This window comes from Diceros bicornis, chromosome 23 (assembly GCF_020826845.1).
Source record: "Diceros bicornis minor isolate mBicDic1 chromosome 23, mDicBic1.mat.cur, whole genome shotgun sequence".
Lineage (NCBI taxonomy): Eukaryota > Metazoa > Chordata > Mammalia > Perissodactyla > Rhinocerotidae > Diceros > Diceros bicornis.
In genome coordinates this window covers 4,465,460-4,587,355 of record NC_080762.1, presented here as the reverse complement: position 1 = coordinate 4,587,355, position 121,896 = coordinate 4,465,460, and the positions used below count along the sequence as shown (strand labels likewise).

At 38.3% G+C, this 121,896-nt stretch overlaps 1 protein-coding gene across 2 annotated transcripts; it reads left to right on the top strand.

Moving 5' to 3' along the window:
- The first annotated feature begins 6,007 nt into the window (after positions 1–6,007).
- On the top strand, positions 6,008–71,529 carry EYA4 (EYA transcriptional coactivator and phosphatase 4). Of its 2 annotated transcripts, XM_058566822.1 has the most exons (16): positions 6,008–6,128; positions 15,737–15,814; positions 20,198–20,264; positions 21,447–21,622; positions 21,758–21,901; positions 23,578–23,657; positions 27,303–27,486; positions 35,558–35,691; positions 37,135–37,218; positions 51,862–51,951; positions 57,475–57,533; positions 57,643–57,803; positions 60,108–60,222; positions 64,678–64,799; positions 66,915–67,015; positions 70,907–71,529. In XM_058566822.1, exons 1-16 carry the CDS (start codon positions 6,008–6,010, stop codon positions 70,985–70,987), a joined length of 1,797 nt encoding a protein of 598 aa, XP_058422805.1. In that variant the 3' UTR covers positions 70,988–71,529. The 2 variants fall into 2 exon arrangements, with proteins under 2 accessions (XP_058422805.1, XP_058422806.1); XM_058566823.1 differs by lacking the exons at positions 6,008–6,128; positions 15,737–15,814; positions 20,198–20,264 and having other exon boundaries at positions 21,471–21,613; positions 21,779–21,901.
- Positions 71,530–121,896: the final 50,367 nt, after the last annotated feature.

The window sequence follows — 121,896 nt, the reverse complement described above, 5'->3', positions numbered from 1 at the left end:
AGCTGTGCACTGGGGCTTTGGGGAGAAAAAAGAACAAGAGGAATATTGGCACCAATGTTAGCACAGGGCCAATCTTTCTCAAAAAAAAAAAATAGCAAGGCTATTTTTCTTTTGTTTTGCAGGAGTAACATTCTGTCTCCTCTCTGCTCCTCTCTGTGGTGTATGCTCCATCCTCTCATTCCTGACTAATTTTCCTTGCTTCCTCATCTTACATGTGGTCCAGATTGGCCATGAGCCCCTGCACTACCTTGTAGCTTTAGCAATACCGCTGACCAGATGCTTCCCCCAGGACCCCTTCTTTGAATTCATCGAAACCCAACTGACAATTTCTGAGAAAATTTTCCAGACTCTTTATATCTACACTGATTTCTGTCTGCTCCACTCAGTGGACACTTAATGTACTTGAACTTTCTGTGCACAGGGTCTGCCTTCTCTTACAGATCATAAAAGCCATGAGGGTGGGCCCATGTTTTCTTCACTCAGCAACTCTAATGCCTGTGACAGTGCTTTGCATGTAATAAGCAATCATAATTTATTTGACCAATTAAAGTCTTTATGTTGGGTGGGTCCTATAGGATATAATGAAATCGTGAGCATTCATTGTTTACTATCATTAAGCCTGTTATCAGGATTGTGCTACAGATAACATTGTTTTGGATCCTAGTGTTGCTCTGGATGTGTCTTTTTTATCTGGCTGCTATAATGCTTTCTCTTTATCTTATTTTCAGAATTTGGCTATGATGTGCCTAGCTATGGTTTTCTTTTTGTTTTTTCCATTTATGTTTATTGTGCTTCAAGGATCTTTGGGTTGGTGTTTTTCATCAAATTTGGAAAAATTTTGGCCATTACTTACGACAATATTATTCTGTCTCATTCTCTTTCTTGCTTTCTGCTAGTATTCCACAAGTTGCTTATACTCAATTCAATTTTTTCCACGAAATTTTTTGTCTCTCTGCTTCAGTTTGGGTAATTTCTGTTGACCAGCCTCAGGTTTACAGATTCTCTCTTTTGCATTGTCTGATTTACTAAGTCCATCCAAAGAGTATTTTTTATTTAATATGTTGCAGTTTTCATTCTAGAATTTTCATTTGGTTGTTTTTTAGAGGTTCCATTTCTCTTCTATGTGCAATATATGGATATATACATATAGGTATTATCTAATACATGTTACATACATGTGCGTATTGTATTATATATGTTTATATCTATCTGTGCCACATATGTATATATGACATAAATGTCATATATATCTATATATGTGTCATATTGATGTGTATATACCTTGTGTGTGTGTATCTTTTCCTGTAAATCATTTCATATATTCATGATAGTTTTTAATTCCTTGTCTCCTAATTCCAAAACCTGGGTCATATACAGGTCTGCTTCCATTTACTGTGTTTTCTCTCCATTAGGGGTCACATTTTCCTGCTTCTTGTTATGACTCAAACTATTTATAGTATTCTGAACATTATGTACAAAAACTCAGTGGAGACTGAAGCATAATATTTGTTTTGTTTATTTCCCAAAGAGTCTAAGTCTCTTCCTCTGTCTGGCAGTTAAGGTGAGGGTCTGAGCATTCAGATTCCTCTTGGAGCTGAGTTGAGCCGGAGCAGGGCTATGAATAGCCCAACTTCCAACCTCCTGAACAATCACTGTTTTGATATTTCAGTATTTAAGGTAGAGAAGCCTTGACTGAAGTTTTCGCATATTTTTGGTTCATGTTTTTAGTTCGTGCTGGCATGGCCCTTGTACCGGTAACTTTGGTAAATTCACTCATTAGTTCTAGGTGGTTTTTCTTCTTGGTAGATTTCTCAGAATCTTTTACATAGATAATGTTATCTGTGAATTAACAAATTTTTTCTTTCTGTCTAAACTGTATCCCTTTTATTTGTCTATTTTTGTCTCCTTGTACTGGCTAAGATTGCCAGTAAAATGTTGTGTTGACGTGGGAAAAATAGATGCCCTTGTCTTGGTTCTGTTCTTAAGGAGAAATAATCAATATTTCATCGTTAAATATGATGTAAGCTGTAGATTTTTCAAGAATGGTCTTTATCAGATGGGGAAATAACACTTCTTTTTCTAGTTTGCTGAGAGTTTATGTCACGAATGGATGATGAAAATTGTCAAATACTTTTTTACACCCATAGAAAGAATATTCTGTTAATATAGTGAATTACATTGATTTTCAATGTTAACTTGACCTTGCATTCTTGGGATAAAGCACACTTGGTCACGATACATTATTCGTTTTATTACTGGATTTCATTTGATAATATTTTATTAAATTTTTTCAGCTATGTTCATGAGAGATATAGATTCATAATTTTTTTTCCTCGAAATTGTCTTTGTCAGGTTTTGAATCAGGGTAATTCTGGTCGCATACAATGGAATGAAAAATGTTCCCTCTTATTTTTTTCTGAAAGGATTTATAAAAGAGTGTTATTTTTCCTTAAGTGTATGCAAGAATTCACTAATGATGCCGGGTGGCCCAGGAGGTTTTTTTTTTTTGGAAAGTGTTTAATTATGAATTTAATTTCTTAATTGATATAGGATTATTATTATTACTTTTGTGTGTGTGTCAGGAAGATCAGCCCTGAGCAACATCCATGCCAATCCTCCTCTTTTTGCTGAGGAAGACCGGCTCTGAGCTAACACCTATTGCCAATCCTCCTCCTTTTTCTCCCCAAAGCCCCAGTAGATAGTTATATGTCATAGTTGTGCATCCTTCTAGTTGCTGTATGTGGGACACGGCCTCAGCATGGCCGGAGAAGCCGTGCGTCGGTGTGCGCCTGGGATCCGAACCTGGGCTGCCAGTAACAGAGCGCACGAACCTCACGCTAAGCCAGGGGGCCGGCCCCAGGATTATTTTGATTTTCTATTTTTTATTGGGTCAGTTTTTATAAGTTGTATCATTCAAGAAATTTGCTGATTTTGTCTAAGTTACTGAATTCTTTGGCATAATGTTGTTCATAATATGCCCTTATCCTTTTTGATATCTCTAGTATCTCTAATGATCATCTTCTGGATTTATAAATTGTCTCTACTACTGTTCATAGATTTTCTATTTCAATGATTTCTGCTCTTTATTGTTTCTTTCCTTTTACTTACTTTGGGTTTAATTTGCTTTTGTTTCACTAGATACTTAAGGTGGAAACTTAGATCACAGATTTTAAACTCTTCTCCTTTTCTAATCTAACAATTTAAAGATAAAAATTTCTCATTAACCTCAGCTTTATTTTCACACCACAAAATTTGATCTGACGGGGTCTTTTGTTTTAAAGACCTTAGTTTTTAGAGCAGTTTAAGGTTCACAACAAAATTAAGAGGAAGACGGTACAGAGATTTCCTGTATACCTTCTGCCCCAACACATTTATAGCCTCCCCCATTGTTAGCATCACTCACCAGAATGGTACATTTGTTACCAAGGATAAACCTACATCGACACATCATAATGTGTCAAATATCCTAGTTTACCTTAGGGTTCACTTTTGGTGTTGTACATTCTGTGGGTTAGGACTAATGTATGATGACATATACCCTGCATTATAATATCATAGAGAGTATTTGTACTGTCCTAAAAATTCTCTGTGCTCTGCCTGCTCAGCTCTTCCCCGCACCACCCCCCCCGCTACCACTGATCTTTTTACTGTCTCCATAGTTTTGCCTTTTCTAGAATGTCTTATAGTTGGAATCCTACAGTATGTAGCCTTTTCAGATTGGCTTATTTCGCATAGTAACATGCACTTAAGGTTCCTCCATGTCTTAGGCTAGATAGCTCATTTCTTCTTAGTGCTGAATAATATTCCATTGTCTAGATGTCCCAGAGTTTATGTATCCATTCACCTACTGAAGGACATCTTGGTTGCTTCCAAGTTTTGGCTATTATGAATAAAGCTACTATAAGCATCATATGCAGGTTTTTGTGTGTTTTCAACTCCTTTGGGCAAATACCAAAGAGCGCAATTGCTGGATCATATGGTAAGAGTATGTTTAGTTTGATAAGAAATTGCCAAACTGTCTTCCAAAGTGGCTGTACCTGGCCAGTCCCATGGCTTAGCGGTTAAGTGCACGCGCTCCGCTGCTGGCGGCCTGGGTTCGGATCTCGGGCGAGCACCGACACACCGCTTCTCCGGCCATGCTGAGGCTGCGTCCCACATACAGCAACTGGAAGGATGTGCAGCTATGACATACAACTATCTACTGGGGCTTTGGGGGAAAAAATAAATAAATAAAGAGTTTAAAAAAAAAAAATGTGGGTGTACCATTTTGTATTCCCGCTAGCAATGTATGAGAGTTCCTATTCCATATCCTTGCTAGCATTTGGTGTTGTCAGTGTTCCAGATTTTGGCCATTCTAATGGGTAGTGAAGTGGTATCTCATTGTTGTTTTAATTTGCATTTCCCTGTTGACACCTGATGTGGAGCGTCTTTTCATATTTGCTTATTTGCTGTCTGTGTATCTTCTTTGGTGACGTGTCTGTTGAAATCTTTGGTCCATTTTTTAAGCAGGTTATTTGTTTTCTTATTGTTAAATTTTAAGAATTCTTTGTATATTTTGGATAATAGTCCTTTATCAGATGTGTCCTTTGCAAATATTTTCTTCCTGTCTGTGGCTTATCTTCTAATTCCCTTTATATTGTCTTTCATAGAGCAGAAGTTTTTAATTTTAATGAAGTCCAGCTTATCAATTATTTCTTTCATGGATGGTATCGTTGGTTTTGTATTTGAAAACCCAAGGTCATATCCAACATCATCTAGGTTTTCTCCTGTTATCTTCTAGGAGTTTCATAGTTTTGCATTTCACATTTAGGTTTATGATTAATTTGGAATTAATTTGTGTTGATGGTATAAGATCTGTGTCTAGATTTGTGATTTTGCATGTGGCTGTTCAGTTGTTTCAGCACCATTTGTTGGAGAGACTGTCTTTGCTTCATTGAGTTGCCTTTGCTTCTTTGTCAAACATCAGTTGACTGTATTTAGGGGGGTGGTTTGATGTGTTTTCGTTATTATTTTATCCTCAATATTTTCTACATTCGCTTGTGGTTTCTTCTTTGATTCATAGATTATATAGAAGTGTGGTGTTTAATTTTCAAATATTAGACATTATGTTATGTATCTTATTATCATTGCTTTCTAATTTAGTTCTTTGTGGTCAGATACCATACTCTGTAAGATTTCTATTTGAAAATCTAATGATACTTATGTTATGGCCCAGCATATGGTCCTTTGGGTGGATGTTCCATGTGCACTTGAAAATAATGTGTATTCTATAGTTATTGGGTGTTCGTGTACTGTAGCTGTCAATTATGTCATGTTGGTGATAGTGTTGTTCAGATCTTCTAATGTCCTTTTCAAAAAAAAAAAAAAGACTCTTTCAAGAGTTTGTTTTATTTAGGGTCTCAATTCCAGCACATTCCCTATAACAGACATAAGTCAAAGTCTTTTATTCCTGAATGGGTATTAAAGGGTAACAATTACCTGAATGGGTAACAACCTCAACCCTAAGGCCTTAGGCTCAGTTTTCAGCCCCCTGGGCCAGCAAGGTCAGCTAGAAGCTTCTGCTCTGGCTTGGAGTTTACATGTTATTTCTGGCTACTGATTTCTTCCTCACTGGTGGTGGGGGATGTCAAATTTTGGGAGTTAAATATTTTCAGCATTTCTTCATGTTTATATACAGAGGTGGTCAGTGTAGGAGGGAGGGTATTCATATCAACCCAAACTGCCAAGATAACAGAATCAGCCTTTTTTCTTATATTATTATATAGAATAGTTGTAGGATTACAAATAAACAAATTATGAGGCTTAACTCTCATGGAAGCTTTATTATATTTTCACTTTTAATGGACTGGCGTGTTCACCTGGTGAGTGAAGAAGTCTTAGCTTTTGGTTTCAGTTCTTATTGTTGTGAGATCACGTATGTGCTCAGTAGAGTAAAAAATGTAGTTTATTAAGAAATCATTGCTGAAATTTCAGCTCCTGCTCTGCTGCCTCCTGCCCTCACAGGTCTATGGAAATGCAAGACCTAGCAAGTCCTCATCCTCTTGTTGGAGGTGGTGATACTCCTGGTAGCTCCAAGCTGGAGAAGGCTAATCTCAGCAGCACATCCGTCACCACAAATGGGACAGGAGGTAAGTGTCCCACCCCAGAGACACCCAGAATCACATCTCAGGGTTTGCTGTAATTTCACATGTGAGGGATCTGCTAGTAAATAAACATCTCCTTAGCAATAACATAATCAGCATTATATCCAAGGACTATATAGTTAATGGATTATTTATCATCCTGTTAATTTTTTTTTTTGCAAATTTTTGCTCCTCCCCTATAGCTGAGAGCATTTAGAAAGAATAGGTAGCCCGAGTGACATTTTGAAGGCCTTTAGCGAGGCTTCTTTTTTGTGTTTGCCCTTGTAAATGTTCCAGAAAATGTGGCCAAAGGATTTGCACTCTGATCTTACCAAAAAAAATTTAAAAAAGAAAAGAAATTATACTAGTATTTGGCTTTATTTTAAACCATAAGAGAAAGGCTACCCCAAAATTTTTCTTAAAATGTTTTTTCTTAAAAATGGTTTTGGGAATAGAAAAATATCAATATCTGCTGTATTTTCTTTTCAAAGAGAATAATATCCAACATGTATTTAAAACAGAAATTGAATTTTTTTCACATACTTTCTCATTTGAATAGCCCATAATTATGCCACAGCATATGGTGACAATAGCAGTTATTATTTCAAATATTCTGCCCTATTGTTTTTATAAAATGCATTCAATCTGTCAGAAAATGTGATCTGATTTTTGCATTAGCATATGTATAAAGAGAGACGATATATATGTACACCCACACACACACACATATGATGTATAAGCTGTAATTTAAATTATTAACAATCATTTTAAATTTTGTACATCTGGTTGTTTTAGTCATAAATTAAAAATTATGTGAAATTGGTTTTAATTTATAAACTATTCATATTACTAGATATTAGCATTTGCCACATCATATTTTCTTTTAAATTTTCAATAACTGTTTATGAAATTGATACACCTCTTCCCATTTACTTTAGAATAACTGTACAATCTAAAATTTTCTTTGTAAAGTTGTGTGCATTGCAACTTGCCTGTATTTAATAATGTTTTACACCAAACCCTTTGTAGATTAACATTTTCCTTGTTTATAATGTTTATTTGTCTCTAAACATGCATCTATAATTTCAGCTAATTAATTGTAGGATTGCAAATCTATCAGGTTGTTCAGTGATGACTTCTGCAGTAAGACAATTTATATTTAAGCCTTAAATTGGGTACAAATAGCAAGACTTTTAAACAACCCATGCACTCTGGGATCAGACCTTGAGTTCACTAGTCATCATGTGTATATATTTCACTGAACTAAAGCAGACCTGATAAACTCAAATGGAAAAGCCATCCAGTGCAGTTATAGTTTTGGCAAAAAGGCCGGAAAGCAGTGCAAGCATTGAGGCCTACTCACGTAGGCTGATCAGGCATGCGGACAATGATTTCTTATACTGTTCCTGTTCTCAGGGGACAACATGACTGTTTTAAACACTGCAGACTGGTTGCTGAGTTGCAACACCCCCTCTTCCGCAACAAGTATGAGAGCCGATGGTACACTGCATGTGTTTGGGTGTGTGGATTGCCCTCTGGTTTGCTTTCTGTTGCTGTTTCTACATCTGCACTCTTTTCTGTGTTCAGTACTTGCAGAGAAAAAGGAGACATGAACTTGCCTTTCAGTTGTTTATTGATAACACTTGGCTTTGTTTTTCTTATCAACTAGTCTTCTAATCTTAGATTACTTAGATCAGTAGTATTCTTTTCTCAGATTTTTTGTAATTTTGCACAAATGGATGCGTCTGTTGTTTTTTTATGTATCAGTCTATTAAGTGGTTAATTCAGCACAATCAGAACAGTTGTCAATCAGAGCAGGTGAAGAACATCCCGCAAAGATACAAACTCAGTCATCTCCATAACTTAAAAATTCTTAACATGGCAAAATGATGTTTGTTATTTTACAGACTTTGTTAAATATCCCGATTCAATTACCTAAAGTGGCATTAACATTTAAAATCCCATCATTTAAAAAATTATCAGTGATGAAAGCTATACATTTAAAATTATAAATAGTCTCTTAAAATGTTTTGAACTATAAATATTTACTACATTCATATATAATATATATAAGAGTATAAACAGCCTTTCCTAAATCAAAAGTCAATATGCTATCAAAATTGAAAAAGAAAAGAAAATACTATAATGCTATGGCAGAACCAACCAATTTTAAAATTAAACAGACCTCACCACCTATCGGAAATGTGTCTTGCAAGCAGACTCTTAGAATAGGCGCGATGTGGCTGGACCTTGCTATGTCTCAGATTAAATGAGAATATATGACCAGTGAATGAAGAACACTCCATTATACCCATTACTTATATTTTTATAGGTTTGCTTTCAAGTTTTTTTCAATTCTACACTTAAAATATACTTTTCATACTTAAAAAATATGTTGCCAGCATTTAGTTCCTCTTAATTCTAACTCAGGGGTCTTTTCCTGTAAAGAGCCACATAGTAAATCTTTAGGCTTTCTAGGCCATACCATCTGTCTCAGCTACTCAGCGATGCCACCATAGCTCAGAGGCAACCAGAGACAATACAGAAATGAATTAGTGTGGTTAGTTTCCAACAAAACTATTTATGGACCCTGAATTTGAATTTCATATAATTTTCATATGTCACAAAATATTGTAATTTTGATTTTTTTTAAACATTTAAGATGTGAAAAAAAATTCTTAGCTCACTGGCTGTTGTTCTGTTCTAAACTAGTATTAATGTAACACAGGCAGCTTTACAACAGTCAATATGTACAATGAATATTTAGTAATTTATATCTCATCTCAACCAGAAACATTTTTCTAAATGTTAAGCATCAGGTATTCCTAGTCCTTAATGTTAATGTTAAGAGTTGTGAGGCCACGTGGGAAGAACAGAGACTTGTGTGTCAGGAGGACCGTGGATCTGAGCACTACACTTACCAGCTGTGTCACCTTAGTCAAGTTACTTAACCTCTCTGAGCTTCAATTCCTTTCTGTAAAAGGAAGATAATAATAACATTTCCCTGGCAAAGCTTTGGTCTTAAATTAGATAAAGTATGTAAATTGCTTAGCAATGAGTACCGATATATTTCCCTTTTTTTAAATTAATTATTCAATAATAATCAGGCAACGATTTTTTAAGGAAAATGAAAACATGTATCGTGTTAAAAGACTCTCCAATGGTTGGTCAGATAATAAATTCGTCTGCATTTAGCACATGTAAACTGGCCAAAGAAGGCAAACTTTTAGTAACAAAATTTTAGGTATACTTCAACTATCAATGATACAGTCTCAGTGGCATATTGATATGAAATTTTTAATGAATTTTAATGACTTTTTCATGTCGAGTGTTTATAACACAGACTTAGCATTTGATGCATAATCTCTCCCAATGAGAGTAAACTATTTCATTTATAATCCTGGATTTCATTGTTGGAATTGGATCATTTTGTAAAATTATTATAATAAAACAAAAGGCAAAAGCTAATTTAGTGGCTTTTCAAGATCTTTCCATTAACCTTGAGATGTTCTGAAAGATAATGTTAATTATATAGTTTTTATTAATATGACTGAGTTGATAGTATCACCTTAAGATCTTACCATACCATGTTGGTGCTGTTTAAATATGTTGCCTTATTACTTAAAGTAATTTAAAATGTTTCAACACCTTAATCTTAATTATATAATTACATCTGCAGATTTATATTGGAACCTACATTTTCCTTTCAAATTTTTGTCACCTGTAAAGTTGTTATAATGTAGAACCATGGATAAAAATAGAATAAATGCAATCATACCTTAGCATATAGGTCAGTGGTCAACAAACTTTTCTGTAAAGGGTCAGATAGTAAATATTTCAGATTTGTAGGCCATATGGTCTCTGTTGTAACTCTTCAACTCTGCTGGTGTCACCCAAAAGCAGCCATAGACGTTATGTAAATGAGTGAGGTTGGCTGTAATCAAATAAAATTGGATCTATGAACACTGAAATTTGAATTTCATAAAATTTTCACACCACAAAATATTCTTCTTCTTTTGATATTTTTTAACTGTTTAAAAATGTAAAAGCCATTCTTAGCTCATGGGCTATATAAAAACAGGTCATGGGCCAGATTTGGCACATGGGGTTAGTTTGCCTACCTTTGATATAGATATAGGTATATGCTATATACATGAAATATACATACTTTATGTATATGCCTATTCATGCCTGTAAATGTTGCATGCCAATCATATGAAAAGTTACCTCCAGACATAGGTAAGATTCTCTTGGCTTAATGGTGTCAAGATTCATGATTAGCTATACTGTATATACTTTATATACAAAAATACTCAGATCTATTGGGAGTGCTTAGGATAGAGTCTAAAAGAGTGAATTTTCACAGTCTCAATTAAAATGTATCAGGTTCCTGTTATATGCCAGGCTCTGTGCTAGGAAATGGGAACCCAATGACCTATAGAACATGATACTGGCCATCAAGGAACCAAAAGTCTAGCAGAGTGAAACAGACAAGAAAATAATGAGTGCATAATGTGTTCAAGGTGGGTGCACAGCAGAGGGAGGGAATATTTGATTCTACATGGGGATTAAGAAAATACTTCAAAGAGGAGGTTTGGGGAAACCCAAATCAGATATTCTGATCCGGTATTTTCTATATTTAAAATCTATATATCATAAAAAAAGGATCTTCCAGAATTTTTAATATATAGATTATTGACTCATATGTGATGGATTTGTTTCTGAATATTATGTATTTGTGCAATAGAGCCACCTACTATGGTTGGCTGTACTCTTTTTAGATTTTCTTTTTGGAATGAAAGCCATAAATTGCTTCATCAAAGTATTTTACAAATTAAATACTTTATAGGTTTAAGGAATGAAAGACACTTGGTACTCATAGGTTTTTGAGTGAATATATTGATTTAAACAAACATAAATCGTAGGCTGTACCAGTTATTAAAACCAGTAGGCGATAATTCTTGCCCCCCTGCAGTGTTATAAATTGTACTTTCTTGATCTAACAACTGAAATTCTTTGTAGAACCTAAGCTGTCAGAAGTTGCTATGTGTGATTTTGTGGTTCAGAAAGAAGTATATTTGGAATTACATATAGATAATCTTTTAAGTGGACCTCAATTTAAACACAGATTTCTGAAGATGAAATGTAAAATGTAAATCACTTGGGTCACCTTCTCTTTCAAGGATTAAGTCTGATATTGCAACAAATGACCATGAATGTTGAGTTATGATAAAACAGACTTTCTCCAAAAATAATTAATATACATGAAGGTTATATTTGAGTTCTAAAGATAATACGAGGATAGAAGATTAAATTTGTTTTGAAAATATGTGTATGAGGGTATGGATGAAGGTTGAGATGTGAAGAGAAGAAATCAGTGATTTAGTAGCCATAGCTGACACCTATCAGTAATCACGTACAATCTTGGTTTAATCTGTAAATGTCAATTATTTTTAAAGGTAAAAAATAAAATCCAGGGCTAGCCTCGGTGGCCTAGTGGTTCAGTTTGGCACGCTCCGCTTTGGTGGCCCGGGTTTGGTTCCTGGGCGCAGACCTACACTTGTCTGTCAGTGGCCATGCTGTGGTGGCGGCTCATATACAAATAGAGGAAGATTGGCAGTGGATGTTAGCTCAGGGTGAATGTTCCTCAGCAAAAAAATAATAATAATAAAATAAAACAAAATTCAGTCATATCAATATATTAAAATTATTTTGACTTTCTTTTTTTCTTTTTTACTATTTGGCTCTACAGAAAGCATCCAAATTGCAAGTGGACAACTAGTGGGGAGTGGAGCCTGACAATACAAGCATTTCTTGAAGTAATAGTTCTGTACAAAGTACTCTATATAGTTGTTTCATCCCACTTTTATGTAAACCTTGACTCACTTATTTTGAGGATGTAGGAAAATAAAACCACAAAATTCTTTAACCCAGGACATTAAAATCTGATTGTTGCTTTTGAAATCAAAACATTTATTTTGTAAATTTGAATTTTGTTGAAAAATATGATACTTTACTCCTATAGAAGGTTATCCTTTTCATTTTATAGCATATGATTTTGGACACTGTCCTGAAAACAAGTTAAAAGCCCTATTTAACCTCTGTGTTAAATTAAGAAAAATAAAATACAGTAAGAAAAAATGCATTTGACCATGACATGAATATACACTGATAATCATTTGGAATGAGGATTTTACAAGTTTTAGAAAGTAGCATGATGCCTAAAACTAGATTTATTTTGTTGAAGAACATCTCTCCAATAGTACCATGCACATATTTAATGAAAAGAAAAGTTTCCTGCCACTAGAAAAGTATCTAGTATATCTAATTTAAGTGTGGAAACAAACCCAAGACAAAAGAAAATGGGCATACATTTCAAATATAGTTGGACCTTTAGTGAAAATGACTTCCATTTTTCAAACTTTATCTATAATTATTATGCTGTTTACTTTATACTGGTTACCTGTTTTGTAAATATTAAGATACTTCTTTGTATTCTAACACCTTTTTAATAAATCAGCTTATCGTATAAGGATCGTCCATTTCACTTCTCTCTCTGAGTTTTCTGTCCCTGAAAAAACCATATTATTTATTATTACCTAATATTACTTTTTGTATAAAATCAAACCAAAATATCTTTGTGTCTTTCCTGGAGCTCAAGAGATGTTTGTTGATACTCACCAATGTGAAAATAATTTTATTTTCTGTAGCAGCATAGTTAATTTCTGCTCTTTTCCTATTATTCTACTCTTACCTGCATATGAAAAATAAATTTTTCCTTTTTTCCCCTAATGTTAGCATCCGTTTGTTGAATTATTACTTTAAAATCCATGCATTTCAGTTCACTGACCACATCTTGATATTGATGCTTCTTTTCATATCCCTAATGCCTTTTCTCAGTAAAATGAACCTGTCTTTGGCCAAATGCAGCCCTTTAAAATTTTAATGAGAGCCGTTTCCAGTATAATGAACACAACCACAAACTCTCTCTCTCCCTTTTCTTCCTTTTCCTTTGACTGCTTGAAACTTTCAAATTGAGGAGATTATAATCAGCATCAATTCTAAGCTTGTGAAACCGAGTCTTGAAGCTGGGATCGAAAGTAACAAAACTAGTCTTCAGGTCTGGATCTAGACCAGTTTTTTTGACACAGCTCCTCTTCTGCTCCCCTCTTGCCAATTCACAAGTGAAATATGTATTGCTATTAGTATTAATAAATGTATTTTATAAGTATTGTTTGTAGGGTTAGGCACGTTTAAGTAGGAATTTAGCCACAATTAGAATTTGGAAATTCTCAGAAACTGTCCCTTGTCTCAGTTTTGCTGAAGGCTTTGGACATTTTGTCATAAAAGTCCAATCAAATGTGGACACAGAGAGAGAGAGTAGCCTTTCACCCATCCACATCACGCTCTGGAGAGTCTTTATACAGATGAAAGGAATTCTGATCAGGTAGTGTTGCCAGGGAGGCAATGTGGTTTAGAGTTTGGATTCTGAAACTGCACCACCTGGTCTCAAATTCTCACTCTTACTAGCTGTGTGACTATAGGCAAGTCATTTAACCTCCTTGTGCCTCAGTTTCCTCATCTGAAAAATGGAGATGATAATATTATCTACCTCATCTGATTGTCGTGAGGAGTGAGTGAGTTAATATCTGTAGAGCACGGCAACAGCAGCTGGAGTGTATGAAGTACCTTTTAAGGGTGTGCTGTTGTTATCTGCTTTCAAACTTGCTACCTCTTGTTGTCTTTTAAAATATTTCCTGAGGAAGAAAGGGAAAACATACTTTAGTAGCCGATTCCCATGTATTTTGCAGTTTTCATTTTTAACAAAGTGTTCCTAATTACTGTCTAGAAGATAACCCCCTCCTTATCACTCTCTGAGCCTTTGTGAAGGGTCACTGTCATGAACATAAGCCACTGTCATCCCTGAAGGCAGCCTCTAGGGTGGAGAGATCAGGGATATTAGAGCTGAAGACTTGAATTCAGATCTTAACTCTGTCATGTGCTGTGGAACTTATCCACGCTCCTCAGCCCACCCGAACTGTAGTTTCTTGGTGTGTAAAATAGATACAGTAGTTTGTATCGATCAGGGTTGTTTTAAGGATTGGCTAATTGTAAATAGTCTAGCACATGGTAAGCTCTCAATAAATAATCATGTAGTAGTAAAAAATTTTGTAGTGGTGAGTATATTTAATGGTCAGCTCTGACCATAATATGGATGACTGCACAGATGACTACTGAAAAGTGGTAACCCCCAGTTCCTTATTTATCATTATACAAATAATTAGACACTCCTCAGATTATTGTTGCTTTTGAAAAATAGGTCAACCTTAAATTTGCCTTTTGCTAGAAGAAGTAGTGCAAGTTTCTTTTCTTCCTCTTTACAGCCTTTACAGTTTTCCTCTGAGTCTTCCAGCAAACTTCATGACGTTATTAAATCACAGATCCTAAATTAACTCCAGAGCTCACTGAGGGAGGGTCCGGTCAATTCTGTTCATGTGGCAAGAGAGCCTAATCCTTACTGCATGTTTCTCCATCAGTCTGTTGCTTTTCTAACAGAGTAACATTGCTGACTTGCTTGGTTGGTGGGTACACTCTTACCCCACTCTTCTTTTTGCCATATTTGCTCATGGCTAGCTAGTCCTCAGCTTTCTTCTTTATGGTTTTCTGCTTGCTTCTAAGTTACTTAACCATATCGTTCCATTTATGACCAGGAAACATAAGAGGTGTTAAGTAGAAAATAATTTAGTTCATTCCCTTGCTGCTGTGATGTATGTAGCAGAGCTTTGCCCACACAGGGAAAATATGGTGTGACAAAACAGGGGGAGGCTTTCCCACTGCCTCCCTCCCCCCGACTCATTGTGTCTCATAATGACCATAATGTGTGCCAGGCTACATCATTGCCAGGTGAGGATTTTGCCGAAATATGCCACCTCAAAGTAGAAATAACAGATTAAAGAGTTTTCAGAAGATATACTGACTGCTGTAGAAATCATCTCTTGTTCTACATTTATCTCTATAATGCATTGAAAATTGGTGTACCACTAAAATAAAAAGCCCAACACCTTATGGCTCTAGTCTTTTATAAGAGCAGAAATTTATTGAGTGCCTCATTTTTCATCCATCGTGTGAATATGCCCATGGTTTCTATATCTGCATATCCCTTCACTGCACTCCTCTGCAATCATTTTTTAAAAATGTCTTCTTGGGAACAGTAAAATAGAAGCTAGTAAAAATCTCTGTTGTGATTTGGATTCAGTGTGCTGAAGACCGATGGTTCCTTTTTTCTGTCTTTTGACTATAATATCAGAGTGTGCTTAGGTGAGTTAAAAATGCAAATGTGAGTACTGCTGTCTCACTTTTTAAGGTCGACTGCCTTTCAAAGCCAGATTCGAGAGAACTAGCTTAACCAGAGGATTTTCAGATGAAGTCCTCTACAAATGCATGTCCATTTAGAAGCTAAATTAACAAAACTGTCCTCATCGACTTCTCCCGTTTTCTCTTGCATGCCCATTGTAGCTAGAAAAACCACTAGCAGAACAGTCAGCATCTTGGATATAAATTTAGAAATAAAACTCACATGTACTTATTCTTCTACGTAGTGTCTCTCCTTGCAGTCAAAACAGAGCCTTTGAACAGCAGTGAAACCACAACCACAACTGGAGATGGAGCGCTTGACACCTTTACTGGGTCAGGTAAAGCCTTAAGCTCGTGTGTTGTTCCGTACACGCCGGGGTACACGTAATCCTCCTCGTGAACAAGCAGCCTCAACACCAAAGCTCTGAGAACTTGGGTGTTGATAAATTTAGCAATAAGTTCACTTTTTTGAGAACTATTTGTCATAAAACTATGTATTCTTAGAAATTATACTTGGAATCGTTTCGGATTTTCATTTGACAGCGAAACAATCCTCCGACTTTCTTATTAGAAATAAGCAGAGCTGGCTTCCTTTGTAATAATTTTACACCATGTTTAATTTAATAATTAGGTTGTAATCGTTGACTTTATTCCTTCAACTTGCCCATTTAAATGACATAAAAACTGCCTTCTCTCCAACATTTGAGATGTAAAACTATCCATTTGATTCCTTCTAAATAACCTTGTTTCCTCTCTGGGTTTAAAAAAATCCTCCTGTGTAAGCAGCTGAGTGACAAGTATTAAAGGTTAATGGGCTGCAGGGGAGCACATGCTGGTTGCATTAGAGCCAGCCTCCGAGAGCACTACTTTCACTCCCATGCTTCAAAGAGAACAATAGCCTGTCTTCAAACATCAGTCCTTTTTTCAGTACAAATACCTGATAACTCCCAGGTGGGCACAAAGGACGCACATTACCTTGACTTAAAGACTTTTTTTAAGTTACAATATTTTGTTTGGTTTATTATCTAGTGAAAGGATTTTTTTTTTAACCTGAGGAGCAATTTGTAGAGCAGAAAGATGAATGTTAAACCTAGGAAAGCATTTGTGGTAATTAAATCTTGGTTCTTTTATTCTATGTTAATATATTTTACGTGTATCCATGTTCTTGTGCAAGAATTTTATCTGGGTATGCTTCGTTTAAAACGAGTTGAGGTACATCCTTGAGGATAATGTCATGATAGTATATATTTGATTTTTATAGATAGAGATGATCCTATTTCATGAGCTCACACTGATTGGAAGCAGTTGCCATGTATTCCCATAAATATCAGTACTCCAAACAGAAGGAAATAATAATTCATACACTTTGCATAGAGACTCATACTTGCTAATCCATATCCTGTCTAGCAATTCACTTGCCTCCCAGGAGATAAATAGGTACCAACTTACTCTGCATTCTTTATCACTGGTGTACCATAACTCTTGTAAACTCTCTGCAAAGTAAATGCGTGTGAACACATTTTTAAGGAAAGGAATGGAATTATTAAGTAATTGCTGACATATTTAAATAGTATACCACAAGGTAATTGAAAGCTAAATGACAAAATTGTAGAATGTTAGCTCCAGAAGGAATTTCAGAGATCTCTGATCCATTTTATAGGCAAAAATACAGAGGCACAGAGAAGTTAACGGTGGTTACCGCCATACCGTCGAGACCTCACAGGTGGTCACTGGTATAAATGAGTCTAGACCAGCATTTAATCTAGGAGTTCTTTCTGTAATACCCCATTGAAAAATATGAAGATGGAAAAAGAAATAGGTGTGAGCAGTCATCCTGTCTGAAAGGCACTCATATTCTCTTTACAAGTAGTTTCCCAGTTTGCTGTTAAGAATTATCTAGGACTGTGCTGTCCAGTAAAGCACCCACTAGACATATGTGGCTATTTAAGTCTAAATTAATTAAAATTGGGTCAAAGTAAAAATGTTGTATCCAGTCACACTAGTCACATTTGAAGTGTTTAATAGCTGCATGTGACTTTTTTAGTGGCTACCATGTTGGACAACTCAGATACAGAACATTTCCAACACCATAGACCAAGTTCTTTTGGACAGCAATGATCTAAGTCAGAGATTCTCAACAGCAGCACTATTACATGTTTGGCTAATTTTTATTGTAGGGGAGCTCTTTTCTTCATTTTAGGCTGTTTAGCAACATTCCTATCATCCATCCCAACATGACAGGAGCAGCCTCCAGTTGTGACAACCAGAAATGTCTCTAGGCATTTTAAATGTCCTTTGGCAGGCAAAATTCCACCCACCCCTTATCTGACCCCCCACTTCCCACCCCCTTGAGAGTCACTGATTTAAGGTGGCAGGATAATAAGAGTAAAACCTTAAAATTGCTTGACACCTCCTTCTGAGAACCTGATAATATTCTTTAAAAATTTGTTTTAATTAATTTTCAGGACATTTTGAAGACAAGCAGTTTTGCCACTTTTGTATGCAGAAATGATGGAGTATAATGAATTGAGTGCCTTGGGTAATTTCTCTTGATTAATTAAAAGACAATGAGGAATAAAGGGAAAGTCTCCCAAATTTGTACATGGTATTCCAGAAATCATCCCGGAGGTTAGACTGCCCTGTGTGGGAACAGTCTTTACTGTGATCAGCATAATATCAGCTCACTTCAGTGAAATTTTATTGTCATTTTCAGTTATCTCCAGATTTATGAGTTAGAATAAAATGTATAAATTTTACTTAAGAAGCATAAACTTTCCAAGTTTTATGTGAACATCTTAGTTTTCAGAGCAGGATGTTTTGTATTCTATTTATAAAATGAACATGCAGACTTTCATAGGAAATTTTAAAGATTGAGCCTTTATAGTGTTACGGGTACCTTATTTTAATGATGTCTAGATTCATTGATTAGAGGGAAGAAGCACCCTATATGTTTGATCTGTGTTCATGTGTGTGGGTGTTTTTTTATAATAATTTTGCTCTTTGGCTTATTTAACAAAATGTGCTGTAGTGAATGTTTCTTTCCATTTTTGGTGTCTCTTTGGAAAAGCCTTGTGTTTTACCATCTTGAGAATAACTGATGAGTATAGTCCAAGTCTTGAGTGTGCCAAAGTGAAGTTTCATAAATAAGGGACCAAAAAATGTGGAATTAAGCCTCATTTAACTATATTTCTGCTAAAGAGAGTATTCATATAATGTACGCTTAATGCCCACGGTGTGGTAAAAAAAAAAAAAAAGCCTGTTTTCATTGAGTTTATTTGAAAGTTTTAAACATTTTTTAAGTTTTCAATAAATAAGTAGAAAATTAATAGTTCATTTGTCAATTTATTTTCAAATATGTCTCACAAATTCACTTATTTGATTGCTGAAAATATCTAGAACATAACACCTCTAGTCATATTCAGTGATTTTCAAAATTGATTCATAATGTTCTCGAAAACATATTTTCTGCACTATTGCTATGAAAACTATAATGCACTTTCCACACTCAGAGCTTGCAGGCCAAATAGCATTTTAAATACATTAAATTCTATGTGTTTATGAAGCAATAGATCACAAGGGTACTTAATAGCATTTGGATATAGAAATATATCATGTTTCATAAAATAGTTAGCAACCTAAACCTATTTGTCACTTTTACAATTCTAAAAGTTTAGCTACAGAATTATTATGAACAACCTAGAAGGGACATGGTACTTTGAAGTATAACTATGATTGATTAGACTAAACTAATTCCAGCGCTGCGTTGTGTACGACTTTAATCTTTTTGAAAAGTGAATGAACAGCAGATGGCCTAATAAAGACACGCTGTGTGCTCGCCCAGTGTGGACGGCTCTGAAGGGACTGCCTCAACACTGCAGAGTCCATGTATTTGCAATACATCTGTCTTAATCAAGGCGGATGGTTAAAGGGAAGAGAAACTTCCAAACTTTTGGGTATAGTCCAGTTTGGGGCTGTGTGTTTAGATGAAATGTTAGTAGGACCTGACTTTCACCTTTAAGTTCTTCTCAAAAAGTGCTATCCCTGATAGTTTAAAGTATGTTTGTAAATAGGATTGCTGCTGCATTTTGCAATTATATATATATTTTAAAAAATGTTGCATCCACTTTTTAAATGTACGTATATTTATATTCTATGTATATTCCAATTACTACTAGAATATTTTGGACTCTGCATTTTTTGACTACTCATCTGATTGGTAAAATGAAAGGAAATAGAAAACGATAGCATTTTACAATTTGAAAATGAAGGTTGAAACTTCATATTTTTCTTAATTTTTATGGTATTTCTATTAGAATAAATCTGGGGAAAGAGCAATATATTGCCATCATATTTGGAATTTAAAACATAAAGTTTGCAAATTTTAAAAATTTACTTTTATATCACTAAAGCTTAATTACCTATAATCAAAGATATATATTCATATCACATTAATACATAAAAGCATGCTACTGATTTGAGAAAATGGAAGAAAGATGGAGGGAAATGATTTGTGAGAAGAATTCATTTCATGCTATTAGAACAAACTCAATGTGGTTTCATTAGAAGAAAATGTTTAGGCATCTGTTTCTGTTTAGAAAATGAATTCATTTTCTTTTTAGAAACATATCTTTAACATGGTAATTTATTCAAATTGGTTTTGATACTCTAGTGAAATATATTTATGAAGCAACCTTTTGTGCACTGGTTTTTGTGTTTTACAGTAATAACAAGTAGTGGCTACAGCCCCAGATCAGCGCATCAATACTCCCCCCAGCTCTATCCTTCCAAGTAAGTGGTCAGTAGATTCTTTCCAATCTGTTAGAATAATTTTCTGGGATTATCTTTATTAATCTATATTCACACAATATAACAACTTTTTTGTATATAAATGTGTTATAGAGAGTTGAATAGATAGATACATGGATAGATTACCTGGATAGATTAGATATATAAATAAATATCCTGTACAAATCTAGAAATAGAGATACACTCACTTTTGTCTTGACAATTTCCTTAATTCTGGGTATTTATATACCTTGAGGAAAGCATCAACTTCAAACCAGATACGCTGATTTTTCAATGAAAATTCAAAAATGCTGACTAGTTTAAAGAAAACCTAAAAAGATTACATTTTATTTAAACATCAACACTTCATAGTTTGTTCCATCATTACAATATTTTTATTGGATTTCAAGTTCTAATAAACATTTTTTGAAGAATATGCTCTGTTGTTTTTATGACTAATGTTGTCAACTTACTGAGGACGGTGGTGGAAATTTCGAGTTTAACTATATTGGGTGTATATCTGAATTTGGTTGCAATCAGCCAGATGTGTCAAGATTTTGGATTCCTGATTCATACACATTTAAATGTTATTTTCTACAACAGCCAGAGTTTCTATCCTTAAGTATAGGCTGGAGTTGACATCTATTTGGGAACGTTCTGTAAAATGTGGCATGATGAAGGGAATGGCATTTCATTTCTTTTCAGGAAGCTGCCTACATTTTTTTTTTTTTTTTTTTTAAGATTTCTAGTTTTGGGTAGAGAATTCTTTGTAGGGCTTTCAGTGACTTCTGTAGTCATTGAATATGTTGGAGCACTTATTTGACTGGAAATATGCTCATGAGCATATTCATTAGCCAGCCTGTGCTCCATTGTCCTCACCTACACATTAATTGGAATACTATTTCAGAAGTAGGCAAGAATTATAGACTGGAAGAGACTTTAGTTATAATGTCTAAAGAGAATTTCTCCTTTAACAGGTGGGGTGTAGACTTAGGGAGTTGAAATTACTGGCCAAGGTCGCCAGACTGTTTGTAGCAGAGCCTAGGATCCTGCCATTGCAACTCTTGTCCTTTCCTATGTTGTTAAAATTACATGGTGGATAAGGAAGAGGATTACCTCCTGGCTTTTGTAAGGTGTCACTGAATCTGAGCTGTCTGAATTAATATGCAGTCTTTGTTGCCACAGTAATGCTATTTTTCTGATATTTAGGCCCTATCCACACATTCTTTCTACACCAGCAGCTCAAACGATGTCTGCCTACGCAGGCCAGACTCAGTATTCGGGGATGCAGCAGCCAGCCGTCTACACTGCCTACTCACAGACAGGACAGCCCTACAGCCTGCCCACTTACGGTATTTCACGTCTTCTATCTTCTCCTTCTGTGGTTGTAAGCAGGTAACCCTGCTGGCTAGTCGTTGTGTATTCCAATATAAGTTACAACTCAGAAGTAAGATCATTTGACTAATTAAATGGTTTGTGCATGCGTTTTCCAGCAGATTTGGGCGTGATGTTGCCAGGCATCAAGACAGAGAGTGGACTCCCGCAGACTCAGTCCCCGTTACAGAGCGGGTGCCTCAGTTACAGTCCAGGGTTTTCCACCCCGCAGCCCGGCCAGACCCCTTACTCCTACCAGATGCCAGGTAAGTAGCCACAGGAAACGTGTTGTGTGAGCATGAATTCTTTGAATGAGACTCCTTGACTTAAGACTAGGAATATACCATCATGAAGACAGTTTTAAATGTTACCACTGCTCACAGAATTTCATCAAAAAGACAAATAACTAGGAAGGAACATGATGAAAAGAGTTGAATATGCATCAAGAAACATGACCCATACCAAATTTAAATACTTACGTGTGAGTTGCATAAAATTGGCAGGAAACCAGGTCCAAGCAGAGCAGCCTCCAAGCCAGCAGTCACTTGTTTGGCTTCTACTTAAGTGATTTCAAAGATTCATGACAAAAATCAGTATTTTCTTGTTAGTATTCCTTAAGTACATAATGCTGTTTTGATTATATTTAAAATTGAATTAGCACTTTTACTTATCATTGACTAATTGATTAGGATTTTTTGTTCATTCCTAAAATACCTCTCCCCTATTGATACTATATTTCTTCATAGGAATATTTATATAATTTGTACCCCCCCCAAATCCTCCATATATGATCATTATTTAATTTTTCTTCTTGTTTTTGACTCTGATTAAAAATTATTGATCATTGTGTAGTGGTTGCAGGAAAAATATTAGTGACGTTGTAAAAACATTAAAAGCTTGTTCCTATATGTCATTTTGTCCATATTGTTAGTCATAAATTTGGGACTATATTAACATATTTTAACCAACTAACATTGACACTTTAGTCAATTGAATAAAGTGAAATAATTACTTAGACCTTTTTGGCTGAAATGGCAGGCCTCCTTTTACCTGGAATGTGGGTGGAAACAGGTTTGCATACATGCTACAGCCACAGTGAGCCATACCCCTTCAGTTGGCAGCGTGAAAGAGACCACAGAGACATTTTTATTCGTTCCTCCAAATACTTTCACACTGGGTATTCCAGGCCAGGGCTGTTTGTGTTGATTACATAATCCCCTTCTATTCAAAACACATTGATAAAACAAATCATCAGCTGCCTCATTTTACCTCTTAACAAGGACATTCCATGAGAACATATTTTTTGAAAATAATCTGTGAATTGATAGTTCACTTGGTTTTGCCCTAATTTTAAAAATAAATAAATTTCTGACCTTGTAGTAAAATTCTGGAAGGCCCTCAAACCTTAGATTATTGCAGTATAAACCCCATTGAGTCTGAACCCCTCTTTTTGTTCTAAGAAATGGACAAAAGAATGAAAAGACGGAACTGTGAGCATCAATTTCGAACGGGTTGTGTGTTTATTTCCTAAGCTAACCCTGTCCAAATGTTTTACTCAAGTGATTTTTGTGTGTGCGAATGCAGTTGATATGACCATTTGCAAGTTCCAGTAGTCTGGAAGTTCTCAGTCTGTATAATATTTTATTCTTTGAGTACTTCTGCACTTCTGAACACTTAGCCCTTGAAAGTTAGCTGCAGTCCCTGGTAAGACCATTCCCACGGGCTCTTGTTTAGCTCGACAGACTTCTCTAGGAAAGACATTACCTGTTGTCCCAAGGGCATAGAGCTAAGCACGTTTTCCTTATAAATCTCTCAACTTCAAATGTCACTGCCTTAACAACAAAACTGAAGATATATTTCTGTCATTGAATTCTGCAATGAGAAATACTTTTATTATTTTACAAGAAATGCTTTTAAAATGCAATTTGTTCTTTATCTCTAGGTTCTAGTTTTGCACCATCATCTACTATTTATGCGAATAATTCAGTTTCCAATTCAACGAATTTCAGCGGTTCACAACAGGTATAGTAGATTTTTGTATTTATACTTTTTATATCTATTTCAGATTTTTGAAGAATAGTTTCAGGTTCCCATATAAGTGCATATTCTCCTAGAGTAAGGTTTCTTTATTTAAAATTAAGCTGGCATTGCAGGGTAGTAAAAATTAGCTGTCTAGAATTCTTGGGATATGTGTAATTCTGGGTATTTCAGGTTTTCTGGTTGCTAAAGATTTGTCTTTTAAACATTTAAACTTTGATTGTTTTAATCATTTGGCAGGGAATTACGAAATGTCTTGCATATTTTCCCATTATCTTAAACTGTACTAAATACAATTTTATTTTTCTTGATAAAACAGCTATCATTATGAACTCTAATTTATTGAACTATAATCAATAATTGGATTGTGTTGTAGACTCTACAACAGTTTTAATCCAAAATATCATTTGTTACTAAACAAAATGCCTCTCAGACCACTGTTGGCTTTTCTTTTTTAATTCTATGATTCCTTTTAATGAATGTTTGCTTCCTGCTTCTCTGACAGCTGTAATCTTTTGTTTTTGTCACTGCGCCTGCTTCTAGCCGTCCTTAGTCCTCCTCCTAATTATGTTTTCTTCATATGTTTGTGAGTTTTAAAAACTACCTTATTAGAATTCTGTGTGGAGCCTGAGTGAAGGTCCCTGAGGGAGGGAACCGGCCTGGAGCGAGATGCGTTTATATGTTGACACTTCAGAATCTTTCCTTCTTATTTCCTAGTTCTCAATCATGTTCTGAGTAGTTGAGATGGAAGGGTAGCTGATTTCCTGTGTAGGCAATACAAATACACTATTTTACTTTAATATAATTGCTGGACTTTTATATATTCTAAAATGTAAGTTACTGCACAAGCTTTTGCTCTTTGGATTTACTGAAGGAGTTATATTAATTACCTTCTTTTTTAAATTTTATTAACATAATGAAAAGGAAGTTTTGATTATTAAGTAATGTGGATTAAACTGTGTAATTTGGCATTAGTTAGAAAAATGGTTTCTTAAAACACTAAACATCAGAGCCAATATGCATATTTTGTATTTAAAATTTTGAGAATTTTTGATAATTCAGGTAGCTTAATTTTACTCATTTATTGATATGGCAAACATTTATTGGGCACTTGTTATCTATTAGAGTTTTGACTAAGCATTGAAGATTCGAAAATAATAAGTCATTGTTCCCTGCTTTCTGGAAGGATGCAGTCCTTCTGAAGAAACAGACATGAAAATAATATGGACAGAGGGTGGGAAGCAATGAATATAATAATAGAAATATACACTAGGTGGAGTGGTGGCCTAATGGGAGACTACTCTGTTCTACTTCGGAAGATTAGAAAAATATACATAAAAGGGGAGAAAATTTATTGACAAAGATAGATTTATATCATAGAACAGATCCAGTACTATCTTAGTATTGAAGTACAGTAGCTCCAATACAAAATGTAACCTGTATTTTGGACCATGGTCTAAATACCAGTTTATTCTTTTAACAAATACTTATTGAGAGCCTATTCTGTATTAGGAACTGGTCTGTATGCTGGGGACATCAAGGTGGGGCAGGGAGTGGATTGGACCTGATTCCTGCCTCCTGGAGCTTACAGCTTACAGAGAGAAGTAGACAGTAAACCATAAACACATAAGTAAATATAGAATTGGAAAGCATGAAGGGAGAGAACAGAGTCCTACTAAAAATATTAATAGAAATCCAGTTTTGAGTAGTGGAGATTTCATGGAAGCTTTCTCTATGGAAACGACATTTAGGCCAAGTCTTCCAAGAGTAAGGGGAAGAATGAGGACAAGGGTGTTTCAGGCACAGAAAGCAGCATGGAGCAGACCCCTGAGGGCTGAAACACCTGGCGTGTCAGTGAAGTCAGAGAAGGCTGGGGTGTAGTCTATGGGTGAGGGGCAGATGGGGAAACATGATTTGTGGAGATGGGCAGGGGCCTGCTCATGTAGGGCCCTGTGGTTTACCATAAGGAATTTCTATTCTATTCCAAGCCCACTGGGAAGCTATTAAGGGCTTTTGAGCAGGAGAACAGCATCATATAATTTATGTTTGAAAAGATTACTTTGGCTTCAAGGACTTTGGAGAAAGGCAGAAATGGAGATGAGGAGACAGATTAGAAAACCGGTCCATTGGCTGCAACAGGAAGTGAGGGTAGCTTGGATGAGGGTGACAACAGTGGAAATGTAGAGTAGGTGCCATCTTTGAGAGATGTTTGAGTACAAAAGACACTGTATTCACCAGAAGCTGGTGGTCTGGCCTTTCCCAGTAAGTAACTTCATCTTCCTCCAAGAGCTTGAAAGGCCTAATGGAGAGCTTCCTCACACGGATGCTGGAGTCCAGCTCTCTGGAGTCCAATTCCAGCTCTGAACCTTGCTGTCTGACCTTGGGCAAATCACTTAACCGCTGTGTGCCTTTGTCCCCATCAATGTAAAATCAGGATTATGATAATACCACATAGAGGGTTGTGAGGATTAAATGAGTAAATCTAGTTAAGGCCTTACTAAATAAGGCTAACACAAAGTAAGCACTGTATAAATGTTTACTCTCATTGTTTTACTCTTAGAAAGATGTATTGCTGGGAACTTTGTCCAAATATTGCTAGGTTTTTTTCTTGGCTCACAGGTGGGTAATGGGGAACATCAGATCCTGAAATTAACAGACAGTTTTCTTCCATACTACTTAATCCTTTCTGATAATACACATATTTGCTTATACACATGTTTGCCTATACAGAAAATTTCCTTTTATAGAAACCACATCAAATGTGGATCTTTTTCCCTCAGGAACATACATTAGGGGATCTTAATCCTGACCGAAGATTTGTCATCACTGACAAAAATTTGGGCTAAAACATACTAGATATATTAAACACTAATTATCACAACAAATCCTTATTTATTATCTTAATATATAAAAGGATTTGGAAGGATTATTTAGAACATTTTAAGGTTCTTAAAATTTTTTAATTAAAAGCAGGTCAGGGGGGTTGATCCAGTGCTTTGTTTTTTCTCTGTGACAAATAAGGCAAACTAAATATTTGAAAATCTCACTAAAGACAAAATCAAAGCCTCAGGTGGCACATAGCCTGTGAGAGGCTGGGTAAGAAAATCTCGTATTCATCTTCTTTTATTTCCTCTTTATTTCCCACATATTTATCAAGGGTAGCCTAGACGGGGAACAGAAATCTCAGTAATGCAGACCAAGTTCTGCGTGGAAGCTAGGAGGGACAGCCACACCTCCTCCTTGTGAGTGACGTTAGAAGATGTATGAGAACTGATGCTGTAAATATGAACTGATTCCCTCTTCTTCTCTTCAAGTGCGGAAGACCTGATGATGTATATCTTTGGATAAGTAATTATGAGGGCAGAGTGAAGCATATGCAATCTTTAGGCAGATTAAAACTTGTGTACTAGACCTGGTTTACAAAACCTGCAGGGTGGTTCGTTACTACATGCATATAGAAGATGCCTACAAAATAGCCTCTGCTTATTAGGATCACCTCAAGGCTATGGAGTCCGCCATGAATGGAGCCAAATGGTAATCTTTCAGTCACCATAGTGGTTGCTTTCGTTTGGAGCATGCTAGAGGGTAATTTCTCTTTCAAACACCCAGACATCTCAATTATTGTTTCAGGATTATCCATCCTACACAGCCTTTGGCCAAAACCAGTATGCACAGTATTACTCAGCATCAACCTATGGAGCGTATATGACATCAAATAACACAGCTGACGGCACCTCATCCTCGACCTCAACCTATCAGTTGCAGGAATCTCTCCCAGGACTGACTAGCCAACCAGGTACAGATCTTCATCCAGGTGAAATACTTTTACACGTTTTGCTGTGTCTAATAATATGGAGAAAATGGACATTTCAGAAACAAGGCTAAAAGCTCCCAGATAATTATGCTGATGTTTAATCTGTGTTCACATCACTACATGAAATGAGGCTCTTCTGGCATTTCAGAAAACCCTTCTTTTAGATGTGGGACAGTGTAGAGATTTTAATCTCAAAATGGCAATGTACGTATATATGGATATAAAAAGATGGATGGACTTTTTGCCTGACTAATTCTTTATTTTGTGAAGATCTTGACAACATAGAAAAGTTGTAATATTATCTTCTTTGGGTATAATTGACACTATTTTCTTTATCCTTGAGAGACTGTACAGCTCCTTGACTTTTGTGAGTCATCGGTAGCTCTGGCCAGTGAACATTTCCTACATTGCTAAAATGTGTAGGATCATTGGTAGGGAGTTCAGTATCTTTGTCTGATCAGCACATATTTAAAATCCATTGTATTCTTCATTGTCTGAAGCTTATCTGTATTCTTATTGGAATTGTATTTACTGACACATATTTAACACAGCTCAAGTATTTAAAGTTAAAAGCAGGTGTAATAGAGATTTGTTGTTATCCCAATCAAAATTCCAGCAAGACTTTTTGGAGAACTTATCAAGATGACTCTAAAATTACTAGGAAAGGCAAAGGAAGTAGAATAGCCAGAATAATTTTGAAAAATAAGAACAAAGTTTAAGGACTCACCTTGCCTGATTTCAAGACTTATCTTAAGTACAGTATTCACAAATGTGTGGTATTGGCAAAAGGATAGATACATAGATAAATGAAATAGAATAGAGAGTCCAGAAATAGACCCATAAACATACTCTGGAAAATGGATTTTTGACAAAAGTACAAAGGCAATTGGAGAATAAACAGTTTTTTGTTTTTTTTTTCAAAAAATCGTACTGGAACAATTGAACATCCATATGCAAAAAACAAAAACAGAATCTTGACTTGTAATTCATACCATATACAGTACATGTAAAAACTAAAACTAAAACTTCTAGAAGAAAACATAGAGGAAATCTTTGTGGCCTTGAGTTACACAAAGATTTTGTAAATATGACAGTAAAAACACAATCCCGAAAAGAAAAGATAAATTAGACTTCATAAAATTAAAAACTTCTGCTCTTTGAAGGACATTGTTACCAGAATAAAAAGATAAGCCACACATTGGGAGAAAATACTTGCAAAACACATATCTGATAAAGAACTTGTATCCAAAATATGTAAAGAACTATCAAAACTCAATAAGAAAAGTGAAGTTAAGAATTTTTGTCAATACCATTAGTGTGTTCAAGCATATTTTTCTGACTTCACTTGTTTGCCAGACCCCCACTCACCTCTGCTTCTTTTTTGTCCAGCTTTGGAAGGGCAAGAAGATAGGGAAACATGGTCACAATGCTGTTAATTCTTTCTAACTGGGCCAGTGCTTCCAAGAAGATTTAAGACCATTAAACAATTATTTACTGAGTGCCCATTAGGTTCCAGGCACTGCTGATGTTTCAGTTGTGAATGAGCTCTCTACATACCTTTAGCTTCCGTTTAACAAGTTAAGACAAAGATCAAGCAGATAATTACAATGGTATGAGTGTTGAGAAAGGGAAAATGCTGGATAACATAGGGAATATTAACAAGAAAACTAATTTGAACATGAAGTGACAGTGAAGCTGATATTTTAAGCAGGAGCTAAGATATGCTTATATCATGAATTGATGAAATGGTAGCATCCTTTCTTTTTGGCTCCCTGTTTAGAATATTGTCTCTCATCTAACTATGGACCCAAGAAAAAAGTCAGTAGGTGTACTAGACCTTGCCTTTGGTGCCCCTACATTTCGGTTTCTTTCCCCTTTTCTTCCTTTTAGATCCCCCTTCTCGTGAACACACAGACCCTTTGAATTTCTGGTCCTCGTCCCCTTAGGGCTCCTGTTTAGGCTTTCCACCTAGCCTTCACCTCTCTGAGCAGCTGTATCCTGTGCAGGGCCAGGACGAAGGGAAGGCGAGTGAAGTGCGAGGGGGCAGAATTTGAGGAGGGCTTCACTCTCAGCCCCCCGACATTTAGCTCCCTAGGGACCTCACTCGCCTTAACCTCATTCCAGCGTAAATCCCGTGTTCCACATCTGTTTGCCTTAACTTCGTTCCAGCGTAAATCCCGTGTTCCACATCTGTCCTGATCCTCTTTGAGTCAATTCTTGCATTTCATTAAGAAGCTTACCTTAACTTAAAGAATGAGTGGTTTCAGAACCCTTGCTTAACAAGCAGCTGAGACGCTTTAGGTAAGGAGATATTTGACATACTCTTCTCACACTGTGGAAGGTTTTTCTCAGTGGTGAATGCATGGGAAAATAAGGTAGGATGACTGTGTTCCGAAACAAAACCACAGAGTATTGATCATCAGGATATTGGAGACGGAATGATAGGCAGGACCAGCAGCAGAGTGTTTCTGAATTTACTAGACTAGAACTACCATGGATAAAAACCTTTTGGTTTTCAAATGTGGTAGATTCTGGGTAAACCTTGACTAAAATGTTGATTTTGCTCTAATTTCAATATGATCACAAGAGTTTCTCTGCAGGAAAGACACAGATGGATACTTTTCATTAGCTTAAAGAACAATCAGTATTCAGAATAGCTGTTCTATTTATATTAAAAATACTAAATGCAGGCATGTGGATATTCTGAGTCTGTGACTTTGAATGTGACACATCCATATGTAACATTCTCGTATTCACTATCAGAATGCTGCAATTTCTTCAGCCTTCCATTGGTCGCTAATGCCAACAATATGGTTTGACATAATTTTCAGATCTTATCGACTTTCTGTTGAATTTAGAGAAGTTATTTCTACTTGTAACTATATTATTCTGTCAACTAAAATCGTAATAATACACGTCTGGATTTTTAAGGAATTTTGTGACCTCAGACCTTCAGTCAAGGTAATTTTAAGTTTGATTTTGCCTCTTCAGAGTTGGCATGCATCCAAAAAGTAAAGTTTATAACTATGAGATTTTTCTTTATTATTGATGAAATCAGAGATATTTAGTTCAAGGGTATGAAAAGTATTTCCCATTGACCAGTTCTTCATTTTGGACTTAACGCAGAGACCTAACAATTAAATCCACAATTTTTCATAAATCGTTCACTGTTGACTTCTCCCATTTTTAAAATAGAAATATACTTATCTTCTATAAGAGACAGCTGGTTGTTCTGATTTAGAGATAAACCTAATGAAAGAAAGTTGGATCTAAATATCCAAAACTTAGAAGGTACAGTTATTCATTACTGTACTGATTAAAGGGTAATTGTTCAGTCATGTATAGTGTTGGCACAAGAAAAAGCCTAGGGCAGTTGGTAATGAGTGATGTGATGTGGAGATTGCAAATAGCATTCAGTTATTTACTTTACGTTATTAGGTAGTTTGACAACGTATTTAAAGAAACATTATCGTGCTGACTAAGAATAGATGTTTTAGATCATTATAAAGATCTCTCTTTGCTTTTAACATGAAGATTATCTTAGGTTTTTTATATTTTTGATTTGCATTCAGAAAGCTTGACAACTGATTAGCACATTAAGATTACAGATATTTTTATAGCTCCTCCTTTTTAAATATTTTAAACAGCTTTAAAATTAAGTGTACATGATCAGTAGTTTGTAACAATATTATCCTTTACTCTGAGACCTTGGCAAACATTACAATACATGAGCTATTAAACTTTACAAGTGCCTCAGAACCGTAAAGGATATATATAGTAACATCACTTCACTCTTTGAAAAGAAGCCAGTTTCTTACGGAGAACTCGGTGGACTTTCCATAGCTTCATGGCGTTTCACATAAGGACAGGAAGGAAAGCAAAGTGCTAATTCATTTAATTGAAGCTAACCAGAGGATTTAGATAGAAAGGACTGACCACATTTTACTTCTCTGCCAATTTGCATTTTCCCTACCTGCAGCATTAATGTGCCCTCGTGCAATCACCTGAGGGAAATTTGGCAGAGGCACTGGAATTAACAGCTTTCTCCTTTTAAAAATAAAAAGGTGTCAACAAATGTTTAATGACCGGTTGAGCTCAAGTTTCTGGTTTCACCCTTTATCAGAAGAAAGGATAGCACCTTCAGAAGAGATGGAGGTCAGTCCAGGTCTACCTGGGCGGTTGCTGAAGGAGCCCAAGTACAGCACATGCCCTCTGCAGGACCTGCTGTTTCCCTGTAAAGTACTTTCCTTAAATTCCTTGGCCCTCACTCTCACAGAAATTGTATAAAGTCTATATAACTCTTTTGATCAGTAGAAACACATGTAGGTTTGACCTCTGTTGCTCTTGAGGGAGGAAGTACACCTAGTGGTTAAGGCGAGAGTTCTGGAATCATACCAGCATTCCACATACCAGCTATTTCAAGTTAATTAAGTCCCACATATCTCCAGTTTTCCCATTATTAAAAGAAGATAATGAAGGACCAAATTCACTGGGTCAAAGTGAGGTTTAAGTCAGATAGATATATATGTAAAGGATTTTTCACAATAAAGAGCTCTATCAAATCAATAAGAAAAAGAGAACCCAATTTTTAAAATGGGCAACAGATTTAAACAGTTACTTCATAAAAATAAGATACCAAATTTGCAAGAAACATACAAAAAGCATACAAAAGATGTCTTCTTTTTAAGAGTATCAAAATATGTGCTTGGCTCTATTCACTGCTCATCATGTCTGTGAGATGTATCCATATTGTAGCCTGGAGCAGTTGTATGTTTTTCTACATCATTACTCATCAAGATAATGATAATTAAAACTACAACGAGATACCACCATACCCCCACAATGGCTAATATAAAAAAGACTAGCAATACCAAGTATTGGCAAGGATGAGTAGCAACCAACTCATTGTTAGTAGGAGAATTAATACAACCACTTTGGAAAAAGGTGGTCGGTGTGTACTAAAGGTGAACATATGCCTTTTCTCTGACCCAGCAGTCCCACTGCTAGGTATGTATAACCTAGAGGAGTGGGAGCTTATGTCCACGAAGACACGAACAAGACTGTTTATAGCAGCTTTGTTCATAATTGCCTAAAACTATGAATAACCGGAATGTTCATCAATAGAATGGATAAATAAAGCATAGCCTACATATGTAATGGAGTTCTAGCCACGTTAAGGAAAAACATACAACTGCTGCAGGCTACAATATGGATACATCTCACAGACATGATGAGAGTGAATAGAGCCAAACACATATTTTGATAAACTCTTACAAAGAAGACAGTGCATGACATATGCAAAGGGTTTAATACATGTGGAGCTGCTCTTCCTAGTTTGTTAAAAGCCTGTACCTTTACTATCAAAACACTCCTGTCCATATTTTGTCCAAATTCTTAGAGCCCTTTTAAGATCTTTCAGTAACTTGGAAAGAATCAAGAGCTACTTTTACTGAAACCCGGAAACTTGCTGTGACCTGTCTCTTCCCTTCCTCTTCTCGCTCTCTTGCTGTGAGAGCTGCTGGCTCCCAGTTCGTTTGAATAGCTGAGTTGTTCCTGCCAAACTCCTTCTTTATGGATCCAGTCAACAATCAGCCGCCCACAACTGATCACAATGACTTGGGGATTTTGCAAGTTTTTGTTCTTTCAGCTCTTGCACTGATGCAGGAACAAAGCTGCCTTTCACGATAGTTGGTACCTGAAAATTGATCTGTAGTGAATAGAAGGACAGGTTTTACGGAATGTCATCCAAAAAAATTTTATGAGCTTACTTAATAATTTGAAGCAATATTTTATTTGAAGGAGAATATTTGATTTGCAGGATATAGTAACCTTAGGAAAATTCTATTAACATAACTAAAAATAGAAAAATTTTTGTGTGATTTTTTTTTTTAAGTTGGGGTGTGTTTAAATACTTAAAGCCTCGTTTAATGCCTATACAAGTAAGCTGAAACATGATTTACCATAAGACAGGGCTATATTCAACCTTATAACTAAAGAACTTTTATTATGCTGTCTGCTCTCACACAGTCAATAGCAGAGACCAATGCGATGACCTGGGCTAGCAATGTTGTAAAAGTAAATAATATTTGGAGTACAGAAATATTTTTTTTGATGCTGTTCTGACATACACAATGTTTACCAAAGAAAATGTTATAACCATTAGAAATGATTAGGGGTTAGCTATGTCAAAATTACTGTTTATTTAGAACATCTCAGAAAAAATATTACTTAAGTTTTGTCTATCTAGTTTGTTCAGATTTGTTTATTTAGGTTAATAACTGCTTGGCTGTCCTCATAATTATTTTACGGTAAAGCGTGATAGTCATAACATCTATATGTTTAAAAATTGTATAACACATTTAATGTAGTTTGCCATTGGACTCTCCTAGAAATTTTTACTTTATGCATATGATTTAAATCCAATTAAGTATAAATCAGATTTATCTCAGTAATTCAAAAAGGTAGCTGCAATTACTCATGCTTTAATATATAAAGAAACTGAGATTCAGAGAGGTTTAGTAAAAGGCTTGAAATCATGTGGTAAGACTGATTCTTGTTACTTGGGAGGTTTTACTGCATCTCACTGTGCCTTGGTTTATCTTAATGCCTCTTCCCACAGATTTGCCACTGCTCAGAATCCCTACCTCCTAAGACGCTCCATCACTAGCCTTAGACATGTCAGACTGTCAGGAATCTGTGGGGTATGCGGAAGTCAGTTAGATCCAAAGTCTGCAACTTAGGATGTGGCCTGGTTGGAGGTCTGGATTTATGTGTGGATGATCAAGTAGAGGGTGATTAACCTATGAGAGGGTCAGATTGCCCAGTCAGCATAGAGTGAGAAGGACAATGATCAATGGATGGAATGCTTAAATATCAGCATATGAGGAATGGGAGGAGGAAAAGGAGTCTGTGTCTCCTAGACAGAGAAGGACTGGTAAGAGAGATTCTAGAACTAGGAGAATTCGGAGTATCAGCTGCCAAATAGTGGTTCTGAGAAGCTGGTGTTTAAGAGGATCAGACATAGCACAGAGATCCGGGAAGCTAGGGACTGAGTCCGTCTCTTGCGTTTGTCAATTAGGTGGTTACTGGGGACTCGGAGAACGAGTGGTTTTATTAGAGTTTTGGTGAACTGAAGCTAGATTATGACAAATCAGATGTCAGGAAGTGGAGGGAAATGTGCTGTCCAGTACCATGGCCACTGGCCACAGTGGCAGTTAAGCACTTGTAATATGTGGCTGGTGAAGATGGAGACCTGCTCTAAGTGTAAATGCACGCAGGATTTCAAAGACTGTGTGCAAAAGAGATTGTGTAAAACATGCCATTGATTATTTTTTATAATGATTACATGTGGAAATGATAATATTTTGGATATATTGGGTCAATTAACGTATATGAATAAAATTAATTTTACATGTTTCTTTTTACATTTTCTAATGCAGCTTCTAGAAAATTTTAAATTATATATGTGGTCACATTTGTGGCTCACATTATATTTCTATTGGACAGCATTGGTATGGACTATTCTCTTAAGAAGTTTCACTTAAAAAGAGAAAATAGCAAGCAGATAGCTTGTAGATGGAATTGTAAGGTCAAAGGGAAGGGCTTTTAAACTTGTCTGTGGCCCCCAGAAGAGGGAGAGATTGAAGGGAAGACAAGAGAGAGTTCGACTAATGGAGCATGATTCCCTAAGAGGGGAGGCAGGGAGTCAAGCTTGCAGGTGGAGGGATGAGATTTTCCACAGGAAGACACCTCATCCTCTGAACTCTGACATGAGAAGGCGAGAACAGATCTAAATTTAGATGAATGTATAGATGAGGGTAGAGACAGGAAGTTCACAGCATGTGGAGTATAAAAGGTTTAATAGATCACATGGATTGAAACTAGGATGGATTTGTGTGACCTACAAAATTTTTGACTGAATTAGGATTTTGTGTATTTGGGATTATAAATCTTTTTGTCGTAAGGAGCTTTCTGTTGTGTAAGGATGTGTTAAGATAGTTAATAATGAAGACTCATACCTGGTCTACAAATGAAGTGCTGTTCTTGATACAAGTTATGTTATTTATAGGAGAGTTTGACACCGTGCAGAGCCCCTCCACGCCCATCAAAGATCTTGACGAGAGAACATGTAGGAGTTCTGGGTCAAAGTCCCGAGGACGAGGCCGGAAAAATAATCCCTCCCCACCTCCCGACAGTGACCTGGAGGTATGCTGACTTGTCCTTAACGAGTGTAATAGGATGTTTTATTTCGTTGAATGATATAATCTATACCTTACAATTCTATAAAGTTTCAAGCTTAAAGAAAAAAAATATATCGAGAATTGAGTGGACCTACTTTGTACAGGCAATTCACACCTCCGAAGTTTGAGATTTCATCCATTATAATGGCAAAATTAAAAACAAAAACAACTTAAAAATGATAATGCTTTACACATTCTAGGCCTGAGATAATTGCATCTTTTAGTCCAAATTGGCACAAACAGAAATTTTAAAAATAAAACCATTGTTTGTGGGATAGTTTTCTCAGAAACACTCTATTTGGTAGTGACCAAGATAATAAAAGATGTTTATATGGGTCAATAAATTTAAAAAGGTAAAATTAATCTGTATGTAAAGGAAAAATTGTCTTCCGAAAATAGGAAAAGTTCCAATCATTTGGTACATATGTTAAAATTTTTATATCTGTAAAAATATGTATGTATCATTTTTTCTGGTTAAGAGCTCTTTTTTGATATATCCATAGTAAGCAGGTTGAAATTTATTATAAAAATCAGGGGAAACTATTCTTAATTGTAATTTGTTATTTCTTATACAACTGCATACTTCAATTAAGAAAAAAATTAAATTTGCACATTTAGTAAAGTCCAGTAATCATCATTGTGCCTCTTCATAAGAGATCATTTCCTTTACTTGAACCACAGCAGCAGATTCAAATGCCTTCAAGAACCCAGCAGGTGACAGAAATGAGTGAACTGGGCTGGGAGCCAGCAGACTGGGGCACAGGGAGGTTGGCCCACGCTGAAGGGGCCCACCGTCACTGCCAAGTGGAAAGTCAGCCAGCACGGCCACCACTTCCAGGTTCTCTGCTGCCGTCAGAACCCTGAAGTTAGAGTGCAATCTCCTGATCTTCAAATGTTGATCAATAATATGAAATCTTTCAAAGCCCTGTGCAGGCCAAACACCCCATCTGATGGCCTAATCTGACCCGAGGGTCCACACTTTGCAATTTCTATTTAGAGATCACTCATTGATTCTTTTAAATATTTTTAAAATTTTAATTTTTGCACGAATTGCCAAGTTTCATGAATCCATGAGGCATAGAACTTTAAAATAGAGTTTCAAGCACACTTCTATCATAAAGTCCAAATGTGTCTTTTTGGGTATTAACTGCAAGTAAATATTTGGGTGAATTCACTCAAATTAAGACATCTGATTTTTAAGCTTGTTATTACTTGTGTCACTCTTGTTTGTCGGCTTTTATAGGCATTAGATCTGGCAAATTTGGAAAAAAATTAATGGAGTAGCATAGTTTTCTGTAAAAGGGTATCAAGATCATATCGAACAACAAAGTGAGATGTTTTCTACGTGTAGAGAGATTTCTGTTTCCTTAGAACTCGGTCATTCTTTGGTATGTATCTTTCTCTTCAGCGCGTGTTTGTCTGGGACTTGGATGAAACCATCATCGTTTTTCACTCATTGCTCACAGGGTCCTATGCCCAGAAGTATGGCAAGGTAAGGAACGAGAAATTTTACCCTAAGACACCTTGTGAGAATTTTACTTTGTTCAAAAATCAAGAGCCATTTAACAATATGTGTAAGTGCAATTATTGCAGTCTGTCAAATCTGCTCTTATTTATTTCCAGTGGCACATTGTTCCTTAATGTGAATTGGCAAATTTTACAAAACTAATTAGAAATTGGATTTTTGTTTCTTCCTGATGACGTTGAGTTTTTTGCATCAAAAGCAAGCTTATTACTCTGACATAATTATTTTAGAAAAATGTTTTGTAAATTGAAACAGACATTAAACATTATAAAATCATGTATTATTCTCTAACAAGGGAACTTTAAGAAATTGCTTGAATTAATTTGTTGCACCAAAGGTTGCTGTAGAATGCCATTTGAAATAAGGAAGTAATCTTTTGTCTGACAGATCCTTTGGATTTATGAATAAAAGTATTTTTGTAACTTTGAGTAAGCATGTGAACAGAGACTGGAAATAACACTCCCCAACGCAGAAATTCAGAGACAGAGGTCTCGTTACTTCTCTTCCTTTCTTGCTTGCCGGTGTTGTTTGCATGGTGAGGTAGCTTCTTGCAGCAGTGCTGTTTCACAGCTGGGTGAGTGCTGTTCCCAAGACTGATGCCACTGCAGCAGGCTTTTCAGCTGGAAACACTGTCGTTCAGGCCGTCACTGTTTGAGTCTGTGACTGCAGGACTCATAATCTAACCACAGTCAATTCAGAACCTGTTGGCCTGCCTTCAGTTAACTGTATTCAAAGTTGTGTCTGACTTTGGTTCCTTTATGTATCACCCTTACAGAAGTGTCTCCCTATGTCTTTCTAGTGTCACATTGTTTAATGGGGTCTCCTGTCAGCTCAACGTGCAGTTTTTAGCAACTTTGTTAAGCTTTGTCTTCTAGACTAGTAAGCATGAATTGCGCTCAAGTGTTTCCTCCTAAATTGCACTCTTGGTGAATCTGCACTGCCTTTGATTATTGGTATAGGTAATGAACGTTGCTAAACAGATGTGACAGTAACAGTTTTGTTTAATGACCCTTTAGAAGAAGGAGTCTTAGCCCCTTTATCACAACATCACCGTCTAAAGCAGTGGTCTCCAAAGCAGGATGTACACATATGTGCCATTGAGATAAGGAAAGAAAATATTTGTACATGCACACATGTGTATCTTACAGTTTCTATTGTTATCTGTTTTATAATGCACATAATTTATAAATACATGCATATGATTATAATTTAAAGAATATGTATATAATTTATAAGTAAATTGCCTGTACATAAATTTGGGATGTACACTCAAAATTCTATTGCTTATAGAGAACACAGTCTAAAAAGTTTCCAGACAATAATCTAAAGCATTTCTTCTGGAATAATTTTGGCTTGTGAGGAATGCACAGTAAATCCTGTTGAACTGATTGCAATGTTTTTGTGTAGCTAAGTTCCATATTAGATAAATGTTTAAAACAAACAATCTAACTTGAAGACATGAATCCAAATAAAGTTCTCTTCAAAATAGTCACCCTTAGAGGCTATACCTAACTATCCATGTTGCTTTCATTGTGCCAAATCAGTGGTGGAACTCATCTTTTGAAATTACCTTTAGATTTTTAAAATATTTCCTGACTTCAAACCTTCATCCTTTTGTGGTAATGTTGATCCTTAGAAATAGTAAGATCACTGAACCCAAGGTGATGAATAAGGAGCATGGTAAAAATGTCACCATATATATTTATATATATATATATTGTTTTTTTTTTTCTTTTCTTTTTGTTGAAAGTGCCATAGAGTTGCTCCCATCCCAGAACTGAGCGTGGAGTTCCATTGGGATAAGAGGGGTTACCAATACAGAGGCAAGGAGGGGTGGTGAGCCATAAGAAAACAAACACATGGAGCAATGAAGCTACTTTTCCTGAGTGCCTCATAAACTGACTCTAAGAGCAGCTCTGAAAGCAACATTCTCACACTTCCCTCAGCAGTGGTGCATCACTGAAATAAAACTGTCCCCTCCCCAGATGGCCACCTGGACATGCAGTGTTCATTTCGACATTCAAGTTCTATTATTTTAAAGTATTGACAAAAAACTTTGTTCAAATACAAAGTAGAGACATCCCCTATGCTTACAGAAGCTTAAAACAGCAGAGCTTACCGAAAGGGTGGGGCCGAGTGAGGGGAAGAAGGGAACTAACATTTATTTAATGCCCAGGATGTGCCAGATATTAAGCGTCACAACAGTTTAAGATGTAGGTTGTTCTCCCCAGTCTGTAGATGAGGAAGTGTACTCCGAGAGGGAATAAAATGTGTGCAGCACAGCTAGTCAGTGGCAGGAATGCGTCCTGAGGCCCCAAAGCCCGTGTGATTTCTGCTACAGCACATCGCATGGCATAGACAGTTAATCTAATGAATGCAATATGTAAGTGACATTTCCTAAAAGGAATAAGGACAATTAGTGATGTACTGTGTAGGCAGTTGTGTGAGTTCTCCTTTAAGTTGGAATAATTCTAATTATCTTCTCTCAGACAATTGGAATATTTTCGTTTCACAGCAATAGGGGTGGTAGTTAAGGACCGGAGCCTTTGACTCAGATATCCTAACTTTGAAAACACTGAGACCTGAGACCAGAAATACTCACAGCTTTCTGACCTCGGGCAAGTTGCTTAATCCCTCAGTTATTATTCACTTTCACAAACGTTATCCTGTATCACTCTCTAATTATATAATTACTCTGCTGTAACTTATTGCAATCCAGTTTCTGTGGATGAGGAAACCAGGGTTGTGAGGGTTTAAGTAACCTGACCAAGGTCACAAAATGATCAATGCTGGTACATATGTTGGAAACCAGGTTAGTCTCGTAACAAGCCCTTGTTCTTTATACTATTCTGTGCTACTGGAAGGGGGTCTGTTGGAACTTACCATGTTGTATAATGTTTTACTCAGGGCAATTTAAGAAAATGAAAGTGGAAAAGTTTTTTAGTTTATCTTTTTTTCTAATCAAAATGAAAATACCCTTATTGAATTCTATGAAAAGCAACTTAGATTACCTTATTTATTGAATTATTATGTATACTTTTCTAAAAGTCGTTTGATCATTGACGTTTTTCTTAATGTCAGTAAGGAAATTGGCTTTGCCTTTTAGCTAGTAAGACTTTAATATCTTGGCGTATGAAGAAGTAGCTAAATAAGGGATGTTCGGTCAGGCCCATCTTGTGAAGCTGGGGACCATGTAGCTCAGGGGTCATTGAAGAGGCCAGAGAGGGCGTTGGGTAGCCTCAGCTCACCACAAACCAGAGATGAAAGTGGTGAACTCCGCAGACGGACTGTATTCATCTAACAAATATTTACTTAACTTGGTGTGAGTTAACACTCAGAAAAGAGTTTCCTGCTCTCATGGAGCTTACAAGCAAACAAAGACATTTCAGGCAGTGATAACTTCTGTGAAGACAATCAAACTAGGTCATATAGAGAGTAACTGGGGGTGTGACTGTGGAGGTGATGTTGACACTGAGACCTGAATTACAAGAAGGAGCTAGCCATGTGGATTAGGGGAAGGGGAAGGTGGGGAGAGATTCCAGGCAGAAGGCACAGAGGGACCCTGGGGCAGGAACAGTCTTCCAGTGTTCCAGGAATATAAAGAAGTCTAGTGTAGCTGGAAGGTTGTAAAAGAGGGAGAGAATATGCAAGGTAAGAACAGAGAAATAGGCGGGGGCCCAGATTGGGTAGGGTATCTATGGCAGGGCTTTTGGAGTTTATTCTAGGTACAGTGGAAGCTGTTGGAGGGTTTTAGGCTGAGTCAGGACATGATGGTTTATAATTGGCTGCTATGTGGAGAATGGGATTTAGAAGAACAAGGGTGAGTGCAGGAGACCATGTAGGAGGCTGCTGTGCAGGAAGTAGGAAGTGGTCGTGGCTTAGGCTGGAACAGTGCTTCTAGAACTTTAGTGTGCGTCACAGTAACCCGCAGGGCTTGTTAAACACAGATGGCTGGGTCCCACCCCCAGAATTTCTGATTCTGTAGGTCTGGGATGGGGCCTGAGGTTTTGCATTTAGAATAGATTCCCAGATAAACTTGATGGACTATGCTTTGAGAACCACTAGATTAGAGTATTTCTCACTTTTTTCCTTGGAAAAACTAGTTCTGGAACATGTTAATTGATAGTCTTCGTGGAAAGGCCGAGGGTCAAAGAAATTTGGGGAGTACTTGCATTTTATAGCCATTCAGAGCATATCATCTTATTAAAGTTCCCAAGAGGTTTTACAGTTAAGAGCCCTTTAGGGGCCGGCCCGGTGGCACAAGTGGTTAAGTGTGCGTGCTCCGCTGCGGTGGCCCGGGGTTCGCCGGTTCAGATCCTGGGCGCGCACCGACGCACTACTTGTTGAGCCATGCTGTGGCGGCGTCCCATATAAAGTAGAGGAAGATGGGCATGGATGTTAGCCCAGGGCCAGTCTTCCTCAGCAAAACAAACAAACAAACAAAAAGAGTCCTCTGTCACTGGGTTTCCTTCCTCACTTCCCTAATGTCTTCAGTAATGACCTTGAGGACCAACTGAAATGAGGTCATTGTGGTGATTAGCTGACAATTCAGAAGGACTTTGCACTGCTAATAGCAGAAATGACCAGAGCCATTATTTCTACAGGGGGAAAAAAAAACTTTCTACTACTTAGAGGTTGTCTAAGATTGAAATTGTTAATGTCTTCAGTCCTTTTCATTTCTTGCTCAATGTTGTTTCCACAATGTGGATTTTTAGAACATAATATTTTTTTTATAACATAGTGATTTTTCAGTTCTTTTATTCAGAGAATCCTGTATGCACCTACTATATCACACTGAGCATCTTTACATAAAGCGTGTAAGGGCAGAGCTGCTCCAGGTAAAATGCAAAGGTTGGGGGCCGGCCCGGTGGCGCAAGCGGTTAAGTGCTCGAGCTCTGCTGCGGTGGCCCGGGGTTCGCCGGCTCGGATCCCGGTCGCGCTCTGACGCACCACTTGTTAAGCCATGCTGTGGCGGCATCCCATATAAAGTAGAGGAAGATGAGCACGGATGTTAGCCCAGGGCCAGTCTTCATCAGCAAAAAAGAGGAGGATTGGCATCGGATGTTAGCTCAGGGCTGATCTTCCTCACCAAAAAAAAAAAAAAAAGCGAAAGTTGGGGGACTGGAGATATCCCATTTCCACCAGGTAGCCAATCCCCTCCCCCATTGTTCTCAGTCACCCCAAAGTGTTCCCTAGTCCTAGGGGTTGCTCAGAACACAGTCTGAAGGCAGTAATCCAGCTGAAGGAACCCAGAGCTAGGGGTTAGAGGGAAGTCCTGGGCCTGGCTGTGCCTTAGGCGAGTCATTTAACTTCTGAGCCTGTTTCCTTATCAGAAAATGGTTATAACCGTTTCCTTCCAGGGTTATTGGATGGATTAAATGAGATCATGTAAATATAGAAAAGTAGCACTCAGCTCTGAAAACTGTCATCCACCTCCCAGCCTGGAGAGACTTAAGTAAAAATACACATTATTTCCCCCAGATGAGAAATGACTAAAGGCAGAAATTTTCAGACATGCAGATGGTCAATGTTGGCACGAAATCGTACCTCAGCGGCCTGAAATATAGTGAGCTGGGGCTGGAAATATAAGCGCCAGAGATGCAAATCATGCCCTGAGAGGACCACCCCTACCTACCTACCTACCTACTTGTCTCTCTTTCTCGCCATCCCCCGTAAAATAATAATAAGTACCATTTTGGAGTTCTGGCTGTGCGCCTGCACTTTGCTGAGTGTCCTGTGCAATGCATTATCTCCTTCATTTTCACCACCCTCCTGTGTGACTCGTACCATGTCACACACCTCAGAAGTGGCATTGCCAACCAGAAACCACATCCCTTTGACATGCTCTTAATCTCTGTACTCTTTTGGTCTCATGATTTTTCCCCACCACCGATAAAAATAAAATTCAGGGAACATAATGATTTAGGAATATGCCGTTTTACTCATAAATTGCCCTGTATAACTAACTTTTGTGTTTTAATTAAAAAGTATTGGAAAATCCTACTTCTATTTATAAATAAACGATATTGTGGATTTTCCAAGGTTCTTCCTAATCTGTCGTCACTTTTTGCCTCTGTTCAGTTGTCAACACAACATGCTCTTTTCCCAAGCAGAACGAGTCCTGGATACTCACCGTGATGCCCACCAAGGGCTGTGGGGACTTGAGTTCTCCTGCCTGTGAAGCTGAGCCCCAGTTGGCATTTACAGTTTTCAGCACTGCAAAACTCTAAAGTATGAGTTTGTGAATTTGGCAGGACGTAGACCAGGAGTCATCCATCATCTGTTAGAGTTTATGAAGATTATTCCTATTCCCTGATTAATTGTATATATTATTTTCTCTGATAGGTTGCAGTAATTCCTCTCTTCTGGAGGGAAGGGTGAGGGGAGCTAAATGAATTGTGCTTTAGGGATTTGCTTTATTTTGGAGCATTAATGTTTCATATGCCATGTAGCCGTAATTCTCTAGAGTTGTTCCACAGTAAGGATGCAAAGGAAATAGCCCAAGTCAGGGAAAAGACTGAAGGGGAAGTAAACAGTTGTCTTGTATTGTGAAATTGAACTTGAAGTTCCCAAAACTACTTTCTCATTTTAGACATCTTTTATCAGAGTGTGCTGGGGAAATAATACGTTCATCAGGACAAATCATTTGGTTACTTTTATACTAAACAATCTACATACACTTATATGGAAAGACTTCTCAACTAGCACCAGCTACATTTTAAGTTACAGGATAGTCATGAAGATAAGTACTGACTTACGTGCATGTCAGCTAAGGAAAAGCGACATGATTTAATAGGACATGATTACAATCAATCAAGCGTTGGAACTGTGGATTGGAGGCCACCCTAGTGGCAGCGTTAACACCATGCAGGTTACCTCCCTTCTGGGCATAATGGTTAGAGCGTTCTGGCTTTGGAGGGAGGATGGACCTGAGTTCAAATTCTAGCTCCACCTCCTGCTGTGCATGTGAGCCTGCATAATTTATTTACTGAGTAGTTTATTTAGTCTTAGTGAGCCTCAGTTACCCTCTATATAAAATGGGCAGAATAATAAAATTAATAATTTGATTAGGAGGGTTAAATGAGTTAATGCGTTAACACTCAGCACATTGCCTACGACAGAGTGAACCTTCAGTAAATGTAACCTATTTTGTTTGGTTTCAAGGGAATCTGAATGTTGGGAAACTGAATTTGGGGGAATCTGGATGTTTTCTAAAGAGCTTTGCGTCTATTTGTGTCTGTTGTTTTATCTCATAGTGTGAGATACTCAGCTCAGTGCTATAGAGAAGGAGAAGGTGACTAGACAGCAGCTGTGGTACATATAAAGGGAATGAAAGCAGAATGTGCAAGTGTGTTTCATGGTTGTTCGTACTGTGTGTGTTTGCGTGCACATGCGTGTATGTGAATGTATGTGTATATACATAAATATAGTCCATATGTATGTAAAAGTAAAGCCAAATCAAAGACAGTGGCATTTCTCAAACTCTCTCTTAGGGAGTACTACCTACTGACTCCTCTCTCAGAGCCCTGTCTTACTCTTTTGTTGAGTATATGTTTATTTTAGAGAAATTGTTTTTTTATGTTGGATTGAATGGCTCTAGGTGATATCATAAATAGCCAAATTTTTTACTAACTTTTATTTAAGCCCGCTCTTACCATGTTATTCGTGAAAGTGAATTCGAAAAGAGAAAAGATCTTGAAGGGACATCACTCGAAGATAAGTGGTAATTAGTTTCTTCAAAGCACATGCTTCTAGAGGAGACTTCTCTAACCTCCCCTGAAGTTTCAGTCTCAGCTTATGATTTCGGCTTATGGTCGTTTAGTCTCACATCTTGGGGAGGTGGGAGAGGGCAGATTAAACTACTATTAACTTCCCTTAAATTTCCTTAAATCATCATCAACTCTCCTTTTTCTAAATCAATGTCTGACCTATCTTTTCTACAACCTTCCTCTAGAGTACCACTCACCTTCCTCCCTGAGTCCTGAGGCTGCCTCATCAGGCATGTTCATTTGCCATCTCTGCCATCTCCCTCCTCCCTCAGTCGTATGCTTTCTATCTCATCCCCCCATGGTCATTCTCACCAACTTGACTTCTTCCTTTCTATCGGCTGCTATGCTATACTATTGTATATTGTATAGTATAAAAATAATACTGTACTATTTTTTATACTTAAAAGTACTTATGACATATGATGGGCTAGAAGGGCTTAGAAGGGCTAAAAATAATAAAAATTAAGCAAGTCCCATCAATCCAAAGTCTCCACAATAGCAGTAATATAGATAGAAACTATAATTATAGCATATTCCTACTGCTGTAATTCCCCTTGAAGTATGTTTATTCCGTTATTAGTTTAACAAATTTGAGCTAGCTTTATTCATTGGATTCTCTTCCAATTGAAACAATAGAAGCTGGTCATGGTAGGTGAGTTGTGTGATGCTCCCTTCGTGGCTTCTGATTACTTAATATCGACTACTGACCACTATTCAACTGCAAATGTGTTGCTTCCATTGAGCATTTGGATTTTGAACAAATCCTTTTAAACCAGAGCAAAAACTAGCTAGTTTTTCACTTTTACCCATTCACCAGCAGGTGGTTGGCTACATGACTAAAAGGCACCGTGGGTCATTTGGTCCCCGAGGTTAAGTCCACCTCTTTGTGGAGGTGAGCGTGGGGCAATGCACTCTTACTCAGAACTTTAAGCTACTTCTTGGGAAGCCTAGTTGCCAAGAAATTTTCCTGAGCCACCATTCTACTCAGTGCTCAGACTGACTCAAGTCTTAGAGCCCTTTGGAAGCACCCAGAGGCCAGTCTTCTGTAGCTGTCCCAGACCTCATGGGAGCAATTAGACCAGTGCTTTGCAAATATCAACATGCATGTGAATCGCCTGGTGGTCTTGTTAGTCTGCGGGTTCTGCTTCATTGGATCCGGGGTAGGAGCTGTGAGTCTGCCTTTCTAACACGCTCCTTGGTGATTCCCACGCTGTTCGTCTGTGAAGCACACTTTGAGGAGCAAGATCTTAATCTGCTGATCCTCAGTCTTGTTTGTACATTGGACTCACTAGAGAACTTTGAAATTACTGATACGTGGGTCCTCAGACAATCTGATTTCACTGGTATGAGGTGTGGCCTGGGCAGCAGGGTTTTTAAAAGCTCCCTGGGCGTTTCTCATGTGTGGTCGAGTTTGAAAGCCTGTGCCTTAGACGTCACCGTCCCAGCGCTGGGTACCACTATAACCGCACTTGTGCATAAAGCCTCCCTATCCTTATCCAAACTCTTTTTCTCCACCAGACTCACCTTGCAAAAAACCCACCAGACTCCCTGCCTGTCCCGAGCATCTGAGCGCAGCCACAGATCTCCAGTGGGTCCCAGCGCTCCTGGGTGAATTAACCATTTCACACCTTCTCTCCCCTCGGACGTTCAGAGCCCCTTTGCAATTCTGTACAAAACTTCTCCTCCATCACACACACACACAGACACACACACACACACAAGAAGCAAACTGAACAGCTTACTTCATCTTTGCACCGTAACCATATTCTCTGCCTCTCTCTGCACCTCTGCTCCAGTCCTGGGTCCAGGCCCTCTCACCTACCCGAGGAGTCTGCTCCTGAACGATCTCTTTCACTCCTGGGGCGCTCTGCTTTGTGCTGTTCCGCACACACCAGATTCGTTCTTACCTCTGCATATATTCCTACCCCCGCATCTGTGCATGGCCAGGCCCCTCGCCCTTCTCGGGTCTCTTATCCTCAACAATCACCAGAGAAAGGCCTTCCCTGCACTTTCTTTAAATGAGCCATCACCACCCATCCCCATAGCCTCTGTATCTTCTGACTGTGATTTTTTCACTACCTGAAATACTATATGTATATTTACTTGGGTTTTTTGTCTATTTATGAGATAGCTCACCCAGTAATAATATCAACCCCACAAGGGCAGGGACTTTGCTTATTTGATTCTCTGCTCTCTGCCCAGAATTTGAACGTGTCTGACACATAGTAGACAATCAGCATGCGCTAAACAAATGAATGTTCCTGAAACCATTCTCCAGTTCCCCCTGAGAATTCTTAAGCCCACTGCCTGTCCATCATAGACAGACATCTCAATTGTAAAGTTTCCCTTCTGATTCATGACTGAATTTCATTTCATCTCTCGTCACTGGCTAAAAGAGCTCATGTATTCTAACAAACCCACGCTGGTCCCTGGAGCTGGTTTGTCTTCCTTCTTCTGTAACGAACATGCACATCTTCTGCCTCTGTGTTTATAAGTCTGCAAATGGCCTTCAGGTCCCAAAGGAGTAACTGTTCCGAGAGCTTGAGTTCCAAAAAAAAAAAAAGTCCTCCATTTCTTTAAAAATACATAATTACTGCCTTTCCCGAGATATTTTTACGTTGTGTCCCTAGAGGAGGAATCCAGCTGATGGCCCAGTGCAGGGCGCCTGTCGATAGACAGTCTGGCTCCAGTGGCCCTGTGCTAGCACGGCTCATAGGCGCTGGTATTTTGATGTGGAGAAGTGCCCTACTTGATCCTGACTTGGTGACATGCTGGTCATATCCGGCTGAGGATCACACATTGAAGGGCCAAGAGGGATTCGTTTTCTTCATCTTCCTCCTCTGTCTCTCTAACAAAATGTCTTGGGAATAGTTTCAGTATTTTAATAGGGTGGTATGCAGAGTAAATTGGCAGTTCAGTTTGCCCCGCTTTAAGCCTTTCTGTAGATACTTGGATTGGAAATGCTGCTATATGTGTGTAATATGTGTCAGAGCTTCCACAAAACCCTGTGAGTGTATTTTTGTTCCTACTTTTTCCCTCTATCCAAGTTTTCACTATCACTTCATTTCAGACCCTAAACTCAACACTCACAACAGTTAAACTGAAAAAAGGCAGCCACCCTTGATTCATAAGGTGCCTATAATTCTACAAACATCTAATGAAAATGAGCAAACATCTCTGTACAAAGCTTGGACTCGATCCAAAAGTATGTTTAACTCGTGAATGCCTGATAATACCATGGAACTACAGGCCCTGGCAGTGTCTTCGAGGGAGTCTGGCAGGGAAGAGGGTGCCCAACAGTACAGAGACCTGGCTAAGTCTCCCCCACCAAATTCTTGGTCATCTTTCTTGGATTCTTACATCTGTGGCTCCTTTAGCTGGAAAAATGTGGTACTGTAGTCTGCTTACTTAGAATTAGCTGTCCCAATGACTCAATAAGCTGGAAAGAAAAAAGGTAAAATTAAATATTTGAAAGTATGCCCTCACTAGACATTCTCTTACAGGCTTGTAAGAGATCACCACGTCTTACAGGCATGGTTTTCCTTGGCTTGTGGCGTGGCTGTCCCTAGCCCATCTGTGCCAAGCCTTTGGCATGGCTGACGAAACACCTCCCTTTCAACAGGCCTTGGTCTCTGGAAAACTTAATAAAATACAGCTAGTTCACACTTCGGCAAACCTCAAACCTAAACTTGCCCAATTAACAAATGCTATTTTGCCAAAACGCTCCTTCAGTCCTGGCTCTCGTGGAGTGTGTGATGTGGAAGTGCCATGGCTTGAAAAACCAGTGAGCAGCCCCTTCCCGCACCGCGGAGCTGCGTTCCAGCGGGGTGCTCAAATGCAGTGCTCGTCGTACCATATGCAGTGCTTACTTGTTAGAGAATTCTTGTTGGTTTTTCAAAAATTGTATTTGTTTGCATGCTTATCAGATGCACAAAATGCATTTTTCATGGATTTTCCTGTCGCTGTTTGGGTAGCATAGAGAGTTACGTACTTCAGAAGCGTGGAATCGATAAAAGCAACAATCAAAGAGGAACAGTATGTTTTCTCCCGTCCCCATAAATCTGATCTGTAAATGCAAAGAATGTGAGGCATGAACATAAGAAATTCAATAATTTTATTTAAAACTTAAAAAAAGAGAAACTGGTAAATGGTAGGATGAGAACTTAACTAATCTAGTCTCGAGGAGAAAAATCTTTTAAATAAGACATTTCTGAACCCGCATCTGACATACATATCTTTAGGGCAGTAATCATCAGAAACATGACGGGGTGGTGTGGAGCTTAGTTTTAGTCTTGCATCAGTGAACATTCCCCAAAAGCATAGAGCGTCACTAATGGAATTATATGTTTTCATGCTATAATTACATTTGATTTTTCCTGATATTTCTATAGAGTTTTTGTTCATGGTCTCGTGGCTAGACAGAATATTTACAAGTTTTCTATGTCCTCAGCCTATTTAATCCCTGCCAAAAGAGAGAGAGGGAGACTAGAAATAGTAATTTTTTAACAGAAAAAAAAATGTATAATTTTTAAAAATTGTATTCAACCCTCAGAGGTTTTCTTTCAATAAGAACAATAAAAACTTGAACAACAAAAAGAAATAAGAAAAAGGAAGAATTTTATTCTTGAAGGAAACAGAGCAAGAGATCCCTCTGAATTCTCAAACTCCTGGGACACAAAATGGACACAATATTTTTGTTCTTATTATTGAGTAAAATGGAACTTATTTAATTCTTGGATATATTGCTCTGAATGATCCTGTCGCCGGAAGACAGATGAATCTTGCGGTAGAATCAGGCTGCCTGGAGGACACGACACCAGGATGCCATCGACTGTGTGAATGATGAACATCTGTTTCTGAGGAGAGAGAATCTCCAGCTAGGAAATCCACAGAAATCTCTGAGGAAGAAATGTCAACAATTAGAAAATTATGTTGACAGCCAACATATTATTATTGTCCTGTCTTTGTCTTCTCCCACATCAAGTCTGAGCTTTGCTCAGCACACCTCAGTGATCTCTTTCTTCCCTAGCACTCAATTCCTATTTTCCAGGTTTTAATCACCATGGAATATGAGGCTGACACTCACTGCAAATGTGTTTACACTCCAGGATTTCCCCTCAAAGCATTATAGGAGGAAGTGTAGGAGGAGAATGGGTTGTGGCGGTGTAGGTGTGAATGGGGAGGGGCTTCTACTTGCTAATGGAATAAGTTGGGGGTGTATATGAATACTGCTTGGCCTGACCTGGGTTGCATGTTCTTGTCATAAATTGAAGTAAAGTTGGCATTACGTTTCCCCAAGTTTAAATACATTTCTCGAAATACCATTTATTAGAACATTGAAAACACGAATTTGGTTCTCTCTCCTCAGATCCCTACAGTCTGCCTCCTGGCCCAGCCACTCAACCCTCTCGGGATAACTTCTCAGACCAAAGCCAATAGTATCATTCTAGACTTGTCAGCTTTATTCGCAACCATATCTTCTCCCTAGCTAGCACCCATCTGGTCTCACATTCTGAGGACTGTCCCTTCCAGGTTTTCTGTTTTCTGTTTCTCCAGAGGCACCTTCAGCAGGTCTCCTTTAGAGATCATTCAACTTGGATCTTTTTAAACACAACGTTTGTGCATGAATTACTTCCCTGGCCCTGTCCCTAAACTCTCCTTTTTTTTTTTTTTTTTTGTGAAGAAGATCAGCCCTGAGCTAACATCCATGCTAATCCTCCATCTTTTTGCTGAGGAAGACGGGCTCTGAGCTAACATCTATTGCCAATCCTCCTCCTTTTTTTTCTCCCCCAAAGCCCCAGTAGATAGTCGTATGTCATAGTTGCACATCCTTCTAGTTGCAGTATGTGGGATGCGGCCTTAGCATGGCCGGAGAAGCGGTGCATCTGTGCGAGCCTGGGATCCGAAGCCGGGTCGCCAGTAGCAGAGCGCGCACTTAACCGCTAAGCCACGGGGTCGGCCCTCTCCTTAGTTTTTGAAGTCTTACACCTCTGGATGCCAGGCTAAAATTCAGCTGCAGGTAATCATGGTAAAGGAGCAGCTCTGGTCTTGATTCTCAGCTCCTTGCTGCTGGGTAATACCTTGGTTTCTGTGAACAAGAATTGAGTCATTTTGACTCCATACTAATCCTTCACTTTTGTTAAACTTCTGATATAATGTATATATTTTCTACTTAGATTACATTTGCTGAATTAATGTTCCTTTAGTTATTCCTGACCCTTCCATCTTCATCCCTAGTCAAGTGTAGGTTAGACCAAACTATATTCAGATACATATCACCTGTTGATCAAAGGCAATAGTTAAGTGTTGGTTTCACCAGGTTCTACCAGCTCTTCCTATCCCACCTCCAGACAACATTGTCTGCTTAAGTCTACAAACATCCAATAGACCTACTTTTCTCCCTTTCCTACTTCTTATTTGTCATCCTTCTTAAAAGACATCCTTTCCTGTTTTAATAAGTCTGCCCCATTCTTCAGTACCCCATCCAAATACCTTTCTCCAAAGGACTTTCCAGGGAGTATCAATAAACTGGGTCATATGAACTCTTGCTTTCTTCCTCCTCCTCTCTTGAACATATAGCTTTATGTGAAAATGTATCCAAAGTCATCTTCATGGGCATGTAAAGTCCTGTAAATTCACAGATATATTTGTATATTTAGTATGTCTTGGATAACTCTTTGGAAAGGTGCCTTTTCATATAATTGAGAAATCTTTTGAATCTTAGGTAAAAACCCATATAGTCTCCCCATCCCCACCCCAACAACAATATACATTTAAAATAGTTTTAATAATAACTGTGGTTACTGAAATTTTACCTCATATGTGTGCATTTTTGTTTCAGGATCCCCCCATGGCTGTAACCCTTGGACTACGAATGGAGGAAATGATTTTTAATCTTGCTGATACACATTTATTTTTTAATGATTTAGAGGTAAGAATTTTAAAAGGTAAGAATAGTTGTATACAACTATTAAAACTCTTAGATGGTTTCTGTATAGGCAGAAAACCACAAGAAAACTGAAAGATAGAAATTTAGCTCAAGAGAATAATACAGTTCCTGTCAAGGTGAAAAATTGTATATAAAAATAGAAACAAAAGCTGAATTGTGTTAATGAACTATACATACGTAGTGGCACATATTTAGAACAAAAGTGTCTCAGAAGAGAAGGTCTGCTTCGCTACCCAGCTCTGTACACCCCCATACACTGTTTCTGGTCCTTTTGGTATCTCAAGCACAGCCCATTTGGCACCTTCAGAATCAGCATTAGCTTTTCCAGGTTACTAACCAGGATACTAGTTAGGTTGATCACTGGACAGTAGTCACAGATATTATTCATGGTGCTAGCATGGGTCATTAAATTTTGTAGATAATCTGAAACCTAATTTTAGACATTATCGCTCCTCATTTCCTCCCCTTCTGGATAAAACAGTGCTAGAGCTGTTTACACAACACATCATGACTGGTTTGATTGCATTTATTTCCTTGTTTCTATTTTATCTTTCCATTTCCAACCTGAAATGAAGAGAAAGTAAAAATAACAACAACACGAAAGGACGCAAGAAAAAATAGCCTCAGGACAGTGGATAAGTACTGTAATAAGGTGTATAATCTGGGTCCTGATGACCTGAGTTATTAGGCATTCAGACAGTAAAATTTGAAATAACTGAGTAGTTTGGGCACCAGACAGAAGTACTTCTCAGTGAAGCGCAACTATGCTGAAATAGATTTCTTTTTTTTTAAATGACATATTTAAATTTATTTTTATCTTATGGCTTCACAAAGAAATAAAAGTGTTTATAATCATATTACGAATTAAGAGGGAAATTATTATTACTGAATCTCTACCTTATGCTCAACATTTTATATTGGACTTTCCATTAATTAATTAACAACGATTTGAAATAAATATGTTTATCACATTATTTTTGTAGAGGAGAAACTGTAGGGTCCACAAGCATAAAAATCAGTCTGAGGTCACCTGCTAGCCGAGTGGTAGAACTGGGATTTGAATCTCAGGTCTGTCTGGCTCCGGAGCACATACTGTACCCTCACGCCGTGCCGAAGTTAACGGAAGGGTGTGAGAAAACCAGCAAGTCAGTCAGGGTCTTAAATAAGTTTTTTAAATCGACAAGGTCTTACATCCAGTTTTAGTTACATTTGAGACATAAGAATAAAACCTACGTTGTTCAGTATATCCCATAAATGTGTGTGCTGGAAATCTGTGTAATAGCATTTTGTTGTTGTTGTTATTTTCTCTGCAGCAAGCCACTGTTTTTACTGGGTAATAAAATTGCTGTCTGTTTAAGAAGGTTTTATTTTTTTTTTTCTTTAATGGACAATATGAAAGATCAGTATTCCTAGGCAAGTTTCCAGTTTTAGATCATAAGAAATAAGAATCACCTTTCTAAAACTTCATTTAAATTAATTCTGCTACTTATTCCTATCTAGTGTACAGAGTGATTTTATATATACATGATAATGGAAAACACATTTTAGCCTTTTTGGAACTTGAATTTTTTATATACAGTGATAACATTTTAGGTTGGTTTTTCTGTTTGTTAAAATGGATGTCTCATTCTAAAGAGAATTCTGAGACTTTAAAAGACAAAAAAAGGAAGTTTTATGTGGTTTTATCCAAGTTTTATAGTTTTTATTTCATTAATTATTTTTTACTAGAAATAAAGGGAGTAAATGACCCTCTAGCTTCTTTAGTGGCACATTAGAAGCCAGATGGAATAAATTTACCACCCGATTTTTAACAGAACACTAAGTGAGAAAGTGAAAGTAGTATATGATGAATTTGCAAATACCCTTAGGAAGTTCCACATGAATATTGTCATATCAGAAATGTGGTCAGCTCTGTGCTTTAAGAATTTTTATTTTGGATTATATGCTATATAAAATAGACTTTTTAAAATACCCAGCAAGATCTCTGGTAGAAATAGTAAGTGAAAAAATATTGCTGTTGACTTTTTCTTCTGTGATTATAGCTTTTTAGTTGTGTTTTAGAATGTGATGAAAATTCCGTTTAACTCAAACACTAAAACTTAGTATCCAACAATACTGTGCTTCATCAATGAAATCATTGAGTCTCTGCATATAAGTTGTATTCTCATACACACACTCACGCACACGTGCACATCCAGATGAAGTGCCCCAGGAAACTCAAAGGCTTACTACTGACTTAAGTGAGATAAATAAGCACTAAAACTAATAAAACCTAAACAATAGCTTTCACAGTCATTCAGTACAGTTATAGCTATATCCACTGTTCTTCTGCATTTGATTTTGAAAGTCAACTTGACTTTCACCCAAATTTTATTTCAGTAAGCCCCTTGCAACTAAAGATTGTCATGGGCTTCATAACTGGTTTTAAGCTATTACTGCTTCTACTGACAAAGAGGAAAATTCCTCAAGAGAGTAACTCCATCTTTAACCTGTTAGGTTTTTTTTCGCTTGTGTGTTTAATCTCTCAGGGTTCCTTTTCTTAACCTAAAAATCTAATTTGAGACTCAAATCCTTCAATAGATACTGTAACATATGTAGTAGCAGCTGCTCTCACATAATTCCTTAAAAGATACAAATTTAAATCCTCCTAATAGACACTTCGCTACATCCTGCCCAACTGCAGAGAAGGCAAATGCTCACACTGCTCCCCCTAAGAAGAGAATGCTCTCTGTTTAAATAAAATGTTATTTCAGTTAGAATAACTTCCAGAAAAGAAGGCACCAGGGAGTTGGAGCTCACAAAAGTGAGAGAAGACTGCTGTGGATTATAACTGATAAAAATCAGTGACAACTTTGTGGTCACCGTATAAGACAAAATTAAAGAATTTACGATTAGTACCAGAGTTATTTCAGATATTCAGATTTCAGAGTTCTTATACTGAAATTTGTTAAAGCCAAAGCACTACACTGTTTTTAGTCATTCAGGTTTTGTTAAAAGTGATTCCTGCAAAGTTCCTCTGAGTGAAAACTAATTGAAGAACAATTATTTAGATTTTTCTAAAAATGTGAGTGATTGAAGTTCAGGTTTCTTTCACTGGACTGTAATCCTTGGGCAGGAGTCCAGAGTCAACAAGCAGAGTTAACTAGGCATAAATTTAAAGAGAAGTTCCATTTGGACAAACCTCAACCATAACTTCAAATATGGAGCTCATGGTCCAATAAGTTTGATATACTGATGTCCTCAGGATTAAAAAATAAATTTTTGGGCAAAATATACAAATTAATCATGTGAGTTAAGAGTTGAAATGTCAGAGGAATTTCTCTAAAAATTAGGATGAAAGGGTATTAAATATAGAAATAACCTCTGAATACCAGGGTAATTCATAAGGATTTCCCTCCACCCTTTTTATTTGGATATCATTAGTTTATTATACAAGAGAGACATGGAAATTGTTTACATGTTGAAAGATTTCAGAGCTTCAGTGGAATGAGCAGTTTCACATGATGCCATTTCGATAAGAATTTAATTTAGTCTACATACTTACCAAGATATGTCACCATCTCTAAATAAGAAATAATCCTTTGCTTCCTCCATATTCTGGGAGAAGAATTTCATTTCCAACTTTCATGCTAACTGGTTAAATCTCTCCACCCTTTCCTTTAGAGCCCAATCCAGCAGCTACTATTGCTTGCAATACTTTTCCCGGAGATTTTTCTGGAATTATAGTGCCTCCTCTGGTTAAAGTTTGAACTGCACCCCTATCAACCAATACGCAGTCAAAATTGGGGAAGAATATTTCTAAGTGGCTGTCCTGCCGTCACACCTGTGGTCTCAGCCTGTACTCTGTTCTCTCGCTCTTCCCTCCATCGTGATACAAATGTCTTCTCACAGTCCTTACCATATAGAATATGATTATTTTATATCATCGTAACTTTGTGTTAGAAAATTTAAGTAATTCAGATAATTCTGTCCAGAACTATCATTTGTCTAGACTTCCGCCATTTATTCAAGAAGGCATTGTTGAGCGATTATGCCAATTGGTGCCAGGTAGGGGTATATCTGAGTGGCCCAAACACCCCCCTTCAGAGGCTTCCAGTCAGATTACTTGTCAGGGCTCTTCCTTAACTGCGAATGTAGGTAGAGATTTATTCAAAAATTACTAAACCCATAATTTATGTAAGTCATATGAAGCTTTAAAATTAATTTACCTGGATTTTCAAGTTATATACCAAAATTGTATTGATTGGCTAGTCACTAAATTTTATGTTTTAAAAGAAGCCTGAGTCAACTAATTTATTCTCACACTGCAACAGGATCTAATATACTCCATGTGGAAAGCTGGAGACAAGATATTAAATATTTCACTACCAGACACTTCCAAGTCTTATAATGAATTTAAATAGTAGCTGAAAAGCTTTTGTTTAGTATGACATCCTATGTTCAAAGTTAGTAATTTTTTTAATTGATTTTGAGTGGTAAGCTCTACGTATACAGTCAGAATCTGTAAATATGGCTGAAATAATTTAAGGGGAAAAAAGGCGAAACCATACTTCTCCAGAGGTTAGTAAGGACCAGGTATTTTAAATGCCCTCACCAGATTCCACCTTCAGATCATGTACTAATTCACTGGAACTTGGCAGATTATTTGAAGGTAGAATAGAATTCTGAGAATAACAAAGAAGAATTGAATTCTTATTCAGAAAAGTGACCATTTATTCTGAACACACTGTAACTTAGGTCAATTGCAGGTGTATGTACATCAGGTTTATTTTCCTCTGAGTTTGTAGCACATTAGAGACAGGAAATCTTCATTATTTCCCTTTTAATTATTTTCCTCTGAGTTTGTAGCACATTAGAGATGGGAAATCGTCATTATTTCCCTTTTACTTATAAGTATTCTTTTCAGTTTGAAGATTTAAAAACTTGAACAAAAGAAAGAAAGAAAATGTCAGTTTCTGTGGTTATTAGCTTTTTTCTGCTTTAAAAGACCAGGACTTTTAAAATAACAAGCCTATGCAAAAAGCAGGGAGCCGTAGAAATCTCAAGGACACCATAACATCCAGCCCCTCTGTTGCTGCTCAACAAATAATAAATGATGGTAACCATCCGAGGTGTTCAGACCAGACAAGTTTTGTGCATGTTCGGGTTAGCTTTGCTTCCATAGTAAAGGATGCACCACAGAAATGGCTGCAGATGAACACAAATGGTGATTATAAAGATTCAAAAGAGAATTTCTTATCAATAATGTAAAGATTAAAATTATTTTTTAAATTGCTCTAAAGAAACCCATATGCCCTATGTTTTCAGGCCTCTTTTTATGGCACTCTTCTGGATTTAGATCTCAGAGTAGAAACGGTGCCGGGTCCCAGTGGGAGATGCGAGATGGATGGGCAAATGCTGCCCTCTTCTGGCCATAGCCTGATCAGATGGAAAGATGGTCAAGTCTTCAAACATGGTGACAAGCATCATTTGAAAAACAAATAACTTTTCCAATGTTTTTAACAGGAATGTGATCAAGTTCATATAGATGATGTTTCCTCAGATGATAATGGGCAGGATTTAAGGTAAGCCCTGCCTTTCAGTATGCTGTTTCCTACAGAAATTCAGCTATGGAGTTTTGCACATGTAATTTTATTTCTTTTATCTCTTTTTAATGTATTTTGGGTGTTGCAGTACCTACAGTTTTGCAACTGATGGCTTCCATGCAGCTGCAAGTAGTGCAAACCTTTGTTTGCCAACAGGTGTAAGAGGAGGGGTTGACTGGATGAGGAAGTTGGCTTTTCGTTACAGAAGAGTAAAAGAATTATACAACACCTACAAGAACAATGTCGGAGGTATGTGTGGCTTTTTAAATCTCATAAAGGCACTGTGGGTGGAGGGAGAATTTGAACTGTAGTTCCATATTCCGTGTTGGAGACTATCCTACTGTAAGATAAATTACCAAGAGCTCATGCTGAACGACATTGAGCCAGAATTTTAAGTTTCTTAGAGTAGGTGGGGAAAAAATCTAACTGCAAAATAAAACGTGCAGCTCTGTCAAAGGCGTTGGGACATCTTTGTTCCCAGACATTTGGTCAAGATTGACAGCAGAGCATTTAGTTTATCCTTCCTCAGCCGGTCCTTGGTTGCTCTCAGTGAAAACCAGACAGAGAGACCAATGGAGGCAGTGGGAAGAAGACCTGTCTACAGACAGGAGCCCTGTCATTGAAGCAGAGTTGTTAGCAATTATGGTCTTTCTGGAATCCTGTCAGAAGTAAAAATAAATAGTGCTTTACGTCATTTCAAAGACTTTCAACAAGTCTGTTTTATCCATTTAAAAACTGCATGTTGCCTGACAGTATATCTTTCCCTTGTGTAGTGCAAATTATGATTATCACGGTATTTAAAAGTTCAAATACTCTGTAGTTAACATCTAACCTATTTTATACTCATCCATATATTACAGGTGATTTCAAAACTTGTGATATCAGAACTAAGATCCTTGAAGTTTCGTGATACAATAAAGCTTGGTGATCTCTATGATTAGGATCAATTTTAGGTCAAGAAGATCCTCAGATTAGTTATGAGGTCACGTAAGATTCTTCTCCCAGGGTTTGCTTGTTTCCCTTTTTTTAAAACAAGGAAGGATGATTGAGGAACATAAACCAGAATCTAAAATGGAATGATACAGATAAATATGTGTGCATATTATACATCTGTATATCCATGTATGTGTCATAGGATACAATATAGTCAATTTTCCTCTATAGTAGATGTATTTCACACAGCCATACACCTCGTGGGAGTTGGCTGTGTGTCTGTTCACCTTGTATCCCTGCTACCTAACTAGCCTTGAGCATATCACAGAAGATTAATAGATGCTGAATAACTACAAGAGAACAAAAACATGTAGAACCATAGACAATAATAATAATGTCAGAACCAAAAAGGAGCTTGGATATGGAAGACCTTCATTTCTGATGAGAAGCAGGCCTCTGCAGATGACTGACTTCCCCAAGGTCCTAAAGGATAACTCAGATTTCCTCACTCATTCGAGTGCTCTATACAAGACACATTTATAAAATCAAATAAGTAGATATTCTATTTAAAATCAATTGTGGGTAACACGTTTAACTTTAAAATAAATATCCTTTGGGGAAATCTGAAATTTATCATTCAGGTATGTCATTATTTCCCTCTTGAAGGCTATTATTAAAATTATTTAAAAATTAACAAGATTACTAATAAATAATCTTATATCTTAATAAGTTTAAACAATGACATGTGAGTCGATTTTCTGTGATGTGTTAGCATCTCTTCATTGAAATAAGGATAAATGAGACTTGCTAGAAACTATAAATCTTGATTTAAAAAGCTGACACAAAAATATGTTCTCCCAGTATTCTGAAATATGATTTAAATAAGAAATTTTCCTTTTTAATGGATTTACATGATCTTGTTTTATCATAAACGCAAGGGATTAAATAAAAAATTAGCATGCCTACTTCTTTTTTCATCATAACACCAATGTAATCTTTAACTATTGTTTATAACTGTCACACCCTTCATGATTTTAAAAAGAATTCTTAACTTCTCTTTATCAAATAAAGTGTTTGTAATAGCTTTCACATTAATATTAGAAACATTCTATAGCTAATATATGATAATGCCATTATTACTGTTTCAAAGTGGTAATGATTGTGATTATTAAGAAACTAAACATTTTCAGGCAGCCAAATTATTTGCAGTTTGTATCCCTAGGCTGGTAGACTCTGCCTTCTCCTCCAGACCTATGGCATCACAGTCAGGGTGGGACCCAGGCCCCGGGAGTTCCCACAGCTCCTCGGGTGATTGGCATCCGCTGTGCCAGATTCTAGGTTCAGTGAGGGCAAAGACTGTGACCCACTTTTTCACTGTTACGTCCCGAGTTTTTAGCCCAGTACCTCACCTCTAGAAGTTGTTCAGTAAACGTTTGTTAAATGAGTGAATGGATAGTCAATTCAGAAGTGAAGGATCAGAATTGACACAAATAGATCTCTCTCTCCATTTCTGATATGGGCTGGAATAAACATTATCTGTACTAGACAGTAGGGGGACCAAACTAGGTATTCCTAAAAAATGGTCATCTCTTGACTCTGCCTCGATTTTTGGTGTTGCAGGACTCCTTGGCCCTGCCAAGAGAGACGCGTGGCTGCAATTGAGGGCAGAGATTGAAGGTCTCACGGACTCCTGGCTAACAAATGCACTTAAGTCTTTATCAATTATTAGTACTAGGTAAGTGGTATTGGTGCAGTTTCTCTATTTATTGTATTGAAGATGTAGTTCTAATAGCACAACATCTATAAAAATGTTTTAGTTCCTTGACTATTTTAGAGTTTAAAGGGACCAAAGAATTCACTGAGTCCAGTGATTTTTCAGTCTCATTGCGTATGTGTGTGTGTGTTGGGGTGGAGGACGGGAATAACCAGGAGATGCCATCTCTCTACCCTTCTCTCCTTGTGACCACTGATAATCCCCACAGGAAACTCATGTGACTTCTAATGCAAAAAAAAAGAGAGCTCTCTGTTGGTGGCAAAGTACAGGAGATGATGGGAAAAACAAAACAATACTGTTTCTACCAAGAGTCATGTTTTTAAGTCTTTTAGGCCATTGTAGATAATATACATAATTTAAATGTGTCAAAAAAGCAAGAGAAAACTCCTGAAAAACATGTCACCTCTGTGTTGTTTGAACTAAACAGTGAAATACTGACTTGTTAGTGTAAATAATAGAATTGAATAGACTTATAATTAGTTGAACACCATGTGCCATAAATGCCAATTCATAAAATAATATAAATCTGGAAAGTGATAACTAGTAGGATGAGGTTGAATCTTTATGCTATCCTGTTCTTTAGTTTCATTTCTGAGTTAGATGAATAAATAAAAGCATGCTTAGCAAATTTGTGGGTAACACAAAATTCAGAGAAAGAGATATTTGGGCTGATTGAATCAGGATACAGAAAAACCTTGGCAGGGGAAAAGGAGAGTCCAGTATTCAGAACATGAGAGTAAACCAGTGTGTCAAATCCTGCCTGTGGCTTCTCCCTGTGTGGCATGACCAGTAACTGCAGTGGTAGCAGAAAGTCTACGTGGGGAGGTGGGGGCAGGAGCTTTCTGGGTCAGCCTGGGGAAGCCAGAACAGAGTCCTTTGCTCAGTTCTGGGCGACACATTCCAACAGGGGCTGTGACATATTTGAAGCATCTTAAGTCCAGCAACGTGGCCAGAAGGGTATAGGCTGTGGAAGCCATGTAAAGGGAACAGTTGGAAGGAGGAACCAAAGAGTTTAGTCTGAAGAAGAGTCGTGTGTGAATCAAGGTTACCGATTTCAACTGTTAGAGATGTTAGGCTGGAAATAAATTACATTTCTCTCTGTGTCTGTAAAGGAGAGAATTAGGACCAATAGTAGGAATCCTGGGAAGGGAGTTTCTGGCTCCATGTAAGGAAGAATTGTCTAACAATTAACACTGTTTACAATGGAACCTGCTGGCTCGTGATCTCTGTGACTGGTGACATGGAGACCAAAAGTCAAGGAAGCTGGGGTGAGGACTCCTGAGCCCCTGAAATTGTGTGTAAAGTGTGGTGGAATGTGCATTTCCTTGGGGACGAGGTCAACAGCTTTCATTATTTCTAAAAGAAGTCTCCTAGATAGTTACAAACCAAAGATTATTACATTATTGTATAGATTACACGTTATCCATAACATATTATATATAGATCATTATTCAACACATGGCCTTAAAGCAACTACAGGCGTATGTGGTTTTTTTTTTTTTGTGTGAGGAGATCAGCCCTGAGCTAACATCCGCCAATCCTCCTCTTTTTTTGCTGAGGAAGACGGCCCTGGGCTAACATCGGTGCCTATCTTCCTCCACTTTATATGGGACGCCGCCACAGCATGGCTTACCAAGCAGTACTTCGGTGCGCGCCCGGCAGGCGTATGTGATTTTAAGAAATAAATGAGGGTCTAACAAGGAAAGGAAGGGGAAAATAAGCCATTACACATTGAAGATTTAAGTGCCATGAAGCTTGCTAACTTATCCACATGTATTATGATATTGGTAATTTTCACAAAATGTCCTGGGGTATCAGAAAAACAGATGCTTATACAAAACATGGCTGGATTATGTATCAGAGCCTTTAGCAAAGTTTGTACCCTCTGACTCTAATTCCTCTTCTATGAACATAGTCGAAGGACATAATCAAATGTGTAGGAAAAATGTAAGGTAGCATTATTTATAATATTGAGAAATCAAAAACCAGGCAAGTGGCTAAGCTTAACTTTAAAAAATGATGGTGCAGGGGCCGGCCCGGTGGCGCAAGTGGTTAAGTGCGTGCGCTCCGCTGCGGTGGCTCGGAGTTCGCCGGTTTGGATCCTGGGCATGCACCATGCACCGCTTGTCAAGCCATGCTGTGGCGGCGTCCCATATAAAGTGGAGGAAGATGGGCACGGATGTTAGCCCAGGGCCAGTCTTCCTCAGCAAAAAGAAAAAAAAAAGAGGAGGATTGGCATCGGATGTTAGCTCAGGGCTGGTCTTCCTCACACACACACAAAAAAATGATGGTGCAGCCCCATGGTAGAGTGGTTTGCACACATTATGTTTTGCTGGGAGACGGGGAATAATAGACAACATGACATAAATGAATAGGTTCATGATATAAACAAATGAAAAAAGTATAATACAAAATTATATATATAGCATGATTCTAAGTGGGAAAAAAATCTATAGGCAAACAGAAACTCTGAAAGTAAATACACAAAAAGGGGATAGCAGGTACCATCTCTTGATGGTTAAATAATTGATGCTTTTCATTTTCTTTATATTTGTCTGTGTTTTACAAATGTATATATGCAATTTATAAATATATACAGTGTTTGTAATTAATAATTTCAGTGCATTATAAATTACCTATAAGTATATGCAATGTTTGTGGTTTATATATATGCAATTTGTAAATATATGCAATGTCTGTAATTAAAAAAAGAAATGATGTAACTCCAGATATCACACAGTGTTAAGTGGTGAAGCTAGAGTTCAAAACCACATCTCAAAACTTAAAAAGCCTGTGCTTTATTTTGTTCCATCATGTTTTCATTCTGTAACTTTCATCTGTATGTCACATTGTATAGCATCTTGTTTTGACAAAATATTATGTAGAACTTTAAGTATCACAATATCGTAATGTGTTTGTGTATTATTCTTAATAATCAGCCATTATTTGGGGAGTTTCTGTCTGATAATAGGCAAGTTACTTTCTAGGTCTTTATTTCCTCATCAGTAAAATTAGGGATTATATTGATGATACTTATTAAACTTCTACCTCTAGAAGTCTTTGTTTCTTTATCCCATATAAGTTGATAACCTCATCATTTGCTTCCAAGAGTTAGAGCTCCTATTACAAAATCAGGTGTCCGGGGAGATAATTTAGAAATGAAAATGTTTTAAAAGGCTATAGTTATAAAGGTTTTATGATTGTTTTTGAATAAATTATAGTTTTTCCTTACACATGATATTTCTAAAGAATATAAGCATAATATTAAGTATACTGTGGGCTAAGCTATACATACCATCAAAAGTTAGCACTCAACTTGTTCTTCTGAGTTGCCATTGCAACCACATTTCTGTAAATCGATCTAGAGAACTCTAGAGAGTATTTTATGGGCCCTTACAAATATGTATTAAAGGCTCGTGATACAAAACATCCAATAGAGAAAGGTCCATAGCTATATGGCTTCTGATTCTCAGTTTCACATGTGTGGTTGGAGCCCCTCGAGGCAGGATGGCTCAGTTTCCCCGTTATCCAGAAGGAAGGGCCACCATCCATTCTCTCCAATCTCTGCTTCACAATCCCACTCTCTTGGTGCGTCCTTTATCTCCCCCTAATATTCCCTTGAAAGAAACAGCTGTAAATTGCAGAACAGGAGATTCTCACTCTCAAAGGGTAGGGCCTTTGTGGACAGATTAAAACTGAGCCCATTGAGTGCAGTTTGCCCTTTGTTGTTGTTGAGACGGAGATTCATGGATTCAGCCCCTTTTGTCCTAAATAAGGATCCTCTTCATTTTACTTCTTCAGGATCCGCGTCTGTCAGCCACTTGACTGGGACTCTCTGGGCTGTTTCATGCACAAAATCCAAAAACTGCTTTTAACCGTCCATCAGCTTCTTTCTGCCTATGTCCTCTGTGTTCCCAGACTCTGAAAATCCTAGGACATGGAGTCCTGTCCCCCTAAACAATACCTGATCTGGATGCTTGTAAACTTAGAGCTAGGCCAGCCCCCTCTGATAACCTTCCCGTGGTTGCTGCTGGCTGAGGTAGGTCTTCTTCCCTGAGGTTCCACGGGGACCTGAGGAGATCTTTATTCTGGAACACATTCATATTGCAGCTGTCTCTTTTCTTGTCTCTCTCCTTATCCATCTTATGTTCTGGGGCGGGACAAAAATTCGTTCACCCATGACTTCTTTTTGCCCATTTTCTTCCACTTTGCCCATTTGGGGATGTATTCCTAGCACCTGTCATGGTTCCTGATGGGTAGTAGGCACTCCACAAGTAACTCTTGAATATTGAAAGGTTAGATTATCAGGGACCATTGATTATGGAATTGAGAGAACACAGTGACAATTTAAAATCTGTGCTGTTAGTAGTTATTTAGTATTAGAAAACAAATATGCATGTTTCCTCCCTCTTTTAGGAGTAACTGCGTGAATGTCTTGGTCACAACAACGCAACTGATCCCAGCACTTGCGAAGGTTCTGCTCTATAGTTTAGGAGGTGCCTTCCCCATCGAGAATATTTACAGTGCAACTAAAATAGGTAAGAGAATTATTTCTTACTCTGTATGAAATGTGTTTACGTCTGTGTTTTGGGGGATTCTCTTAACGTGTGTCTCTGTGTGATTCCCTCTCTCATCGATTTTGCTAGAATATCAAGCAAATTTAAATAGAGCTTAATAACAAAGTCCCCTGTAACTCATTGTACATGTGCAAATTTTATAAAACTGTTGCATAGTGAAATTCTGAGCTCAGTATCTGGCTAGTTCTGACTCTTTATATATATATTTTTATATTTATATTTATATATTTTTTATTTATATTTTATTTTTTATTTATATTTTATATATATTTATTTATATTTTATTTATATTTATATTTATATTCATATATATTTATATTTATATTTCATTATGGCACATGTTGTTTATATAGTATAGAATATCTCTAGCCGTGGTATTTAATATTTTAATGAGTATGTTTCATAGTATTGAATTCCTGCATATGCAGTAATATAGATTTAAGATTAAAAATACTATTTTGGCATTACAGAAGAGTGACAGATGGATTGAATGAGTGTCCTTAATTCCAGAAAAAAATAAAGAATTTTATGAATCAGAAAACATAAGTGGGGCATTCATAACATGAATGGCTGGAAATCCACATTTCCAAAAATGTTCAGTAGCAATCAGAGAACTACAACCTTGTTTATTTGGAAATGTCTGTCCAGGGAGCCATCTTTGACTTTAAGTGCCTGTCACAGACTAAGACTTCTAATAAACTTTCAAAAACAAAACTTCATCAACTTCTGCTGTCTCGAAAGAGTTAAAAGAAAACAGCTCCCATAGTCCTCTGTGTGTCAAGGAAATGCCTGGGGAAATGGATGGGTCATCTAATGTGGCCTGAAGGTCAACAAACTTAGGCCCTGGCACCTTGACAAGAGTTTAAAATCCTAAAATCCCCTACCAAAAATAACCTGCCCTGGGCCTTGCGGAGTTTTGATATTGGCACAGGCAGAAAGGGACCCCAGCTGCAGCTGTTTCAGGAGTGGAGTTAAAGAGAGCCAAGCTTTCATAAAGTAAGTGCCACAGTGTCATAAGCACTACAATTCAGAGCCCCACTACCAATCCCATTCATTTTTTACATAAATGTGTGTATTTATGCTAGCAGGATTAATATATCAAGTTTGACTTTGCTTTTTGAGAAATCGAATAATTGTATACCAGCATAAACATTTCTTTTAGTGAGGACAATCTTCTTTTTTATTGGCCAGGTTTTTCTTTATATTTAATCTGAAAAAAAAAATCATTTTTATTTTTCCCTTCAAGCTAGTATTGTTTTTGGAGTTCTGAACTATCAGATTAAGAAAAAATGCAAAAGTAGCCATGACTGCATGAACATTCTGGGAATGAAATTCAGAGACTAATGCCAATGTTGTGAACAAGAAGAACATGTAGAAATACCACAGTGTTATTCCCACAGTGCAGTCAGAGGAGACTGGTGTCGCCAGCTTGGTGGCCAATGCAACAGCACCCTTAGTACAGCTAATATGAACAGACTGGCTCCCAGCCCCTTGAAGAAAGGAGTTGTTTATCAAAATACATCCACATCTTAGTATTTCCTCTTTCCTTATAGAGGAACCTTCAGTTTTTCACAATAATATTTTCAGCTGACTTGTCTATCCTACTTAAACTAGATAAAACTAATATACAGAATTAAACAAATGTTAAAACTTCTAGTTGCTGGTAAAGCCGTTCTGACATTCTTTTGGTGGTGACAGTTTCTCTGGGTCAAATGCTTAACCTTACTGACTTTTTTGGAGTGTGCAATACATTTTTTTAATAATCTGTCTCAAGTAAAGATTTACATTATTCAGACATATTGGTTGATTTCATAAACCCAGAGGTGGTGAGCTACTTAAAGTGATCGATGTTCAAGAGAAATTAACTGAACACTTTATGAATCTTCAGGTTAATGAATGCAGTGGCGGGAAGAATAAGCAGTGCATTGTTTTTCAGGCAAGGAAAGCTGTTTTGAGCGTATAGTGTCCAGATTTGGCACTAACATAACTTATGTTGTGATTGGAGATGGCCGAGATGAGGAGCATGCCGCTAACCAGGTAACTTCACTCTGAACTTTTATCTCATTTATCTTCCAGGAAAAGAAAGTTGCTTTGAACGAATAATGCAAAGGTTTGGCAGAAAAGTAGTATATGTTGTAATTGGGGATGGTGTAGAAGAAGAACAGGCAGCAAAAAAGGTAACCTGTCTCAAACAATGTTGGTGTGATCCTTCTAATGCAAGCTTTTTTGTTTGCATTCCTGTAGTTTGGCCCGATGGCAGCTTGACAAATGATTTCAATTTATAGATGCAAAGCAGTAAGAGCATGAGAAGGTCAATACTTACATTCAAATAAACCATTTGGAGTCTAGCATTTTTTGCCTGAAATTTGATCGGAAATGTAGGAAAATTTAGTTATATTCCCATGTCTATGTGTATAATACACACAGATATAGTGGTTTGTAAGAAAGATGGGCAAAATAATCATGTTTAAGCACATGAAATTTTACAAGATAAAGAAATTTAATGAGCTCCATAGAAAATCATGCAAGTGGCTCAGTTCTTATCCTTTCCCTCATCCATCCTCTGTGCCAGATGGTCCTTGTGACTGCCTAGTGGTAAATGTGCTCCTTGATGATAAATGCTGAGGGTAGATTTCATAGCCAAAGAAAAAACTGTTGCTAGAGACTTTAATAAATGCTATTGGAATGAGATGTGTTATTTAGATCCTTTTGTGCCAACTTGTCATAGAGACTTAGAGGCAACATGCTTCACGTCTTCTAGAAGAGTGTTGTCTGCTTTGGTGAGCCATTGGTACTTGATTGAAGGCAAGCAGCTGGCTTTGAATATATTCAGAAGATCTCATAGGCCTGAGGTATTTAAATAAGCCTTTTCATCTGGCCTGTATTTCTGAAGAAGAAATCAAGGCAGTTAAAAACCATTAAATGTTGGTCCAAGATCAAAAGAGGAGTGATGTCATGATTGGCCCCAGACAACAGACCATCAGTCAACCCAACACTGAGACCTACAGCTTCCTTCACTGAGTGATGGCAGAATATCATCTAGCCGGGATAAAAGTGATATAATTTATAAAACAAAGCAAAATGATGAATTAGTATTTTTAAACAATGACATATCAGCTTATGTTGTTTTACCTGGAAAAAATATTGTCTTCTTATCTTATCCTGAGAAGATTTCCAATCATCATCTAATAAAGCTTTCATGAAACACTTGCATGTGCTAGAGTGTTTACCTGATTTCTGTTTTCTAAAAAAAATCACCATTAACAATTTCTTAGAAAAGTTTATAGCTGTAATAGGAAGATAAAGGAAATGATTTATGTTCGTAGTCAATTTAAATTATGCAAAATGGAGAAAGAGAAGGAGCTTCCACTTTAGAAGGTTTGGTGAAGTGTTGGAAGCTGTACTTGAAATTTTCCATGACAGTAAGAGAGTTGGTGCAGGCTCTGCCTCCCGTGGAGCACCTGGGTCTTAATTAGCAGCGTCAGTGACCCAGGATGGCACGCTGGCCCCAAGGACGTTCTGTGTGAGGTCAGGGATGGAGCCTCAAGGAGTACAACTTTCATTGCTGACTGCTATCTGAAGTCCCTCCAGTTGCACACAACTGAAATACTTCTGGAATCTGTCCAGGTCTTGAGTCTGTGTCGTTCCAGGTTTTCGTATTGGCACCGTAGTTACGCACAGCAGATAGCAGTCGATGCAGCCACTGCCGCAAACATTTTACACGTCTTTTAGCCTATGTGAAATTCACACATATCTAAGTCAGGGGTAATAAAATTCACTTTTTCAAACCAGAAACCGTGTATGCCTTTGAAAATTAAAACTTATCAAGTCTTCCCCAGTTATCCATGGTGTGAAAACTAGACTCGGTGTACCAGTTGTTACACTCTCTGCTTTACACTTAAAGCTTCAGGAGGAAAAAGCACGACTCCAAATGGGTAGGAATCTCATTAGAATGCTGTTTCCAAATGGTTGTTTGTGTAGGTACAGTTTCGGTGATGGTGAGTGAGGCTTATAATTCTATTTTGAAACACAGGTGGTTGGTTTCTCTAGTATCCAGAATGCATGCTTTTCTTTGGATGTAGCTATACAATCGCATGTGCAGAAATATAAAGTATATTTTGTTAATACAAATAGATCTGAGCTGAATGAAAAAATGTTACTTCTAGATGAATTTCTGTGCTTTAATTTGACCTAAAAACATAGTTTGTTTTGTAAACTTAAGAAGAAATTTCTAAGTCTAGGAATAGTTAATGTATAACCACACTCCCCTGTAGAAATACATAATGCAAACCATATTTGTAATTTTAAATTTTCTGGAAGTCATGTTAAAAAAAAAGTAAAAAGAGACAGGTAGAATTAATTTTAGTAATGTATTTTAACCCAATATACTCAAAATATTATTGTCTCAACACATAATAAATATAAAAATTATTAATGTGATGTTTACATTCTTCTATTTTTACATTTTATTTATTTTATTTTTTTATTTGTTTTTTTGTGTGTGTGAGGAAGATTAGCCCTGAGCTAACATCCAATGCCAATCCTCCTCTTTTTGCTGAGGAAGATTGGCCCTGGGCTAACATCGTGCCCATCTTCCTTTGCTTTATATGGGACGCCGCCACAGCATGGCTTGACAAGCGGTGCGTCGGTCCATGCCTGGGATCCGAACCTGCAAACCCTGGGCTGCGGAAGTGGAGCGCACAAACTTAACCGCTATGCCACTGGGCCAGCCCCTTTTTTTTTACATTTTAAATCTTTGAAATTCAGTATGTATTTTGAACTGGACTTGCCACATTTCAAGTGCTCAATAGCCACATGGGGCTAGTGGCTACCATATTGGACAACAAAGAATTATATAACAATAGTGATTATTTTAATGATTAATTTTTATAATAAAATGTCTTTTCCATGTTATATATTTACATGTTTCCATTATACATATGAATATATATTTCATATATATATATTCTGCAAGATGTCATCAACCCAAACTTACAAATAATGCTTTGGTTTTGTTAATTGCTATAGTGTATTATTTTTTTTTCATTATCGTCCACAATGGAGTATTTTTAGATGTTGTTTCCCTAATCACACCCCTTCATGAAATTTTTTTTTTAAATTATGATTTTTATTTATTTATTTATTTTCCCCCAAAGCCCCAGTAGGTAGTTGTATATCATAGTTTCACATCCTTGTAGTTGCTGTACGTGTGACGCGGCCTCAGCATGGCCAGAGAAGCGGTGCGTCGGTGCGCGCCCGGGATCCGAACCTGGGCCACCAGCAGCGGAGCGCGCGCACTTAACCGCTAAGCCACGGAGCTGGCCCGCCTTCATGAAATTTTAATACCGTACATACACTGTATACTAGTATATCTTTGGAGAGCCACAAACCATATAATGTCTAAGAACTTCTTCCCCACACGAACCCATTTTTGTCCCGTTGGGGGTGATATGTCCCCCATTGAGAATGGATGCTGGAGGGCTTTCACTCGATCCAGCACCAGTGAAATAAATCAGGGTGACTCTACCGGCTTAAGTTATTACTTACCCCAGACAAGTAAGAAAGTTGATCATCTCTACATTTTTTCTACCTTATATAGTCCAGCTTCAAATTATTTTTTGCGTTGAAAAGAATTCACCCTCTTCCTCTCAAATAGACAAAAAGCCTTGGACTTAAGTTTATTGTTTTTTAATTTTGATTTTAACTGAGAGACTTTAAGGAGTGACGTAGCAATTAAAACTTGCTTTCCATCAGCCACGTAGGATTTTGGTGCACACCTTGCTTTCCCAGATGCTGATGTTGGTAATGATGCTTTCCAGAATAAATATTAAATAAATTAAGAAATCTCAATATTTGCTTTTATGATCATTAAAATCCAGTTCAGATCTATTTCTTTATTATTTTGACAATACTACATTGATGCTACCACGCCTTCAAGAATGATCATCCCTGCCTTGAACTGGGGTGAACCACACACCCTGTGTACTGCTGCTTCACTGAGACAACCGTTGTGATCTCTCTCCATTCCTCCCCTTCTCTCTCCCATCCTCCCTCTCTTAACCTCACAGCACAACATGCCCTTTTGGAGGATATCAAGTCACTCAGACCTCTTGGCTCTACATCAAGCACTGGAATTAGAGTATTTGTAACTGTTTTCTCTAGCTGGAGATCCGTTTTTTTATATTTCAAGTACACTGAATTTTTATGTGTGATTCAATGCCTCTGGCTTTACACATATAAATTGTCTTAAAGGATGAAATCATATTTGGAATGAAAATTCCAGAAGGAAGAATTCAGATTGCTGCACGGAATTACACTTTAGTGCTACAGAAAAGAAGCTCTATGGTCTTATATTTACAACACTTTAATGGTTTTTAAAAAAAAAATCTGTGGAGGTTGCTGGTACACACCAAATGAGTCCTAACTGGAATTAACAGCTTTGGCAAAGAACTCTTACCCTGGCAAAACACCAAGACACGCTCCGTCTGACGAGGTGGTGTTCAACAACATTCCTCAAAATGAGAAATCTTCTCAGCCCTGAGGTTTGAATCTGACTTTAGCCTACCTAGCCCAGAAAATCTGAATTGGAATGCACTCAGACTGTATAAGGACAATCCTATCTAGACCTGTAATTTGTGTAAATTATTGATGCAAATAATTTACTGTGACTTTATTAGCAGCTGATTTTGAAAGTGGATGCAATTTTTCTTTCATTTGTCAGGGAGGGAAGTGGGGGGGAAATGGGAATCTAATATTGTCTCTTTTTTAAGTTTGGCAAACAGAATGTTCATATTGATGTGTTGTGCCTTAAAGACAAGACAGCGTTTGTGTGTTACAATGCAACTTTGGTTAAAATCTCTGTAGATAATGGAAAACAAAAACCTTTGTGATCATTCTTAATATGACCAAATTCAAGATTCAAGCTATCAAAGCTCAAGACTGCACCAGCCAGAAACTGAGTAGTTGTTGCAGTGAGAAAACAATAATAATAAAGGAAAGCTTGTGTTTTATTTGGGTTCTTGATAATTCCAATAATTGTATGAGGCAACTATTTGTGCATCTAACCATGAGCGGAAGGTTTGGGAAAGACTGTGGGACCTTTACTTAGAGGGTGAAATGTGTGTTGAAGTCTCGAGTGCCCTTTCTGCAGTTTTACTGGAGCAAACTAAGAGCCATATTCCTGACAACTTGCACTGTTTGGGGTTAATTTTTTGATATTTGTAAGTTGGATAGAGGAAAATATGCTCATGAAAATAATAAGCAAATATCACCCAAACTTTCTTAAAATATGCCATGAACATGGCTTAAAATTCACATCGAGTGAATGTGGCTTAAAATCAAGCTAAGTGCATTTATTCCCAATGCCATTGTGAAAACGAGATACCGTCAGTAGTGGAAGGCGGATGCTCCAGATGGCTTCTAGGGAAAGAAGTGAACCAATGAAAGTTTTACCTAGAATATCATCATAAAATAAATTAGCAAGTGAGCCAGATCTTGGCAGCATTACTGAATTACAGTAGTGAAATGGAACCTGGGTCTCCGTCTTAACACAGCAATCCAGTTTCTCTCCATTACAGACCTGCGCACCTAGTGTCTGCCTGTCCGGTTACTGTACAATGGACTGCGTTCATCACAAGGAGGACCTGTCATCGTTGGGTTTGCATGGTTTTTTTTTTTTCGTGGTGTGTAGCCCATGTTAGGAACACGATACAGATTCTCCCGTCATTTTGTATGACGTGATTTCCCTTGCGGAAATTTAAGACTTCAAGATCTAGGAGTGTTTTAATGGTGTCTGCACCTGCAGCTCTGTTTAAAATGTCGTAATGTGGAACCTGGGGTCCAGCTATGAGGCAGTGCCCCTAACCAGAGGCTGGTCCGGAATGGTTCATCAGGTGAGGCGTCCGTGGCTCCCAGATCACACAGCATTCACTATGGAAATGTGGTTTTCTTTTCCAGGCTGAAAACTTGTATGCCTTTACTGAATGCTAAGGCCGTGTTTACATTGGGCAGAAAGAGACTGAAATCCCGTGCGGCAGATTTTAACATTGTGGTTTCATCACACAAACCTGAAACTCATTCTTTAAATTTTGTAGCTTTTGGCTACCTCTGCCCCAAGTACTGTTGCAGACAAATTAAGGTTGAAATACTTTTAATAATATCAATAATAATAATAATAAATCTTAGACTTCTGTGGGCCTTTAGCATGAAAATAGCAGTTTAAAAAAATTAGAGAGCTGCATTGATTATCAGTACTTAATTATTTTGTTTACTAAAACCTTAAATATTTATTACTGTGAATAAAACAAAATTATCTTTACTGCACAGCCGGTTTCTTTAAGTGAGGGAATTGTGGCATTACATCTAAATTTTTAGTTCTTTTTCATATCAAACAAGCAAAGCTTCTCATGCTTCTACACCTGCAGGTGCAGAAGGGGGCCCCCTTCACCGGGCACAGGGACGGGTCACACACTGCATCACGCAGTGCAATTTCGCACACACGTCTTCTCGGATTCTGTGTTTGGAAGAGGCTGACAGCATAACACCTAAAGGCTGGGTTGGCGGAGAACAGCTTGTCTGGCACAATCATGGTGCAGGCCAGTGAGCCGACGCCCCAGCTTGTCATGCAACTTTGAGCATGCTGAATTAGAAATCTTCCCTTCCCACCTTAGGAAAAGAAGATCCTCTTCCTTGCTGATCTCAGAAACGAAAAATCAACCAACCGACAAAAACCCAGCCCCTTTGGCAATTCCCACATTCTATTGACATACAGAATATTGTGCCTTATTGTAAAACAGTTTGAAAAATGTTCTGTAACTAAAATGGATTTTCAGCTACTGTATGTGCAAACTTGGTGTATCGCTAGGAAGGGCACCCACCCGGTGTTGCATCTAAAAAATATCAAAACAGGTGGCCTGGCTCCACTATTATAGCATTCAAGAGTAAGTCACTATACCCTTACAAAAATTTGTAAATAAAATTCAGGGGCAAAGAAGTATTTTAGAATCATGCAGTTTGCGCACAAAAACTAGGTAATAACTCTCTAAAAATGTTTTCTCCATAGTCTCTGGTGAGCTAAGGTTCAAAATAGTGTCAACAGCATGCTTCAGTATGAGGTGGTTGTTTTTTAAAAGCACATTTGTTTATGATAAGCCTAATTCTCAGTGAATATGGCATTTAGTATTTCTTTTGAAAACAAACTTAAGCATCGTGAGCCAAAGTTGCATTTTGACTCCCAGCTATGGCAGCATTGTGGAAATCTCACAAAGTCAAGCGTTTCTGTTATGTATTAGTCAAGTATAGATTATCGGGGCCTACATAATTTAAAGAAATGTAAATTAATATTAAAAGCTTGTAAAAATATGTACATCTTTACTATTTCTCAATAAATACCTTTGGAAATGTTTTCATTTTCTTCACCCTTCCATGTTGTGGAGTTTTTGTTGTGTGTGTTTAATTTGATTCCAAATCGGTGAAATTTGTATTTAGGTTTCTTGATGTATTCTTACCTTATTTGTGCCTAAGTTGCATAATTAGCAGTTAAAGCAAGCTGAGATATAACACAGTAAAATGTCACTAATTAAGACTAAAAGTGGGCTGCAGTAGTGAAAAGATGTGAGTTGCATAGTTTTTCACATATAGGTGGTTACATTCAAGTATAATGCATAATGTAGTCCCAGTTCATTAATGATAAAGTCATGCCTTTTACAATAGTTAAAGCAAGTTCCCTTTACATGAATATAGGACATGGTTATAAGCAGCTTCCAAGAGTGATAAAGGAGTGTTTTTCTGAAATAGCTTTAATAGCTCCTTTATTGTCTTATATGTAGTATTGATTTATTTGCAAATCTGCTGTTCAAATGCAAACCAAAGAGACATTTCAGACCAACTTCATTCTCAACTTTTACAACATTAGCCTCCAAATTAATGAGCAGGTTCCTCTTTCTAAAATTGCACCTCCTTCCCCAACACTTCTATCATTTCCCTGCTTTATGAAATAATACTCAATCCTTAGACTTATCATATCCAACATGGCACATATTTTATTTATCTTTCGTGTTGGATGACTCACCCACTGTAACACATGCTCTTTGAGGGCAGAGATTTTTCTTTTGTTTTGTTTTATTCACTTCTGTATAACCAGTATCCAGGACAGAGTCTCGCATATAGTAGACACTCAAAAACTATTCATTGCATGAATGCATAAACCATAGGAAAAATTTGTATGATCATGGTCTGGAATTAAAGAGATTTAAAATGGTAGAGTTAAGTTAAAAAAAAAATGCAAGAAACGAACAGGTAAGTTTGGATGGAACGAATGCACCATTTTTACAACTTAGCTGGAATGTTTGCTGGCCTAATGATTCATGAAAATAAAGAACAAGGATGGCCATAAGGAAAGATGTATTTGGGAAAGAGTTATATGTGAGCTGAGGACGATCTGGGAAAAAGAAATGTTTACAATGAATCAATGATTGCTTCCTCTGTCCCCGTTTTACTCTTTTATTTAAAAAAAAGTAGTACACAACATCAGTAGGTTAGTTGATTTAAATTACTTAAAGCCACAGAATATCACATAAAAATCAGATCTGTTTGCAAACTCTGTGGTTCATGATTCTGAGTCCCAGAAACAAAAAAACAAAGAGAAGTGTATGATTTCCCTTAGCTAGCAAAAGATAACCATTATTTAACATCTGTGCATGGTTTGTATTTTTTTTTAAAAGTCAGTTATTGGATGTAGTGGTATAAAAGCACACATAATGTCATTCACAGGTCGCTATTCAAAGCCCCCTCAAATGTGACCAGGCCCAAGTCAGCTCTGGGGATGTGCTGTGGTCAACAAAGATGCTTCCTCAGAGCATCGAGGGGAGAGCTGTTCCAAGATCTGACTATAAATGCCTGTCTTGCATCCAGAGAAACTTCCAGGATGTGTTAGCACACCATTTGAAAAATGTCCAAACATAATATGCTAAGGAATCTCTGACAAAGCAGATATCTCTATTCAAGCCAGAAGATGATTTTCCCTCCCCATGAAATACTTTTTGATTGAGGCTTGTGGGGACACTGTCTCTGTGGCTAAAGGGCATTGTATTGTACTTTGTCGTCATGAGATCTTAGATTTTTGTGCCCAGTGGCTGCTATGATGTTGTCAGTCTGTTTCTCTGGGGAGCCTTCAGTGAAAATACAGGGAGTTGAATGAGCGTGTGTGTCGGAGGAGCTGGAGGAGCCACCAAGTAGGTCAGTCTTCCCAGAACCGCAGCAGGTCGAGCTGACCCTCAACTCGTCACGCTCCTGAGCCTCAGGCTCTCATGCGGGTGGGTGGGCGTGACTGTGAAGACAGCGTGGAAAGGGCGCTACAATGGGTAAGCGCGTGGGAGATGGCGAAGAGAGGCACCTAACCTGCCCGCGAAGGGAAGATCCTGGAGGAAAAGATTCCCACGCTGGAACTCCAACAAAATGGAGAAGCCTAGGGAAAGGTGGATTGGAAGCATCCAGACAAAGTGGAAAATATATAAAAGAGAGTGTAGATAAGAGAGAAGAAGTAGAATGATTTGGTCAGGGAACTGCAAATAATCCTTGTTTGTGGAGAATAGTAAGAAATGAGCCTGGAAAATAAACAAGGGCCAGATTGTGAGGATTTCAATCCACCAGTAGTGAGTTTCAATTTATGCTGGGATGAGTAGGTATCAAGTGAAGATTTGTAAACAGAGAATGTATGTGTCCGGATTTGCACTAGATAACAGTTACTCTGGCCACACAGTGGAGAGTGAGGGATCTAAGAGGCTGGCACAGGATCCCAGAGAATTATTGATAGATTCCTGGATTAGCTGATGGCCATGAATATAGAGAGAAGTATACAGATTCAAAGAGATTAAGGTGCTAAGAGTAATTAGATTCAGCAGTTCTTGCTGCTTCTCCTCATGCCCTCAGGCCCATCCAGCCTGACCTCTAGGTTTCTGGGTTGGGAAATTTGGTGGATACAGTGCAGTTCACAGAGATGAAAAACACAAAAGAAAGAAAAAAGATTCTGGTTGCTGTTTTTATTGTTGTTGATGGAGCTTGTTATGGAGGAAGATATTGAGTCCAGAGTGTGGAAGTGTTCATTTGGAGGTGGTGCTGGACCTCAGAGTAGAGTTGTCCAGTTGGAATTTGCAGAGACTTCCTGGATGTTTGTTAAACACCTTGCCACATCATAACTGAATTACTCTGAAAGTAGTCAATAAAATCCTTAATCATTTCATCAGACCATATCAATTAGACATTTAAGAAGCATTTACCATTCGTGCAACCTTGAGACAGCGTGAGTGAAAGCCAGGAATGACGGCAGTAATGGAGAATGTGTATGTACAACGTACACCGTGGAAGATTATTTAGGGTTACCAGCTGATTTAACATTCTGCTTCCCCATCTCCTGCCTTACCCCAATTTCCAGTAAAGATAAAGTAATAATATATCTGGATTTACAACCCTGAAGAAATTCAAATGCCTCTATGAACTTTTTGTCCATGACTTTGGTACAAGTCATCGCCAGCTTATGTCTGCTTGGAAACAAACATGACATTTCTAATTTATTTGCCAAACAAAGAAAACCTGTTAGAGAAGGAGCCCTACAACAGAATGACAGATGATTTAATCACTTATTCTTAGACAGATTAATGTATTCCCCAAAAATATGGCTTTCATTAAAATATATGTTATGGTGGAATAAACTATTTCATGAGAGTAGGGGGTAATAATAATATGTATGTGAATAGAAATTAAAATTAATGCCAAACGCACACCTGTAAACCTATCCTATTTGGCTCATGAAATTACTTCTACATCAGTTATGGGAACAGCAGGGGTTGGAGAGGGGGAGACACTAGAGAGGGCTCTGGAAAAAAAGTGGTATAACACATCATTTTTTAAACTTGCATTTAAGAGTTTTACAAATGAAAAGTGCATTTTCCAAATTTTGAGGACCCACTGCTTTCCTAAATCAAATCTACTACCACATAGTATTACCACGTTTGGCAATATATGTTGTTACCATGCTTGGTTCGGGAATTGGTTTTTAAGGGGCCTGCCCGGTGGTGCAAGAGGTTAAGTGCACGCGCTCCGCTGCGGCGGCCCGGGGTTTGCCAGTTTGGATCCCAGGCACGCACCGGCGCACCGCTTGGCAAGCCATGCTGTGGCGGCATCCCATATAAAGTGAAGGAAGATGGGCACGGATGTTAGCCCAGGGCCAGTCTTCCTCAGAAAAAAGAGGAGGATTGGCAAATGTTAGCTCAGGGCTGATCTTCCTCACAAAAAAAAAAAAAAAAAGAATTGGTTTTTAAGAGAAAAGGAACATTTCTTCCGTCTCTGCAGAGCAGGGGTACCCATTCATGCCCCTCCTTCTGACTCCGTGAAGCGTTTGTGGTTGTCATTTGACACATCCAACCTCAGCAGTGTCTGCTGGGTGGAGACGGCTGGGACCACTGAAGCCAGGTGAGGAATGGGAACATGTAGGCGGTGGTCAGGCTTTGAGTTCATCAGGAGCTTTGGAGTCGGCTCTAACGTGAGCATGCCAGGAGGAGGAAGAGGAAGCAAACTAACATTGAAGAAACTTAGAACGAGCCAGGAGCGTACCGTATGTTACCTCATTGAATTATCACCTCCCTGAGAGTTGGTATTGTTAGTCTTATTGTGCAGTTTAAGGGACCTCCCAGGGTCATATGACTTGTGAGTGGCACAAGTCGAGTTGGAACTCGGGTCTGGCAGGTGGACCGTCTGGACTGCAGAGTTATGCTCCTTGCACTGCCTCTGGCTGTCCATTTGTTGCGGTTGTCCATAACTTGTAGAATTACGCTCCGAGGAAAAGCACAATCAAGAGCGTGTGAGATTGCAAGCAGCAGAGGTAACCGTAACTCTTCTCTCTCCCCATGGGCATAAATGCCATCTGAGGACCATCCTGTGTTGCCTCTGACAAATGGCCCTTGTGCATAAACACGTTGCTTTTGCGGGTAAGTGTGGTAAAAGAGCCCCCAGCGGGTGACTGGACCTAGTGATCACAGTGGTATTCAGTCCTCCATGGAAACCCAAGGGATAACTATCCAATGAAAGCTGCTGAGATGATTTACATTTAGGTAAAAACACATTTTCCAGATGCCCCTTTTTCAGAACATGTTTCCTGGATATGACACATACGTCAACAGCTTTTGCCACAACCGACTTACAGGCTCCCTGACCCAAAGTGTGAGCCTGAGGAGGGCTCTGGACAGTCTTCTGACCAGAGTGGGGAATTAGGAAATTTCTAGAGCTCCTTATATAGGGAAAGCAAATCAGGGTGGAGCATTAAGCAATCGGCATGATTTCAGGGGTCTTTGGATGGAAGATGTTCAGAAGGAAGTCCCTATAGGGGAAGTGGAGACAAAGCCTTCAGAAACAACTTGGTCAACTTCTTATCTTTTCTCAAATTCTATAGTGGACGTGACTTTTTTTAATTGTGGTGAAATACACATAAAATTTCCCCATCTTAACCATTCGTAAGTGTACAGTCAGTGGTGGTAAGTACATTCACACTGTTGCACTACCATGACCACCATCCAAACACAGACTCTCTATCTTGCAAAACTGAGACCCTGTACACACTGAACAGTAACTGCCCTTTCCTCTGCCCAGCCCTTGGGAACCCCTGTCCTGCTGCCGGTCTCTGTGAGTTTGACCACTTTAGGTACCTCATATAAGCCTAATCGTGCAATAGTCATCCTTTTGTGACTGGCTTATTTCACTTAGCATAATGTCCTCAAGGTTCAGCCATGTCATCGTGTATGTCAGAATTTCCTTTTTAAGGGTGAATAATTCCCTTGTGTGGATATACCACATTTTGTCCATCCATTCATCCATTGATGAACACTCGGGCTGCTTTCACCTTTTAGCTCTTGCAAATAATGGTGCTGTGAACATGGGTGTACAAATACCTCTTTGAGTCCCTGCTTTCAGTTGTTTTGGGTATAGACCCAGCAGTGAAATTGCTGGGTCATATGGTAATCCTATTTTTAAATTTTTGAGGAACCGTCACGCTTTGCCCTAGCAGCCACACCATTTTACATTCCCACTAACAATGCACAAGGATTTCAATTTCTCCACATCCTCCTCATTGTTATTTTTATGTTTTTTGATAGTAGCCATTCTAAGGTGTACGAGGTGATATCTTACTGTGGTTTTGATGTGCATTTCCTTAATGATTAGTGATGTTGGATATCTTTTCATGTGCTTATTGCCCCCTTGTATATCTTCTTTGGAGAAATGTCTATTCAATCCTTTGCTCATTTTTTAATTAAGTTGTTTGCTTTTGCTTTTTTTTGTTGTTGTAGGAATTCTTCATATATTCTGGATATTAACTCATATATTCTGGATATTAACTTCATAATATCTGGATATTAATCCAGATATATGATTATTAAATATTTTCTGCCATTCCCTGGGTTGCCTTTTCTATAGTAAACGTGAGCATTCTTGTGTACTCATTATCCCCCTTTTTAGGGAACCACCACACCTCTGGGCATATGGCTCAGCCCTAGCCAATCAGCATATTCTCTTCTATTTGCCACAATAATTTATTTGCCCAAGGATGGGTATAGGACCAAAGCTGGGCCTATGAAAACTCATGCTAAGACTTGTCTCTAAAGCTGTTGTGCGAGAGTCACTGTCTTTCTGGGATCCTCAGCTCTGGTGGCTATGTCAGCCTAGAACACCAGGACCATCCTTCTACCACACTAACAGAGAACCTGAATACGAAACAAACATGGGGGGAGCAGAGCTGACGGAGCCCTGGTGACAGTGTTGGAGCATTTAGTTTCAGCACGGCAGGATCCAGAACTTCTACTCAACAGCCACGCCTGGACTTTTAGCTTCACAAACCAAAAGGTCTTCTTCTTTTCTTTTCTTCCTTAAACTCTCTTGAATTTGGTTTCTGTCACTTGCAATTGAGAGAGCCTGCACTAATAATGGGAAATGGTGATTCCTGGGGTAAACAGCCTGAAGTGTGCTCTCCAATCCGTGTTTGGGAGAATAAAGGAGGTTAGAGTCAGTCAAAGTGTACAAAGTGGTCTGGGGGCTCCTGATCATCTAGATCTTCTGCTCCTTCCCGATACACAGTAGCCAAGAGATCCAGGGGCGTGGGGGGTTGGAAGGGAGGGACTGTTTGTTTAAAAGAAAAGGGCCTAAAATATCTCACGATAGTTTAAATTGTTACTTTCAAATATTCCTTCCTCTAAATTACAGCACTCTGGGTAAATCCTGGCACCTCACTTTATATCACCCTACAAATTGGCCATACATCCTGAGAACACAGATATCCAGGGCTGGAATCTCAGTGCTCCATCTGCCCTCCTCCCCCCACCCTATGACCACATCACCTACTCACCTGTGAGATGCAGTTTAGAACTAACTTAGTCAATTGGATGCCAGATCCTGTGCCCATTCCTTAATTTTTCTTTCTTTGGAAAGATTTCTGGCCTAGCACCCTGACTCATTATAGTCCCACCCGTGGGCATGCAGTGTGTTCAATAAAAAGGGCACCACAGGATCACCTACAATCTCCAACCTTCTGTATGGCTGGAACTAGCATGGCAGTTAGGAATGTATAGGTTTTCTCTTTTTTCCTATTTCTCATGTAACTCCAAAACGCCCATACTGACACCCACATTGAAGCTTAATTTGCTTCACTTTTAGATCAACCAGAACCCTTTTTTTTTTTTAACAGCTGAATGATAAATCCTAAAAGTAGGAGTTTCTATTATAATGAGCGACAGAACCTTAATGCTAGAAAACACGTCATGCTAATGAAACAGCAAATCATGAGTTCGATGGTAAGGAGGCTGTTGCTGGGACAGCTGTCTGTGTGTTCACAGGACAGTAATTTAAGCTCGTAGTTGCTCACTTCCTTAACATTATGTCTAGGAATAAGTTTCTTCCTACCCTGAAATTCTCTGCTTTAAATAATAACAAAATTGTACATAATTAATGGTTGCATTTATTGTGTTTTGTTAAAAAAAAATGGTCTAGCTGAGTTTTTTCCTAAACACTTAGTTTTAATCATGTTTGACCATAAAGTGTTCTGTCCTGAGGCTGCCTCTCTGTTCTCAGGAGACTAAGAAGAGAAATGTCTTTAAAATAACCAATCTCATCTTGAGAAAACTTTCCAGTCACTTTCTCTCCTTGGGATTTTTTTTTTTAATTAAAACAAACCGAAGTGGAATAAAACAAATAAAAATGAAATGATCTGTAACAGTGGAGGCAAGTGGAACTAAAGTACGTTTTTCATTCAAAACAATGTCTAAATGAGCGTCTAAATCCATCAGCCTTTCACTGCCTAATAATGTGACATGTTTACAATGTTGAAGGAAATCAGGTGTTTTCATGCTAAATGAAAATAAAATTTATGTACTGTTATTACCGTATTCTTTGCCTGGTGTTTCTCACTCTATTCATCATTAAAGGCTGCCCAATAAATACTGTGCAAACTGCATGTGGGGATGTTATGCAGTAATAACTCAGAATCGACTGTAATTAACCACCCACCAGAGCCTTGGGAAGAGTCAAGGGCTTAAGAGGGAATGTTTGCTCCCCAATTGCTAAATTGTGAAAAAGAGAGTTATCGGTCTGTTTTCCCTTCATATTTGAGACACTAGAAGCAAAGCTTGGACATTAGCACTCTAGCCTAAGACAAGTCTTTATCCATCATCTTGGGAGCTGAGGCAGGCAGTAGGCTAAAGATGTGATTTGAGAGACTAAAGTTTCCTCTCCTTAACTATGTCAGAAAAGCAGATGGAGAAGGAATTACTTGTCTACTCTGGGTATTAGCTATCTATTGCTGTGTAACAAATTACCCCAAAATTTAGCAGCTTAAAACCTCAAGCATTTATTACCCCACAGAGTGTCTGAGGGTCAGTAATCTAGGAGCAGCGTAGCTGAGTGGTTCTGGTTCAGTCTCTCGCAAGATTACAGTCAAGCTGTCGGCCAGAACTACAGTCATCTCAAAGCTCAACTGAATCTTCTTTCAAGCTCACTTAAATGATCGTTGGCAAGAATCAGTTCTTCCCTGACTCCTGGGCTTCAGCTCCTTGCCGCGTGGACCTCACCATGAAACTAGTCACAGTATAGCTGCTTGCTTGCCTTACGGTGAGAGCTTCAAGAGGCAGAGATAGAGTGAGCTAGCGAGACAGAGCCCCAAACGGAAGCTGCAGGATTTTATACCTAATCTCAGAAGTGGCATACTTTTTGCCATGTGCTGTTAGTCACACAGATCAACCATGAGACAATGTGGGAGGGGACTACACAGGGTGTCAATACCAGGAAGTCAGGTCACTGGGGGGGGCCATCTTGAATACTGGCCACCTCACTCTTGGATGAAGCTGGCATTGATGCTTAAGAACAGATTAAAAAGTGAAATGAATTAGCATAGTCAATTCAAAAGGGCACAGTTCAGACTAAGATGTACCTGGGTCCAAATTCTAGAGTGCTTCTTGTTACCTTATGGTAATTTCTTACCTCCCTATGCCTTCAACTTCCCATCTCTAACCCTTAAACAACCTGTCTCATACAGTTGTCATGAGAGTTAGATGATATTTAAAGAGCTTTCCTTCTGTGGAATTTCCTCTAAAGGAAATTAACAATTAAAAAAAAATGTGTTTTTTTGGTAAGGTAGAGAAAAGAATTCAAAATAGCATGCCCCGGTATCTGGTGGGCACAGTGTCCTCGGGCGTGGGCTGCCACAGATGGCTTGAGAGTGTTGATAATGTTCCCGAAAGGGTAATGCTTCTGTTACTGAAAACTAAGACAGTGCTTCTACACCCTGTGTAGCCGGGGTTTCCCAGGAGCGCTGTTGAGTCACTTCCCGAACCTTTATGGAGTGCCTGGGTGCCAGGCACTGCCTGGAACTATGGTTACAAAAATGAGGGAGCCTCAGTCCCTGACATCAGGTTGCTCCTTGTGCTGCTGGGGGTGGAGAGCTGGAGGAAGAGAGTCACAAGGCAATTCTAACCTTAGGAGGAAGTTTGAAGGAAGAAGTGTGTGTGCTCAGAGGAAGGAGGACCTGACTGTCTGGAAGAGAAGAGGCGGGTCCTCATTCAGCCCTTGGTAGTCAAGCAAGGGAGTGCTGGCTAGAGGGGACCAGAGCAGCAGCCTGAGCAGAGAAGGGGGTGACACCGTTACCAGAATCCCTCCTGGGTGAGTTGCCAGATTTAGCAAATAAAAATGCAGGAGGACACCTAGCTAAATTTGAAGTTCAGATAAACAAGAATAATTTTTTAGTGTTAAGTATGTTCCAAATATTGCATTATTTGTTGTTTATCTGAACTTCGAATTTAGCTGGGTATCCTGTATTTTATCTAGCAACCATATCCTGGAAAGAACAATGAATTTGCCTGGAGCAGTGGAGGCTGAGGATGATGAAGAAGGCAGTGAGTGATTAGGAAGGATTTTGAATGCCAAGTTGAGGAGTTTGAACTTCATCCAATATCAGACACATGCTGGAGAGCTAGTGGGTTTTTGGCTAGGGAATGACATGGCCAGATTCATTTTTAGGTAAGACCACTCTGGTGGCCATGTGGAGATGGAGGGGCATGGTGGGGACAAGAGGCTGGGTCCAAAGTGACTTCGGTAGAGCAAAAGAGGCAAGTGTCATCATTTCTGGGGGCAGAAACTGGTGATGGAGCATCTAGTCATTAGGACACACCTTTAAAAGGGTTAAACAAATTATTCAAAACGTTAGTTACACATTTGAATCACATGGGAGGTTTTTAAAAAATACCAAATTTCCACTCCCAGAGATACTGATATAAATGATTTGAAGTGGGACCTGGACAATGTTTTTTGTTTTTAATTCCCCAGATATTTTGATGTACAGTCAAGATCAACTATTAATAAATGATATTATCTTTTATTCTAGGAATGTCCAATTTTCTTTAACCAGTACACCTGAGCAAGAGCACATCCTCGTCACAAAGTAGCCTGCCACACCCTCCTTCATAGACATGTCAGTCACTTCTACATGCTTTGCAGGTGAAAAACTGGCTATTCCTGCCCAGGAACATTAAGAGACTGTTTATTTCAACCAACCATTTTTTTTTAAATATGTTATCTCATTCTGTGGTTAAAAAGTAGGAGGGGAGCAATATCAAAGCTTTTACTTGGACCACATCTGAGCACCCAAACATATGAACAACTTCTTCACCCTCCTCTGGTTATTGCCAGTCAACCTAGAAAGCTCAGGCGTCTGACTATAGTAAACACACACTCAATTTCTGCCTGGATGCTCATCTCTGGAGGAAATGTGTGAAAGTGTTTGAGTTTGCAAAGTTCATTAAATACCCTTCGGGAGAGCTCCCTGATTTTCACAAAGGTCACCTTGCTTTCTTCTAGAGTCTACAAGTGAGTACTACTGCCTATTTTCACTTCCTTGGATTGTTTAGGGCAATGGAAATGGATGTTCTTTAGATCTTTCCAAGTCAAGTGGGTGGTCCATTTCAAGGCAAAAAGAGAGACCACAAGCCTATTACTTGGTTTTATCTCAGCAGCCAAGTGTCTGCCTTTGACAGAGAATCGTTATGGACATTTTTATATTTACATATTACTTGGGTTTTTTTCCTTGTAGAAAGTATTTATCTCATGATTCTTTAGCAGCAGCAGTTCTTCATTTTTTATAAAGTGCAATTCAGTTCACAAACAACTTTTAAAAATCATATATGCAGATATAGTCTAGTTTGTTTCCTTCTTACTAAAAGCATGCTCCCCTTTTGGCCCTCAACAAGAGTGTCTTAAGGTCACGAGTTGTCATATTTGCTCCTGCCTGAGAAAGCAAGGAATGAATAATTTGAATACGGAGATTGTACCTAGTCAAAGAAAACCAAGAAGTTGCATCTTCAGTATAGGAGACCATGGGCTTACAAGAGGTTTCGATGTTTAATCAAGCCCGACATCTAATTAAAATTATATGATTTATCTTCTGTCCCCTTCTTTGTCATTAGAATTCCTTTCTTTGGAGACATTTCATGTGGTGTCTACAGAGGAAGAAGCTGAGGGTAGTAGCTTGAAGTACCCAGTGACTATTGCTGGGAAAATGTTTGGTGGTTTAGTGTTGGCAAAGAACTGATCACAAGAACTCTGCTCTCTAAATCTGATTTTAATGAAAATATAGAGACTGACTTTAAATAGTCTGATAAAGTTGATACAAAAATGGTGTTTAGAAATTGCTTGGACTGATAAGAAAAATAAAAAATATGTGTAAAAAGACCAGTATGGGATGATAAAAAAGCACTGGATTAAGAATCAAGACACCTATTTCCTGATCTTAGTTTTTGGGGTTTTTTCAATTGAGATATAATTGACATACAACATTATATCAGTTTCAAGTGTACAACATAATGATTCATTGTTTGTATATGTTGGAAAATGATCACCACAATAAATCTAGTTAACATCCATCACCACACATAGTTACACATTTTTTTTTCTTGTGATGAGGACTTTTAAAATCTACTCTCTTAGCAACTTTCAAATATATAATAGTGTTAAATATAGTCACCATGCTGTACATTACATCCCCAGGACTTATTTGTCTTATAACTGGAAGTTTGTACCTTTTGACCCCCTTCACCCACTGTGCCCACCCCTCACCCCTGCTTATGGTAACCACCAATCCCTTCTCTGCATCTATGAGTTCGGTTTTGTTTTTGTTTTTGTTTTTTTTTGGTTAAGTTTCACATATAAGTGAGATCATACAGTATTTGTCTTTGTCTGACGTATTTCACTCGGCATAATGCCCTCAAGGCCCATCCAAAAATTCTTTTCTTCTCCACTCTTTCGGGAACACTTATAAAGTAAAATAAGGGGATTGGAAATGATTGTTTCCAACATTTCTGCTTGTTTGGGATTCTAAGTATTTCTAGTTGACTGGAACTTGGAAATGAGCATAAGAAAGGGAATATGGGACTTCTGTTTGCATTTAAGAAATATTTTGACATCTGGCATTAAAAACCTACTGATTCATTTATTCCAACAGAAACTTACCGAGCGCCGATGTGTGTCAAGCTCTCTCCCAGGCACTGGACCAAAGCAGGGAAGGAAGGAGGCCTGGTCCCCGGGAGCGTTTGGAGACTGAGGAGGGACATGCTTAGGAGCACAGACATCCATGATACCCTGGACCAGTGCTATAGTGACAGCGACATGGCGCAGTATTTGGAATTGAATGCTATTTCCAGTTTAATAATTTTTGAAGTGGAATCCCTTTTCAGCTGTGTTAAAAGAAAAACTAAAACGGCTTCCAAAGCTTACATCACAATATAAACAGTGTAGTGGATTCCAAAAAACGCAGGCCTTCTGCTGATCCGGCACAGAGAAGGCATATGTGCTTAGACATCTGTTTAGACATCCACTTAGTGAGCATTCTGTCAGCCTGTCGGGACCAGCACCACAGCTGAAGCACGTGCGGCCCCAGACATCAGCTGCAAGGGAACCAAATGGTGCCTTCCCAAAAATTACCTTAGAATCTGAAGTATCCAAACAGTTTGGCAGGCACAACCAATAATTGACAAGGAAAACGCACAGCACACAGAGATGCAGAGCCCCTAAACTCAGCAAGGACCCATTCTGAACTTCAACTGTCTCACTTTGGTGCTAAATTTGAAATCTTCCCCATAGGGCAAGACAATACACAACGCCATGAAAGTAAGGGAAATGTAACATATGTTAGGTGCTAGCCAAATAAGGGTAGGTTAATTAATTGTATGATCATATCAATTCAAAACACTTGACAATATTGGAAATCTTTGCTTGCTTGACATCCTTCTATTGTTAGAAGTTCAAAAATGGAGAGGCTTTTTTTTTTTTTTACAAGATTTTCAGAGTAGTAATGCAGTGAAATGGCCTATTAGGTCATTACTGCATTGGTCTCCTATCTATTGAGACTAATTAAAGAAAAACTATAAGTCCCCATGCTCCCAAGAAAAGCCTGAGAGTTCCAGAGCTTTACTAACCAGTAAAGACTAGAAATTAGTTTTAAAGCTGTTTATTCAATTAATTTCAATTAAAGGCCGTGGTGACAAGTAAACACCAGGGCTGGTTTTAAACTTGTCTGACCAATTAGTGATGATGTGCTGTAGTGCACACAACTCTGAAAACCAACCAAAGGCAGCCTTACCTTTTCAAAGCCAGCCATTGGGTGGTGCACACGCACACGTTAGTGAACGTGCTTCCAAGGCTGAAATCAACCCACTCCTGCCTCCCTCCACCAGCGCAAAACAATGCTTCCAAGACGGTGGCAACCTTCTCGTGCCTCTGCAACCAGCACAACCCAAACAAATTCTTCCCCAAACCCTCTGTAGGATCTTTGCTTGGTGAGGCCAGCCGAGCTCTCCCTTACTTAAACAAGCAATAAATCCAACTTTGTATTTTGGAGATCCGGTGTGTTGGTCTCATCCTTTTTCTATGCTATATACACATTATTTGAAACTATAAGATGAATCTTTAATTTTACTTATCACTTTATACAGACTTGGTTTACTACATAATGACCCATTATGTTAAAATACTTTATTTAAGAAACATCCTTTATTAAGTATAGATTCAGACTTCTATGTATAATCGATCTGCTTTTTACAAGTTTATCTTTACATACAAATTCTGCACTGAATCTATCCAGACTTCAGCTTGGATTTCCCATCTCCCTTTGTGCCATAACTGCCCACCTCGTTCTCCAAACCACAAACCTTGGACTCTGTGTTGACCCTGCCTTCCCTCTTCCCTCTCCAGGCTTGTCAATACTATTTCTGAAAAGCTCTCTAACTCTCTGGCCTCACCTCACTCTTTTGGCCCTATCCCTAATTAAAGATTTCAACTCCTTTTTACCAAGATGATTGACAGTGTTAGATTGTTACCTGAAGCCGCTCCCCACCCTTCTGATACACACATCCCCTGTGAGCCGGCCCCCCGGGGTGATAAAGAACAGAACTAAGCTTGTCTCTCTGCTCCTGGAAAGTCTGCTTGCAAGACCCCAGGATCTCTCAAGAGGACCAGTGGACACTCCTTAGCATGACGCTCTGGCACCAGAGCCACTAACTTCACCCTCCTCTCTGCCTATTTGAACTCTGGCATTCACGTGAACCTCGTTTGCTCCTCCTTAAATACCTTGTACTCTCACTGCTCATGTGAATTAATTCCTCTTCCTCAAATTCCTTTTTGTCTTCTGAACATGATGATATTCCTATCTCAGGCTGGCAAAATCCTGCTCACACTGAAATCATCTCCCCACACATTTCCGTCCACTCTGCTAGTAGAGCGGAGAATTCCGTGCATTGATGATCGTTGCACAGTGCTTTACTCTCCTCCCAGAAGCAGCTTAGGGCCAAGGAAAAACCTCAGTCCTCTTTGGGTTCTATGGGTAGGAACAAAAGGTCATATAGAGTAAGATTCCAGAAAATGTTAGTTAAAAAGGATTCCATTGGTATATGGACGAGTTTCTGTAGCAGACTTGCATGTGTTCTTGGGCCTCGCAGAATTTCCTCACTGAAGACTCTCCATCTCGTTAATCCGCTTGACCCTGAGCTCTCAGCACTGCCTATATTAAGGTCTGTAAGTTTCTATGAGCAAGTGTTAGTCTCTGGTTTCGTTTTCTCTCTGCTGGGCTCTCACTGAGCTATTCTTGTGAGAGAATGCCAAGGCATTCCAGAATGAATGTTTGCATGTGTTTCTGGAGGAATGCTCCTTGGACTTTCCTGTCTTCACTGACATTTTAAGGGAATGACTTCTTAGATGGCAGCAGAGCTGCACGATGGCATTATGTTTGCCTTGGCAGTGCTTAGCCAGGCTTCGGCAGATCAATTCCACACCTCTTGGTTTGGAAGGTGGGAGTTTAAAGAAACATTTACTGAGCTCTTAGTATATGGCAGGTTCTAGGTTAGATGATAAGCCTACAAAGACAGTTAAAACACACCTCTACCCTTTACAAGTTTGCACTCTAGTAATGAAAGAGCCAGGGATACAAGCAAATAATAAAGTCACACAAGAGGAGCTGGTGTGCAGGCACGAGGAATGTGCCCCTGAAGCACAGGGAAGGACTGAGATGGTTTCCTCCTGTGGTGATTTTTGAGCATATATGCAAATACATATGAGCATGCATCCATATACACACTGTCTGGACAACACGCATAGGAGGGTCCTGGGAAATCTAATTAGGCTCTGCCACCAGGAAATCTTAGAATGCGCTCCCAGTTAACAGTTTTAATTTATTTTTAAAATGTTCTGTCTTCACAGGCCCTTTGAATGCACAGATTTTGTTGTTTGTTTGTTGTTTGCTCTGCTTTGCCAATTCCGCACCTCTAGTGTACTACACTGTCATAGTGTTTTGGTCTCTTCAAACTAAGGCTTGTGGTATATAAGAATAAGTATGTTTACAAAAGCAAACATCACTAACCATTTTGAGGCCACCCTTCTAAGAACATCCTCGTTCGTGGCCTGGACAAGGGTGGATTCCTGACACCAGGCCAGTCAACATGCTAAGACGGACGACCGCGCAGAGCGCCGTGTGAGCAGGCTGGCCACGTCTTCTCGTGGCGGCCCTGTGAACCGAGGCCGCCTGCTGACTGCGCCCTGTGTCCACCTGACTCTTCCAGGCCCAGCCCACGGCACCAGTGCAGGGCGCTCTAATCCCTCCTGCTGAGCTCAGGGCATCAAATACGCGCCCCACAGTTTACAGCTTCACCTCTGTGACAGGGGAGCTGACCCCCGCTCGGTGCCAGGCATCCAGCAAAACAGGGATCAATAAATCCCGCCCTGGTGTAGCCCAGGGCTCTACAGCCGCTTCTCGCAGTTAGTCTTGTCATCACTCTCTCCAGAAGCCCCGTCGAGTTTTAAATCCTAATTGGCAGGAGACACCTGTTTCTTGATGGGAGGGATGGGAAGGATGGGAAGGGGTCATTTGCTTGCAGCAGGCACAGAAGGGAGGTGGAGAAGCTTCGAGAACATGTGCAAATAGCTTTGCCTCAAATCTGTTTGCTGCCATTTAGAGTTTCTTCCGCCCCTCCCCCCCCCCCCTCAAACCCAGCATGTCCAGAGTCAGGCTAGCCCTTGGGAATAAGTAAGCATTTGGCTCTGGATCTTTTTGCCAGCAAGAATTTAGCACTGGTCCCTACTTAAGGTGTCCTCTTCACCATCCAGCATCCCCCTCTTGGCATGAATTCTTCTTCTGGCTACTTTCTTTTTTTTTTTTTGCCAGGATCCTGGTTGTCATTCATTATTTAGGTATTTATTAACTGCGCCTAAGCTGCTTAAAATCTGTAACCTATTTGTTCCTATAAAGAGTATGAAGTATATTTTTAGTTCCTGTCTTCATTAAGCCTGCATTCTAAACAGAGGACGGCATTAGACCTGCCTGTGATAACCCACATGAAATCTTCTTTTTCACCAACGTATTTGAGAGAGTGTCCGTGAGTAGAAGGAAGGAATGGGAATGGTTTCCAGGACGGTCTTCTTAGAGGTTTGAGCATTTTTATTTTTTCTAAAACCCAATCACCTTAGAGTTTCTGCTTAGATCTAATGTTTGAAGTTGTCTAAATGGTAGCAAGTAATGTCTGATAGAATTCACTGTGACCGTTTCTCTTAATTAATACCACTGGATGTCGTAGTGGTTAAGTGCGCGCACTCCACTGCCAGCAGCCCGGGTTCGGATCCCAGGCGTGCACTGACGTACCACTTGTCAAGCCATGCTGTGGCGGCGTCCCATATAAAGTGGAGGAAGATGGGCACGGATGTTAGCCCAGGGCCAGTCTTCCTCAGCAAAAAGCATTGGCAGATGTTAGCTCAGGGCTGATCTTCTTCACACACAAAAAAAATAATAATAATACCACCGGATGTTTTCAAATTAATTATTTCTATTGTTTATTAGGCTCTGATCATTAGGGCAAGCATGTAAGGTATTAAGAATAAAATAACTGGATAGAGATTGGAGGAGGCTATGAATCAGTGAAAAGGGAGAAGCAATGGACACACACTTCTTATTTTCATACAAGGAGCATTTACTGAACACCAAGTGTGTGCTAGGATCTTTTCTAGCACTCAGACTTCTTTTGGATCACCCCAGGTTCCAGCTCAGCTCATCAGCACTGTCCTCTTAATAGAACTTTCCAATAGCCAGTTAAGCCCTCTCATCAACCTTGCCGTGTCCTTGGGGGCTTCAGTGAAATTAGGCGATCAGGGAAGACTTATTCTGAAGCCCAGCTGTATACCAGTGGGATGTTCCTTCAAGTGTAATGCAATAAATTCAATAACTTCTCTGCCTTGTTTTACTTGTTCTATGGCTTGTTTTTTATCTAGCTTTACAAGACCATATGTCTGGTTTACTTACAGAAGCATTGTCATCGCCACTGCTGAAATGTAAAGGAAGTAAAAGATCTGACTGTTGCCCTTGAGAGATTTGTATGTTGGTGAACGATAGATACAAAGAGCAACCACCCACATCTGGGAAATTCTGAGTGTTCAATTGAAGGTGTTGTTGGGGCCCAGTGCACCCCATGACAACTCTTCAGGGAATGCCATTGTTATTAATGATCTGAAAGTCTCTTAAGATCCTGGGTAAATGGTTCTCAAAATTTAGCGTCCAAAAAGATTACCCAAGAATCTCATTAAAATGCAGATTCCTGAGGTCCCAGACTCAGTGATTCTGCTTCAGCAGATCTGGGGTAGGGGCTAGGAATAAACATTTAGCAAGCACTCTGGATGATTTTGACAGAGATGGTCTGCACCCTACACTTTAAGAAACTATGAAATCCTCTCCCACCCTTTGTATAAGAGAGATTGCAAATGGAAAGATAAAATTACAAAAGAACGATTTCTGCCTCCTTGACGTGACACTGAGGACAAAGTGTTTTTCAGTCATGAACGCTGACGCGCATCTAAGGTTCATGACTTGCTCCTTGTGGTCCCATACACCTGACTCTCTTTAAAAAGGGGTTAACCCTCTGTCTGTCTTAAATATATTTTTATCAGGTACACTAAAAAGCTACTCTAGGGGCCAGCCCAGTGGCGTGGGGGTTAAGTGTGCGCATTGCACTTCCGCGGCCCGGGGTTCACCGGTTCGGATCCTGGGTGTGGGCCTGCTCACCGCTCATCAAGCCATGCTGAGGCAGCGTCCCGCATAGATCAACTAGAGGATGTACAACTATGACTTATAACTATCTACTGGGGCTTTGGGGAGAAAAAAGGAAAAAAAGAGGAAGATTGGCAATAGATGTTAGCTCAGGGCCAATCTTCCTCAAATAAATAAATAAATAAAAGTAAATTAAAAAAAAAAAGGCTACTCTAGGTCTTCGACCACTGCCTTTGACTTCCATGTTCCTTTCAAAGGCAGGGCCCTGCTGTCCGTGTCCATGATTCAGAGTTGGGTTCTGACCATATAAGCGGGGAGACACTGGGCTAAAAGTGCCTTTTAGATGTTTGGAACAAAGTGTGAGGCTTTGCAGCCTCGGTGCGTTTATGACGTAAGCCACAGAGAGCAGCACGAAGAACTCAGAGGAGAATCAGTGAGTCACTGAGGAAGAAATAGCTTGCACCTGTGAGAATGTGACGGCGCCACTGGGCCTTACTGGGTGCTGCATCAGCTGGAAGGCGGCCTCTGTCCCCGGACGAACTGACAGCCTGTAGATCTTGAGCAGAGCGGGGCCTCTCTCACCGCGTTTTGCTTTTGGAGTGAAGGCAAACTTGTGACTTACATGGGAGCCGGGGGAGGTATGTACTTAGTAGCATTCAGTCTTGGCAGGAGGGCGGCCGCAGCAGACGTGGGCTGCAATCTAATAAGCACATGTCTTCTTACAGTACGCCTCATGGCCAGGCCACTTTATCTTCAGTAATCCCAATCTACGTCCCAGAATCACATTGGTTGGCCGTGGATCAGACCCCATGTACTCTTGGCTTAGGGAATAATGAAACATGATCTCAAGACAAGATAGGATCATGATGTGAAGAGGCCCTGATGCATTTCTCTCCCCCAGCAGCACGACTGAAATGTATGACAGCATCAGGAGAGCATATGTAACACGCTGCCGGTGAGAAGCTCAAACATTGCCTTCCGTATGTGGAATCCTGCCTCCATAGTTTAGGATTGCCGACAGGAACAAATTGATGTTAAAGATAAAGGCACAGCAGAAGACAAAGCTTCAGTAATAGGTGGCAATAGCCCTGACTGTATTTGCTGTCACTGGCAGTAGTCATTCTCTTTGAGAAGGCACTGTGTGCTATTATACATGCCATTCAAAGAGCCATTTATCAAGAAAAGCCCTTCAGGGTACAATAATGTTAAAAGAATACACCCTTTGTGCTTAAAGAGGGCGGTAAATGGGACCAGGCCATGGCTGGAGCGCAGTCTGGTTTCTTTGCCCCTCCTTTGAGCAAGCCCAGTGCCATGGGCTAGAGTTTATGTGATCGAGGAAGGGTCACTGCGAGGACAGCCTTCTAGAAGGCTCCAGGCAGATCAGCGCTGAAGCCCTGTAGCCACTGATGATCATAAAGTGGCTGGTGTTGAATCCAGTAATGGGAAAAGGAATCATTTGCTTTGGAAAGCCTGACTCTTGCTATGAAATCATATACATGTCACGTAATCTCTTAAGGCAGCGATGGTTCTTTTCCAACTCCATCCCATTTGCTATGATTAAAACTCTGGCTCCCGGCATGATGAGCCCTGTTCAAAATATAAACTATCCTTAAGCTCAGTGTTTACACCAGGGACACATATGTAAATTGGACAGGGCAAAGTCATGGCTGCACAGAACAGGAAAAAAATTAGTACATGGTGGCTGGGTGTGGGAAGGAGGAATGAAAATTCCATTGACTCGATGTGAATATACTTAAGAGGTTCCAGTGCAGACACTTTATTATCTTGATGTCATACAATTTTAAAAATACCCCCAAGTTAAATTTTCCAAATTTCCCCAAAGGAAAAAAAATGTATATTTTACCTTTAGATTTTCGTTCTGTATTTTCAGAGAAATAAGGTTGTGTCTCCTTTTTTGGAAAGACAAGTAGCAATGAAATTTGTTTTTTGCTGAATGACCAGTAACCTGTGATAAATTTCAGGTTTGGCGATTTGCTTTGCTCTGTGGTCAATACAGGTTTGCATAAAAGGCAGAAACCGTCGAACACTGCCACCTGCTGTCAGGCTCTGACTATTAAACAGGTTTTGAGAGGTAGCTGATCTGGAGCAGGGGCTCCGGAATGTCAGCTGGCATGAGTTCCCCGGAGGGCTGCAAAAACATAGATCACTGAACCCGCCCCAGGGTTTCTGATCCCATAAGTCAGGGTGGGGCTGGAGAATCTGCATTTCCAGCAAGGTCCCAGGCGCTTCTGCTGCCGCTTCTGCCGGTCCAGCCACTGATCTATTTAAAAATGCCAAGGATGCCCAAGGTTGCTGGCCTAAAGGTTTCCTGACAAAAGAACTCAGCTTCTATGGCTCTATGAAGATTTACACTTCATTGCTTATTCTAACCTATCCCGTACCTCACATAAGTTAGGTGTGCAAGCCAAATCCAAAAGGAGTATGATCAGAGGTGTAATCAATCAGGCATGCAGGTTGCTGTGCTGGAGGCTGAAAGATTATAACAGAGGAACTGATGCATCAGACTACAGGAGATTGTTTATGTAAGGAAATAGCTTGGCCTGGAGTGTGAAGGACCTGCCCATATGTAAGAAAAGTTCTTTTGAACGGAATGGATAGCGCTAGTCTTTGAAGGTCTGGGCAGAGTCCCAATTTTTCTGCCTTTCTTTCATATGCCACATGTTAATTTGTCTTCAGGATTCACTTACTCTGAAAAGCAGATGGCCAGAAGTGTGAAATTTTGGTGGTATTAAGTGCTATCATTTTTGTCATCACCAATGTTTTCAGTAAAACCGGAGACTTCATTGATTAAATACCTCACTGAGCAAAGCTACGCTTTTGAACTTTGCAAACTGATGAGAAGAGAAGGAATGTGCTTCAAACACTTTTTTTTATTGTGATAAAAAAACACATAGCATTAAATTTACCATCTTAATCATTTTTAAGTGAACAGTTCAGTAGTGTTAAATATATTCACATTGTTGTGCAACATATCTCTAGAACTTTGTCATCTTGTAAGACTGAAACTCTATACCCATTAAACACTAATTCCCCCTCATTCGTCCCCCCAGCCCTTGACAACCACCTTCTACTTTCTGTTTCTATGATCTGACTACTGGAGATCTTCATAGGAGCAGAATCATTTAGTATTTGTCCTTCTGTGACTGGCTCATTTCACATAGTATAATGTCCTTGAGGTTCAACCATGTCCATCCATCCAACCATCATATGATGTAGCATGTGCAAGATTTCCTACTTTTTTAAGGCTACGTAATATTCCATTGTATGTATACACCACATTATCTTTATCTGTCCATCATCAGATGGACAGATTGGTTGCTTTCACCTCTTGGCTGTTGTGAATAATGCTGCAATGAACATGGGAGTACAAATATCTCTTCAAGACTCTGCTTTGAATTCTTTTGGATATATACTGAGTAGTAGGATTGCTGAATCATAAGGTAATTCTATTTTTAATTTTTTGAGGAAGTTCTATACTGTTTTCCATAATGGCTACACCATTTTACATTCCCATTAACAATGCACAAGGATTCCAATTTCTCCACATCCTCACCAACACTTTTTATTGCCAATAACTTTTGTTATTTTCTGTTTATTTCACAATAGTCATGCTAACGGGTGTGCGGTGATACCTAATTGTGGTTTTGATTGGCATTCCTCAAATGATAAATAATGATGAGCATCTTATCATATGCTTGTTTGACATTAGTATATGATCTTTGGAGGAATGTTTATTCAAGTCCTTTGCCCATTTTTAAATTAGGTTATTTGATTTTCTGTTGTTGAGTTGTAGTTCTTTATATATTCTGGATATTAACCCTTATCAGATATATAATTTACAAATATTTTCTCCCATCCCATTGGTTGCCTTTTCACTTTGTTGATTCTGTCCTTTGATGCAAAAAGTTTTTAAGTTTGATATGGTCCCATTTGTCTGTCTTTGCTTTTGTTGTCTGTGCTTTTGGTATCATATCCAAGAAATCACTGCCAGAGCTAAAGTCATGAATCTTTTCCCCTGTGTTTTCTTCTAGGAGTTTCATCATTTGGAGTCTTATGTTTAGGTCTTTAATCCATTTGCAGAAAGTGAGCTAAGGGTCCAACTTCATTCTTTTGCATGTGGATACCCAGTTTTCCCAATACCATTTGGTGAAGAGACTGTCCTTTCCCCTTTGAATGGTCTCAGTACTCTTGTCAAAAAATAACTTGACCATATATGAGAGTGTTTATTTATGTGCTCCCTATTCTATTCTCTGGTTCTCTATTCTCTTATTTATCCTATCCTATCCGACCCTATCCATCTCTTTGCCAGTACCATACTGTTTTGATTACTGTAGCTTTGTAATATGTTTTGAAGTCAAGAAGTGTAAGTCCTCCAAGTTTGTTTTTTTTCCAAAATTGTTTTGGTTATTCTGGGTCCTTTAAGATTCCATATAAATTTTAGGATGGATTTTTCTTTTCCTGCCAAAAATACCATTGGGATTTTGATAGGGACTACACTGAATCCGTAGATTGCTTTGAGTAATATTGACATCTTAACAATATTAGGTCTTCCAATCCATGAACATGAGATGTCTTTCCATTTATCTGTATCTTTTAAAGTCTCTTTTAGAAATATTTTTATAGTTTTTAATGTAAAATCTTTTACTTCCTTGGTTAGGTTAGTATCCTACAACTTTGCTGAATTTTTTTACTAGTTTTTAACAGTTATTTTCCCCTATTGGTGTCTTTAAAAAATGTTTAAACACTTCTGCTGGAGGAGAAAAAGAGAAAAGAAAACAACAGGTCTTTTTTAAAATTTGAATTTGACTAAATTACAATTGTTACTTGTGCTCAATCAGAAAGATGTCCTGAGGTCTACAAATTTGAGGGCAATTATTTTTTTAATAAAGATGAACCAGATGGGTCTCCCAGAAAGTCATGAAGTGGGATCTATGATTTTCTATTTCGTTCACCTCATTATTGACTTAGGTACCAAACCATCAGAAATCTGTCGTCATTCCCAGCGCTGACCATAAACCTTGATCCTCCGGGAAAATATGTCACACTTGAGATTTATGGAGAAAATGGATTCGTGGTAGGATTTAAATTTTATAAGATGCGAGGGGGCCTCTTTTGAATTCCATTTTATATACTAAACAATATGGAGCATTTTATTATGCTTATTTGGTTTTTATTTCTTATTTTTCATTTGTTCAAGCTCCTAATAGCCCAATATCAAATGGAAACTTAAAGGCCCAATGCATGGTTCCCCAAATATAGATGGTTGACCTAGTCTCAGTTTATCTACACTCCATTTATTAGAATGTATCACTGTCATTCACTAATTCATTTCCTCAGCAAAATATTTATAAATCACTCTTTTTTTTTTTGAACAAGCACACCCTGTGCTAGGTGCTAAGAATACAAAAATGAATCAGACATAGTCTCTGCTTTTGAGGGGCTCTAATACAAACGGGATACATGGATATGAAGACAACGAACAAACCCCAATGGTTAAGGGCCACAGCAGAGCCATGAAAAGACGTGGTTTCGGAGAACGTGACAAGAGTCTATTCCATCTCTAATTAGTCACAACAATAATTTCAGCATTCTGGAATTGGACAGGTACTGCCCATTGACCTTTAAGGTGCAAAGAGGGAGAGGACATGTAGGTGGAAAAAGCAAACTAATTTTCAAAAGACTTTTCTCCATCATTCAACCCAAAGTTCTGAGGCTCCTCAGGATTTGAACCCACTTGAATGGGGGGCATGTCTTTCTTTGCAGCACGTCAGCCCCCTAGATGGTGGCACAGGCCCTGGGGATTCCAGAGAAGGCAAAATGGCAAACATAAGACATGCGGGATGCAGAGCCCTGGCCCCATGAATTCCTCGCGTCTGCATTTCTCAGACAGCTTCAGTCCGTGATCCACTTTGTTTCAAATCTCAATCCCTTCATTTCCCTCTACTTGGACTTTATAACTAGGTTATAAAGTCCTGACTGTTTCCTGTAATGCAAGCGAGAACCCCAGGACACTGCCTCTGGTAGTTACTCTAGGATCACCCACTCCAACAGCACTCTAATACTGAGCCCAGGCCTGGGGATGTACTGGCCAACTCCCCCGGTCCTTCGTCACCTGGGAGAGGCAGGGGGTTGCCACCCCTCTGTCTAGGCCAGCCTCTAGACTGAATCCTGACCACAGAGCTTACCTTTGGCCTTATGACATGTTTTCTGGTGCATCTCTCTTTACATTTACATGTTCTCTTTCCTATTCCAAGTGTCCAGTGTCCTCACAATGCTTCCTTGCTCCATGCTTCACCCACTTAATCATTCTCCCCCACCAACACTTTCTGAACCGTGCCCAGTGTTCCAGACTTTTCCAACCTCCTTTTCCAGTTTTTGATCCCCATACAAATGAATGCCTCATTCTCCCGGGATTCAATTTCTGCAAAGAAGGGTTGACTAATCTATAAGAGAATAATTCTCAAGCACACTTGAGACAACTTTGAGGATTCCCAGAAATTTGGGGGAAGAATTTGAGGGTGGCTGGAATTCCCAAAGAGCAAGGGGACTCTAATCCTGTGTTTACCTGCAAGTTGGTGCAGTCTGCGAAAAATGGGTTTCAGAAAAGATTCGAGAGCAAATGAGAAAATTTAAAGAATCCACTCCACCTTTCTTTTAGCAATTAACACAGTGCCTGACACATACAGGAGCTCCATGAATGTTTGCTCACTGACTAACGGATTGGAGTTACTGCTCTGGGGCCAAAAGCTCTCTATAAGGTCAAACCTTTGAGGGGAAAAGGCTGAGGAAAAACAACAGTAAGGTAAACACAACAAAGCCTGAGGAGTGAATAAGAATATAGAGGCTCCTTCGGTGGCTCCACAAGGATATCTCACCAGGTGTTTCTCTATAAGTGCCCCAATTATTGGCAAAATTTATTCAGTTTAAGGAGAAAACTCCATAAACCCTTTACTTATTTCTCCATCCCTTCACTAATACTCAAGTTTTTTGTTTTCCTACGGGCAATACTCCCAATGAACACCAGAGGGCGGACTGTTTTAACTGTTTGGAATCCCTCTAAAATCCTTTTTCAGAGCGTAAAATCTCAACGGACGAATTCACCCAACTGTCCCACGAAATAAAGTTAGAAGTAGCATACCTTGCAGAGGAGCTGCGGTGTAGTTTATTATCCTTCAATATGAATATTTTATTTCACAAGAATTTGTGCAAAAGGCATAAATCGTATTATTCCGAGTCTTAAAGGGGCCAGTACAAATCACGAGATTCTGAGGAGCAAGTGTTGTAAGTTTTAGAAAACCGCAGTGCGCTTGGTACTGTGGCAGCTTCCCCGCTGGGGGTAGGCTTCTTTCCTGCAACTACCTACTCGAGAAGTGTGACGTTGTTACAATGATCTGGGAGAAGCAATGGTTGTCAGGAAAAGAATTAGAGGAAGCACGCATGTTGCCATGTGAAAACAAGTATGCATATACACGTGTGTGCACGCATATGTATGGATGGATGTGCATGGGTATATGTGTGTATCTTTGTACAAATTATGAGCCCATAAAAAAGCTATGACCTCTCTCAGTAGTAACGTTGCAGAGATGATTTCGTCATTGTTTGACTACTGGGTTACAGCAGTTTCACTGGGAAGTGGGGAGAGAGCTTGGGTGACTAAGAGCTCAGCTGCCCCAGCTGCCCCAGCAGGTGCGTCACACAAGGGCCGCGGGCACCAGCATTCTGAGGAAGTGTTTCAAACCAGCTCCCACCGAGGGGCAGTCTCAGCCCTGCCTCCAGCCAAACCTGCCCACGTGCCCTGACTCTGGCACACCTGATTTAAATCTCTCCTTCAAATAAATGAAACTGTCAAAATGTACCTGAAATTAAGCACTGAAAAGCAAACGTCCAGTTAGTTAATGAAAGCATAATTTTTGTCTGATCTCTCAACAATGATAAAGAAAACTGGGTTAGCAAAGCATTCTTTACTTTTTTTTTTTTCTTTTTTCCCACCTCCAGGCCTCTTGTAACCTCCTGGAGAAGAGTTTGGCCCTGATGTCTTTAAAACCTTCTCTGAAAGATAAGCTAAGACCATTATCTTCTTTCCCAGACCCCAAAGTTTTATTTTCTATGAAGCTACATTTAATATTCAGAAATTTTTCTGTGACTTGTCATATAATAACAGTTAAGGGGATGTGCAAAATACAGTTGACTTAAAATATACAAGTATGACTTAAAATATACAAGTACTTATTATACAAGTAAAATATACAAGTATATGTATACAAATATACAAGTAGTGAAGGGATTTTAACCTGGAAAAAAGTTCTCTCAAACCCCAAGATATTTTAAGTAATTTTAAAACATTTAAAAAATTAGAAAAATAATTTATTGAATTCAAAAAGTCAGTGATTACTAGTTGTTTTAATATTAGCAAAATCACTGAAGGTTCAACTCGAATAAATGTATAAAAATCTGGGATTTGAGAATAGGATATTCGTAATTTCTACAGAGGCCAAGGCATAAATATTATACCTGGGAGCCTCATGTCAAAATATAACACCCTGTAAGCTAAATTAACCACAACTGCTCCTTCAGAAATTACCTGCATTTGGGGTGTCTTGGTAGAGACCATATTTTAATGTATCAGAAGGTTAGAGGTTTGATACTTGCCTAATTTCTATTCAAGTGCATATTTCTTACTTATCATCCAGTTTCCCTGAACGTCCTTTTCCAAATCTGAACCAACAATTAGAAAAAGAGCAAATATTATTAATAATCACTGAGTCCCTCCAATGAACCAGTCTATGGGCTGGCTGGAAATCCCTGGCTAGCTAAAGTGACACACTGGCCCTGCCCTCATGTGGCTTGCAATCTGGTGTTATTTCAAACCAAAAGGAAACAGCAGTATGCACATGCACATTCTCTGATATTCTCTGAATGTGATCTAAATGCCCAACAATTGGAGAGGCAATAATTAAATTTTAGCTTATTAATATCCCATAAAACTATATAACCATTAAAAGGAGAATTATCAATAAAGCAATTAGGGAAATGCTTCTGATATAATATTTACTGAATAAAAAAATAGGGATTGATAATGTACCATGCATATAAAAATAAATACACATGGATAAAATCTAGAAGGGAACATCAGAATGAACGAACTAGATGAATTCAATATTTTATATTGTGTTTCCCATTATTTTTGTCACAATGGTTTTATATAATAATTTAAAAACATTAATAACAGAAAAAGAGCATCTTTTCCGTAATTGACATCATAGAAATTGCCATGCCTATCTTACATGATTTTTTTAAGAATCTTGTGTTTTTCAAACTACATTTCATGAGAATTCTGTATAGTTTTTAAAAATTGAGTTTTGATTATTTTTTGGAAATTATTTAATCTATGAAATCATTTTTTTGCTGCTTATGTTAATCTAAGCATACTTTATTTCACATATTTTTTCTATTAAACCTCTACTTAATACTATCAATATTCTGGAGTCAAATAACTTTGGAAATGCCAAGCTAATAGACGTAAAAGTGCTTTGAGACCTGTAAAGAGCTTTGTAAATATAAGATTTTATTACTGTAAGGAATGGTTCCTTGCCTCATCTTTTTGTTCTTCGTTTATACTTAGAGGATTGCTTTAATAAGATTTTTAACTTGGAAAAATCTTCCTTCTGAGCAATCTTTCTTTATGAGTAAGAAAGACTAACTTCCCCAAAGGAATGTGAAGACGCAATTGGTTTACTGTATTTAAAGCAGATTTAGCAAATAACTGATAAAGCAAGACCTTACATCATGAGAACTGTAAGCAGGGGAAATCGTGCCCTGGGATGATCCACACACATCACACAGAGCGACATTGCCTGAACCTAGACACACAGGAAGAGCTGTTTCGATAAAATTCTCTCCCCAGACAGAATATCTGAAGTTAGAAAGGAGATGTGTGCAAGGAGCAGGGAATGTTGGGGCCGTGCAGTCCCAGTCTTCAGCATGTGAGAAAGGGAGATAGGAATTTTAGTTCAAGAGACGATAAAAGTTCTGTTTTCTATGTTTTGTTTGTTTGTTTTGCTAGTTCTTTTTCCCTACGAGAATAGCAATAACAAATTTAGGCTGCAGATTGCTAAGGAAGCGGGGACTGAGATGCTATGTCCCACTGGGCAGCTGGGATCCTGGGGAGAAGATCCCCCCAGGCAGCGCTGCCCAGGAGAGGAAAACAGGCTGAGACAGGCGCCTGGAGAAGGGGGAGCTGAGGACCACAGGAGGCGATGTGATTCCCCCTTTCCTGTCATGCCTTGTCCTGATCTGGTGAGACAGCTGGATCACCATATAATAATGTTGAATAGAAGTAGGCAACTTTTTGTTGATGTAAATTTAAAGTGAGCACTTTAACTATTTTACCAAGTTGTAGGATGTTCGCTAAGTTTTTTGTGCTCTTTAATCATATTGTGGAAATTGGCTTCCACTCCTTTGCTGAGAGTTTTGATAATGAATGAAGGTTGGGTTATATCAAGAGCTTTTCTTTCCTCTGAGATAATTGTATGATATTTTATCTTTTTAACCTGTTAATATGTACTTATTTTTCTTTCTTTCTGAAATATTTTGTGTAATATTTCAGGCATACAAGCAAGGATAAAAATATGTGTGGCCACCACCCAGCATAAGAATAAAAATTTAGCATTAGAACTGAAGCTCCCTATGTACCTTTACGTGATCGAATTTTCCCCTTTCTCAAAGATAATTGCTACCCTCATTTTGAGATTTATCATTTTCAGCCATTTCTTTACACTTTTACTAATTAGAATATATGCACCTATATGATACACACATCCCTAAGTAATATATAGTTTTGTTTTGCATGTTTTTATGCTTTATAGAAGTAGTGTCATGCTGTATGTATTCCTCTGTAACTTACTATTTTCACTCAACATTATACCTGTGAAGTTCATTCATTCATTCATTTTCACCGCTATGTAGTAACTATGAAATGCATATATCACAGTATTTTTTTCATTTTTATGTTGTTCAACATTAAGGTGTTTCTCATTGTCTTTTAATATAAACATTACCGTTTTGAACAATTTTGTATGTTTTCTTTATAGACATGAGTCAAAGTTTCCTTAGGGATATAGGTACACATGGAATTTCTGAGTCCTAAGGTATTTGTATTTTACCAAATCTCTACAAAATGGTTTGGACAAGTCACACTTCAACCAGAAATGTGTAGTTTTAATGTTGTTCCACGTATTCCATGACAATAGGTATCAAAGTTATTGTCCCCAACCCAATGCCTATGCAATTACATCTCCTTTTGATTTCCCTTTACGTTACCTGGTTTTCCAGTGAGAATCTTTTCATTTGTTTATTAGCCGTTTACTGCCCTCTTTTTTCTATTTACCTGTTCATACTTAAGTTCGTTTGTCTGTCAGATTGTTTATCCTCTATCTGTTGATCTTGAAGAGTTATTTATGTGTTCTGTAATACAAAGTCTTTGCTGTATATATGCATTAAAAAATCTTTCCCCTTTTTGTGATTTGTATTTTCCCTTTATTTATAGGGTCTTGTATAATACAGAAAATTTAAATTTTGATACAGTTACTTTTATCTTTTTGTTATAATTTGTGCTTATTGTGTTTTGTTTAGAAAAACATTTACATCCTAAAATTGTAAACACATTCTCATGTATCTCTCATGTGTTTCTTTAAAATTTTCAGTTTTTTCTTTTTACATTAGATCTTTAATACACCTGCAGTTTTGTGTTTGTGAATGTATCCGTGTGTGTATGTGTGTGTGTGTGAGAGAGAGAGAAAGAAAGAGATCCAGTTTTAATTTTTTTTCTTCTGCAACAATTATGTCAGTACCATTTCTTGAATAGTCATCCTTTTCTACTCATCTGCAAAGATAGTTCCCCAGAGCCTGACATTGTCCATCTTTCTTATTTTAGTCATTCTAATAGATGTGTAATGGTATTTCATTGTTGTTTTAATTTATATTTCCCTAATGGTTAATGATGTTGAACATATTTTCATGAGTCCATTGCCATTTTCATTTCCTCTTTGATAAAATATCTGCTTATGTCTTTGTTGATTGTTTAATTGGATTTTCTAATTTCTTTTTTATTAAATTTTGAGAGTTTTTTATATACTTTGTAGAAGTCATTTGTATAAATGTGATTTGCAAATAATAGAATAATAGACAAATTTAAATAATTAAATGATAGCTGTAAATCCAAAAATATTAATATTGCATTAAATATGTCTCTCTATGTGCTATCTATAGGAAGTTCACCTCAAATATAATGCTATATGTAGGTTAAAAGTAAAGGATAAAAGAAGATGTACCATGAAAACTCTAATCAAAAGAAAGCCAAAATGGCTTTATTAATATCAGTCAAGGTAGATTTCAGAGCAAAGGGAATTACCAGGGACGAAGAGGGACATTACATATGATAAAAGGGTCAATGTATCAAGAAGACATAATATTAAATATGTTTGCATCCAACAACAGAACTTCGAAATGCATAAAACAAAATCTTACAGAACTGAAAAGAGAAATAGACAAATCCTTAATTATAATTGAAGATTTCAATTCTTCTTTCTCAGGAATAGGAAGAACTAGTATTAAGAAAATAACCAATGTCACAAAAGAACTGAACACTGTCATCAATCAACTGGATTTAATTGACGTTTATAGAATACTCCAATCAACATAGCAAAATTCTTTTTTTTTTTTCAAGTGCACATGGAACATTTGACCATATCCTGAGTTGTAAAACAAACTTTAACAAGTTTAAAAGAAGTGAAATTATACAATGTGTGTTACCAGACTATAATAGAATTAAACTTCAAACCAAAAGAAAAATAAGAGAAAAATCTCCAAACATTTAGAAATTAAACAACATACTTCTAAATAATACATACACCAATGAGGAACTCTCAAAAGAAATTAGAAAATATTTTCAACTGAGCAAAAGTGGAAAAGGAACATATCAAAACTCATGGGATGCAGCCAAAGCTGTGCTTAGAAGAAAATTTGTAGCATTAAGTGCTTAGATTAGAAAAGAAGAAAGTGTCTCAATCAAAACTTAAAGCTTCTAGTTTAAGAAACTAGAAAAGTAAGAACAAAATAAGCTCAAAATTAGCAGAAGAAAAATGTTAGAATAGAAATAAAATATAAACATAACTGCATAAATTATAATTATGATAAAAATAAAATGTAATAAAGAGAAGTCAATAGATATAACAGTAAATCAATAAAGAAGATCAATGAAACCAAAAATGGTTCTTTCAAAAGAGCAATAAAATTGATAAACATCTTGCTAAACTGACAAAGAAAAAAAGAGAGAAGACATACATCTCCAGCACCAAGAATGAAAGAGGATATATCTCTACAGATCCTGCAGATAATAAAAGAATAACAAGGGAATATTACAAACAATCCTACAGACTGCTAAAATTAAAAAAAAAATGGAGACAAGCCTTGAAGATCCCCCAAGAAGACAAAACTATTTAAGCCATATAAGCAAAACTAAATCTAGCTTATTTCATGAACGTAAGCAAAGCTTACCTTAGATTATTTCTTCTAAATGTCTCTGCTAATCTTAAAAGAAACTTGTCATTTTCCTAAAATGGTATGAGGTTATCACTTTTAACCAATTCCCTGCCATCTGGGAACTTCCATTGTGATAATCAATCATTGTAGAGGTTAAACGACCCCCTCATTTTCACTTTCTAAGCCACACTGTAGTCATGCCTCTGAGTTTCACACTAGTTTTGGGTTTGAAGTATTCCTGTTTGCCAACAGTTTATTTCTTGCTCCATAAATTATTCACATCAAAAGTAAATATATCTGAATTTTCTTTTAACAATACATAAATTCAACAACTTAGAGGAAGGAACCAATTTCTTGAAAACTACCAAAACTCAACCCAGATAAAATTACTTGAATAGCCCTATTACTATTAAAGAAATGGAATTAAAAGTTAAAAACTCTCTGAAAATGAAATCTGACCTAGATGGTGAATTCTATCACTTATGAAGAAACACATCACTTTTGTACAATCTTTTCCAGGATATAGACCTAAGCCTTGCATTTATACAAAAATTAATGCATAATGAATCATAGATCTAAATGTAAAACAAGAAACTATAAAAAAAACTTTAGTTTTAGTTTTCACTTCCCCATAGCTAGAAATCCTTCCCTACAAGTCATTCCTTTTTGAACCATTTCTTTATCTATAAATTGGAAGACTAACTCCTCTTAAGACAGTACCCAGAAAATTGTTGCAAGAATAAAGAATGTACAAACTATTCTTATTATTATTATGTAATCTTTAATCAGATAAAATCCCTCAATCAGATGTTAGTGAAGAGTGTATTTCGTGTGGTGGTGAGTTCTTGAGAAATACCAGAATTCAGAGCTGCCAAATCTAGATTACTAAAGCAAGAGTAGTAAGTAGCCCTACATTTTTAGAACAAATTGTCCTGAGCTTTTGTTTAACAAAGTCGAATATATTTTCTTCTATATTTTATTGTGGTGATGCATACCCCAATTAGTACACTCTCACATAGGGACTTCTATTCTTGCATGCTAGATTTGCTACTATGATCTATGTGCTTAGACTTTGCTCTTTAGTAGATTTAAAGGAGGCATATAGCAGTGAAAAAACTCCTTCCTGAGTGTTCAGAGAGTTGTAGTTGACTGGGGAAGCAAGGGGATCTGGCTGAAGGACAGGAAAGAGATGTGAGGGGCAATTTTATGTCAGTAAATTGGATAACTCAGATGAAATGTGCAGGTCTAAGTCAAGACTATATGTCACGTGGTACCTTCAGAACAATAAGGTCAAGGTATTCTAGAATGCTTTTCCTTTGGTTACTAATAGAACCATAGAGCAAGTTGATCAGAAAACCAGGTCAGTAAACAGATGATGTGGTGAGAGGGTGGAGAATGGGGAATAGGAGATTTCCCAAAGCCAAACTCCATGACCACTTGATTCCTAAAAAAGAAGTTCTGCGAACTCTGAAAATGATGCCTGGGGTGGTACTTCTAAGAGCAAGAGTCAGGGACGAGAGTGCTCTCTGAGCGCACAGGAGAAAAAGATGAACTAAACTCTTCTTCCCAAATATTTGTCAATAAAGCAATACTCTTCTCAATCTAAAGAAAAAAAATCACAAGGAAAATTAGGAGATATTTTAAACTGAATAACAAAAGTATAACATATCAAAATTTGTGATATATGCATAAAGCAGTTTTTATATTACATGTTCATATTAACAGAGAAAGAAAAGTTTAATATTGATTATTTAAGCCTTTACCTTAAGAATCTGGAAAAATGAAGAACAAATTAAAACCAAAACTAGTAGAAGAAAAGAAATAATAAGGATAAGAGCAGAGCTCAATGATAGAAAGCAAGCAATAGAGAAAATCAACAAAACCAAGAGTATGTTGTTTGAAAAATGAATAAAATTAATAAATTTCTAGCAAGAAAATTACCTATATCAGGAAAGAAAGAGCAGACATCTCTATGGATCCTATAAAAATTAAAAAGATCATTAGACTTCCATTTCCAGGAAGATAGAATAGATGTACGTTCTCTATTTTTCTCACTAAGTAGAACTAAAAACCCTGGAAATTACGTATAAAACAAACACATAAGAAGATTCTGAAAGACAGCAGATCAGTTACAGGCCTCAGGACCCGAAGAATGACACACAGTGAGTTCGATGATTTTCTTTTTGCTCTATAGTCCCCAGACTGGGTGCTGGAGAAGCCAAAAATGCCAGTGGACACAGACTCAAAAAGAGCTCCAGTGTAACCTGTTCTCCCTAGTCAAAGGCCCGGGAAAAGGGCAGCCTAGCATCACACACACACACACACACACACACACACACACACACACACTGTGGTCCCACCCCCTCCCATGACAGCCAAGGCTGAGTGGTGAACCTACACTTCCAACCCTTACCAGGCTGTAACAAGGTGCCCCAACCCCACCTTCCCGCCAGGGTGGTGTCAGAGGCTGAGTAGGGAGCTGGGACTTTCATTTCTGCCGGGCAGTAGCAAAGCTTCCCCTCACAGCCATGTCACTGGAGACCACACAGGGAGAAGGACTTCCATCCCTAAAAGGCAGAAATAAGATGCCTGTCCTACCTCCCACTGGGATGAGGACAGAGGAGACCTAGTAGAGAGGCATCAAGGCCAAGCACCCCCACCTCTTGGTGTAAGTGTCAGCCATGTGGGGAGCAGTAACCAGACACTCCTACCCCTTCCATCCAAGAAGGGGTCAGAAAAGGCCTCATGGGGAGCAGAGACTCCCACTCCTACCCAGCAGTAACAAGGAGCCCCCCACACACACATTTTGGGTGTCAATAGAGGCTGAGTAGAGAACCTGGACTTCTCTCTACACCTGGCAGTGATTAGGTGGTGTCCACCGCCCCTTCCCCTGCTGGAGAGGTACCAGAGGAAACCAAGTAAAAGAAGGATTAGATAAGATTCAGAGTCTCATAATATAATACCCAATATGTCTGTATTTCGATGAAAAATTATTTCTCATACCAAGAACTAGGAAGATATCAAACTGAATAAAAAAGTCAATATATACCACCATCGATGAGACAGCGATGTTAGAATTACCTAGCAAAGACTTTGAAGCAGCCATCATAAAAATGCTCCAATGAATGATTACAAACAGATTCAAACAAGTTAAAAAAACAGAAAGTCTCAGCAGAGAAATAGAAGATATAAATAAGAACCCAATGGAAATTTTAGAAATAAAAAATACAGAGAAAAAAAATCAATCCCAAAAGGTTTACACAGGTATGATTCTATTTATGTAACATTCTTGAAATGACAAAATTATGGAAATAGAGACTAGTTTGGTGTTGACAGACTTTAAGTGGGAAGAGGTAGGTAGGTGTGTCTATAAAAGAGCAACATGAGGGATCCTTGTGGTGATGGAAATGTTCTGTATCTTGACTCTGTCAATGTCAACATCGTGGCTGTGATATTGTATTATAGTTTTGCAAGATCTTACCATTGGGGGAAACTGGATAAAGTGTACAGAGGCTCTCTACATAATTTCTTACAATGACATGTGAAGCTATAGTTATCTGAAAATAAAACAAATTAATTTTCTAAAAAGACATTCAAGCTTATAAAGTATTATTTTTATAAAAATGCAATAACAGAATATTACACACAACTTTATGCCAATAAATTTGACCACTTAGATACAATGAACAAATTCCTTTAAAGAAAAACTTGCCACAGCTGACACAAGAAGATATAGAAAATCTGAATAACCTTGACTGTTTTTTGAAAACTGAATTCCTAATCAAAAACCTTTCCACATGAAAAACTCTACAATCAGGTGGATTCTTGGTTAGTTCTATGAAGCATCTGAGGAATAACACCAATGCCACAAGAAACTCTTCCAGAAGATAGAGCAGAAAGAAACGCTTCCTAACTCAGCTTATGACATCTGCAGACCTCTGCTATCGAGACCCAAGGAGAACAGCATAAGACGCAAAATATTAGCGAGTTGAACCCAGCAATATCTGAAAGGATAATGAGCAATGACCGAGTGGGGTTTGTCCTAGGAATGTATAAATGTTATAACATCCCTCCTAATACTTAAAAAACACAGACACCCCTGTGGTTGGAGCTTGATTCTGTGCAGGCTTCAAGGGGTGTTGGGACCTGAGATCTACTGGGTCAGGATCTGCATCCAAAAGTCTTTGAAGAAGGCAAGGGAGGAAGCTCGAGTCCTGTTATGGGAAACCAGCTACCCTTAGGGACAGCTGTGAAATAAGATCAGTTTTTGGAGTCAGTTACCCTGATTTTTGATAGTGATAAAATGAAGTTTTCAAATACATAATCTTTTGAATGCTGTCAACTTCTGCTCTTCCTAGATGTAGGTTGGTCTAGTTCACTTTTTTCTTTTAGCAAAGCTTTTTTTTCTTAATTGAGGTAACATTGGTTTATAACGTTATATGTGTACATCATTATATTTCGATTTCTGTGTAGATTACATCACATTCACCACCAAAAGACTAATTACAATCCCTCACCACACACATGTACCTAATCATCCCTTTCACCCTTTCCCCTCTCCCCTTCCCCTCTGGTAACCACCAATCCAATCTCTGTCTCTATGTGATTGTTGTTGTTTTTATCTTCTACTTATGAGTGAGATCATATGGTATTTGACCGTCTCTCTCTGACTTATTTGCTTAGCATAATACCCTCAATGTCCATCAATGTTGTCACAAATGGCTGGATTTCATCGTTTCTTAGGGCTGAGTAGTATTCCATTGTGTATATATACCACATCTTCTTTATCCATTCATCCCTTGATGGGCACCTAGGTTGCTTCCAAGTCTTAGCTATTGTGAATAACGTTGCAATGAACACATGGGTGGGTGTATCTTCATGTGTTGGTGTTTTCATGTTCTTTGGGTAAATACCCAGCAGTGGAGTAGCTGGATTGTATGGTAGTTCTAGTCTTAATTTTTTGAGGAATCTCCATATTGCTTTCCATAGTGGCTGCACCAGTTTGCACTCCCTCCAGCAGTGTATGAGAGTTCCCTTCTCTCCACATCCTCTCCAACACATGTTGTTTCCTGTCTTGTTAATTACAGCCATTCTGACAGGAGTGAGGTGATATCTCATTGTAGTTTTGATTTGCATTTCTCTGATAGTTAACAATGTTGAACATAGGCTGGTCTAGTTCATTATTTAGAGCAATGTGACCATTCCATCTATCAACTTGTATCTAGTTCCTTCCAGTGAGGATTTCTCCCATTGCCTTGACCTGAGCTCTGCTTTGCCATGGGCTGCAAAGCCAACTGCTACTTGGTAAGATGGAGCCATCCTCTCTGAGACACAGCCCGGAAGGGAAATTTCAGGGACCCAGTTAAAAGACCATTTAGCAGGGAAGTGGAGCATTTAACTAAAGCTTTATTGTTGGGCTTCCTGCTTCTCTGCCTCTGCTGTTTCACCCTAGGATTCAAATATATCTGGGGAGTTGGAGGTCTGAGGGATGGAGAAATCTTATGGGAAAGAACTCATTCTAAAGAAGGAAGAAAGAGTTGAGGAAAACAGGGGAGGCTGTGGTATTTTTCATATTAGTCCTTAAGATGGTCCTTCTGTCCAGTTCCTGTGATCCAGTATCAGAATTAAAAAAAGAGAAAAAAAAAAGAAAACTAATTTTAATTTCCTTGAAATTAGAACATCTATGAGACTTAGAGATCCCCAGGCAGCTCTGTTTGTGGCCTGTGCAGTGCGAGTCTACTGAAGAGGGCCTGTTGGAGCCTGGTGAAGTACACATGGACGCACTGTCCTGGGAATGGATGGAGATCAACCAATATCTACGGGCAGGGGAAGAGAAGGCTTCAGACTACGGAAAGTATCCTGACTACTGAAGGTAATCTGAAGGGTGGCAGGCATCACTCAGCAGCCAGAGCTGTAGGACCGGAGCACGGAGACGCCTGTAGAACAGGAGGAGGAACATGGTAGTGGAGAAGCCACAGTAAAAGGCAAGCATGAGCCTCCTGCTAGGGAGGCGCAGGCTATTCCAGAGGAACTTCAAACAGGCCAGAGCTCCTGGAATTCTCTGGTTGGAGACAGTCTGGAAAAAAATCTTTTTAGAAAATCTGGAACTGAAGCTCATGAGTCAGTGAACAGGGGTTTTATTTGCATTCCCAACAGCGCCTAGCCCACTGCCTTGCTCAATGCAGTCAGTCAGCAGCTATTTATTGATTCGTGATCTATTTTCTTGCTCTGCAAACTAGGGGAGTGGACTGTGACTCTGACATTGGGGAGAAACTACAACGATATGCTCTAAACCACTGAGCCTCTAGTCTGGGGGAAAAAAATAGCAACTAATCTAGAGAGAATATTTAAAAACAATTAGTGAATAATTTCAGCTAATGATCAGTTGGGTCAATGCCAAATGGACTGGAGTTCTGGTTATCATGAGTAGAACTATGGGCTGAATTCCAGCATGAGAAGAAATGAGGTTGTTTTGAAAAAAAAACATGAAAAACTAAACCACTTGGTAGCTAAAATGCAAGCAAAATATGCTGTTTTTGCTATACAAGAGGTTTTCCAAGAATTTTTTAAACAAATTCCTATTCATATATAATAAACATTGAAGTTCATTTTGAATGATAGGGATAACATGATGACTGGTCATTTGGTAGTTAATTTGTGCAGCTATATACAAGATGTCTGAAAAAAAATTGAAATGCCGAGTTTAGCATTTTCCATAGAGAGTTACACTGTTAGTTGTGAAATATTTGAGTTATGAAATATTTGTTTTATGAAAACCAAATTTGGTTTTATGAAAAACAAAAGTTTATGAAAACCAAACTTAAATATTTAGTTGTGAAATATTTAAGTTTCATGAAAACCAAAACTGCAAGGTTTACTATGGGTAGGCGAATCCAGTTACATATCAGATATTACGGCTCTCTGACAGGTGATGTATTTCTGCCTTTGAATTTTCCAAAAATTCCTTAATCGCTGCGTGTGAATTCCATGTACTCACCTGTAAGACTTTCTCAGTAGTGGATTCAGTCTTCAGAACACAAAATGCCAAGACAAAAGCTGCAGGAAGAGAATGCCAAAAATCAAATGGAAAAATAGAGATAAGAAGAATATTAAGAATTCCACCTCGAAACCAAAACAATGGTTGTATTTAATTTCAAGTCATTATCTTTTCCGTGAACTATTGCAATCGTCTTTTTTACTGTTCTCTCTGCTTCCAGGTTCCGCTCAATCCCATCTCTCCTACACTCTACCCACAAGTTATCTTTCTGAAGTTCAACTCTGATCATGTCATTCCTCAGCTCATAAACCTCCAATGACTCCTCATTCTCAGAACAATGAAGTCCAAACTTGAGCCGGGCATTCAATTTCCAAACTAGCTTTCCAATTCTGTCTAACATTTTATGGTTCTTATAGTTCAATTCCCTTTATGGCCCTTAGAGTCTGATCCCCTGGAACCACTCCTGTTTTATGTGTACATCCTGGATGTTCCTGCCTCTAACTATTTGACCCCCTTGTTTCCAACACTGGCAGTCTTTGTACATTTAAATTCTACCCAACTTTACAAGCCTAGTTCATATACCACCTGTTACGGACTGAATTGTGTCCTCTCAAAATTCGTATGTTGAAGTCCTAACCCTCAGTGTGACTGTATTTGGAGATGGGGCCTCTAGGGAGGTAATTAGGTTAAATGAGGTCATAAGGGTGGGCTCTACTCCTTTGGACTGGTGGCCTTATAAGAGGAAGAGGAAGAGACACCTGAGATCTCTCTCTCAGTACAGAGCAAAGGCCATGTGAGGACACAGCAAGAAGGCAATCCTCTACAAGCCAGGAAGAGCCCTAGCCAGAAACCAACTCTGAAGTCACCTTGATCTTGGACTTCTAGCCTCCAGAACTGTGAGAAAATAAGTTTCTGTTGTTTAGGTCACCCAGTCTGTGTTATTTTGTTACAGTAGCCCAAGATGACTAAGACACCACCTCCTCTGCAAATCCCCTTTGATCATCACGATTTTCCCTCCTTTATTCTCATGGCATTTTATTTGTGTCTACATAACACTACTTATCACTTCCCAGCATTAATTATAGTAATTTCATGTAACAGTTATATTAGGCTTGGCCCAAATAAGATGGAGCTTCATGGTTCTCTAATGTAAAAGCAGTGGAACGTACTCAGTTTGGGTCTGGTACGTAGACTCCTTGCTCAAAAGGACCCAGTCTTGTTCTATTTTGGTTTGTCCAATCTAGAGTTTCCATCCTGAAGGTCACCTGATTGTTCAAGACAACTGCTGAAGCTCAAACTGTATGTTTTCCAGGAAACAGGAAGGAGGAACGAAGAAGGGAAGGGGCAGAAGGCCCATCTCTCAGCAGAGTCAGCTCACCTAAGAAAGCCATCCCAGAGACCCCAACAGCACTCTGCTTACATATCATTAACCAGAATATAATTACATGTAATGCCTAATTGCAAGGGGTGTGCAGCCATTAGGTTGAATGCTAAAAAGAGACATTGAATGGTCAGTAGCAGCCTCTGCCATCTTTCTATTCATTTTTATCACCTCTAGAAGACTGTAACTTCCTTAAGAGCATGTTAATTACATCTGGGCATCTTGCACAGTATACAGCACTAAGATTTGCACGTATAGGACACCTCAAAATATTTGTTGAATGAATGAACTAATCAATAATAATTCACTGAGCTGTACGGGAAGGCCGTACAAGAGCAGCTTTCCAAGTTCTTGCTATGTGCTCAGGCTTATGGGGCATCCTAAGTGTCTTTTCATAGTAACATTGTCGTTATGCTATATATGTTGTATTTTAGGCTGAATTTTTGAGATTTACACTCATTTCTTATAAGGGTCAGATAATCTATGTGTCTGAACTTTTCCACAGGAAGCAAATTTTTGGTGTGATAGTACTTCTACATTTTTTTTTACCTCCCAAAAGATCGTAAGGGCAAAATGTTTCTTTTTAAACAAGGGAAATAGCTTTTGTACACGCCCAGAAGAGGAAATAGTGTCTCCATACCTTTCTATTCTCAATTTGATGACTTTAGCACCATCGGACAATCAGCCTTTATCTTTTCCCATGGACAGTGCTGAGACAGAGTGGGTAAGATGCTATATTATTTTGTTTTGTTTAAAAACCTACCCACTTCTTTTGGGATGATGCTGAGTGCAGAGTATTTACACTGCTCCTTAATTCTTCCCCTTTCTTCTTTTCTTCCCCTTTCTTCTTTTCCTTTTCTTTATCCTAATTCTTCATCCCTCATACTCTAGACCAGCATTAAAAATCACAAGGGATGGTGAAATGTATATGAGATCTGCATTGGTGACGGGGTAGAGCTATGTAAGGAGTAAATCCCCACTCTCTCCATTCTTGTTACTGTGTCTCAACTTGTGGAGGTACAGGGCACGTCCAGCAGAAGTGCACCTCAGAAATGGAACTAGGTGACTATTTCTTGCTACCTCCTTTCATCAATTTCGCAGTTGGACTGAGTCAATGGAAGGTTGGTTAAATTGTTGCCCCAAGGGGCAAATAGTAGGCTCCCTTTAGACTCTTCTAACCCACAGTCCTGCTCACAAGGGTCCAAGTTCCCATCAGACTTTCCTTTACTAAAGCCATCCCTGAAAGAGAACACAATCTTTGGCTTTACTCCACTGTGCCATTCCCCTGTGAGCACAATTAGCACAGAATTATTCATACCTAGCAAGGGATCTTTGCCAGGTCCAGCAGAAACACCTAGAGAAACAGAGGTACCTTGGTTTGTTTATCCTAACTCCTCCTTTCTCCGATGTATCCAATCAAATCTATGGTAAATAACAGATGTTGTTAATAACATAGTAAGAGCCACTAATATGCCCATTTTCCCAGGAGTGCAACCGAAGGATTTTCTGTGAATATGGTAACAAGTGACAAATTGTTCACGTCTATTTTCATGAAATGTTTTGACTGCTGAAGTTGTTCTATAGCAGTTCATTAAAAGACCCATAAAATATGTAAGTTTACATTCTATAAAAAGATCATCAGGAATTTCTTGGCTGATAGTATTCCTTCTATTAAGCATCTGTTTTCTATTTTCTAAAGGATTGCAGCAGTGGTTGTCCAACTGTATATTAAAAATAGTTGATTTAAGCTGGATGAAAACGTTGTAATTTCTTATTAAAGATTAGTAACCCACCAATGAAGCTTCCTTAGAAGGCAACCAGCAATGTGTACGTAGCACATCTGGTTTCAAAATATTAAAAAATGATAAACACTCACCGATCCAATCCATCTGTTCTCTCCATCTGCATAATTGTCTTATTTTTAAAACTAGGACATGCACTGAGCTTGACATTACACAAAGCTGAAGAATTTTGCTCCTCACTGTCTAGGCAGTAATGAACAGTTGAGGTCAATTTCAGAGGAATGTCATGTTTACTATTGCATATGTAGGCATTCTGGAAAACTGGTTAAAAGCCAATTCCAATTTAAAGTAGACTGTCTTTGACTTGAGGTTATGGGTGAAATCAACTGGACAGAATATTAAAAGTCACAGACTAATGTTTTTGATCAAAGAGTGTCAAGAACTCAATAAAGACTCTCTAATTTAACACTATTAACAGCAGCTCGCCTTTATTGAGTGCTTAATTTGTTCCAGGCACGATACCAAGCTCCTTACATGCATCATTTAGCTCTCATAACAACCCTTGCTAACCCCATTTTAGAAAAGAAAACTGAGGCTCAGACAGTAGGTAGTTTACCCAAAGCCACACAGCTAGTGCGTGGTGAGCTGTCGTTCATATTGGGACAGTACAACCTCAGTGCCCGTTCTTGCATGCGCTCTTGTGATATGGCACACAAAAAATCTTTTTAAAATAATTTCAGTGTTCTTAGTATTAACAGTTCTTTCCTAAAAGCTGTATCTCTCACATGTTAATAACTCCTTCCAGCCCCTCTTCCATAACTTCATTAACTAACATGATTAATAATAATAATATATAATAATATATATAATATATAATATATATAATAATATATAATATATAATAATAATATATATGATATATAATAATATATAATATATAATAATAATATAATAATTTAATTATAATAAAAATAATTAAAAATAAAACACTTGTCAGTGCTTACTGTGTTTCAGATATTGTTCTAAGCTCCCTACAAATTAACTCATTTAATCATCATAATAATCCTACAAGAGAGGTACAATTACTACCCCCACTTTTCATGTGAGGAAAATGAGGCATCTGAAGTTAAATAACTTGCCCAGATTATACAACTAGGAAGTGAAGGTCCCAAGACTTGAACTCAGGAACTCTGACTCCAAACCTATCCCCAAAATCATTTGCTGGGCATGTGCCAGACGCCATGTTAAGTGGAGGATGTACATGGATGAATAAAGCATGGTCACTTTATTTCAGTTAGCATAATATTTTCCAGGTTCACGCATGTTGTAGCACATAGTAGAACTACAGTCCTTTTTATGGCCAAATAATATTCCATTGTATCGATATGCCACATTTTGTTGGTGGATTTATCTGTTGATTATACTTGGGTTGTTTTCACATTTAGCATATTGTGAATAATGCTGTTTTGAACATTGTGTATCTGTTTGAATCCCTGTTTTCAATTCTTTTGCATATGTACCTAGGAGTAGAATTGCTGCATCATATCATTAAAATGACAAATTTTATCTTTGTATATATTTTTTACACATTAAAATAGTAAAAGAAAGCATGATCTTTCTCTTTGGGGGACTCACATACTAATATAAGCTGACAGAAATTTGAACTAATAATTAAAGTAATATGATAGTGCCATATTGGTAGCATGTGTGAAGTGCTGTGGGAGCTAGAACATGCCCAGTATTGCTTAGGGCAGCTGTAGGGCTTCAGGGAAGTCTTCAGAAATGACATCTGGGCAAATTCTTAAAGGACGAGAAGATATCCTCAAGGATGATGGTGCTGGCTAACAGGAGTGGGGGTGAAGTGGGTCAGGAGAGTGGAGAAAGCATTTCAAACAGAGGAATTCCCGTGAACAAAGACTCGAAGATATGCCTAAGCCAGACTGGTGGTTAATTTTATGTGTCAACCTGACTGGGCCATGCGGTGCCCAGATATCTGGTCAAACATGATTCTGGGTGTGTCTGTGAGGGAGTTTTTGGATGAGATTAATGTTTTAATCTGTAGACTTAGTAAAGCAGATTCCTTTCCCTAATAGGGTGGGCATCACCCAATCAATTGAAGGCCAGAATAGAACAAAAAAGCTGACCTTCCTGCAAGTAAGAGGAAACTCCCCCTGCCTGGGCAGCTGGATCATTGGTCTTTTGCTATCTTTGAACTCAAACTGAAACATTGGCTCTTCTTGGGTCTTGAGCCTGCAGGCCTATGGACCGGAACTCACATCATCAGCTCTCCTGGTTCTCAGGCCTTCAAACTAAGAATGTCTCTCCTGGGTCTCCAGCTCACCGACTACAGATCTTAGGGCTTCTCAGCCTCCATAATCATGTGAGCCAACTCCTTACAATGAATCTCTTTCTGTATAACTATACATCTTGTTGGGTCTGTTGCGTCAGGGAACCCTGACTAATACACTGACACACTGTAGTTTGGTGTGGCTATGTGTGAAGGTGAGTGGAGGGGACAGGGAAGGCTCTTTCGGTTCTAGAATTAGACACTTTATACTTCCCTTTGACAATTCTCTCTTCTTTACCTAGTATCTGTTTCCAAATTCTGTTCACTCATCTTCAAAACGATATTTTAGATGTTGACTGCTTTTGTGGCATTCACTGCCCTTTGACCTTTGACTCCAGCTTAGCTATCATCTCCTTCTTCATGCCTATGCATAATCTGTGATTCAGCCATCTGTGGCTTATTGGCATGCTCCGTCACACGCACTTCCCTCTCTCTGTAAGTTGCTCGTGTGCCTTCTCCGCCAGGGTAGCCCTTTTCCCATCTCTGTCTGATTACATCAAACTCATGAGTAAAGGCTTATGAAGCAATGCAAGTTTATCAGGGTGGAAAATTCTATCTGCTTTGTTTCTTCGCTGCTCTATCCCAGTGTGTAGGGTCATGACAAGAACATGAGAGAGAGATTAACTGAAGAATTCAGGACCTGGGATAGTTGTCAGAGTGTTTACCTCCATCCCTACTCTTCCTGGTTTGGGCACCTGAGCTCCAATCTATTCAAATTTACGTCACTTTTGGCTGAAGAAGCTCTGGCAAGTCCGCTACCTGTAGAGGTTTAGCCAAAGTATTGAAAGAGATTTGCTGCAAAACATGGTCACAAGAATGAGGGTCCAGCATTCTCCACGGTCTCATGCTCTTCCCATCCTTTAGGATTTGTAAACACTAAAACTCTCCTGTAATCTCTGAACCACTTTGAGCTGTAGAGAATATCTTATGTCTGAATACCTTTAAAAGGAAAAGAATGTTCACTAAAAGTTAAAAGAAACACCTTGTAGTCAATTTACGAATCAACTCTTCTTAGATAGCCAACACTTCTTTCCATTTGAAATGAAGGCAGTGCTGTGGCTCATCAGGTTCTATGTATCTAAAGTGATATTTCATTATTAGTTTAATGATAATATGTTTCATTATTAGTTTAACAGTTAGTTTAATGATAATGATATGTTTATTATTAGCTTAAAACAACCCTCATTATTGCATTCTTATTGATTCCATTACATTTGATTCCTCTGTACTATTAAGAAGAAATAATAATTGGTCACATCACTTAGGTCCTCTGCAATTTTTTTTTCTTTTTTAGAGTGTAGTGAAAGAGTTTTCGCATATTTTACATATTCTAAGTGCCAAGCATCGTTATTAAAGTGAGGGAAGCACTTAAATTTTCAGAGGGAAACAGAGGTAGACAGAAGTCACCACCTTGGTGACCACACTGGCTCCAGCTGAGGCAGCCTGGTTCCCAGCTCATAGTTCTTGTTCCCTTCTGTACTGTCTTTGTCTCTTCAAAGAACACTTTCGTGTAAATATACAAAGCTTCCCAAAGTGTATTTCAAAACACATCTCCTCAGCTAAGTGAATGAAGCGACTGATTGTCATTAACAAGCCTAAGGATGGAGGTATCACCTAGTGCTTTTTAAATAGAGTATATTGGAGGATTTCTAACACAATCTTAATAAGTCCCATTCTGTGTAACTGCCGAGACAAAGTTGCTAGGAGAGTCCTTTATGCTTTAATGGCTCTACTGCAGTTAGTATTAGAGGGATTTTTCAGGATAATAATACTTTAAAATTTTCCTCAACCAAAGAAAGTATAGAAATGTTCTTTGGGGTTTCAATAAAGCTGATACATAAATTTCTCTCAATCTTTGATGTCATCTAATGCAGAGAAATAGAAAGAAGAGAATGGTGATGTATGAGATTTCAATATTCCAGAATTCAGGCTTCAATATTTACTGATCTCTCTCGGGGGAGTTCACAGTTTTTTCCCCATCCACTTTTTTTATGCTTTAATGGAAAAGGAATTCTTTGAGGTATTGATTGACAAGTTTGATTACTAAAATATTTTCTTTTCCAAAACTCCAATAAAGCTTCTGTTGTGATAAAAGTAGATAAAAAGAATCAGGAAGCCCATTTTTATTATTTACACATCATCATTATTCTTTTCATTCCCCTCAGAGAGAAAGACTTTCCAAGACAGGTAGCATCTGAAATAGATTTCAATCTTTTTTTGTTTTTTGAGGAATGTTGGCCCTGCACTAACATCTGTTGCCAATCTTCCTCTTCTTTTCTTTTTTCTCCCCAAAGCCCCAGGACATAGCTGTGTATCATAGTTGTAGAGTTGTAGCTCTTCTATGTGGGACGCTGCCTCAGCACAGCTTGGTGAGCGGTGAACAGGTCTGCACCCAGGATCCGAACCGGTGAACCCTGGGCTGCTGAAGCAGAACGTGCGAACTTAACCACTGTGCCACTGGGCCAGCCCCAGATTTCAGTCTTTTGATTTCAAATGTCAGTCCAGCTATGCTTTCCTTTATGGTACAGTGACATATCAAGATGTAGATAGCTGAGCCATGAAATACCACATTTCTCAAATAGTAGTTTGATAGCATGAAATTTTAAGACTTTTTGGCAGAGAAAAAAACATATTGTATATTTCCCTCATTAAATGTTTGCTTATGGAGCATTTTTCAAAAATATCTCTGTAATTACTTGTTTAGGTATTAGATCTTGGAGCCAGTGAAAATACAAATGTTTTAGAATAACTGTGAGGAATATTCATCTTTCCCAAGCTTAGAAAAGGAAGAGGAGCATCTTTGCTGTTGCTTTTGCTCTTATCCTGTTACTGCTCATACTATAAAATTGTGCAGCTCTGCTACCTTTTACATCATTCATCTGAAAAATCTATGGCTCCAGATACTATATAAATATAGTTCAATATTATT

What these genes read in the sequence shown, in the direction of transcription:
- EYA4 (XM_058566822.1), top strand. Translation starts at nt 6,008, where the DNA reads ATGGAAATGCAAGACCTAGCAAGTCCTCATCCTCTTGTTGGAGGTGGT. An exon ending in CTACAAGAACAATGTCGGAG is followed by an intron (nt 57,804 to 60,107) that starts GTATGTGTGGCT and finishes TTGGTGTTGCAG; the next exon opens with GACTCCTTGGCCCTGCCAAG. An exon ending in AAGAACAGGCAGCAAAAAAG is followed by an intron (nt 67,016 to 70,906) that starts GTAACCTGTCTC and finishes TTAACCTCACAG; the next exon opens with CACAACATGCCCTTTTGGAG.